Genomic DNA, 121,094 nt, shown 5'->3' on the forward strand with positions numbered 1-121,094 from the left:
AGCGCTGATCATCTCCCTGGTCAGGTCCATGCGTGAGCGCCGCTTGGTCTGGGAGGAGCCAGACACTAGCTGTTTTAGTATTGGCATGGTGGCTGTTTTGTTATGCACAAAGAGCTTCCAAATCTTATCTTAATAATCCTTGTTAGAGATCTTGGAGTGAATATTGATACTTCTCAACTGCAGTCAGCCTGGGAACCTGAAAAATTAAAACAGAATAAATTACACAAAATGTATTTAATTACTTTGATAAATTAATATAAGGGTAACCTACATAAATGTACTGCACAACATTCACAGTCGATCGGGTAGAACATTCACATTTGACTCTTTAATTTCATCAAGTAAATAAAAACATTTCAAAGAATTTCAAATGCACTAATTACAAGAGCTGAAGCTACCAATTATGCAACTCCATAATGATAAGCAGCACTCCAACATCTCTGGGAGATGACCTCTGAAAAAACAACAACATGGGGAACACCACAGGATTCTGCTTTAAAAACGGCAGAATTATAATAGAGAGCAAAACATCAACCACAGACCAATATGAATCGGAGAAGGATAGTTGAGGGGTGCCAGGGATTTTCTGCGGCAAAGCTCAACTTTGACTGCACGGATATCAGTATATGACCAAAAGCTAATCTTGTAGTCACAGACAAAGTCAATTATACAGAACACTAATTCCCCACTCAACTGACTATGCTGTTCAACAGTCACCGAAGCATTGTTTTGACAAATGTATATGAAAATGTGATAAGGGATATGAGAAATGAGAGACAGGTCCCTGGCCATCATCATCTTCTTCTTCTTAGACAACAGTGTTTATGTCCCTAGAGGTTTGTGACTGACAGTTGATAGAAAATGTGTCTCTGCATTATTGAAACATGCAGCCCAGACAGAGGAAACCTCACCACAGGCTGACAGCTAGTCACTGCTGCTTCCGCAGGTGCTGCACTGGAGGACAGGGGCAGCTCATTAGCGTTACATCCCAGCATATAAAATACACATAAAATAGAGCACTGTCGTGGCAGTCTTCAAAAATGAAGTGCAAGCAGTTTCTACAGACAGACATCAGAACACACGCACCTCTGATTTGTGGTGGAAAGTCTCTATGGTTACACATAAGCAGACCTGAAGAAAACGCTTACCTTGCCGTCTGCAGTGTGCACCTCTGGCTTGCACATAGTGCCTCTTCCTCTGTTTGCCCACGCTAACACAGGGAGATTAAAACAGTGACCTAACCTTGACTTTGGATTTCTTACAGGCAAGCCTTCAAAAGATATTTAAGTCAGAGTTGTTTTTGGTAGACGTGCCGTTGGGAGATTTCGGCTGTTTGTGTGGCAGGCTTTTTAGTGCGTTGACCTCGTTCTTCTGTCTCAACCCCCCGTCTTTGCCAGCTGAGCCTCTACTCTTCTTCCTGTTAATGCCCTCACCTGTTTTGGTTTCCATGGAAACAACCTCCTGTAAGCAAGCAACAGTGTTTCCTGTCAGGGGCTGCGGAAGGCTTCAGGCTTCATACAAGCATGCAACACATGGCCGCCTTCTGTGTCAACCAAGAGCTCATACAAGACATCCTTTTAATGTGATGTCTGCTATTTTTCACTCATTTAATCCATCCATGTTGTGTGTATTTTTATTGTTAAAAAGGGTAATTTATTAAAATATACAGATGTTCCAGTGCTGTAGACAAGGAAATGGAGGTATCTACAGAGAAACATATACATGTAGGATTGCAGCATTTTTTACTTAGCAATGTGAAAACTTTCCATGAACTCCAAATGGTTTGGTGCCAAAACACACAAACAAGGACAGCAGAAACATGTTTATTTTTGAAGCTGCATGCATGATTTGTTTTTTTGGGGAAATAATGAGAGGGAAATAATTCACACCCAGCCAAAAAACAAAGTTTTTTTTCTGACTAGTTAGCTTCTGGGTGGCATAAACAGGCAAGGAAAACAACCAGCGGATGAAACAAGGAAGGCGCCTCCCACTCCTCCAACTCACCCCCCAGGCTAGGATCAAGCTGAAAAGCTCAACAGTGCCCATTGCAGGGACATGGGTGCAGAAATGTGTTACAGACCACCAGGCAGATTGTTCATCATCTGAATCTAACCAGGATCCAGAACAGGCCTTTAGCAGTTACTTCAAAACTGATTCACAGCCCTGCTATAAATATAGCTTTGTATAAGTATGCGTATGCGTACATGCACGTGTGGGTGTACACGTGAATGAAAAAAGTGGAAAAGGGCCTGAGAAGGCAGCAGTTAGCATGGGAACTACGGGGTCACAGGGGGATGGACTTTATAAACAGACTTTCACAACACTCAGGGTCTGGCTAGCTGCAACAATAAACTGACTGGAGACACAGAATGTAGGACAGGACGAGCAAATGAGGCACATCCGCATCTTTTCATTTTGACAGCAAAATCGGAAACCGTTTACACATACTCCACACTGACCTACAGGCCTTGAGCCCTTTGAATGACATAGGGTTCTGAAGATGACTGACCAGTCTTGATGTGGTATTCCTCAACTGCCGAGTAAAAAGCAGCAGTGCATGCATGCATACACACTGTGATAAACTTGAACACACTGGGAACGTTTCCAAACCGTCGCCAGTGCTGCTTCACTTCTCTCTCATCTTTTCACATCTGTTTGGGTAAAGGATATTCCAACCCAATTCCCCCAAATGTATTTATGTCATGGGAAATGTAATGCTAGCTCTGTTTACAGATCACATAACACAATTATCAGTATAAATACCTAGCATACTGGGTCTAAGGAAAATACACAGCCACTACTTCCGAGGAAAAAGGACAGAAATAACATAGTAAGGAGGTAAATAGAAATGGTTTCTTTTAACGAAATGGAAGAAAAAAGGGAGCACTAAATCAGACGGTAACCTGTGTATATTCACTAGGGAGAATTTTGGATCTCAAAGGAAATGCTGCAGTAATTCATAAACACTTTAGAGAGACGCTACATCACAGGAAGTAAAACACACACACACACACACACACACACACACACACACACACACACACACACACACACACACACACACACACACACACACACACACACACACACACACACACACACACACACACACACACACACACTTTCCCTAATTGAGTATTGATGCATCTCCGTTGTGCTTAACTCGTCCAGTGTGTATTCCACTGTCTGGTAGAGGGTGACTGCTGCAGTGGCATTCTGTCTGCCTCATTTGAAGTCACTGACCTGGATGGACAAACACATGACCTGAGGGTGAAAAGGCATTAGGGGGGTGGGAGGCCACATGTACCTAGATCTATGTGGAAAACCAGGGACAGTGCTGATTTCCTCCGTCCTTCTGACATCTCAAACTGCTCTGCCTGTAAAATCACTCTGATGATCATACCATTTGCAAACATCCCATTTGTTAGCGAAAACTCTCATTCATTACCATATGTTTAAGTGCAACACAAGCAATAGGTATTGTTCAGTAATAGGCTAGCACACACATGTTCCAGTAATTAAGCAGACAAATGGCCTCTAGAAGATAGGTATCTGCCTACAACTCAGCTAGACATGGAACAACAGACATCAAGCCGATGCTGCCCTCTGAGATAAACACAGCAATGAGAGAAAACACACAGCTCTAATGTAAAACTTGCATAAAAGCCAGATTTAGCAGTTGCTTAAAATGGTCCATTTTAGGGCACTCTACGAGGCACCCCGTTTGGTTGTGGCGTTTTGTTTCAGATCAAGTTGGTGACCTACAGGGTATCATGAGTGTACTCCTGCCCCACCACCCAGCAAATGGCAAACATGGTTGTTACAGTTCGTCCAATGTGAGGATTCACATTTTTTAAAGAGAATATTTTGAAGTGTTGATTGAAGAAATGATGAAAAAAACAAGACAGTTGAAGGCGTCACTTTGGGATCTGGGCAACTGTGATGGGCATTTTTCATTATTTTCTGGCATTTTATAGACAAAACAACTCATCAATTAGTGAGAAAATAACAGACAATTTAATAATGAAAATAATTATTAGTTGCAGCCTTAGTTATAAATATAATCAAATCAGTAAGTCCAAAATGACATATGTCCTTAATCATAAGGAGATGAATTAAACACCTCAATATAGTCCCTCCACAAATGGTGAATGATGCCTCTGAGGACAGGAAGGAGAAGATAAAAAGCCTGCGTGTGTGTATTTCTCAAACACAGACCGCAAAAAAAACTCACATACCAGTGTTTCTGCTATCCCCACTCATACCTGGCAAGCTGGTGTGAGGCATCTGTTAAGCTATTGCATGCAATCAATGTATAGAGCTTCCCTGCTGATAAAAGTGCCTGTAGGTTTTTGAATTGGCATTCAATATCAATGAGTACTAAATCTGTAGCTATCCTTAGATGAGTGGAAATTTTGAGGTAAGCAACTCGGAATGACACTAAACAGGCTGTTAAAATAATCAGTGCGGAGCTGTAGCTGCATTATCAGTAGACCAACTATAAAAGTCTGTATTAGTTAGATGAGCAGTTCAGAAAAGCTAGAGAGAAGGAGGTAAAGTGATGGACAGATGATGACCAGGACAGAGCAGAGATACTTTCAAAAGAGCCCCGACAGCCAATGAAAGGGTTCCTGGCAGAGAACAGGCCTCAGCAAGACATCTCGACGTGTACCAGCTGACCTCTGATACCCGAGAGATGACTCGTCTCTTTTACATTTACAGTCAACACAGCCTCCAGACAAGACACTCATATATATATATATATATATATATATATATATATAACACTTTGGTGAAACTGACAGCTTTTATTACAGACAGCAGCGAATGGCAGACAAGAATGCCAACTCCACTTCAAGAATGAAAAGTGTTGCGTGGGATACAAGACTGATACTCATCATTTTCACAGATCTACAATGCCTTTTTATACACCAACAATACTGTCTATTTCCGCTCTGTGCTATCGTCTTTGATCGGAATAAAAGTTACAAAAATGCGAATGAAATAGCAGTCAGCATGGCTCGACATCAACGTCATCTGTGTATGTATGGCATCTAAATACAAATGGACTGGGGCAGATATTGGCACCACTCCAGCATTTTGAGTATATCTCAACATAATCAGAGAGAATGAGCAGAGAGGAGGTTGACATTGGCGATATCAACACAAGATCACGCCAGAAATAACCACTTAGCATTATTTTTTTAATGTTTTCGGTAATGAGACATGGCTAAAAACCTTCCCAGCTTTTTCATTCTCCTCCAGCTGAAACTGCCAGGTCACCGAACAGATCTAGGTCATTATTAACTGCCCCTGTCTCTACAAATGACATCTCAGCACTCAGCATTCTGTAAGCAAACAGAATTGTAAGAATCTGACAAATTACCACTGATATAAGTGACAGATGCCAGTAACCTCAACACAGCAATTAGAACACTGCTTCTTAAAAGATTACAAAGGCACAGCCACACATGATGGAAGCGGTTTACGGAGAAACGTGTTAGCGTGTTAAGGGGTACATCTACAGGAAGGGCAGGGAGAAAATAAGGCAGTAAACCCTCCCATCTCTCCGGAAATCTACTCAGTCTGCCCTTCCTGACCACTGGTAATGTAAACATGGCCTCCACGTCCTCCATCATACTGTATTACTGATGGGCTAACCAAACAAACACAGCTCATATCTCCATCAACAGAGTTATAATAACCTACAAGGCCATAGGCCAGTTATGGAACTGTGTGCTCAACAACTAAATGTAACATGTATTAGTGCATGGGGCGCCGCAGGTTAAGGGACATTTATTAATTTTAGAAAATGAACACAACCGGATCTTCTTCACAGCAGATAGCTGATGCTACGCCCACACTAATACATTTTTTAAAAACGCAAATCTTTTACTTCAATGCGTTTACGCCTCACATCTGCACTACTCTGTCGTTTCCAAGCCCCTAAAATGGAGGGTCACTTAAATGTGTGCGATGTCCTGTTGTGTTCTTTAAGCCCCCAATGTAGCACAAGTAGACTTTATATTTCACAATTATCGTTTTCCATCAGATCGTTTGTAGACCGAGCATTTCTGAGTGCACTTGAAGGCAGCTTTGTTTCACGGAGAAATAGAGAAAGAAAAGAGACAGAGTGACTGTGCTTTGTGCTGGAGCTTGTTGCAGGAAACACAAACTCCTGGGCAGTTAAGTGCTGGTGTTTCATTTTTTACCCTCATTAGGGCTGTGCAATTAATCGAAATGTAATCGTGATTATGATTTCGGCTCCCAATGATCACAAAAACAGAATCATCGAAAAAAAACAATTATTTAGCTCATTACGTTTTGCAAGTAAACTCTTATTTTCTCTTGTGTTCTGAATGAAGTTTAAATAGTTAAAGTATTAAGGCAAATTTCACAGTTATGCGTTTTTTACTGTTGATTTAAGTTTTTCCACAGTTTTTTGAAGTTCAATAATTGCAACATCTTTCCAGAAGTCAACGAGTAATCGTGTTAAATTATCGTGATTTCAATATTGACCGAAATAACCGTGATTATATTTATTTCCATAATCGAATAGCCCTAACTCTCATATTGGTTTAAAACGTTCTTGTGGCAGCGATAGAGACAGTGATGTTTCCTGTACGGGACTCTCATACCGCCTCAAAACCGACTGACAAGTCTAATCTCCAGTTACATGATTGGCCACTGCAGTGATGTGGGGTTGCGTTTCTCCAAAAGTTGAATCGGTCTCAACTTTTTGCCTCAGGCCGCTGCTTTTTTTTGGCTTCCCCACTGCGGCCCCCACTGCCACAGCCTAAATGCACTCCCCACATTGAAAATGAATGTAAAGACCTGAGTTTTCACCAGACCGGTTGAGGACTGCCACGGTCAATGTGAATGCACACGCATGTCCAGTCCAGTTATTTCAAAACGCTGTTTAAAAATGAAACCATAGTAGTATGGATGTGTTCCAGCTGACGGTAGCCCTGGCCTCGGGCCCAGGTGTCCGTATTGTCACCCAGGAGGACAGAACGACCAGGTGTCTGTTAAGAGCTGCAAAAAAGGAGTGAGGTTACATTTTGAAACACTCAAGTGGAAACCTGTGCTCCTCAATGGAAAGAATGCAGGGAAATTATGGGATCCAGAGAATCTTACTTTAAAGTGCAAGAGTGTCATAATTATAGGGGTCAGAACAGCCGAAAAGCAACAAAATGCACATGCTGGAGGAAAGCCAAATAAGCTGCTATCAAACAGTGGAGGGCTCTTTTTGCCAAAGGTGTTATTTTTTAGAAAACACAAGAAACCACTCGACTTGCGCATTGCCAAAGTCTCACTCTTGAGTGGATAATAAGTGCACTGTGCACGGATTCTCTCTCAGAATGTAATATCCAATTATTGGATTAATACAAACCAAATAGCCAAGAAGGGTTTACGGAGAGTCAAAAATTGACTTTATTGTCAACAAATGTCTTCTGGTCAGCCATTATAACATTTGTGCAGTGTCATTGTCGCCTGCTACTCTGATATCATCTACATCCAATATTTACAACAAGGAAACAGGACGGCAGGAAACAATAAACATTTCCTCCAGCTTATAGTACCAACCCCAGCCTACCGAATCCCAATGCAAAGCATGCTAGATCAGACCAGAAAACAATGCCACCAAACAAAAGACACAGGAACAAACACAGCATTCACACACTGAAATATGAGACGCCCTTAGAATTTGATGTTTGGACAACAAGGTTATAAAAAAAGTTAGGTGGCAGCGTACTAAGGAACTGTTGCTTTATGTCACAAGTCAAACTAGCAAACCATAAATTGTGTACTGAGAAAATGAAAGTTTTTAACAACTAGTACATTTTCGACTGAGCTGCATGGGGATTTATGTAACATTTGCAGGCCTGTGGTAGTAACTCAGAGCAATGAGAACTACCCAACATGTTACTTATGCTACACATCCTTCATAAGAACAGCCACATCCTCCATAATAATTCAGCAGTTTACTATCACCATCCACAGAGGCTTTCCAGAAAAAAAAACTTTTTTTGTTTATATTGGTATTTCCTGGAATGTGAAGGGGCTGGACAGGACACACACATTGCCACAAATGAGCACACAAACTGCAGACATGTTCAAACATGGGTGCAGGACCATACCCTCACTGACCACAAATAATACACTAAAGTTGCACTTCAACACCACCGCAGAAGGATTTCAAAATACTGATTATCTCCGAAATGAAAGTGAGGCGTATAAACTTGCTAACTTTTGAAACTAAATTCTGAGCAGGTTGTGTTTCCTGGGCTGTGAGCCAGCAAATGCGGTCTACACTGTGCTGTGTCCAATAACAGAGTGGTTGGCACAGTGTCCAGTACCACACGGCGGAAGGATAACTTTCACCTTCAGGCACTAAACATGTCTCCTGCAGGCAATTAGATGCTTTGTAATTTAAGAAACAGAGGAAAGTAATGGGAGCAGAACCTGTGCAGGCTGGTTGAGAAATGTGTCGCCTGTTCTGAAGGCATTTTCAGGGGCACTTCTGGGGGGAAAAGTAAACAGGCTAAGCCTGTGACACATACATCTTGGCAATGGGGCTTGCTTGTTTGCTAGGTCATCAACCTAAATCCATCACAGCGTCCAGGCAGAACAATTCGACATTTCGCAAAGCCCTCTGCAGATTTTGGATGAGACAGGTCAAATGTCACATTCAACCCTGCAAAAACTAAGAAATCCACCCAATTTGCCTCACAAGCAGAAGCCTCAAAAACATTATCTCCTCAAACAAATGCTGAGCAGTTCTTATCAGTATGGAGGTCATGTGGTGATGGCCTACATACCTAAGGCCTATCACCTTATTATCCCAGTCAATGAGCTCATCAGATGCCATCATGACACCCTTGCCAGGCAAACTGAACAGCACTGCCAAGTAAACATGCTCTGGGATATGTGGGTAATGAACTGGACAAACAGGACAGACGTGCTCTGCATGATAGGGCAGAAAGTGTGATTTTAGTTTTAGTCATCAGGTCTTGTAAAAGCCAAGATCCAGTCTAAGTTTGAGTAGAGAGAATGTTTTGAGAAAAACCTGCATGTGTACATTACATTAACTCAATACGCACTGCAAAGCAAAATGTCATCTAACACATTTTGGGCCTAATGTTGCTCAACATCTGTTCTCATATGAGGCCTGTGAAAGTTTTCCTTTAGTAAAAGGTAATAAGTAAACAATAAGAAATTAATGCATCAAGTCTAACTACAAAGCATTCCCAAACAAGAGAATATGATGATGACATGTATATTAGCCTATTGCTTAGGGGCTGCAGACAAATAAGCTCGATTCTTGCGACACCACATATAAATGCTTTACGGACTAAAAATACGTCTTCCTAAGTGTCCATTTGACAGCACTCTTGCATTCATCAGTCTAGTCATTCACTCGCATTACAATAAAGCTGTGATTCTGGGTGGGTCAATGGCAGGAGAACAATAAGTAGCTGACCACAAAAGCGTCAGCTGCCGTGCGCTCTACTGAATCGCTAAATAAAGCAGCTTTGTTAAATACATATTTATTCTGTATCAACAAATACAAAAGAACATTTTACGTGGTGAAGTTTAAGTGCAAGTACAAACATTGAAGACCACGCACTTACCGAGCATCCCCATTCATAAAGCCGGTGCTGCTTCACTGTTAGGCCCCCAGCAGGTTGACAATGGGGGCGCATTCATCAAACAACAGAGACGTAAAAAAAGCGCTCAGATCAAACTCTCGGGAAATTTAAATAACTCTGTTAGACAGACAGATTTCTCTTTTTTTATAGAATTGTTACTGATGTTGTCACCGCATCCTCAGAACCAGCGCTGCTGCTCTGAAGCGCAATAACTCGGTAGAATGACTGCTGCTGCCTCGGTAGTGTGTTTGAACACGCCCTCTTTACATGGCTCCTTAAAGACACAGGCTGCCAGCATGGGGCCACTCAGACACACTCATTTCCTTCAGCGTTAAAGGCGGGTCTGTGTCATGAAATCTAAAAAGAAACCAGGAAAATAAATCAGAGTAAAAACTTTAATTTATCACTTGAACCACTTCATGGTGTTTCAGTGGGCTAATAGCATATTCAAATATTAAAAACCATAGAATGTTTTGCTCTAAACCCATCTTCTCCACCAGCCAAGGAATTATTCAGCATTAATGGCTGTGTTTATATTGCAAATAACAGTGTAACCCTTTCTACCAAAGTACTGCGTCTGTCCTCCTTCACTTCCTCTTTGTGATATTAGAAATGGCTTGGCTGATGATGCAAAGCTGTCAGTGAGAGGGAAAACATGCATAGTCATCCTTTGTGAGACACCAGACATATCAAGGGATGTAGGATAAAATAATATCCTCCTTACAGTGCGCTACATTACATTTTTAAGGAGGTGCATGCAGTGTACTTCGGTGATACACTTCACTAACTTTACATGGAGAACAGAATAGACAAGCTAATACCAAGGCTAATATAGGACCTACTAACAATGTATCTCTTTGTGTAGACAATTATTCACTTCTCTTCAGACAATTAGGATGAGGCAAATCAGGATGTTATATACAGGGATTAAAGCACAAATATGAGGTTTAAAACTAATTTTAGTCAAATAGTTTGAGGAAAGATGTCCAAAAGTTTTTATGAATTTCTCACATTCTTTGATCACTGAAGACCTTTTTGAGTGACTGACCCATTTGTTTGACCTTGTGTATTCCAGGCTGATCAGCTGCCTGCGGTCAGTGACCGCTCATTAGTATCTTTTGCAATGGAAATGAGTGGGAAGCAGCTAAGGTACACCCCAAGGCTGCATATTCACCCTGAGCTCAAGGGAAAGGAATGTGAGAACGGTTGATAATTAGCAAAGGGCAAAAGCCAGTCTCCTACACTACCTGGATAGAATGACTATTCACTTTTGTCTTTTACAGACATTTTCATCCATGCTGTTCTTGAAAATCTCTGTAATGTAATGAGTTGCATGGACAATATCCATCACACACACAAGTTATTTCCTGCCTTTGGCTATGTTCCCAGTATGGTCTGTCCCACCAGCTGATGGGAGAACAGGACACTTTATGATGAGAATTTGACTGTATTGGCCTTTTGTCCAGGAACAGACTGAACTCAAATTTTATAAGTTGCTTTTTTGACATACCCACGCCCCAATTTTACAACTCTCTTCTATAATGACTGACATACACTTAAAATGAATATTAAACGTGTACTAACAGGATGTTTCCCTAAAAGATGACTCTCTCTCTTTCTCTCTCTCACTCTCACTCTCACTCTCACTCACTGCACTTCCAAACACAGCAAAAACTTGGTTACTACAAAACCTGTATTAACATACAGCTGGTCTGTAATCAGATATTTCTCCAGGACATTATCTGGCTGTGCTGAATGAACACACCCATTTCATGCATCCAGTACTCATTTAGTTATTTAATGCAGTACAGTTTAAAAACTAATTTGCTAAGCTGTACTTCTCAGTGACCTATCAAAAGTAAAGTTCTAGGTGCTGCTGCTGCTGCTGGAGAAATAGGCCACTGCAACAGTCTCCTTTTGTTGCAGCTTTGTGTATTGCATTGGCAGCTTTGACAGCTTTGTTCAGTGGTACATCAGGGTACAACAGGGTGCAGTAGTGTCTCAGTATTTGCCTCACCCATTGCTAACTACGGGTTTGATGTTTTTGAATCTTTCAAAAGTCTTTGAAAATCTTTATCTCTGAATGAGGAGGCGTGTGATGTAACGATTTCTGTCCGCAGTGCAGAGGGATCCTTTGTCAATCTTGTGATTTTAGTTATTTCACAAGAGAGGGTGCAAAATAAGGCTTAACTGCTAAGCCTATAAACCACATAAGAGAGAGAGAATACAGTGCCCTTTAACTTTTTAGCCATGTCGCTCCACCCATGACAATTTGGGTGGTGGTTGCTATTTACTGTGCATAAGGACAAATAACCATGGCAAAGGTCTAGACAGGCCTGATTCGTTGAACAAGTAGATGCAAATTCCAACACCCTGCCGTGCAGAGGGCAGTGGGGAAACCTATTATCGATCAATGCTCACAGAATGGATTATGATGCATAATCTCCATTTTATTGACTGTCCTGACTGTAATGAAGACGCCTGAACTGAGTGCATACTGATGGATACAGTATGTGTCTTGGGAGTGAAATAACATAAAACCAGAGGACCTCTCAAATGTTTTAGAAGCTGTAACATCTAATTTCCTTCTGTATCATACATCCTGATTTTGTCCTCATTTTGGAGTCACCAGTCAGGCTGAATTAGCTGTGTTGCAAATTTGCTCTGATGCACTCCAACAAGCACAGTCAGAATTAGGACACATTCTGTATAAGTCGGTCCCATGAGGAGACGCTGAACTGAAATGTAAAAATGTAACAGATTTGTTGATGTGAAGCCATGTCTGTGAGTGTGTCTGTGTGTGTGCGTGTGTGTGAACAGAAGATTACTCTTTGAGCCTCTTCGCAGTGACTTGAGTGAAGGTGAACAATAGTCACAGTAGTGTTGAGTATGAAGAACTACCATAATTTTGATTTACAACATAGAATAATTCAAAATGTTACAAAGCAATATGTTATATTTAGTTATAAAAAACTGAGCTTTAGTTTTGTTGAAGAGATAAGTTGGGCTATATAGTTTACACAGGATGTGACATGATTTCTCCTCTGCAATTGTAGACTTCATGCTGGGGAAATCTTAAAAATGAACTTTAATTTAGACTTTTTATATCATTGTAATACCACTCAACAACCCAGAAATAATACCATTTGCATAACGATCAATTATCCATATATGATGATCCATCCACTTTTGCAAATGTAACGATCGGTCAATGTGATTTCTTTTTTTGGGTCTTTTTTCGATCAGGGTAAAAACAAATGTTCCAACACCAACAAACTGTACCCTTGACTTGACTTTCTCATTTCTCTTAAAACCTTCCAGCCTGATCCCTCTGGTCCTCCCTCCTTTGCCTTGCTTAAGATCAATGTTTTCCGGCCTGAAATAAGGAGATTACCCAGGCACACTCTCCCACCCTCCCCCAGCTTTTCAGCATGCTTGCACCGGATCAGGTTCTTCTTCAAATTCTTTCCTGGAACTCATGCTCTTATGCATCCCAATTATGTCTCTGTTGTGGCTGAGTGAATCAGGTCATTTCTGCACTGTAGGGTCAATTGTCACCTATAATCACTTTGTCTTTCAGACCATGCAAATAGGTCTACTTAGGACTGTCTGTGTAAAACAGCTGTCAGCAGGGTCTGATATGGTTTATATTTCCTTCAAAATCCTGAGTTTACACCACTGTTTCATGGCTTTCCCACTCTCTCATATCAGAATTATTAGTCACCTGCCTTAATTGCCAATATATATTATTAGTATATATATATATATATATATATATATATATATATATATATATATATATATATATATATATATATATATATATATATATATATATATTATAGTATACCATTACATTATATTCTAAAATATTCAGATGAGACATGAAGAAAAAGCCATTACAAAATAGAATAATTTATTTTAGAGAGCTACCATGAATAGGTCCATAATGTTTCCTTCATGATGTATACAGTGATGGTCACATTGGAAATTTGACAGATGATAATTTGGAGCGTTTGAAGTTTATACACTATGAGTCCAACCTCCAGCACAGCAATACCCCATTCAACTGTAGTAAAGAACCAGCATATTCAAAAAAGTGGTAGAAAACATCTCATCATAACATATGTATATGTTTGTACGGTGAGCATAAAACACATTTTCAGTCATATCAATGCCATGTTACACTGTAACATGTTGAACTCACATGACGATCCTCTGTGATGCATTTCATGTACAATTACTTGTGTCCTGTTGCTGTCAATCATTAAATAAAGTTTCTTAAATAAACATAGATACACCAATAAGCTGACCTCTTATCCAACCTCATGAACAAATACATAACAGCTTTCTTTATTTTGAATTTGTACTGTCCGTAAGTTTCACGTCTTAATTTAGAGTTTGGTCACTGTTCTTTATGTCTCAGTAACTTGTTCAAAGACAGTTCTTCTTGTTCTTCTTTGACAGCTATTAATAGCATACTGTTTGAAGTGGTTGTGATTGGATACAATCTTTTGAACCAAGATGATTTGTGCTAATGGTCCTCTGTCATATTCTCTGACAACATAAAAGCAAACAGATGCACATTCAGAAATTGATCTTAGCATGTATATCTACTGACATGAGTACTAGCACACAATCAACACATCCCCCAGACTACTATAAAGGTGCCACAATGCTTTAATGTGATTCATAACATTTCCACTAGTGATGTTCTGAAAATGTTTAGCTTGAAGCTGACTGATATAAATATCTGGTAAACAATATGAGACAAGTACATATAGTAAACACACAATGCAGTTCCAACAATGATTAGGCAGAGTGAGGAAGTCAAAGGCCACCGAGGGCCGCAGTGACCATAATGCCTCTCTCCAAAGTCAGAGTTCATTTCTCACTATCAGTTCGTCCTCCGTCCAACATCACATTATTCCATCAGAGTTGGTTTTTCCATAGTCTAGTCTCAGCAAGCCAAGTGGTCCATACTCTATATGGTTCTAAGGTGGGTGTTTTTCCATAAAGCTCTCATATTAAACAATAATACAGTGTTTTTAAAACAAGGTTTTCTTTTTTCAGAGCCTTGGGTTCTGTATTACCTTGTTGACATGGTTGTACCTTCAAATAAATGTATTTAAGCAACGCATAAAAAAAACTTTCAAATGATTGTCTTTTCATAAAATACATATCACATGGATTAACCAATCATACGCGCTACACACAATCATACACGCACACTCTTCACAGAGGAGAAAACGCTATTCAAGATGCCTGCAATGCTTAATATTGAGCAACAACTCTGTCAAATAGACAGAAAAAGAAGAAAAAAAATAGAAAAAGAGCAAAATACAAATAAACCAACAGCAACAAAATCAAAGACTCTTCCTCAGGGTCCTGTCGTTATTGGAAGGAGAGCTGTGTGTCAAACAAAAGAGGAGAAGCCTGCGGTAGGTGCCTGAGCGGCACAGCCCAGGCTGCTGGGGGGCCGGTAGAGGGTGCTGTGCTGGCTGGGGGGTTCGGAGGACAGCAGGGAGGGGGTGGGAGTCCGGCTTCCCTTAGACCTGAACAGAGTGCCCTGGCCCTGGCATTGGGGCTGTGGGGATGGGGCGCTTTGGGGGAGGAGAGGTGGCAGTGGTGGCAGAGGGGGCACGGGTGGCGGGTGCTGCCGTGACTCCTGCTCCACAAGGGGCTCGGGCTGGGAGTAGCCGTATGCCGGCGGACGAGAGACGCCCTTCTGCTGCCGCCGCCAGGAGTTGTAATAGGTGGGGTCGCTGATGTAGTGGTTGACAAAGGAGTGGGTCTTCTGCCGGCTCTGATCCATCTCATATTCGCTGTCGCTGCCCTGCGGGACAATCAGGGAAAAAACTTAGAAGACTGTGAGATTACTAAACACACATATGTTTAGGATGTTTACTACAGAGACAGCTACATGCTCTCAAATCAAGACTGATTCTAATACAGCACCCTCACTGTCAAACTTCACAATACTGGGTCATGACACAGCAGGCTATAATCTACTAAGAGATAACTGGAAATCTATTAATCCATGTGCAACTCTACGGGACAGATAATCACTTCTATTAAGCTCACCCATACCTCTGAGGAGCACAGAAGTGATAAGCGTACACAAGAGTGTCCTAGAATTGGACAGAGACAATGTTTACAGGATACATTTTAGCTTTCGTTGTAATATTAAACCATCAGTCTTGTAAGTTACAAATGTTTGTGTGGGTGAATCCTGTTGCAGTTCCAGCACACTGAAATGGCTGAGGAAAACAAACAGAGAGCAAATTACTCTCACAAAAAACATCACACTTGGCACATTTGTGTCCCTGATGAGTGCCTGCCCATCTACTGCTCTATTGAGACACTGCAGCTTAACAGATGTTGAAGCACCATTTATTTGCGCAAGTGGTAGGTAAACAGTGGGAGGCTATGCAGAGGAAAAGAAAAACACCACTTTGTGTCTCCCACGGGAGCAGTGTTTGTTCAAACCAGGTTGAACAATGTTTTGACTGTGCAGGTACCAGATAAATTGGCCAGGGAGACCCAGTGCAAGTGTGGGAAGACAGATGTTCACAATCTGCTACAATCAGCTTCTCTGCCTTTTGTATCAATCATCCCTCATCACTTCTAACCTCCATGTCCCTTCACTGGACCTCGCTATTACAACACACACACACACGCGCACGCACACACACGCACACGCACACGCACGCGCACGCACGCACACACACACACACACACACACACACACACACACACACACACACACACACACACACACACTGAGCTGTTCAGATCATTACATGACGAGTTGAGACCCAGCAGCCCAGATTAATACCGCATTTCCTGTTTGAGGAAAATTAATTAGTTGTGAAGACATTTCAAGACACATGAGACATGAGAATTGGCCCCGTACTTCCTTCCCATGGGAGAAATCAGTTTTAAAAGTCAGATCCAGAGATGTCAGCCATGACTATTAATTTCGAGGTTATCCACTTGAGGCAAATGTTTTTTGTCATTTTCAGACATTCTGCTTCGTAAGTAGACAGCCATCTAGTTGTTGCAACTTGAACAGCAGTGGTTGTGACAAAAAAGAATGGCAGTAGAATGTGAATGTGACAAAAGTAAAAGAAAGTGGAATAAGATAAGTATTTTTTGAGTTAGGAAAGGTTATGCCTCTGCCCTGGAGGACTTTGTCAGTTGAATTTTACTTTCTAATTTAAGTTAATTGCCTATTCCAGACGTGGAGTGGACATGGGCTGCAAGCCAGGGTCACTGCTTACCTGAGAGTCAGATATCTCAGAGGGTTTCTCGGTCAGACTGCTGCTCTCTGCGGGGATCAGGTCATTGTACTTAGTGCTGACATCCTCATCCGAGTAGTGCAGGCTTCCAGGACTGGGTCTCGGTGGAGACCTGGACAGATGGGAGAGAATGAGACAAAGAAAAAGTGTCTGTGAGAAATAGAAAGCAAAACTGTGAGAGAGAGAGAGAGAGAGAGAGAGAGAGAGAGAGAGAGAGAGAGAGAGACAGAGAGAGAGAGAGAGAGAGGGAGAGAACACTTAAAATGCCCTGTCATTCCTGTGACTGACCACTCGTATAGGACTAATGGAAGGCTGCAAAATAGTTCTAAAAATGAAGAAGCTCCACATCCCACAGGGGCTTCAGTGAGATGCACAGATTCAGCGCAGAGTCATTGATTATGAAAATGTTAGCTTAGTTCAGACGAGAAGAATGGGTTATTTGTGAATTCCTGGAAGCCACTGTTAAAAAATACAGGGAAGAGATTATAATTGGTCTTATTCTTTTGCCATTTTCTTCTGTCAATGTGTCCGTTAGGAGCTTTGGCAGCGGGCTGAGTTCAGCTCACCTCAATGCACAAACAAGATCCTGTATGAAAACATACGAGCATCTTCATGAAAGGATTCTTTGTGGTGATTAGAGCAGAATGGCTGTACAGATTGAGTCAGTCAGAGATTTTGACCTAACCAAAAAAGCTGTTTAACTAAGCATGGCCCTGCATTCTTTTATGAGCGGTCAAGTAAAAGACTCCTGGTTTCTTTTATCTCCAGCCATTAAGTCCATCAAGCGAAGCAGAAAAAAACATCCATGCAGACAATTATTTTTCTTCTTCTGCAGTAATGACTGCTGCTGTGTTCAAGGTCTGCTGGGATTGATTTGGATGGTCAGAGATGTCAAAAACTGGAGCACTACATTCACATCACTGAGCTACATCGGTGGGCTCAGAATGTAACTCAGGCTAACACAGCATTAAGAGAAGAGTTTGCTTGGTTGTTTTCAGAAAAAGATTCAAGAATGAACTAAACTAGAAATGGCATGAAAGTAAATTTAAAGAAAAATGAAAGATAAATGATCTGAAATGGAAAATGTTGTAGGGGCAGAATAGGCAGGCATAAAACGCTGTGATGTCAAGTGTAATATTAAGGCAATAAGCAGACAACCTTGACGGCCTCTCAAATACAAATGAATATGTTCTGAGATATATGCAAGCTAAATCACTGGGAATGCCAAGAACAGGAAGCTTATAAGACACAACATGACAAGGGCCATGAAAGGGTTGACACAACAAAGAGACATCTCTTCTGGGTTGAAGGGGATGACGTGAGGGGGCTGACTGTGAAAAAATAAACATCTACTTAGAATTCAGATAAGGTTGAGTCAGACATTAAAAGAATGGGGTCACGTGAGCGCATGGGGAGGGGCGATGGATCCTGCTACTGATCACACTCCTAAATGCTGCCAGTGAGCTTTGAATTATTTAGGAGCACTGCATTTTTGCAATTGCCTTATCTGTCTAATTCATCCCTCTATTCCTCACCCTTTCAAATATCCTGTAGGGAACCCTCCCACTCTTCCTCCTCCATCCACAGATCATTAGCAGAGAGTACGATACCAGAATGGAGCTCTTCAAAAGATACGCAGCAACTTAAGACCCTTTTATCCCCTTCTTGGCCTCCTTGGTCAAGGAAAAAACAGCACAGATCACCCTGCTCTTAATGCACCCCATTTAGCACATTCCATCATAATGTGCAAAAAGCATCATCTTTTTTTGTTTTGCTGTAACAAGAAGCAGAGTCTGGACTCCCATCCCCCAAAACAACCATGTGGCCATCCATCCAGTCACCAATTATGTGTGAACCATGTCTCTACAAATTCCCTTTGCTTCTTGAGCCACAGAGTTTGTGAAATTCCTCTTATCTAATATTTACCTAAACATTACCAAAGAGCCCAAAGTCCTGCTGACGGGTAGAAGGGCAAACCGATGGTGTTGTACTTTACATCGAGACACCGCTCACAGCACTGCACTGGTGAGAAACTCTGGGCTGAAGGCCAAAAGAAAATGTCCGACTCCGACCCATAAGCACCCTTTGTCTAAAGCAGTGACGGACAGACAAAGAGCAATGCAGAAGCTCATGAATGCTAATTAGCTGGTGTTGTGCTGTCCCCTTATATAAATAGTTGCTTCATACAAACACTGAATATCAACGAGGGGAGCGAAAGGAGTTTCAAATCAGCAGCCGGGCTCTTCTTGGCTCGGTTTGTTCTCTCAAGACTGACAGACTATTGTGAGGGATGAGAGGGGACACACACAACTACATTATTAATTTCTGTCTCTATCATAAGTAACACTTATGTAACACTGAATTAGAAGAGAAAACTGAGTTAACAATATGTTTAAGAAGTGGAATTTGTGCATGAAGGAAATGGATGCACCATGCTCATCAGCTGAACACCGTGGTTGATTGTTTGGGACTGACCGTGTGTAGATGCCGTTCTTGCGGCAAAAGGAGTTCTTCACGGAGAGGCGTCTGTTGTTAAGCTCCAGGGCTGGGAAGCGTCCCTCGTCCAGGCGCACCATCTCTCCGTGGGTCAGAGGCAGAGCTGTGCAATTGGAGTGGTTGCCTGGACAGGGGTATGAGGACGACACTGTGTGGGTTGTGGAATGAAATAAGTGATTTGTGATCTTCAGGAAAATCAATTTCAGTCTCAAGGATTTGTTGAACACGACACAATAAAACTCAAGCATATGGCTTGAACTTGCATATAGTTCTTTTTTTAAACAGTTAAATAGATTTTTTTAAACAGAAAAACAAAAAAAAGTTATATACAGGCATTTTATTGATCACATCCTCTTCAACTTGCATGTACAAAACTGTAAAAAAAGCTGCTTTTTGACAGTTAGTCAGGCCCACTGTCCGGTCATGGCCTCTAGTAAAACAAACAGACAGATCAGCTTCATGGCTGAGAAAATTGGGGAGGGGTTGAGAGGGGCTAAGAAGCCCTCTTTGCGTCCCTGCACAAATACAGTCCTTGTCTGAACTGGTCTCGCTAAGCCCTGTTTACTGACCTTGGTAACCCTTGCACCATGCTAAATGCTGACTAGGCTAAAACGTCACTGATATGAGGCTTTAGTAAGGTTTGGCCTGACCCTTTACTTTTCCCCCCAAATGTCCCTCCTTAACATCTCCACGACTAGATATTCCATGCTGCTGGGTGATTAGACCACATCTAAAAGATTAGCCCCACAGGCCCTCACTGTGATTACCTGGCAGCCATTATGTGAAGTATTAACATTAAGTCTACTAACATTAATTAACTTCCCCTACTTTATGTTTTTTAGGGTTTCGAGTAGCAGCAATGTCACCTGGGATAATTCACAATCATGAAAATCAGCTTCTTGATACAGTGGTGTGAGTGCAGCTAGTGCTATAGTTACATAATTACTCTCAGTCTGACTAATGACCTGAGCATTAAACCACTGCCAGGCCATTTATCCCAGTATTGATCCTCGCTGCAGTTAAACATGAACAATAATGTTTATTCACCTGTCTTTGTCAGCTGTATCACTGGTAACCTCTACTCTCATCATTCCCCTGTCAGCCAAACAATGTTAAGAAAACCTGGGTAATTTGTCTAACCTTTACAATCCCATTTTCCAAAATAGACTTTGGATGTGCAATCGTTAAAATGCCATTCTCAGCAGAGCTGTCCCAGAGGAAGACCAATTCCAGTCGATAGCTTAAGTTGCAGAAGCAGACAGAGCAACTGAGACAGAAGCAGTAAGTTTAGCAGACAGTCGTGCTTCCTACCTGCATCTGTTTTTTTGGTGTATTTTTTACTCTGGCCTCGGATGATGAGGATAAAAACAAGGAGGAGGATAAAGATAAGGCCCACCAGCGCGATCACCACCAGGAACCACCATTCCTCATAGAACGGAGACACTTTCTGGGCTAAACACATAACAAATAATAGACATTAACGAACAAAAATATTGTTTTGGTAACATGTTGTGGCATTATTTTTTAGATTAAAGTACCTGAGATAGAGGGGGAGGGGGCGCTGGGTGATCCATAGCCATAGTCGTTAACTGCAATTACTCGAAAGTCATAGGTGACGCCTTCTCGCAGCATGTCCAGGTTAAGTGCGTAGGATGTCACTTCTTTAGGAATGTCTTTGATAAGAATATCCCACAATCCTTCATCTAATTGTAAGATGAGAAAATATATGAATAGGAAATGTGGTAGAATTTCAAGTTTATAAACTCATGCTGTGTAAATTGAGAAAGTGGTACCCCAGGTCTCATTCAGGTCAGTTTTCAACATAACAGCAAAAGTCATAACCTGTCTAAGGCAGAGTAATAGTTCAACGCTATGTCTCCATAGATGACAGCAGACGTAACAGCTGTTTGATAAAACAGTGCTGCCTCAAGTGCTCCCATCCCACCAAGGTCAGGGAAGGAAGTTACATACACATACTTACACATACACTCACTCAGTCACTCATACACACGCCTAACACTCATACACACAGAAACTGCAGTACACACACACATAGAAACCCTGGATAAGAAGTTCAATGTGCTGCATGTGATCTGGGGTACCTACAACGTGACTTGTTACGTAGGTAAGAATAGTTGTTATAAATGATCAAATAGCATCTTCACACATGCATAGACAGAAGAAGGACCTTATTTGGTAAACTTGCATCTTGTGTGTCCAGCATGGGTTTAAATACTCCTTCATGAAGACAGGATCTTCAGAGTTGGGACGGCACTACATGACACTACACCATGGTTAAAGTGTATTGCTAATCCTAATTCTCCTCGATCGAGATTCATTAAATGTTTCTGTCTAAGTCATCAAAGTCTCCCGAACCTTCTTCAGGTATCCAGAGTCTAGCTGCTCCTGAGTTTTCCCTAACAGGAAACAGTAGTAGTTGAGAAAATGGAACCCAAAAACTGTTCATGTATGCGGCTCACCAGAGGGTCTGGCCTCGATGACGTATCGTGTGATGGGTGCGCGGCCTTGATCACCGCTGGTCCAATGCAGTGTGAGGGCAGTGCCATACCGAGAAATAAAGGGTTCTCCAGGAGGGCCTGGGGCTCCTTGGGAAGACATAAATGGTGAATAGTTAAAAAATATGGCCTGCTATGAGTCAAGGAGGCATCCTAAAAGATGATATTATTGACATGAATATCAAAAAAAGCAGTAATGCATCAAAGATTTAGAGTCCTACCTTCTCCAGGCCCAGTAGTGATGTTGGCCTCCACCTCGGGGCCGTAAGTGAGCGTTTTGGCCCGGATGCGATAGTTATAGGTGACGCCATCAGCCAGGTCTTTGATCTTCATCCACAGGGGAGCGCTGCCCTTCACATCTACTGTCACTATCTTACTGACACCTGGAGTGCGAGGAGAGGAGTCTGTACAGGAAACACTAAAGACTCTAGATGCTGCTTTCTACGTACAGGCGACAAATAGCAACGCTTTTTGCACATGAACAGACACATAGTCACACAGACAAATTCAAAGAGTCAGAAGACTACACAGACAGACTATCAGAGACATGCATATTTTTGCATATACAACAGAAAAGGTCTATTACCCAGCAGTCCTCTAGATATCCAGATAGGAAGAAACACAAGGACCTTTTTTTATAATAGACCAATTGATATTCCCTGTCTTAACTGCTCTGTTCGGCTTTGCTCTGGGTCCATTAGTGGATAGCCAAGGGACCACAGCAGCCTCAGCTCAGCATTCCACCTCTGCTCCCAATTACTTGACAATCTGGTCCAGGCAACCACACTAAACCAGCTATTAGCCATGTTTCTTTCAGGGAGAGAGGAAGCTGTGCAAAGTCTCACCAGAGCATTCCAACTATATTTTATCAGCCATGCCATGTTACTGCAGGGCCTGTTACAGATTAGAGCATGATCTTATGCAGCGTGAGTTAAAATGTATAGGGTAAAGGCAAGAGGTTGTAAATCACAGTCTGAGAAAGCCATCTGAGGAATGTCAAGACATGACAGAGTTATTAGGCTCAAGGCAGAGTTTCTCACCATCGACTGGAGTGCAGGGCTCATAAACCAGGCGGTAGCCCTCAATGATGCCGTTGGCCTGCTTAGGCTCTCCCCAGGACACGTTGACCGAAGTGGTGGTCAACTCACTGAAGTGGATGAAGCTGGGAGCACTTGGAGCTTTTGGTGAAGAAAGAGAGAAAAGAGGTGACAAAACATACTACAGTTACCTACTACATGACGTGGATATGTCACTTTGGAGTGCATATTCATCAAAACATTTGTATTTTTTTTTAGTGTTTTTAGTTAAAATGATGTAATTAATGTACAAACTGGGACAGATTAATAATAAAAAAAAAAAATTAACTCATTATTATTTTATATCAGTTTACAGCAAGCAATTTCAAGTTCAAGAGTTTTGTCATTCATTCTTTACGTTCCTCTTCAGTAGACATCTGTGTTTCATAAGTCACAATATTAACTGTCTGGGGTCTAAAGGCATTTTCACACATCTTCTTAAATTTACCTTTTTAAGGTATTTGCATTTAACTGATCTCCATGTGTTTCATATCAAAATGTTCAAATCAAACTCAGCTTTCTGTATAGTGAGCCCCAAATCTGTCCCAGAGCAATGTGTAAAGAGATAATTTGGCGCTAAAGCTGAAACGTTGACGTTGGCTTTTTTGAAATTCCTCAAATCTCTTTTTAAAAAACAAACCATATCTTATGATGTGCTGTACGAATTCTTTCGGTGCTTGAAATGAGTTCACCAAAGTCGTAGGGTAATATATGATTAAAATAGGAAATGAATGTCTGAAATACATTTTTGTAACATCACTTTTTGAGTAGGAGTTTTGTCAAACATTGTTTGGATGCGCTGGTGCGTCTTTTGTCCTCAGAGGGTTAACTTAGTACGTTTTCAACAGCACGGTTACTTCCCCTATTTGCTCCAAACTCCCAAGACATTTGGGTAAACTGGCAACAAAAGTAAATTTGGGCCAGTACGACAGAGGGGAATCCAAAGGCAGTACTGATATTCTACAGCATGCAATCTTATATATTCAGGAAAGAAAAGAAAAGCTGTTATGCTAGATGACATTAATCAGAAATACTAGGAGATTAAAAATGAAAGCGGTTTCATTGTTCATTGTTATCAGGGCATGAATAACAAATTGTGTGCGTGAAAAAACAGGTGGTGTACAACTCAGAGCAATGCAAAAAAGAAAATAAATCCTACGACACTATACTAATAATATACTTATACTAATAAGTCACTAAAAAGCAAATTGGAAGTCGACATAAGAGTGTGCAAAATCATTCTGTGACCTTGAAGGAGAGCTGTGAGAAATCTGTGTGCTGACCCAACCCAGATCTAGCTAAGTGTCAGGATTTTGCCACAATTCTGCATACATTTCACAAAAGCTTGTATTGGCTCACTTCCCAGTACCCTGTGGTGCAGAGAGCCAAAATTCCTGCCTGTGTTTTTTAAGTTCTCAGCACTTTGTACCCCTCGCCAATGTCACAGCCTTCAAGGGGGTGGAAAAGACAAGAGATATTTATACTGTAAACCATTTTTGTGCTGAAACCGCAGAGGAGGGACTCTCACTCGCTGGTACACAGACGTCTTTGTGCAGCTGCGGCCAAAAACTAATCTACATGTGTCCCCCGCACTCTGTATTCATTGCTCCTGCGCTGTCAATAGGCTTCCACCCTCGTGGCTTGGATAAAGGGACCAAGAAGACTCTGATCTCTTCTGCTATATCTCACAGGACCAAACTAAACTCTTTAGTGAAAATGTTTTATTTCTTGGTGAATAAAAGGAGTGGGTCTTACATTATTTGTCTGAAAGTTGCAGTACTTCAGTTCCAGTTTTTGTAACACACTGACTCAAAATGAAAGTACTCATCATCTATTCTTTTGTAGGCACCTTTTGTGACTGAAGAGAAGACCAACCTTTAGATGGTACTCCACACAAACACTTGAGCACAATAAGTAATACGATTACATAAGAAGAAGGAATGTCATTGTGCAGACGACAGAGGGAGACAGACAGAGGAAAGACAGAGGGGTATAAAGAAATACAGAACTGTGAAATGCCACATGGTGTTGGCAGAAGATCTTAGCTGCAAGATTAATGCCACTGGTCTTTTGAGCAATCAATGTAATCCCTTCAACCGCATCTGGATTTATCGCAACTCACCTGCTTGCTGAGTGCGCCCTCTGGTGGGCAGGGAGCGGGGTCCATCCCCTGCAGCATTGAAGGCTGCCACACTGATCATGTAGGTGGTGTAGCCTGTCAGGTTTTTAAGCTTCACCCCGAGCTCTGGCAGGAACAGAGTACGCAGGCGCTCCGTCTCATTCTGGAGCTGAAACTCCCAGAAATAGATCTATAAACAGAATAAAAGAGTTCAGAATGTTTCAATGAAAATATTTAAAAAAAGAAAGCCATGATGTAGGCTTGCCTGATTTGCAGTAACACAGAAAAAAAAGACACACTATTCATACCTTGTAACCCTGTATGTCTCCATTCTGAGCATCCAGAGGAGGAGGGTCCCATGTTACATCCAGCTGTGTGGCTGTTGAGGACTGGACCACCACATTTTGGGGAGGGGACGTTGGGACTAGAATGGAACAGAGTGTGAATAACAACACTATCCCTTTTGTTATGTCTCATATGACTTGCTTAACATGTAAGAAATAGAGATTAAAGGTAAGTAGAACACATGCTGCACAGTGAGGGACAAAACATACCCGCTTCTCCAACAAACACTTCCTGTGGTGCACTGCTGGGACCCTCCCCCACAGCGTTGTACACACTGAGACGGATCTCGTAGCGTTTGTGTTTACTCAAATCTGCAAGGAGAGAACCGATAGCAGCATTATAATGAAACAGTTAAGATAAAAGAGCAAAATAAGAAGTTTCTCCAGAGAGACACACAGTCATAGTGATGCTCGTGGTAAGACAACATCACAAATAGAACAAAAAGACAGAGGGGTGGAACTGTAAGGCAAAGTGATGAAAATATTGGGTTAGTGTGGGGACACGGGGAAGATTTGTCAGTGATTAAAAAGAAAGAAAACACACTGAAATAATGTCAGGGCAGCTTGAAGAGATTAAAGTCATATACACTTTTTAAGAATCAGCGGCAGCCCCTCAGCGGATGCGGCTGAGTGGGAGGATGGGGCAAAGCGCAGTTGCTGTAAATTATTATACAAATGGCATATTTTTATGTAAGAGATGACATGCAAACAGATGGAGAGTGATGGAAGAGAGGCATAAAAGGAGATATAAGACTTACTATCCAGTTCATATTGGGTGAGCGAGGATTCGCTCAAGTTCCTGATGCTGTAAGGAGCTGGAGTTTAAATAGAGGATGGGCAGGGTTGGGAAAACAAGGGTAGATCACAGGATTGAGGAAGAGTGGCAATATTAGCAGACTTATCTGTCTACTTAGCAAAACACACCACAGGCCTTACTGATAGCATCAAAGCAATACTTGGATGTAAAAATAAGTACATTTAAGATTCCACATAGCAGTACTTTCTGCATATTACCAGAAGTAGTTGATGGATAAGCAGTGAACAAATAAACTCACCAGTGAGATCAGCCCAGTTGGCAGAGGGACTGTTAACTGTGCGGACAGTGAAGCTGCGTAACCGGTCGTAGTGTAACTCCCGGTACCTGACCCTGAACCCCAAAAGGACTCCATTTAAGTGATCCTCAGAGGGAGGCTACAAAGAGAAGAGGTCTGCTTAATGCCCAATATTTAACAAACACACATTCATTCTTCCAATGGCAAAACACACAGTGCCAAGTAATTCAACAGCGTACCTGCCAACGGACCAGCACAGACGTGGTGGTGTGAGGTGTAACAGACAGAATTATTGGGGCTTTGTCTGGAGCTAGAGAAGATAGGGGAAAGAAGAGATTTTTGGTGTTAGCAAACCAACACAGCTGAGCAGAGTGATATATAATTCAAACAGTCTGCCAGGAAACAGCTTGAGAGTAAACACACACACTGTTGACGTAAAGCATTCTCTCTGAAAATCCAAAGACAAAACATCGATGTAAAGGCATGTTCATACAATTACAAAAGTGTTCTTGTACAACTGAACAGAACATCAATGGATAATGACTGTGTAATGGTGACATTTTTGCTTCATGTCTAATTACTCCAGTCGTAGAATCTTACCATCCTGTAGTGTAGTGATGGCCTCGCTTTCCTGGCTGTATTCACTGTCTCCAATGTCATTGGTGGCTTTTATACGGAACTGATATGAAGTGAAAGGCTTTAACCTTCGAAGAGAAATAAAAGAGAGCAATGTGTATGACATGTTTTGTCCTACTCATTCTATTTTTTGACTGAATAATAAAAACTGCTGATGCTGAGGGGGACATTTACCTATTCACTATGTAGGAGTGTGTCTCGTGGCTGACTGATGCAGAGTGGACAGTCCAGTTGCTGTCCGGCAGCTCTCTGTATTGGACTGTGTAGTAACGAACGGGGGACAGGCCATCGCTGCCTGGTTCCCATGACAACAGCACTGTGCGAGCCTGAACTTCCTCTTGAGGCACTACGGGACGGCTCGTGGGTTGGGGTCGGGCTGAAAGACACACACACACACACACACACACACACACACACACACACACACACACACACACACACACACACACACACACGCAATCTTAAACTTTATATTTAGAGGTGAATATTTTATTGATCCCACAAGGGGAAATTACATTTTAAATAAATTAAATAGCTGCAGTATTTTACACGTACCTCTCTTTTCTGTTGTGACCACTAAAGCCTCAGCGGCCTCACCCCAACCCTTTCGTGTCTGAGCAGTGAGGCGGAATACATAAACCATTTCTGGTTTCAGTCCAGACGCTGTGTACTGTCGCGCGCTGGGGCTCAGCACGTCTACGGTTGCGGCGTTGCTATTTGAAGAGTTTCTTCTGTATGTGATCTGATAGGCTGAGAGGACAAACTCATATCAATATAAAGTAATGCAGAAAAAAGACAATTCAGCTGCACTACAAAATCAAACAATAGTATTTTTGAGGGACATTTCTTTTTATCTCATGATAATATCTGATGTCATAGATGAAAGTCTGTATATTGCAAACTCACCCAGGATAATGCCATTGGGCTGTGCAGGAGGTTGCCAGATGAGCCTGACTGAGGTGGTTCTGACTTCTGGGAATAGGATGCCGACTGGAGGGCCAGGTACTATCACACGAAAAATCAACAAAAAGACAAATCAGACAAGAGTAATACATGTGACATAAATCCACTGATAGCAAATGAACCAAGGAAATATATCTTAAAACAAGATTAAAAAAAAACCTTATACGTATAACATGTTTCTTAAGGCAGAACATTTCAATAATTTGCTGAAAAAATACTTCACACAAGAAAATGATTGATGAATTGATTAACAACAAGTTTGTTTAGATAATTATACAATTTCAAAGGGTCAGTTGGATTTGTTTACCATCGTCCAGGGTCCTCTCTAAAATGGACGGCGAGCTGCTCCTTCCGTCTCCTATACGTGTGAAGGCGAGGACCTGGATCTCATACAGGACGTACTTGCCCAGATTAGTCAGCTGGACACTATGGGTGGTGTTGCCCTCCACTGCCCAGAAGCTAGGAGCGGTGTCTGAGTCCTTCTCCTTATACACAACCTGAAATACACATACACTGAATGTTATACACTTAGATGACTTTAAGGCAATGAGGAAATAAGAAACAGGAAGTTTTTTAAAATATTTTTTTATCTTTCAGAAAAACAATTGCGATGCTAAATCCTGATGATCCTAATCTTAAATAGAGATAGTTTTCAGGTGAATGGTGTAAGGGGGCTGACCTTGTACCCCAGGATCAGTCCATTGCGGTCAGCCTCTGGGACTTCCCCCCACCGCACCAGGACGCTGCTGGAGGTGGTGGCGAAAGCTGACACGTTGGTGGGTCCGCTGGAGGGTACTACAGTAAGAGGTAAAGCACAGAGCTTAGCACACTTCAAGCACACCTTCATGCAAGTGTTTGGCATGTGTTTGCATATATTTCCTTGCTTACCAGACTCCCTGGTCCTGCCATGAACTGGCTGGCTCCAGGGCCCAGAGCCGATACCATTGATGGCCTGAACTCTGACCTCATACTCTGTCCACTCCTCCAAGTCCTCGATAGTGAACTCCCTCTCCTGCCGGTCCATGATGACATGGGAGAGAACTCCCCCTTTAGAGCCGGCTTTAGAGTATTGGACCCGGTAGCCAACGAGATCTGGATTCCCATTGTACTCCCACTCTGGAAGAGGCTAAGAGGATTTTCGTTTTGTTTTTATTCTTCCAGTTCAAGCAAGATCAATATAAATTACATCATAACAGAGTGCATAATGAAGTAATAAGCCATGAGAGGCCATACATCAACGTGATTTTACAACAGCTAAGAGGTGTTGTCAGGAATGATGAGAAGCAATACGGGAAGAAAAGCTAAACCCTCTCAGCACTTAGTTCTGCAATTACTGGTTTTATTAAATGTAAAACAAATACTCCATTGTCTTAAAATAATAGCACATTCACTAAATCTGTTAAATCAATAATAATATAAGGCAATGTACCGTAGCTCTTAAAAGGCATAGGTACAGGTTTGAGCGACTCATTAATATTGAAATTAACTGCTGGGCTTTCAGCAATCACCAAAAGTCACTCAGCCAGTAGGAATCTAAAACTAGACCATCCTTTGTTCTATGCAGTATATCTTGCACTGACACATGCACATAGTGAGCATGATAAGTGAACATACCTACCTAAATATGTACTGGACTTATTTCTATCAAAGTGCTTGAAATTAATGTGGCCTTGATTAAGACTTCCACGGACATGACCTCAAACATTTATGACAGTTTAACACACATCTTTTGAAAAGGGTCGCAATCATTGAGCTTTGTCATTCATTTAAAGAGTCATATCGCACAGCTGACACCCATCTGCTGTTAAATCCAGGTGACATGCCTTCTTTATAATCCTGCAGGAGCTGCGGTATCTCGCCTCTGTCTCTCACTGCCTGGCACTGCTCAAGCACTGGCACAGTGATGATAATGGACAGATGTGGCAAACAATACACTGGCCAAATGCTGACACAAGAAGCAGCAATAATCAGAGCGCATAAAAACATAATCAGTGCCATGGCCTGTATTCATCATATCACAACCCCAAGAGTACAAGAACAAATGTAAAGAAAAAGCCAACATTTCATGAAGCCAACTGTCAAGGAGAAAGTCATCATTTAATGTCAAACTTTTGAATACATGAAAAATTTGATTTTTTGTGTGATTTGGATGGGCAAATGGAAATTGCCTAAATCTGATTTGAAAAAGCTTATCTTATCAATGTTGTATCCAATTAATTTCCGAAGGGCATATTGCCAATTCAGTCCAAACATGATTTTCCACCAACGAGAGCACACAAAAGAAAAAAACCCCAGCAATTTCAAATAGCTTATGTGAAGGCATTCAGCGTAGTCTGAATAGGAAAAACTTAGACATTCATATCTAAATCTAATAATAATCTACTAAAACTCCACTTAATTCATATACACGAGGCCCAATGTGCAATGGGTTATGACAACTTACCACCCAGCGAAGCCACAGGCTGGTCTCACTGGCTGTGCGCAGGGTGACATTGGTGGGGGAGATGTCTGGAGGGGCCTGCAGGGTCTCGATCTTTCTGGAGGGCTGACTGGGAGGACTGGTGCCCACAATGTTTACCTGACGCATTCGGAACCTGGGCCAAAGAAAATCAGCTGATGGATAAATCATGCTTTATATAACAGTAAATTGATTCATCAAGATTACAGATAACCAGTGACAAAAATGTATTAGGTTCAATGATTTTCATAATGTACTTTTCATGGGACGTTTGTGCCCAAGATCTTTCTTTCATATACAGCCCCTGTATAAATGTTTGTAATTGGACTGCATTTTTATATTAGCGACCACTCAAAGCACTTTACACTACAGGCACCATTCACCCCATTCACACACAAATTCATACCATACAAGATGCTACCTGCTCAATAGATAAAATGAATGCACTTTTCCACACTAATGGCACATTGGGACCAATTTAGGGTTCAGTATCTTGGGACACTCCCAAGGACACTTTGAATGTAGACTGTAGGGGCCAGGGATCGATCCACCGATCGGTGGACAACCACTCTATCTCCTGAGCCACAGCCGCCCTGTGTGTGTGCTCACCTGTAGAAAGTATATGGGTTCAGGTCTAGGACCTCCAGTGATCTAGCATCAGGTTCATTAGCCAGCTGATGAACCATCAGCCACTCCTCATTCTCTCCTATTATGCCAATCTGAAATGCACACAGAGAATGGGGTGATATCAGCAGCAGAACAAATTAAACAACCCACTTGTTATCGTAATACCTGTACACTGATCAAACAAGCAAACACATCAAACAAGTTGTAAAAAAAAAAAAAAAAAAAAAAAACTGTTGTCATTATGTTAAAATAGATATGAAGCATCTTACCTGGGCTTCAACGTGCCAACGGGAAATGGATGTCTTGCCATCGTAACCAGGTTTGAACTGCAGGGTGACAGAGCGAGGGCCGATGTTGGAGATGGCTAAATTGGTTGGAGGACCGGGCAACTCTGTGGAGGAGAACGGAGGAAGGACAGATTAAAATCAATTTCCAAATGTCACTGCTTTAAGAAAAAGCTGAGTAGAAATCCGTTGAGTCACAGTAAGTGGTTGTAGCCTTTTCAGTGGATAATTGAAGTACTTTTACATTCTCAACTTAGTCAAACAGTTAATCTATTCATCTGAACAATCACCTGGTGGTACACCAGAGGAAATAGTGGAGGCGGAGAGCAGGCCCTGGCCCTTGGAGGTCATGGCTGCTACCTGGATGGTGTAAGTGGTGAGAGCAGTGAGCCCTGTCACCTTGTACTCCTGAGTTAGGTTGGGCAAGTAATGGGTCACACGAGTATTGGTCCTGTTGAACTCCTCCCAGGAGATACGATAGCCTGGAGGCAAAATCCAAATAGTGTTATGCAGTGTTCACAGTAAACACAGCTTGGTGAATCATACATTGAGAGAAGCAGAGAAGACATGTCAACTTTGCAAAGTTATCTTTAATGGTTACCTGTGAGAAGACCGTTTTTCTCTTGTGGCTCCTTCCAGCTGACTTTTAGTGAGGTGTCCAAGATTTCAGTAAAGCTAAGGTGTCCCACAGCACCAGGGGCTGTAAAAAATAAAAATAAAAAGAGGCAGTAAACGGACAGAACAACATGCAATTATCTGCAAATACTATATCCTGAATGGGAAAACTTACTGTCCTCATGTGTGCGTAACCGCTGAGGAGGGCTGCGTGGGCCGTCTCCAGGGGTAGTGAAGCACAACACTGATGAGTAGTATTCTGTGAACTTTTTCAGGCCGGAGATGTAACCAACATGAACGCTGTCCTGGAAGTTGGGCCGCACTGTCACCACACTGACCTCGTTTGCACGATTGACTTCCCAGGCCAACAGCTATAAATGATGGGTGTTAATGTGCACATTTTAGGCACACCACTGGCAGCATCAACATTGTTTAGTTTAACATTTAATAAAGTAAGAAGTCAAATAAATACCGTTCACATCTTTTGAGTTTATGATCTATTGAGAAAATTAAGCTTTCAGACAACGTAATGAGACTGTGCGGACAGTGCTCCTCTAGCTCTGACCACTAGAGTGTACCAGTTGACATAAAGTGGCTCACCTTATATCCCTGGTTGATTCCATTGATAAACTGAGGGCTTGGGGCACTCCAGGTAAAACGCACAGTGGTGGAGTTGACAGCCTCGGCTTGTACATTTCCTGGTGGCACAGTGGGCACTGTTCCAGAGGAGGGAGAAAAACCAAGAAGACAGAGATTGGGAGAGAGGAAGAGGGAGGGGGAAATGAGAGAATGGTAATGAGATAAGGAAGGAAAAAAATGAAAATGTACAAGAGGCACTTTCAGACCAGCCTCGTTTCCAGCGTGAGAATCAGGCTAAAGCATTTAATTTTATTTTGGCTCATTTGGGGAAGTAAGAACATGCCAATCAAACCGGGTGTGAGAGCGGTTGCCTCAGGCAGCTTCCAGGTGAACCCTGCAGCAGTTTGTTTGAAGTGAGCATGCGATTCTGATGTAACACCAGAAAACAGTCGGGGAGTCCAACATTAATGAAGCTGATTGGCCAGTATTGGTCCTCATATCCCCATGCTATCCGCAATTTCGTTTTGAGCGTATTTAAATGCTCATCATGATCGGCTCTTGAGCCTTTAATGGAGTGAGTGACAGAAACATCCAATTAATGAGAGCTGAGCTAAACAACATGAGCGCCTTGTTCACTGTCGTATTTCACTGACACTGACTTGGATGATGAAATTATTATCTACTTTTTTTGCAGGGGAAGAGACAGGGAAGTGAAATAAAAATTTTCCTGTGTGTGTTTTAATGAGTGTGGGGTTCAGACCTGCTGCTGTCAGGTTAGTATAGTATACTTTATGCTACTGCTCTATTTTTTGCTCAATTTCTTTTTAATTTTTAACTTGCTCATGACAAAAAGGTATACAAATAAATTAACTTGAACTTGAAACCAGTTTAACAGACTGATATACAGTATCACAAACACCTGTAAAACCTAATAAAGTCAAAATATCTGCTGATTCACCCTCTCTAATAAATGCATCTAAGCAGGGAGAGGAAATGGAAACACTCCCAATCTTCTTATGAGTGCGCTTGAGAATATTTAGTGAGTCTGGTGTAGAAGATCTCTGTCCATGGAGTGGATGTAACATGACAGGGATTCAGAGATATGTGAGTGTGTTAAGCCTTTCAAAGCTTTATATATATATATATATATATATATATATATATAAGTTAAAGGAATTTAAAATATAACTGGAAGCCAGCGCAGTGTATCTAAACCAGGAGCGATATCCTCTTTCTTGTGTTTGTTAAAGTCTAGCAGCAGCAATTTGAACTCTGCGTAATCTATGATCTAGGATTTTTTAGGAAAGCCAGTAAAGTGAGCATTATTCAATCTTCCTGGAATGAAAACATGGGTTAACCTTTCAACAAGCTAATGCATTAGCTATAGCCTACTTTGTTACTTTGTCTATTTCTATAAAAAAAAAGTCTTAGATTCGGTGGCAAAAATAATCTTAGATTTGGCTTAGTACAAGTTGACTTTCCTCCTCTGAAGATTTTGAATAGACAGGGGAGGCAAGGATCATAATGTGCTGAAATCACCGGGCGCGACGGAAATATGTAGCTGTATGACACCGGGGAAAGTTCACACTGCGTGTTCTAATTATGCTACTTAGCATGTAGAACGAGAACAGTCAACCGAGGCTGCTTCCTTTGGCAAAATCAAAAGGTTTTACATTCCTTTAAAAGCCTTGCTGCTGCAGTCTTTACTAAGTGATGACTGCTGTGGTCTTCTTCACAACGTGCGTGAATCAGCTTTTCAAGGTTAGCAAAGGATTTTTTTAAAACGCATGCTGTGGGAAAAACAGGGCTGTAATTGCTTTTAATTTGTTCGTTAAAAACAGATGATTGGATTAACCATCAGTCACAAGTTTTATGCTGCAGGCTTAACATTAGCCAAGGGACTAACATGATGAGACTCCAGGTAATGAATGGAATTTGTAGAACTAAATAAATTATCTGGTACTAAAGCACCTAAACTGCAGGAAAAAAATTGAAATTCATAAAGCAATGCTTGCAGACTTGGTAGCTTGGATTGTTTGTAGGCTTTGTGTAAATATATATATATATATATATATATATATATATATATATATATATATATTATGGCATGCTGTTTAGGAAATTATTATATATATATATGTGAAGTTTGAATATATTGAATGAATGTCTGAATATATTCAGACTTTCATTCAATATATTCAAGGTTCATTCAAAATATTCAGACATTCAGACATTCAAAATATTCAGACTTTCATTCAATATATTCAAACACATATATAATACAAAATACAAAAAAAAAAAACATATATATATATATATATATATATATATATATATATATATATATATATATATATGTACACACAATCATTTTCGGCATAAATAAACGCACCATGCCATAATATATATATATATACAGAATATGTAAAGCCTGTGTGTTGCACTCACCCCCTTGCAGTGTCCATTCAGTGACTTTGTGGCTGTAGGTGCCCCGGCCCGCTCCATTATAAGCTGCCACTTCGATTTCATAGTTGGTCCAGATGATGAGGTCCTCCAGAAGCAGACTGGTCTGATCTGGGTTGGTGATGTTTTTCATCTGACAATCCACTGGAAGCCCCGACAGACAGTACCTTGCAGCAGAGGGAGTAATCGATAGACAGAGCGAGGAGGGATACAGACAGACAGACAGAGACCACACAGACAGACAAATATATTAGAAAGCAGATTCTCCTAAAAAAGAGATGGAGGAGAGTGGTAAAGGAGGGAAAGCCATGCACAAAACGGTTAACAAAAGGGAGGTGAGAACAGATGAATGGAGGGGAAGGTATTTAATTGGCACCAATTATTCTATTGCAGCAGTGAGCGGGAAACATGCAAAATGGAGAGGAGGAAAAGGAGCTGAAATAACAGTTATTATCACATCTGAATGGCATTGACCCAGACAGACACCTGTCCCTGGGAAGAAATAATGCAGCCTGTCATGGTCTTCTTACCTGATGATGTAGCCCTGGAGTGGCCCATTCTGATGGCTCTCCGGGGGTGGCTGCCATTGGATCATGATGGACTGATTGGTGCGGCCACTTCCGATGACTGTCTGAGGGGGGGCGCTGGGAGGCTCCTCTGGGAGAGTTAGTCTGCAGCAGCAAGGAAAGAAAAAGAAAAAGAGAGGTTAAAGAAGAGACACAGAGTGAAACCATGCATTCATTATCAGTAGTTTCTGCATATTTCTATCCTATTTCATCATAGGCATCAAATCATAATAAAGCCAGCTTTTTGTATTTTCTTTGGAACACCATAAAGGAAAGTTGGGATACGTGTGGCTGTGTCTTTGTCCAAAGCATATTCTCTATAATACTGTCCGTGGAGGGACATCTTGCTATGGCAAGACAAGGATCAAAGAGGCTATGGTGAAAATGGAGCAGCACAATAGAGAGACAGTGTGAGTGAGAGAAAGATATAAAAGAACAAGAAAGAGAGATCCAAGCAGACTTTTCCCTAAAGCCAATTTACGATGACATCTTGATTTCTTCCCAGTGGACCGGAGCACTGCTCTGAAGGAGATGAAGCAAAGTGTTTAGGATCAAAGAGGTGTGCCCAAGAGATGCCTCAGAAAAGCCCTGCACTCTCACTGACGCTCAGTCACCCTCCTGTGGTGTGCTCTTGTCTGGGCACATTCACACAGGAACTCTCTGAAAGAGTGTGTGGTACGAAAAGGTATGTGAAGGGTAGTGATGGCTTGTGAGGGAGTTCCTTGCTGCAGGTATAAAAACAGCAAATGGGTTGTGTTGATGGGGACAAGGTTGGACAGTGGTGTGTGTATAGGTGATTCATGATGAGCTAAGCATGTGTGTGTGTGTGTGTGTGTGTGTGTGTGTGTGTGTGTGTGTGTGCGTGTGTGTGTGCGGGGAGGGGGGGGCGGCTGTATGATGATGACCGTTTCGTCTTGCTAGTCAAGAGAATTCACTCGAGATTTGAGTTGGTGTGAAGCTCTGGCTCTTTCAAGCCTCTCTGTATTTTACTATGCAGTACGACAAAGACAGTTAATAGGAGGGAGAGAGATGAAGCTGGGTCAGCGCACCCATCAAGTCTTCACAAAGTGCAATTTCAGCTCATTCACAGTTTTATCTTGAAAAGGCCCGTCCCGAAGCTGGCTCGTCTCTCGCTCACTCCCACAGGAGTGAAGACCAAAAAGTTAACTCACATGAAGTAATCACTTCCATTGAACTGCCAAGGCGGGGGAGAAGAACAGATTGTTCCAGAACTGTGAAAGTCCCTGAAGTGCAACGCTGTTCTCATCAGCATACACAGTTACACAGACTACCAGCAACATCTTTAATATTCAGTAGATGCATAATAAGCGCAGTACCCACCGGTCAGTCTCTTTGCTGAACTGGCCTCTGCCCACGTCGTTGACGGCACACAGGCGGAACTGGTACGAGCGCGCAGGGATGAGGCCACCAACAGTGACCCCGGTAGACTCGGGTTCAATGTTGGCCAGCAGCACCGTCCAAGGAGCATCTGAGGCAGAGAAGACGCACATAATAGACAGAACTGTGAGCAATAGCAAGTGAACGGTAAATGACCTCGTGAGAACATTCTTAAGATAAATCTATTCAGCACTTGGAAAATTTAAATTCTATGTTATTTCTGACTATTATTGCACACCATAGTTTCATTTTCAGTAATAATAATGCAGCTGCTGATAAAAAAGCAAGTCATTTATTTTGTGTACACTCCCTCTAAATATAAGATTGAAATTCAATTATCCAAAAAACAGATCCCATCTGCATACTCGGATTCATTTTCCTCTTAATGAGTCGTCATCTTCTCAGTAGCCTGAGCTTCAATGAGAAATGGCTGAACGATTTACTCTCTATAGGTGAAAGCATTCTCACTTCTTTAATTTTATCAAACGAGAGGAAGACAAGAGCATTGGGCATCAACACAATTTGGTTCCCCTGATCATTTGCAAGGAACAGGTGAGGCAATTGAGTTATACTGATTGCAGATGGTAAGAGAGGATGCAACTTTTCAATTTTAGGGAGACAATGGAAATGTAATATAATAAGAGGGGCAGCAAATGAGTGTTTCCAGGGAGTATAAAGTAACAATATGGACTTTAAAATGACTTACTAGAAACAATAAATGCATCAGTTTTTTAGCAACATGCTTTGTTAATGGGGACACTGGTGCATTCGTGATGGGGAATCACACTGAACCACTCACTGTTTTCTGAGACCTCCAGGATGTAGCGAATCAGGGGGCTGTTGCCATCAAAGGCCTGGGCCCATGTGAGGTTGATGGCCCTTTTCTCTGTGGTACTCAGAACTGCTATTGGGTTTTCTGGAGCATGGGGCAGTTGCCTGTTTGTACATATGAGAGGTACAAAGTGATAAAGAGAAATAGAATCAGACAAGAGAGGCAGCAAATAACAGAATTAAACAGCCAAACCAAGAGCCTTGCATTGTAAATATTAGAGGATTTGATTGATTAGAGAGGAGAGCGGTGATAAACTACAACAGTGGGGAAAACATCCATCCATCATGTCTCAGTGGGACGTAAATAAGATGGGAAAAAAATACAGACGGTAAGATAAGACAGGGGAGACATAAGGCAAATATGCAGACCTGACTCGAAGGTGGGCATTGCGGGAGTCATTGCCACCCACTGAGGTCACCCTGCAGGTGTATGTTCCAATGTCACCCGACCACGTTTGGGAGATGTGCAGGGTCCCGTCGGGATCCTGCCGCAGGCGGGGGGATGAGCTCACGTCAATCACAGAGCCGCTCTTCTCCCACACGTACCTGGAGGTATGTACACACGTATGTAAGAGTAGTACACACATACACCAGGGCACACGGACATACTTACACACTCTGTATCTCTGAGTATTGTGACAGTAAATCTGTTTGCTTTGCGTCAGTTCATACAGCAAAACACAGAAGGCGCTGACACCGGTGAAAAGCCTTGTGAGGTTGATGGGAAAGTGATTTGTATCTTAAAACCATTTCTCTCTGTCATACATACAGTACAGAGCCTCTCCTCCATGCATTTCTCTCCTTGTCATATACCCAACTGCACATATGCAGTTGCCCCCCCCCCCCCACACACACACACACACACACACACACACACACACTTATACTCACATGCACATGAACACACCATGAGCTCCTGTGATTAATTGCGACTGTTCGGGCTTTCCAGCTAATCTCCTCTGTGTTGCGTTTAATTAAAGGCGCTGTCTGAAGTTATTACTCTGTTTACATATTCATCTGTTTACCCTGCGATCTGATCAATGCTGTGGGCCCACAGGTGACAGGCACTCTAATCACTGGGCTCCACAGACATCATTTCACTCCCTCTGAGACAGATGCATGTGCACACACTCTATCATGATCAAGACTGTCTGAAGAGTGAGGAGAAGCGATGGATTAATTCCTCAATCAGATTCTAAGAGTTTCAAAATCTTCCCATAGGAGGTTGCATAAGGGTGGATAAACACTAAAAGATCTCTCGCAGATTTTATAAACTAATTAAGTAAACATTGATACCCAAGCTTGTTTTCTAGACTTGGGTTGCATAGAGATATAGCTAGCAGAAAGTATGTGATGTCTGACAAAATAGTATGCAATGAAAAAAAAACAAAAAACAACAGATATTGCAAGTGGATGTAATCATTACCTCACAGTGACACTGGGGTCATGGGTCACACCACAGGTCATAACAGCCTTGGTCCCTTTGATGACACTCTGGTCTTGTGGCGGTTTAGTGATGCGAGTACGTGCTGCAAACACACACAGAGGTTGTTATTCAGAGACTGTGTTTGAGCAGCGGATTGAACAGAGCTTAGTGGAATTGGGCTCATCTTTCACTCAATGTCTTTCTGAAACAGGGTGAATTACACTGCATTTCTAATGGGTGGAGTATTTTGCAAGGCTTTCAAGGACTGATGATGTGAATTTATGCACAGAAAATGAGTGCACGCATGAGTCATTAGACAATATATTCAGAATATCTGGAGAATGACCTCCAGCAACCAGGTACTGTCTGCATCTATAAGTAAGTCATGGATTAAAAAATGAAGAATGTTTCTTTTTATTTCTTATTTTTTTCCACAGGTTTAGCTTGGACTCATAGTTGGCAGTATTTTCCACCTGTGCTGGATAACGTAGAAAATGAGGATACAGGGGTTTGCAGACGCTGCAAGCAGGGGAGTATCCAGTTTCTGTTATGCTTACCCCAGACCACTAGGTCGGCTGAAGCTTCATCAATGCCCCTGGAGTTACTGGCCATGCAGGTGTAGGTACCAGCATCAGACAGGTGAGAGGGACTGATTAGCAGGCTGCCTGACTCCAGCAGGGTGAACCTGGGCAGCTGGACCGAGCCACTGGCCAAGACACGTTCACCTGCAAGGAAGGGTGGAAATGATTGATGGTATGGGATAGAGGACAGGGGAAAAAAAAGGGAGAACAGGGAGAAAGAGAGATTAGGGTATTGGAGAAATGTCAGGAAAAAAAACAAACAGGAGGGAATAGCAATGCAGCAAAAGTAAAGCTTTAATTTTGAGAGAAAATGCACATTTTGAATCCTTTCCAGAGCTCTCGTTTGCTTTGACAAGTCCAAATGTGGCATAATGAACCCCCCCACCTCAGAACCTCATGCTGTTAACCCACACACCTTTCTGCCAGGTGATGGCTGGCCGTGGGGCTCCTGAGGTCTCACAATGCAGAATGACTGACATGCTGTCAATCACGGCGCTGTCAGAGGGGCCAGCGGTGATGTTGGGAGCAATACCTGAGAGGGGAGGGGTCACACACACACACACACACACACACACACACACACACACACACACACACACACACACACACACACACACAGAAACACATGCATAGAGGCAAACAAAATCAGGAGAGACAGAGGTGATAATGAGAGACATAAACAGCTTTCACCCTAATAAAGCAGATGCCAGCTGAGAGCTTAATAGACTTGACAAAAGGGGCGGCTGTCAGGTCTTATTCTCAGGGACAGTTCTGAGAATCTGACATCTCTCTGCTTCTCCTGCACCTTGTCTGATTTAAAAATAGCCAATAATTGCCCAAGCATCCAAGGTGACAAATCTGTCAATGTGAAAAGATATAAGATAGATGGGTGTAGGAGGCAAGACAGAGAGAGTGAGAAAAGAGGATTAGAGAGAACAGAGGAGCAGATTTAAGAAAAAAAGGGAGGGAACAGAGAGGGAAAGATGAGCAGAATTAAGAACAGACGTGTAGATAGCTTTGAAATATTTTCAAGGGGACATACTAGTAACAGCTAGGTAGGTGTTTGTCTGGATCTCTCCTGCAAGATTGCGGGCAAAGCACTGAAACATCCCTGTGTCATCTGGCAGGAGACCGTTGATCTGTAGGCTGCCTCCTACCAACACCCTATACCTGGGGATCTTTACCGGGCTGATGGGCACTGCATCTTTATACCACACTATGTCTGGCTGCGGCGTGCCTGCAGAGGAAGCAGAGGATTAATTTATTTCTTCGTCATTGTGACCCTGTTTTGTTTTTATTCTGTTTTTTTTTCTCAACAGTTTCTTGCTCTTTCACACATGCAATAGCACAAAGAAAAACAAACACCACTGACCCCGTGCCTGGCAGGGGATATCGACCACCTTCTCCATCTCTGCACTGATGTGAGTTGGCGGCTCTTTTACAAACAGAGGATATTCTGTTTCAAAGAAGAAAAAGCATAAAACATTGCCCCATTTAAGCCTTTAAGAACGACTCACGGATCATCTGTGCTTTTTTATCTCTACCCTTCTCTATTGAATGAGCATTTGCAACACTCTAGATATCGTCATCAACTCAATTACTGAAGTATAAAATGGCAACACAATGTTCTCTCAACATGGGGGTTAGCATGCTGATGCAATATTTGGATAACTTCGGCTCAGCTGCTCTGTGGAAGGTTAAAATGTAAGTTGTGGTTTATTTACCTAGCACATGCAGGAAGGCCCCAGAAGTGACTGATGGGACGCTGCTACTGCGGAGTGACGCCTCACACTCGTAATAGCCGCTATCGCTGACTGCAGGCAAACTGATGACCAATCTACGGCCGAAATCTCGGATCCCCGTATTGACCACTACCCCGTCTTTCCTCCAAGTAACACTCATTTTGACCAGCGGTCTGGAGGAGAAAAAGATGAAAAGAAAAGCAAGAGATAGGGAGCGTAGTTTAGTGCTTTTAATACAGATTTTTATTCCGTTTCAAGGTTAGGGAGCACTGAGGCAGCAATGGGATACATCTGTCATTCTGATTAAGTCTTTGAATTGGAGATAATAGTCAGGATTCAGCCCTGAGATTGCGCGAGATAGGGAGAACAGAGTGAAGCTTTGAATCAAAGGGAAGAATGGAGGAGAGGTAAAATGAGAGATGTACAAAATACTTTTCTATCATGTTCAAACAAAGGGTTTCCAGACTCATTTGAATCACAAAATATCAGATGTGGAGGCAAGAGAAGGTGGAGGTGTTTTGATAATGTGTGCGTGTCTGTCTGTCTGTGTTGTATTTGTCTTTTCCTCAGTATCCATGCGTGTGTCTGTGTTAGTACCTTGCATTAGCAACACATTCCATGATAGCCTCGTTTCTTCCCATGGTTACACTGGTATTCTTGGGGGGGATAATGATCGAGGGGGCGATGGGGTCTGCAGGTCCTCCCACATCTATCACCCACACAGAAACAATTGGACGTAGATAATAGAAGTGAAAAAAGTGAGAAAAAAAATCTATAAACTATATGCAGACCTCATATTAAGCCTGTGCAGCTGCCTGATATAGCCAACTGAGCATGACTAGATCCGTACACAGAGATTGACAGTCACTATCACCAGTAGGTAGCCAGCCTGCTATCACCCAACTATTAACAGCCCTGTCTTTACTTTAGATTCTTTTTCTAGTGCACACAACATTTCCTGCAGCACGATGTTAGCCCAGGTGTTAGAAGCCATTATGTAGCATAATTGAGACAAACACAAAAGGCGATTAAATGCAGCACCATCACTCACGGGTTTCATGGAGCCTCCAGCCAACCATCGATTCACTGCCCTCAATCAGTGATCTCTCTCTGAATCTGATCTCATTTTCCCCCACCTCCCCAGAGTACGGGTATGGGCCTGTGCACTTGTATGTGTTTGAGCGATTGAGGGTTTACGTGTTAATTGACGACCTGTATTGTGTGCATGTGTGTTGCCCATGTGTTTCCACGCACAGGTTTATTTCAGAGCTACACCAGGTTAATAGGGCCCGTAATCACGTTTTTATTATCATTATTGTTATTTTGTACCACCTTATTGTGTCACAAAATAACACACCCGTTCAAGGCCCATTTCTATGGAATATCAGCAGTGTAATTACAAAGCTTCCTGTACAAACACTGCCTAAATGCAGGCACAGCCCTCCTGATGGGTTATTGCCGTTTGGTTCTGCTCCCTATTTGATTGCTTCGCTCAAGTCTCCAGCTCTTCAGCTGCACAGTTTGAAAAATGATAATTTTGGTTGCATTACAGTTTTACATACCCAGTTGAATGCAGTTTTATCAATAGGTTGCTATAAAAATACAATTTACCATTTGAAAGACATTCTTGTTTAAGTAACAAGCCACACACTGTAAAGCTGAGGGTTAGGTTTTAAAACAAATCTAAAACATGGCCTTGAGTACAAATGTTCACAGTAGACTGTAAGATGCCAACTGTATTAAAAAGTAGTGCTTTTAGTTCATCCAGATACTATTAGCTATGATTGTACAGCTTCAAGCACACGCAGCAAAGAAGGAAAAGAAGAACAAGTCAAATGAAGCTGCTGCTGACATTTAGCTGGGATATTTAACGAATGCATTTAACATTTCAAAATGAAGACATTTGAATTAACACCAAAGCATCATTAAACTCAGATTGCAAAGATAATTCCATGGCAGCATACAATGTAAAGAACATGTAAGTGGTGGATCCTGACCAGGAAATGCATTGTCATGATGTTTGGTAGACAAAAAACTCAAATTGGGATTTGTAGTAAGCAGTCTGGACGGGTAGACAGGCGAATAACAGCAACATTCGTCCTTTTGCGATGCAATGTGTTTTATTCAAAAGAAAATATTTGGAAACAAAGGATTACCCATTGATTGAAAGGTAAATAGATCAATTTTGCGATTTTGCAGCTGACTTAAAGGTTTTAGAATGTATTTCATTATGGTGGTACAAGCATCATCTTGAAGGCATTATTAACATTATCATTTATTTGCATACTGAAGACCAATCAATCCATGTAGAACAGCTTGTTGTCAAGTAATCAGAAGAAATCTGTAATATACAGAATATTAAAAAGAAGTAATGAAACAGGCTGCAAGGATTTACCAATGTCCAAAGGATTTATGAGGAGAAAATTGAAATCACTTTGGTCAGAATTTACTGGCTAAAATTTAAGATTACAGGCATTTGGCAGATATATGTAATTTTTGTTTCCTAATTAATGGGTGAGATTATGTGGTAAGTTTGATTGTTGTGGGTCTTATGGTCTCTGAGCTCCTGATACATTTAGTGGAGAAGAATTAGACGTAGAGAAAGGAGGAGCAGGAGAAGAATCGATTGATGGAGAGGGAAGAACAAGAAGAATATTCATCTTCAACCAAGAAGAGCAAGAGATGGAGAATAAGGTCACAAAGGGGTAGTGGTATAAACAGCATATAAATAATACTATTATAAATAATTTATGCATGATTCATTGATTGTAACTGTTGATGTTGTCGTGTTGAAGCTCTTCTGTGAAATTGCCCCTTTTAAATAGAGTGATTGTATTACACTTTAATATATATTTAAGGTTTATCAAATGTGTTACAGTTTTGTGTAAATATACAAACTAAACAAGTTTGTCTGAGAATTGTGTCCACGTTTGCCAATGACACAATGAAAACTGGGAATCCATTAGACTAGCCAAATAACTCATTTTATTTTCCGGAAGACATGACTGATTCCTTGGCAGAGACTAATGAATGTATTGCAGTTCATAAACTCTCAGTGTTGAGAATACCTCAAGTGTGTAATCTTCTAATTAAACGGGAAAAGTAAACGACGTGGTGACCTGCATAGCAAATTATTGATACTAATGTCACCATATTGTTGACATCTGTCTGTGTCCAAAGACAATTGTAAACCCAAGTCAACTGTAGTGAATTTCACACTCTAAAGAAGAGAACAAAAAGCAAAATGTCTGCCCACTTAGCCAATGTCAGTTTGCCTTTTATGATGAGACTCAGCTCTGTCTCATTTGTATGCTGCTCCCTTTGGAACAACACGCTCCCTCTACTGTATATTTTTCCATCTTTTCTTCACAGAATTGCTAAAATGAACAAATGCAGCTGTTAAAAACCTTATTGACTTTCAGATGCGAAATATGGTTGTGTGATCCGCAAGGTCAGATTCAGTGATATTCAGTGATATCTGGTCCCCACAGATTGCTGTGTCATGCGTATTGAGCACTGAATTACAAACACTGTATTCACAATATGATGAGCAGATGGAGCGAGCAAATGGCTGATATTAAAAATGTTCAGCACCACATGAGAGCAGGTTAAAATCCTTATTCGATAGTATAAATAATCCAAAGGTTGTAATATATGTGGTATAAAATATTATCATAAATGTTATCTTCAGAGACAGTTTGAAAATACATTTAGTGGCTCCTTAAATTGGCTGGTCATAGTAGAGACTGATTTTGTCTAGAAGAAAGTAACAGTATGTAGGAGAATTTGAGTGACTGGGTTCAGATAAAAGAGGGCGAATGTAGGTAGGAGGATAGAGAAGCTTTAGGTTGAGCTAAACACTAATAATTTGACATGTAACCGGGTTTGTATGAGCAATTCCAAACTTTATTTGAAGTTGTGAGCATGTATATGTGAGGCCGACCTTCTAATCTGATATGTGTGTTTGTGCGTGTGTGTGCATGTTTAATCATCCCCCGTTTTCTCACTGCCACTTTCATAAATCTGCGTTTTGTGAGGAGTGATTAAACTGAAGGTCCACTTTATGGGCCTGCACATCCAGCCAGTCAGAGAAGTGCTGCTGGAGCTCTACCTAACACACACCTCATGACCGTAATTCACTGCTCGAAGCCAGAGGTCAGAGGAGGACTGCAGAACAAGAGGACAACTATTGTAGGTAATGGGTATGAATACTCTGTTGGAGAGAAAGAAGAAGGAACGGCAAAAAGGAGTGATATGATGAAAGGGTGCGCCAGTAGAGGGTGCTATCTCTGTTTACTCTGGTCTTTGGTCTTTGAGCCACCTGTTGTGTAGCTGCTGTGTTGAATTAATGTGTGTTGAGCTGAAAAATAATATGAGGAGTGAAACTTTTTTTCTACTCCATTTTCATCTGCAACAACTGTTAATGCAGTCTGCTGATGACACACACAATCTGCTAGTGAGGTATGTTTCGCTAAGTGGGCGAGGAAGCCTGTTGCTTAAATGTGTGGGGATGCATGTGCACCTGCATGTGTACTTACTCTCCACTGTGAGTGTGATGGGCTGACTGGTTTTGTTCTCCCCATTCTTGTCATTGACTGCCTGGGCGTAGTAGCGTCCCGCATCAGGGGCCACAGTGGACAGGATGACCAGCGTGTTGTCCAGGGTGATGGCACTATAAGTAAATATTCATGCCCACACACACAATAGTTTAACTTTCAAGGACATTGCATTGCCTTACATGCATTCCCCATTCCCATGGTACTCACTTAATCTCAACCTTACCCTCATGAAGACACAAACGGCTTTAGGTAGCGAGAAATGTAGTCAAATCAAATTGGTGTCACCAATTTGGCTCCCAATTAATCAGACATCCCCAGTCGACTGATGTGCATTACAAAATGTGTCCCCAAACATACGCTAAACCGCTCACACATACACACATTAACAAGCACACAGATACACTCATATTATTAAACCAGGGAGTAGTTGCTTCTCACAGTCAATAAATCCTAAGGGTAAACTGACACACAAACATGCATGCACGCATGCATGCACACACACATACACACTGACTCATAAATTATGTCTGAAAAGATGCACACAAAACCAATTTTTATGAGCACTTCCATCTACAAGGTACTGCAGTGTCTTAAATGAATAGTTCAGAATGTCCCTTATTATGTTATGCTCTCTGTTTCTGCAGTAATTGGGTATTAACACAAAGTAGGCTAACTCAGGGGTTTAAGATAAGTGAGGCTGGTCTTGTGATATACTTAAAGGACAATTCCAAAAATAAATTGGAGACAGCGACCCAGACAGGAGGGACCAGATGGACAGTTATCCACTGAGTAAGATACATTACAAAGTTCTCAATGCTTCGGTTAACATTTAGGGACCCTCAATATGCTACTGTTGAAGTGTGGTGATATTTTGAGCCTTTTTAGTGGTACAAAATAGCGATTTGTTTTTACTTTCCCTGTGCCCCGAATACTAGCGTTGTAAGCTAATCAGCAGTCCGCGCTAGCTTGTTTCAAGCTACAAACACATTCGATTAGCATGAAAACATGTCCCAGAGAATGATCAAGTGGGTACCACTAGGTTCGTTTTGCGCCGGAATTGTTGAAATGAATTGGTCCTACAATAGCTTTGAGCAACTGATGAACCTATTGATTACTGATTTATATTTAAACTATATTTTAAGATGTAAGCCACTGTCAAAGCCAATCTTTGTGCAACCTGACCCAGTGTATATAGATGAATAATTGCAAAAGACAGCACATAAAGTCCAGAATTTAGTTATGCATACAACTATATTTCTTTAAATGCTATAAACTCAATATAAGGTGTTGCATTAGCATCATGTTAGCTTGGCTGTTTCGTGGAGTGTTTTTTGGGCACATTCATTGCACTTACAATAATTATAATAAGATACACAGAATATAAGACAATAGATGGATAATTGTATCCAAACTATTTCATCTATCATACTATCCAATTTGCTTGAAAAACACCAAGCTATTCCTTTAAAAATCCTTTTTGTGCCTCGAGAATGGCTGAATGTTGGTTAGGCAAAATTAATGGGCTCAAACATTTCAGAGGGGACCATTAAATGAGAGCCAACGCTATGCACGGGGCCAGATTAGGATCTTCATATCTGCCAGCATCTGCCTGATCGGTGCAGGATAAACAGACAGACTCTTGGACAATTAAGAGCCGTGAGTCTCACAGAGTCAACAGACACTTACACAAACACACACACACACCAACATACACACACGCCTGTGAATATCAATGTGGCCTGACACAAAGCGAGCAAACAAGCGGTAAATGCAGAGTGTCCTGTCAGTGGCTCTCATTGTCACAAAGCAAAGCTTCACCGCTTCACTTCAGATAAGAGTCAGCCACATAGTAACCAGCTCTGGAATTGGTTAAAACATTAATGGAAGGGGTTGAGATTTTTCTTACAATTTCCCTGTGTGCTTGTTAGGGCTGAACGATTAATTGCATTTGCAATAATATCGCGATATGTTAAAACATGACTTCCTAAAGGCTGCGATTTGGTCACGTGACTTGCGAGAGCAAATCAGTCTGCACTCCGCAGAGAAAGCATCAACTTGGCATGCTAACGCTACGCCGTACCTTGTGTCGGTACACGATCTGTGCTGCCTGCACGATCCGTCCTGCGCATGCGCAAGATGTTCGCGCATGCGCAGATGATAATCATGTTTTACCAAGGATACAGCTGTCACTACCCGACGTGAGTCGAGTACAGATGTGAGTTGCGCATGCGTCACTTTGCGACGAGTGCAGATGTGAGTTGCGCATGTGTCACTTTGCGACAAGTAGCCTACAAGATGCTAACAGCGTTTTGAGCTAACATTAGCAATCAAACAATCATAGATAGCTAAAACGTTTTTTGAAATGACTGCTGACTACAAGTTAGCAATCAAACACAACAAAGGCTGTCACTTGAATGGCGTTTTGAACTAACGTTAGCAATCAAACAATCATAGATAGCTAAAACGTTTATGAAATGACTGCTAGCTACAAGTCAGCAATCAAACACAACAAAGGCTGTCACTTGAATGGCGTTTTGAGCTAATGTTAGCTAAAAAGCTAAAAGCTAAAATGTTTTTGAAATGATTTCCATCTTCTGTTATTGTATGTAAAGAGAAAAGTTTATTATTTTATGAATTTCACAAATTTCAGTATGACATGTTATATGCCGTAAACCGTTTAAATCTGAGCATGCGCGACTCACATCTGCACTCGACTCACATCGGGTAGTGACAACGGCACTGCACGATCTGTTCCACGCTAGCATCCACCGGGAAGCTAACGTTAGTTTAGCTAACAGTGAATTTGACCAACCGCTAGCTGACAGCTTGATTCAGTCTAAAATAACTTTAACTCAAACTAAACACTGGGAAAAGCAGGCTACAGCTTAATTAAGACTTTACAGTAATAACAATAAAGACAAGTATTGATTGATTGTATTTTAAATGAGCACAAGTAAAGTAGAACTGACGTAACAGCTGTTATATATTTTAACGGTTATTTTCAGGTATTATTTTGAGGGTCTTTTAAAGTTATTAAATGCTGTCTCAGCTAGCGGTTAGCCGAATTAGCTGTTAGCTAAACTAATGTTAGCTTCCCGGTGGAGGCAAGCATGGAACAGATCGTGCAGTGCCGTATCCTTGGTAAAACATGATTATCATCTGCGCATGCGCGAACATCTTACGCATGCGCAGGACGGATCGTGCAGGCAGCACAGATCGTGTATTGACACCTTGAGCAGATTTCTGTCATTCAAACAACTCTGAGTTGTAGTTTAAAACTTTTACAGCCATTTTAATAAAATGAAGGGTTTTATTCGGGCTTGAGTCCATACATGCAATTAATGAATACAGGCACGCAGAACTGAATGCTCGATTAGCAACTATTAGCTCTGATTAGCGGTTAGCTCCAGAGAGCTAGCTCCGTTATAATGATATGGAGTGGAGGAGAGGGGTAACAACCAGACTCTGATAAATGACGTTCGGGGAGCTTTCACAGCAGCGTGGCTGCGTTGTTTCAACGGTTTTATTAATACAGTTAATCCCACGGCAAGAACACCAGCAGCATGCTACTACTAACGTAACGATAGCCTCTCTGAGCAAGTGCAACGTTGACGCTGTCATGCCATAGACAGTTAAAGAAGTGTCATGCACACGGCACGCAACTTCATGAGGGGGAGGGGCTGGAGGCAGCTCCTCTGTGTGCGCTGTAAAAAAATACACACTAATTTCATCATCACATACAGGCCTGGCCTCCAGGAAACAGTTACAGTTTACAATCTATCTAATGTTATGTTGTTCATACTATACAATGATTTATTGCTTGTCTCTGTTGAATAATACAGAAGACAAAGAGCTTGAAAAATAATCGCATATTAAATCACAATCGCAATATTGGTGAAAGAAATCGCAATTAGATTATTTTCCAAAATCGTTCAGCCCTAGTGCTTGTGCTGCATTTCTTTGGAGTCCTGCAGGTAGAGGGCACACGCACCAATCCGTTCTTCAAGCGAGAGCATGCAACTCGGGGTGAAAGTTTTCATGTCAGCTACAACATGGTAGCCTAGTTGCTGAATAATACATGATGAATTGGGTTCTGAGGAGTTGTGGACTGCCTACCTATATTTGTCTGGATGGCAAAATTGATCTTAGGTGATTACCTTTAGATTGTCTCTTCAGGAAAATTGCATATCTGAACAGGCACATATCCAGTGAACAAAAAATACTTTTACATACAGTTATCCATATACTGTAACTCCCACTGTGCACATTTGGACTCAAAGAGATTCTAACCACAACCACATATGCACACCCTCCCACACACAAATCCACCCAGGGGTGAGCGCTGTCAGTCAAACATATCATCAATTGAAGCCTTTTGTCCAATTTTGTCTAATTGGTTCCTCTGCTGCCTGCTCTATCTCTACCCTTCAATCATTCCGCCTGCAAAGTCAATAGGGGCAATATAATAACCCGCTTTATCATTGAGAGGTGATTCAATGATGAACACAGGGCCAACATTTGTTCATCAACTACTTTGCTCAACTTCGCTCATGTTGTGTGTGTGGGGGGGAATTGGAGAAAATCTGTGAGCGGTATTGAACTTCTTAGAGTTCTCTGACGTTATAGATATTCTGCTTCAGCAGCTCAGCGTTCACCAACATTTCATATATGAGTGTATATGAGACACGAGCAGAAACACACGAGAGTCACATGCACGCACTCTCTACTCGTACAAAGGTAGACTTACATACGGCTGCTGGAGGGAATCTTACGTCCATCTCTGAACCAGGTGATCTGTGGCCTGGGGAAGCTGTGTATCTGCGGTGCGTGAATGAGAGCCCCCTCACCCTGGGATACAGTTTGAGACCGTTCGCCCTCCACAAAACCACCCATATCTAGCAGGCATAAAGAGAGGAGTGTAAGAAAGTGAGACAAAGAAAGTGAGCAAAAGAGGAAAATTAATACTAGGAGAGAAAATCTGGGAAATGCATGCCAGCAAGATGAAAAAGAAGAATTGCCATTATTTCCACATTATGTACCTTTTTCAAACGCTAAGCTCCTTTCCTCCAAATACTGTGCCTGACAACCCTTTAACAAAACAGTGTCCTCCCTTTACTCTGCCAGATGTATGGAAAGAAACTTGCACTTACAGGCAACCTGCACTTCAGTACTGCACTGCATTAAAGCACCCACTCGATTTCTCACAATGCAGCGGTAGTGGCCAGCGTGCAATCGGTCCAGCGAGGGGATCAGGTACCTAATGGGCACACACAACATAAAGTGCCATTAGTCATCATCAGCATGACAGACAGCAACATTTGTCATATTGGTGCTTTTATTCCCCACACTCAAGACGCTAAATTAAGATTAGAGATGTTTCAATGAAACAGTTTAAATGGCATTCCACTTAGCCATTAGACATAGATGTTCTAAATTAGGCATATAACAAAGCGGCCTTGAAGTGTGATTCAGTGCTGATGTACAGATGGACAGTAGATGATAAACTAAGGAAAGAAGAATGTAATATTAAAGCCAGCTGTAAAGTGAACAGCAAAGAGAGTTTCTGACTGACTGGCAGGACTCACAAACCCCCATTGTTATCCTGTATCTTCAGTCAGTGGAATCAAATCATATGAGCACCTCTTACCTGTTACTCCTGGGCATTCCTGATGTGCATTCATGTTAAATGGTTTGTGTGAAATGCTAGGTAGAAAATCCCAGAGCTGAGTCCCCTTTAATTGGTTTGCTACAGCCACTTAGGAGTGCGGAGTCGGCCCCTTCCATGTTCCCCCTGCACTGCAATTCAGAGTGTGTGTGTGTGTGTGTGTGTGTGTGTGTGTGTGGGGGGGGGAGGTGTGTCTGATTAAATGGATTCCAGTTCTCCTCTTTGATCAGGGCTGGTGAAGAATAACAAGCAGAGGGCTGCAAAGCAGCAGACCCAGAGACTAAGCCACGTGAGAGCACAGCCAAATACTGAGGAAAGACAGGAGAAGCCGAAGAAGACGAGGGGGAGAAGAGGAGAGAGAGGATGTGAGAGAGGGAGCGAGACATGGGAAAGGGTGTGTGGAGCGGGTGTAGCCACTAGCCAGTGATAGCAATCAGACAATGCCACCTGAGAAAGTCTGTCCATGTCTAGGGTACTAGCCAGACTGTGAGTAGAGAGTGAAGAAAACGGGCTAGAATTAGATAGAAACTGACTTTCACTGTGGACTGCAACTGTGACTTGTGAACACACATGCAGACACACACACATACAGTACATGGGCAAATGTGCACACTGATGCATACACACAAGCACACAGAGAGGCTTTGTTAGCACAGGCTGAAGCTTTCTCTTGCCACAACTGGCCGTTAGTTGAATTCTTCCACATTGCGTTCAGAGGCTGATCGTGTTACAAGTAAAGGTGCCCAATTAAAGTAAAGGCTGGTTCAATTATCTCTGGTATATAATAACTTTTGCATAAATATAGAGAAACACATAGTTTGTGAAATGTCTACTGCTGTAAGTAGCCCTTGAACCTCTCAGGTGCTTTTATTCTGTATTGGGTGCGGCCAGGTGTCACTTTTGTTACTAGCCTATCAGTGCCAATCAGAGAGGAGTCTTGTAACCTACTGGGTTTTTTGAGGGGGCGGGACTTAAAGCAACACTAGAGCACTTTTCCCGCTTTGGTCCCCCTACAGGTTGGAAGTGGAATTGTCCATTACATTACATTATGCAAGTTTACCAGATTGGGTAGCGGATCTGTAGTTCGAATGAGACATAATGAGACATTACGACAGCAGTAATGGACAATTCCGCTTCCAACCTGTAGGGGGGACCGAAGCGGGAAAAGTGCTCTAGTGTTGCTTTAACGGAACGAGAAACAGATTGAGTATATATTTTAGTTTACTCAATGAATTGTATGTATGTATTTCTTCTCACATTATCATCCTTGATGCTTTGGCAATATTGTTATTTCTGACATTCATGCCAATAAAGCAATTTGAATTTAATTGCTTGAGAGCGAGAGAAAAGCTAAGAGTTGATTGTAAGTTCAGTACATCGGATGCTGCCACACGTGATGCTGCAGTAGAGGTGCTCAGGACTTTCCTTTTGGGTCATTTTAAAGGGTTAAATTGCCTGATTCTGAAATAAACCTTTTCTTGTATGACATTCAAGCAATGTTAAAGTTTATTCAGCTGTGCTAGTAATGTGATTCATGTGTTAAATAAGAGTTATAGTGGCTAAAAATGAATGCATGGGAGTTTTAGGCTCACGATAACAGTATAGCTATATAATAAGATAACTAGGCCTCTCTGCAGAGTCATATGCCTGAATTTGTTGGCTACTGTAGACACATCCTACCTTTACATTTTAGTACCTCTCACCAATTCATCTCCCATGCAACGGATCTATCAGATTTGAAGGGGCACATGATAATCCTGTAACCAATTAGAATTGAGTTAGTGGGCTACAGTTAGATTTTGTTGCAGCAATGATAGTTTCAACAAACCGCAGGAGAAAAGAAGTTATCTGCTCACACCATCTCTGCATGTTGCAAACAGTGTGAGATACAAATTGGAATAAATCTGACAATCCCCTGAACACAGTGTGTTATGTCTCAGGGGAGACAACAGCCAAATCAGTCCTGAATAAATCCATAGAAATGAGTCTCGAATATGAATAAAAATGAGCTATGAGCTATTAGTTACAATTAAATGCTGCTAAAATGTCTCATGTAGTAAGCTAATTATAGTTGATGAATAAAAAAAATGATAATAGAATCAGCTCGGGCAGGCAAGGTTGCATTCCTTACCTGTATTCCAAGGAGAAATGTGTGAGCTCGGTACCATTGTAGATCCATTTGAATTCCAGGGGCCAGCTGCCCTCTGCCATGCAGGTTAGGACCAGGCGGTTCCCCTCCAAGTGAACCTGGGTCTGAGGGGGCTCCATCTTAAAATAAGGTGGGACATCATCTGTTGGAAAAACAAAGAAAAGAAGGAAGTACGAGTGATATAAAAAGACATATTGGGAAAGACAGGAAAAGGAAGAATGTGAAGCAGTCAGAGGGGCTAGTTGGTTAAAAAGGCAGTGATTTTGTGATTCAGTAACAAGCTATTTCCATTTTTTCTACTGCACTGATTGGGAACTTGAAGGTCAAGAGGAAAGCCTGCCAAACGGCACATGGAATAAGTTGTTGCTGCAAAAGCAGCTTACTCTTTTATTCCAAACTGAAATGTGCTGGCAAAGAGGTAGAAGAGCAATTTGTGCAGCAGAGGAAGTGTAAATGAACTCATCCATACCTCTAGATCAGTAAAAGAGGATGGGAAGAGAGATGGAGGGGGGATAGGCAGAGGGAGATGGAGAGAGGAGGGAATGGGGAATAGACAGAAAGCAGATGGAGAAAAATACAGCAGAGATTGTACACAAAAAAAAAAACCCAAGCAAGTAGGAGGAAGAGAGAGTGTAAAACGTGGAAGCCATGGGGTGGTAGGGGCTGCTTTAGAAAACACAAAGTTTCCCAGCCTTAAACCCTCTTCTCTGACAGGATGAGTTATGCTCTGTGCCTCCCTTCATTTATCTTTATAGTTCCCTAATGCAGCCAGATTATACAGGCCCCATCCGCAACACTGCACACAGCCAGTGCAGCCACAGAAAGCCTTTAAGGTGATACGCAAGGTCCAGGGCTGAGCTTGGAGACGAAGTGCTTTCATTTGAGCTGATGAAAAAGGCATGATCAGACCTATTGATCTGTCTGCCTCGCCAGCCACGGGCGACACTGAGCCAATTGTGCCAGTGTTTGTGGCGGGCTAATTAAAGTCCGTATTAATAGTTGCAGTAAGCTGCCAAGGCCTGAAGCACGCCTGGTTGTAGGTCTACCACAGTAGGCTGACTCACTCTCATGGCAGATTGCTGGAGCCTCTTTCTCTCTCCACACACATGTTCATGCCCAAGATTTATGGTGGTCAAAGCAGAGGATGGTGTGGTGGAACTGGGTGAATGTGAGGGCAGCCTCGCCGAGCAGGGGAGGGGATACAGAAAATTGGACCTGATTGAAACTGTAAATAAAAGAATGACTCTGCACCTCTGTGTTTCACACCGGCGACCATGCGCACACTGTATACAGACGCAGAAACACAGATAACAGGACACACACAATACACACTAGCACACACAATACCCCTCTGAAAGCTGCAGCTTACTCCCCTTTCTATTACCCTCAAAGACACCACTCATAAAAGGAGGCAAACAAACAACAGCCACCTCAACGCTTTCTGTTTCCAAAACCAGTCCTTATATTTTTACTCGTTTGTTAACAACAATACTCCACAACCTGGCTGATCTGTTCTTTCTACCACTTTTGCATGAACCTATCCAAAACAAACTGATCTTTGTCTGAGCCCAAATGTAGGAGCCACCCCTTTTTTCCACAGGCAGTAGCCGCTGGAGTGGTAGCTTTGCTGTAATTCCATCCACTAGTAAATGCATTTGTACTTGACACACAACACACACACACACACACACACACACACACACACACACACACACACACAATCCCAAAACATTTACTTATGCCTGCAAAAAACGCACACAGGCAACACCCAAACACTTCCAGCTGGTTCAGGGGCACGGTGGCTACATGTACTTAGCAATGCAGCTACATCAACAAGCCACCATTAGAGACCTGCACATGCCGTACACACACATTGCTCATCTGAGGCAAGGAATATGCATAATACCAAGTTACTGATGTGATATTGCGGAACGGGGAATTGCGAGTACAGTAATCATCACTGTGGTTACATGTTTTAGTGCCATTGTGTTCACATTTGTTTCTGCCTTAAATGACAATTGAGTTGACCCCTGATTGTGAATCCCTGAACCCTGGCTATCTGCTGCACTCGTGACCATTTTCACAAAAGTGTATTTGTTAAGGAGCAAAGCCAGCTGGGAAGAGAGAAAATTCACTGTTATATACAGTGCAGAATTGACATCCAAGAAAAGATTTCTCACCATGTAAAAGACAGCTGAAGTGATCCTCTCTTTGAGTCTCTGTGGAAACTTAAATGACTGCTGGCTGTAACAGTTCTTACTGCTGAAGGAAGATAGGACACAGTCCTCTGCACATTGGGCTCTGGGATCTAATGAGTTTCCGACAGAGAACCTATTGTCTGACCCTCATTCTCCTCTTCCTCTTCATCGCTGTGCTTTGGTTCTTCGCTGAAGTCAAAAAACGCTGATACATGTTTGTGCCTGTGGTAGACACTGCATGCGTTTTATGTGTAGTTTTTCTGTTTCTCTTTTTGTTTTCTCTATGTGTGTGTCAGCCACTGCAGATAAATACTGTAAATACATGCTGCTGATGTGTCTATTTTTGCTCATGTAGATGTGAAGTTTCACATGTATGTACATAGCATAGAGTAGTACAAAGCTCTGTCATATGTATACAGTATGTACAGTAGAGACAGATCACAGTAGATGAGTATGCTGCTGCTGTCACTAATATGTCAGTTGGATGTGTTACACTGCTACACCTACACTGTGGTATCATCATCGCTGAGCTGATCCATAATTTGCCTCAGGTGTCATCTCGTTTAAGAGCACTGTAGTACGCGTACGTAGTAGGTGCGTGCTGTACACGACAAATACATAGCACATGTCTCATGTTTACAGACACACGTGCCTGTAGACACAAACACACATCAAATGTACAAATAGGGGACTATAGAATCTAATTAATGATTGGAGAACATTAGCATTATCTGATTGCAGCAGACATGGCTGCACTGTGTCAAAGGGAGAGCTGACATCTTTTCTGAAAAAGTCTGGGGTGGAGGGAGGAAGAAAAGGAAGAGCATTGGCCATGAAGAACTGGTGCCTCCTCCATTGCAGTGATGAAAGAAGGGACAGTTGTGGGTTTGGCAGGTGCAAGGCAGTGCCTGCTGCAGGCTTCGAATCCAGATGGAAAGCTCGAGGGTAGTCCTTCTGGACTATGAATTCCTGCAGCACTATGAGCACAGATAAAAGCCAACCGAGACGGGTCGGCAGATCTAGGGAAGACCAAAAACTGGCATAGGAGGACCAGGAGGGCTTTAATGTGGCTGCTGTGCAGAGCAGCTGCCCTCAACAGTCAAGCTGCACCACCACACTATTCACAAACGTTATGAACACCTTATTCTAACCTGACAGCTGAGGTTGAATGGTGGCATTGCTCCAGCCGGGTCCACTGCTGCATACACAGAATTTTAATGTCTGTGAGACAAAGACCACAGGCACCAGGGCAGCTTTTTAAAGCAAGGCCCATTGTGTTCCCCATTGTGCCATGCTGGCATGCAATCACACAGACAGTGTTCACATTCGGCTTTTGTCTTGTATTCTTTATCTTGCTTATTTTGTGTCTCACCTCCTTACCCCTGCTCCACACAAGCAGCAGGGAGCTCTTTCTGGCCTCTGTTTATTCCTCAGGCACCTGTGTTTGAGCCTATGTAACCACATCCTAGCTGGTACTTGGCACAACTGTATCACTGAGATGTAGCGATAAAGTGGAGCCTCTACCTGTTGAAAGATTTGGAGGTCCCATTTCTCAATCACTCCACATCGCTATCTCTTTCGCTCCACCTGTCTTTCTCTTCCTAGACACACACATATACATATTATGCACATAACTTCTCTGCTGCATAGACCACTTCCAGTCCACCTCATGGCGCATCATGTCATCCAGGAAAATTTAGAGCTGTCATTTAGCCTCTCCAATTGGACTTTAACATGCAAGATGGGTCATGGTTAGCCTCTCTGATGGGGGTTATGCAACAGTCATGGCACTGACCTTGGCCTAGTAATGGGTTGGTGAACGGGTGGGGGTTGTGGGGTTGGTGGAGGGGGGTTAAAAGCATCTTAAAAGCTGATGAAACACCACCCTTATAGATACACACATGCACAACAAACACACACACACACACACACACACACACACACACACACACACACACGTGTTTAGTCACTCACAAAGGTGTTCTTAGAGGTACACTAGGGCATTACTCTGTATTCCTGCTGTATTCTATGATTTAAGGGGTAATTCAAATTCATAAACAATGCTGCAGGCATTTCTCAGTATTTCAGAAAATGCCGACTGAATATATTAAATGAATATTCTGATTTGAGACACACAAAAAAAAAAACACACGCCTACTGGGTTGCCTTTGGTGAGTTGTTGCTTTACAAGTTGAGATGAGAATGTTTGGGCCAGGACATGAAGCTCTTTTAACACATAAATACACACACAAACACTCACAAATATTCACACCTTCCCCCACGAAAATACGATCCGTCCTGAAGGTCAGGCTGATCTGTCACTCTGTCACCAGCTGCTGTCACCGGGACAACAGGCACCCCACCGATTTACACTCCATCACTTAGGTGAGTCAGAAAATAGGCGGACACGAAGGGAGGGTTTAAGAAAGAGCAAACAAGAAAAGACATAGAGGAGGAAGAGAGAGTGATGGTGAAACAGATGGTGAGAAAAATGCAGGGCTCAATGATAAAAGAGAGATTGAGAAGTGATGTACAGAGGCAGGATGAGGTGAGGGACTGAGAGGAGGAAAACAAGAAATGAAAGGAGAGGGGGGTGTCCTCCAACGCTAGGCAGCAAGGTGAAGCGACCCATTACAGCCAGAGCCAAACAAGCAGGCCAGGCTTGAAAGACGGAGGAGAGAGAGAAAGGGAGAGCCTCCATCTAACCCTACATTCATTTAGAGAAATGGCCCATGGATCAGCATCTGCATGCTGCATGTGAGTGCCAGTCCATCATAGCTCGATGTCTCCCTACCCCCTTTGTATTTATAGCCCCTAGAACATGTTGTGCACCATTCAGTGGGATAACACCCTGTATAAGATCCCCTTGGTATTGATGTTGTGGCAATATAGGTTTCATGGCCCAAGTGACATGCTTTTAAAAGCTCATACAATCATGCTCACTGCTCAGAGGAAAAAGATGAAGTAGGAATATTGATTTTCCTGCTTTGATGTTGCAGAAAAAGTCCTCAGGTCGCCACAGATGAAATACCACCCGCATACCAGCTGTGTTTAGTGGATCGCCACGGGTTAATTGATGTTAATTGATGTGATTAATTGAGGTGTAATGTACTGCGGTGATGTGTCTGGGATCCCACTCGCTGCAGGGCCTGTGTGCATGTGTATGTGTGTGTCTAGGCGGGTGTATCTGATGCTACAGCAACACAATTAGAAGCGCCAGCATCCAGTCAACAAATGGAGATTTAATTAGGAGCGAAGACGGAGCGGGAGGCCAGTCAATGGGCAGCAGATTGAATTATCTGGACACACACTCCAGTGGGCAGCACAGACAAATTCACAGTCACACACATACTCACAGTCACACACATACTCTCAGTCACACACACACACACACACACACACACACACACAGAATTATTCCCTGTTTGTCTTGCTGCTCCTCTACCTCCCTCTACCACTCTGCTATGCTTGTCTGGAGCGATCATTTTCTTTTTGATTCCCTCTTCTTCTTTTCTCTTCCCATCTTAAGTTTCTCTTCTCTTTTACTTGCCACAGCATCAGTTTCCTCCCTGTGTGCTGTGACAGTTTCTCTTTCTTGGTGGCCTTGATCTCTCCCAGTACAGTAGTTTTCATACTCTCTCTCCTTGCCCTCTCATCAGTTGTCATCACTCTCACTTTCTCTCTGCGTCCCTTCCTTCTGAGCTCTGTCGATATGTCTTTCCATCTTTCTCATCTCCCTGCATCGCTCCTTACTCCATTTTCCTCAATCTTATCGCCCTGCTCTCTCCTTCTCTTCAGCACTAGCAGTATATTGTATGGCGTACCAAGGGATGTGTCTGTGATATCCAGGAGCCTAATTAGCAAGTCCAGCTCCTGGCAGAGAACACGGCACGCAGAGGAGCACAGGCACAAGGCCCGGCGTCAATTAATGAGACCTCACACACCCACAGTCACCAATACACACCCTCTGCAGCATCAAGTCTCTAGTTAGCTCAGCCTTGTCCGATGAACAGTGGGGAAACAAATGAACAACTGTAGCTAGATGTAGGTTACAGTATGTCGTTGAGTTAAGTTATGTCTTTAATCACCAAGGGATAGTCCTATAGCTTTGTAAAAGACAAAGCAGGGATTTGTGTCTGACGTTGTAGCACTCAAATAAGATTTATGTCTTGCAGCGGTGAGTTGTCAACATATTCTTGGAGCCAACAGATCAACATTTCAACTTAGTAATGTAAGCCAGACACTATGGCAAGTTCTTACTTTCTAAAGACAAGATATATGAAATTATTTTTTTCTTAAGGAAGTGAGGTTTGGATAGCTCTTATGGGTAGAACACATTGGGAAATGATCCAGGCTTGCCACTCGTTGTAGTGCGTGCGTGACTGACACACACTGATCACAGTAATATTTCCCAGGTGAGACAGGCGGCTTCTACGATTTAGTAAGGTTTTGTGCGCCAGATCACATACACATCTTTCTCCGACTTTTCTCTTTTCTCTTTTCACTAGGGAGAAGGGAGATGGTAGCAGGTGGGGAAGAAAATAGGTACAAATTTCACTTGATCTTTTTGAGAGTTAATTGACATTGTTTGAAAAAATAGAAACAGACAAGAAGAAAAAACAAGAGTAAGCAACAAAAAACAGATAAACGACAGTAAATGGAAGAAATAGCAAATAAAAAAAACACACGCTGCATCGGGAATAGGAGGCGGGCAGCTTTTCTCAAGGCATGAGAAGGTTGGAAATAGGCCTAAGTGAATTTAGAAAGTAGGGCAAAGACTAATGGAGGAAAATAAACAAACGCACTGAAATGTGAATTCCACAGGGCCCCAGGTCATTAGAGTTAATACTGCACGCTATGCCATCTGCCGCGATTGTTTACACTAGCCTGGATAATTAGATCCTAATTAGTAGATGGTATGGTGGGGGAAACGTTATTTCACATGCATTGAGGTGGAGATGATCAGATGCACCTGCAATGCTGTGCTGCCTGTCCATCCTGGGACCCTCTGTTGTTAACTCCATGAAGATATCAGACAGGTCTTGATTTAATTGCTTGATGCACCAGACATAATCTGGATCTTTCCCTCCCACCATTAACATATAGATAGAGGTTTTTTTTGGAGGAGAGAGTCAACATTGCTCTTGACATTATGAAAACTTGTCTGCTCCTTGTTCTCCTTTATCCCTCATAATGTATGTGTGTGTGTGTGTGTGTGTGTGTGTGTGTGTGTGTGTGTGTGTGCGTGCGTGCGTGCGTGCGCAGGTGTGCAGGTGTGCGCCTGTGGATGAAAACATATGTGAATATGCTCATCCTTGTGTGTTTGTGACGGTGACCAGAATATTATCAGGCAAAATGCATGGACTAAAACTGCCATGTCCCATTCGTTCTTTTCTTCCCAGCCGATCCCTTTGAATCTCTGAATTGGAGAGATACCACTGGCATGCTAATAGTGTTTTGCTAGGTGCGAAGTATCATGGCGCCTGCCATTGTAATATATGCGTGTGGAATGGCTGGTGATTGTGATTCTTATCAGTGTGGCAGAGTGCATGGGCGCCAAGCAGTGAGTGGCAGGGGCTGGCAGTAAATGCTAATGGCAGAGAGCAGCAGACAGAGAAAAGAATTATTATCTCCCTTCATTACATTTACACGGCCTGCCTGTCTGTCTCACTTCCTTCCTCTGAGCCCAGACGTGAACAGCAATCATTGTTGGCAATGCTTTATTTACATGTTTTGCGGATGACGTACACCTTCTTTTTGTGTCAATGCATCATCCACTCGGGGATTGGGAGTTCAGGAGTTTCTCAAATTTACAATACGTCACACAGATTACACGTCAGGTCTTGAGTTGGACCCGATGAGTTGGAGATGAGTAATGAGATGAGTTAAAGAGTGTATGGATGTTTTTTGTTGTTTTAAAAAAATCTTTTCTATACCTGTTGCAGGTCTGGGATGATGTGTAGCAGGATCATCACCTTTGTGAGCAGGGCAGCCTGTGAGAAGACACAGAGTCCCTGATCCTAATTGAGACCTCTGGAGTGTGAGAGCTGACAGAATAGAGCTTGTCACATCACTGCCTCTCTCCACCACATTACAGAGGCCCTCTGACCACTATTTTCTCCCATCATCCATGCTAGTGGGACCAAGTCATGCTCTGTGATGGTGTAAGACTACCCCATCACCCCTACAATCACAGATGGAAGCTCAAAGCTGCAAGCCTCCTATTCAACATCCCACCAGGCCACATCTCTGACCTCTGATGCATCTGAGTCTTCTTGTGTCTCTGAAGTGCACATGCCCCCATGCCCCCCACCCCAAGCAGGAGAATGAACACAGCTCTGTGGCATTGTGTGAAGACAGGCAGCCAACACAACGCCAGCAGGCAGACAAAAAATCTCTATGCTCTGACATTATGCTAATAGAAATCTTTTGGCTGGTTCTTACATGACTTCACACTACATTGCTCATCTCAATTATCAGATACAGTAACGGGCACAGAGTGAGAAGCCTGCAACTTGAACAAAAAAAAAATTCTCAGTCAGGGTTCCTAATTGTCTTATCTCCCGCATGATCTTTTAGGACGGTTTAGTGCGAGAAACACGACTTGCGAGAATTGCGTGCGCTTAATAACATCCTATGTGAATAATTTGAAATTATGCATGCATGAGAATGAAATTAATGAGTAATGACTAGACGCTAATTCTGACAGACCACACCAGAACATTAAATATGTGTATATTTCTCTTGATTATCTAAGTACACAACTTAGGATAACAAAGCGGAAGATATGTCCACTAAATTCCACTATATAGTTGTTTTAAACATACAATCAAACTCTAAGCGTAATTAATCACCCTTCTCCTTCTAAACTGCCTGCCATCCGTTCACCTAATGATGAATGTAACAAGCCCAAATTTCCACTTGTAAAGATTGAGTCATGTTGATCTCAAAATTGCAAACTGCCTTACAAGAAAACCAAAGCATACCCCTTGATAGTTATCATAACACTGGCACAAACTACAGCTTGGAGCCCTGGGCCAACAATGCTATCTAATATATGAGGTTCATTTTGTTTTTCTAATTATATTCGTAAGCTTGCACTCAAGCTAACATTGCTTCCAGTGTTGCTGCAGTGATGTTGGCAAGGTTGCTTTATTCTATTTGGGTTGTACCTTGCTAAAGGGAACATTTACCCTGCCTCATCCTGGATTTAAACCTTCAACTCTCTGCACCCCAACACGTCCATTTGATTTACAAGAGACGTATGGAAAGGTGTTAAGAAGTTCTGAATTTGTGAAAGTAAAAACCAAGGTTAGCTCTATTTTTTGTCACAGTCTTATGCATATGTAAGAGCTCTTTACATATAAAAAAGAAATTACAACCACAGCGATTTTAGTTTTCACACAATGTCACATATATCCTGGAGATTTTCGTTAAAAAATTACATAGATTTAAATCGGAACACCATCTTCCATTAGGTTAATGTATTCAGAGATCTTTTTTTCCCTCCCTGCTGTGTTCTTGAAATGTTCCCATTACTGCTCTTAACAAACCAGTGTGAAACTTTTTTTGTTGGTAATTCTTTTAACTTTCTCCGCTCTAAGAACCTACAAAGCGGAGGCATCACTGTTGTTGGCTGCAATCATACATTGAAATATGCGAACAATCAAGCGGATATGGCATAATGTTACAAGCAACGGGATGAGTGATTTGAAGGCTTAATGCGGCCCTCCACACCACAAAGAGTTATAGCCTGTGAATTGCATCATACACGTCTGCTAAATTTCCACTTTTGGAAACGAATATCACAAAATGACAACCTAACAAGGAGCCAGATGGGGGAGGTAGGAGTGACACTTTTTTCACGTTTGTATTTTTCACCCATGATGGGACCTAATTCCATATTACTACGTCTATAAACCATGCATAAATACACATCAAATAGCGTTTTTTTCAAGCCTCATAATCCCTGGATAATCTTCATCTACAATGTGAGCAGCACTAAATTGGAGGGAAGATTCACAAATGAACATATTTACATCAGTCCCATTAGTGAGACACTGCTCAGAGATCTGCCGCTGTTTCGAAATGCCTGTAGGCACTTAAAAATTGTATTAGAAGCACTTTAACGCTCACCATGCCATGGTAAGTAATGTGCTTTAATACACATATAATGCAATGGATTACAACTTGGGATATTAATAAATCAACTGTTTTATTTATTACTTTTCCTTTACCATGGCGAGTAAATGACATGTTTAATCTCTGTCATGGATTTAAGGGCTGTTTGTGTGCTTTCTTGCATATGTGTGTGGACATGTGGGGGGATGTGTATGTGTATGTATGTGTGTGTGTGTGTGTGTGTGTGTGTGTGTGTGTGTGTGTGTGTGTGCGCACGTGTGTGCGTGTGTGGTGTGTGTAAAATGCAAATGTCCGCACCTTTATACAGTATACAGTAAATGCAGACGTTTGTGAGTGTAGAGGTGTTTACTTGTGTCTTCACATGTGAGTGTGCATGTATATTAATGAGGATACATCCTTGTAAATTAGTGTGTGTGTGTGTGTGTGTGTGTGTGTGTGTATACATGTGTGTGTATGTATGTATGTATGTATGTGTGTGTGTGTGTGTGTGTGTGTCCCTCTCTCTCTCTCTCTCTCTCCAGTTGATCCGTGTATATTTGAATTCTTCATCAGATTAAAGAGACGTGCTTTTACCCCACAGTCCCTTAATGATAGACAGATCAAAGCCCATCATGTTCCTGGCTGAGTTGAGGGGGATCATTAATGATGGGTCAACGGGGCATCATTAGCCAGCATGCTACCCCTGCAGCATGTTTACTCTTCTAGGAGTCTCATTGTGTGCGTGCACCTGTGCTTGTGTGTGGTGGGTGCACATGCCTGTACACGATCGTCAAATGCATCCATATTGCTCTCTGATCTCAGCACAGTGTGTGGGAGGAACACAGGTCTCTCCTGTGGCCCATTTCCCCACAGACAAATGCTGCTCCAGCGGTGAGAGCTAGCCTCATCTATTGTACCTCATGCCTCCATCAACTCACTTTCCATCTATTACGACCCAACAGGCTGATCTTCATGGCTGAAGCTCATTGTAAAACCCTAGCCTTGCTGATTCAATAGGCTCTGGAGGGTTCTGACAATGACCAATTCACTCATGACTATTATTCATCACAAAACCTTTCCAGCTCTCCAATAAAATCCACCACCCACCTTTCCTACTCTGTTTGGTATGCTGTAACAATACATCACTTACAATTGCTGTGTTGCCCCTACCGAACGTACCATGCACACACACACACACACACACACACACACACACACACACACACACACACACACACACACACACACACACACACACACACACACACACACACACACACACACATCACTTTGCTCTTACAACTCCACTAAACAAACTCGTTTTCACCTCAGAAATCACTATTTTGGTGCAATGGGCTATTCCTTCTCTTAGCAGTTTCACATTCTTTCTTCCTTTACAAACATTCCCTCCTGGCTGCCTTCTACCATCCACCCTTCTCATCTGCAAACTGCTCTTTTCCACTGCCAACTTTCTCTCTCTCCCTTCCTCTCTCACCTGCAGATGCCACCCATCCACTGCCTCTATGCCTGACTGCTTTGACAGGTTCGAGATTCAAGCGGGGGGGATTTGATCCCTCCATGGAGTGAAACTCTGGCAGTGGGGTCCACTCTCAAACCGCCGGACGCAGAGCCCTGAGCCACCGATTAAAAAGTCATGAAGGCTTTTTAGGGGCATGCAGGGCTGCAGTTTTCCACTCCTCTGTGGATTGGCTGCCTGAAAATAGTCTTTGTGTTCCTGAGACAACAGTAGAACATGCAGGAGGGGGAGGAGTTTGAAGAGATGCGGGTTAACAGAGCAGCAGTGCGTGGGCCACCTCGCTCTCCCCTGTGCTCTTAAGCAGCACTCCTCCTTTCTTTTCCATCATGCCGAAATCAGCTTGGGCTAGTACACATGCGTGCTCAGGCTCTTTACATCTGACAACACTTTACTGTCATCCTCTTGTACAGTATGGTAACATCTGGCAGCATGTATAGTACCGATGCCTCCTTTGAAGAATAAATGGACTAATGAGAATGGCTGTGAGCTAGTATATCATCCACCTGAACAGCTTGCTTTATAAAGGTGCCCCACAAATCAAGTAAGTGACCATTTGCCTCATAATGGCTGCAAGGACAGGTCGTATACAATAATACATGTGTGAAACAAGACCTTAATGTGCTGTGAAAAAAAGCCTGTCCTTCCAGCATTGGTATACTCTTACCAACAGCCATCCATACTATTGTCACAAATAGCAGCCAGCCACTAATGGAATCAATAAAGCCTTGCAAATATTTACAGGACAAGAGAGCCTCAAGGCAATCAATTCCAATCTATAGGACGATGGAAGATTTCTACTGTGGCTGTGTTTTAGGTTAGAAAAATCAATAAAGTCAGCTTTGGAAAGAGAAGGAAAAAAATAATCGTATTGCAGCAGCACCCCTTAGTCTTTCACTCACACGCTCTCCTTCCTTCCATCATTCTGAGCCTTATTTAGGTTCCTCCTTTTTTCCCCAGCAGTCGTCCAAGTTTGACATTGCCGGCCGCGCCTCCCAGCAGGTATTGGCAACCGCAGGGAGGGCATCCAGCAAGGTAGTGGGATACTTTTAAAGAAGCCAGAAGCTAGTGGATGTGACAGGCTGTTGAAAGCCTGGGAGATAACAGCATATGCTTCTGGAAGTCTTAACAGGTAGAAAGGTAAAGTGGTGGGGGGGGAGGGGGGGGGGGGGGGAGAGGGCCAGGCAAATTCTCCGGATAATAGGATAAAAAAACAATGTTGCTCAGTTCCTGCATACATACACAGGAAATAAGGACGGCAGGCTGAGTGACGGAAAGCGAAGCATTGAAGCAGTGCAGAGAATAAGAAGTAGGGTATATTAAAAACAGATTGCTTCCATTTCTCTCTGGGGGCAGATTTTTTTTATGCACAAGGTTGTAATCCCTAGTTTATGTTCTGTAGTAACTAGCTCGATAAAATACATCAACCTAGCACATAAAAAGTGAATAAACGGAGTATATAAAAGTGTGTCAGGGCGGCAAGAAGCTATAGAAGTCAAGACCGCCCAGAGTGATCACTGATTTATTGATGCATTGATGCCTTGTAGTGCAGTGACAAGTTCAGCAACTTCTGATAAATAGGCGATAATGTCAAGCTTTTCTCTGGTGGGCACACAGTTTCCAGGCCTCACGCAGCTCCCCATTCTCCAGCCTAATGAGCAGGTAGTTGGAGGGAGAGGATGAACGGAGCAGAAAGAGTGTCTCTCTCTAACTATCTCTGATGCCACTTGCTGTGTTTTTGCTCTCTCATGCACAGAGCTCCTAGAGAGAACGATCAGACAGAGCTACAGCTTCTGCCAGCGGCTATCAGTGTCTCTTTAACAACTCCACCTTCCCTCTGTGGGAACATACATGTGGGGAAAAAATTGTGTGTGTGTGTGTGTGTGTGTGTGTGTTAAATAGCCACACACAACCCCTCTGGTGGCCAGCTTTAGTATAAACAGACCATTCTAAACAGCTACACAAGGGCATACAACAAGTATGCGGTTAATAGCGGAACCATATGTCACTGTACATATCACATTGCGTTCCAATACCCCAGGGCTCGAAAACCTAAGTACCTGGTCGACTGCTTCATAACCAAGTGCCTGCCTCAATGTGTGCGTGTGCAACAGTACAGATAAATCAGGCAGATATGTTCATAAATCAACAGTTCCACCATGGTTTACGTTTTGCACTGTATGCATCATGCAGATATGAATACTGCATGGTCCACACTCCAAAAACAACTGTATCCTGATCTGATAGATATTTCACAGCACGGCTCAATTAATTGAATTTTTCAACTGAGTTGTGAGAGACATCCAATAAACAGATCAAATTGAAAATGCACCGGACAGAAAGTGTGTGCATGTGTGTGTGCACGCCTGTGTGTGTATAGGAGATAGAGAAAAGAATGGAGGGAGAGAGAGAAAGAGAGAGACTGACAGCACAAACTTGAGGGCCTACTTGGCAAAGCATAGGTGGTTCTGACTGCCAACTTGTGAAAAATGTCAATTACTCTCTCTACATCTAAAACTTTTATAAAGGCTTCTGGGCTGTATCAAAGCCTTCCACCTCACCAGCTCCCTCAAAATATTTTCTCTCAGAGAAAATCAGCTTTAATTATTGAGAGCGTGGCTTCAAGTTTATTAGTGTTTTTCAGGACTTCCTTCAAAGCAGTCCAAGGCGCTGTTGTGCATTTCAAAAATGATCTTATTGATTCTAACATGCTTTCCTATTTGCAAAAAGACATACCATCAAAAACCTAAGATCTGTTGCCTGCAGTGGAGGGCTTGTGATTAATTACAAAGACAACTGTTTGCAGATACAGAGGCAACATGTAATAGCAGCAAACACAGATATCACTTTGGAAGGAAATGAGAAACAAACCGAAACAAGAGGCACGGCCATATCTTGCAAAATCCGCAGAAGAGAGGTTGAAAATAAATAAAGATGAGCGAGCGATGATGCTTGTGATCAAAAAATCATAGCGGCAGGTGGTCTTGCTAGTCCACCATATGGGGAATCAGACCTCCTGGCCCCATCATGAACTGACCCAGGCTCAGACTGCTTTCACAGGAAGGTATATCTTTCCCAGCAGTACATCAGACAGACAAAGAAACAGGCAGCCCTGATCTTTCTACTTCCATAAGCAACACTGTTTTAATCCCTTCTGGATCAAAGGGGGCTGCAAGCTTTGCCTCCCTTTCATTAAGGAGAGACAGAAGACAGCATGGAAACCCTCCCTGTTCTCCAACACTCAACGACCAGGTTTGATCAATCAATAGCAGTCCACTAGCTCTGGCCTAAGTGCTCCTGCTGTAATCACTCTGGAGGATGATGTGGTGGGACCAGAAACACACAAGACCGCAAGAACTTTCATCAAAATAGTCTTTGGTCTGCAAATGAGTCAAATTATACTATGCTTTGTTATTTTCTGTTCCAGCAGAAAATCTGCTGCCTGACAAGCACTGCCTCAGTCCTTAAGTCCCATCGCTCAAAACATGAAAGTCTGAATGCTGGTGAAAGGACAGAATAGGGATCAGCCAGGCTGACGGAGTGCCAGTACAACTGGGCTGCTGTCTGACTTTACCATTGTTTTTCACTGGTGGAACATAATCTTCTTAATCTCAAGCTAAACCTGCAGAACAATTGACCCATTTTCATATGCAGCTTCTTGTCTCTGAATGTGTGCCCATATCTAATTTAGAAGTGTTAGAAATCCCTCTTCAATCTAGGTGATCTGTTCTCACCAACCTGTCTCCACATTCCTCTAATCCACTCTGATCTAATCTAATGCATATCAGCCAGAGAATGCCATGTTTATGTATTGAGTACTCAAGGTCTGCTGTGCTGTCCTACATGTGTTTAACACTGTTGGGATTCCTCACAAAACTTATACTAGATACTCTTTTATGCATTGTGAATTACATTCCTTTTTTTTTTTTTTTTACCAATTCTTTCCTTGCTTCTTTTTGTACATTTGCAAAGTTAATTCTCACATAAGTGCTTCTTCTCTCAACAGGTTAAGTACATCCCAGCAGCGTAAGGCAGGCTGTACAGGTTGTTGGTCAATCAAAGGATAAAAATCAGTTTTTTTTATATTCACAGTTCTGATATTTTCAAAACTATCTTTGGCATTAAAAATAAAAAAAGGCTTTTATTTAGGCTGAAAGTAATCATAGTTATTGGTTATAAACAAACATGTAAGCTTACATTTAAAATTGGATTAACAGGTCCAACCCCTAATAAGAAAAGTCAAGTAAAATTAATTTGTGCAGCGCCTAATCACATTAGTCACAAAGAGCCAGACACCCACATTTTAAAACAACTAATGACTGGTTGCTTTTCAGTGTAGAATGAAATCACTCATGAATTTGTTTTCACCGGAGGGAGTTTGACATATTTTAGCATATGTCTTATGATTAAATAACGTGGGTGAGACTGCGCCGAGATGCACAACACAGACCGATTTTAAGACTTTTGAAGACAGCTATGTGGCTATGTTGCTGACTGGCATCATTACTGTGCATCATACACATTTATAGGGCAAATAAGTGCAGGCTCATTCATTTCAAACAAAAGGTCAGTGTTCAATGCAAAACATAAATCTTGTACCCTTATTTGCTGATGTAAATTGCTTCTGATAGTTATAGATAGTATTATAACAGAGACTGGTGAGGAAAGGTTTCCAGAAGGGATTGAATACATATTAATATTGCTGTAACTATTGTCAACTTAGTTGTCACTTAGTCGCCAGTTGATCACTGTTAACATGACTGGATAGACATTTTCATCTTGTTCTCATGAGAGGTGAGATTGAGTTTGGACTCAACTAAAAGTTTTTAGACAACTGTAGCGGTTAATTTGTATTTCTAGTGCTGAAAGTGAGACAGTGATTTCTACTGTACGTCAAAATATTACGGACTTACCACACATACAAGTTGCTTATGTATGTACAGTACAGGCCAGGTTTATATAATCCATGTTTTTTTGTGTGCATGTTCTTATCACTTTAACAGTCTACCTACACACCAGAAGAAGGGTGTTTCTGAAGGATTACCATCGCGGTGGCAGACTGTCTAACGCTCAAAGATCGGTCGTTTTACCTTTACTGGATGCCAGTTAACCTCCCTCTCTTTACCACCTCTCCACTCTCCCTTCCTCCACCTCTCTCTTTCTCTCTTTCTCAGCCTCCCTTCTCAATGAAATGAGAAGGGATGGGCTCTTGTCAGCATAAGCAATGGTGGCATTATTGTCAGCATGAGCTGTCTATCGTTGCAGTGTGTCAGGCCGGACCCCTCCTGTCGGGCTGTCACCGTGGTGCGGGGATGAGATGAGAAAACTTCAGCGGATTTGTCAAGGGGGAAATAAAGCATGGCACCCGACTGATCTGACACCCTTATCTTCATGGTATCAGTTCCTTCACACATAGACAAGTCAGCCAACTGGATCAAATATAAGTAACACACAAAAAATCAAAGTACATCAGATGCTGCCCATCTACTAGTGCATATGAAATTATTATGACATAAGCAGCAGATGAATGGCCCATGGAGTATCAGAGTTAGAGAAAGCCTGCCTCAAAAGCTCTAAACCTTCATCAAACAGCTTCACTGAAGTTAAACATTAGACTGGACAGTGCCAGAATGAACATCTCTCCTTTTTCTCTATCTCTCCTGCTCACTCTCACACACTCTGCCAAGTTTAGAAATCTGAAATCATCCCTGCCACAGAAAAAGTGATATCTGGAAGCCATACTCATGTCTAAAAAAAGTGTGTGTAAAGCACAAAATTGAACATCCGTTTTGTGATTTGTTTTATGTATGCTCACAATTGTGTATTTCTTCTCTGGAGAATACATGTGGCCTCCACATGAAGCCAGCTAGTGAATACAAGCTTTTTCATGTTTTTCCCCTCACTCCCAGGGTGTCTGAGCTCTATTCATGGAGTAAGTGTGGTGTGGACGGGAGCAAAGCCACCAGCTGCTGACCTTTACTAGCATCACACAACAGTGGGGAGTGCCTCAGTTTAACTGACTCACATCTTGAAAACAGCTAATCAAAAGATCTCTAATGTCTTACCACCTGTGAGAAACTGTGTGTGTTTGTCCGTTTACTAATGTGTGTATTTATGTACTGGGTCAGTACTGTATGTGTGGATGTGTGTTTGTGTGTGTGGTGTACATATACACATCATATAATGTTTTGATTATTTCATTACAAGTCAACAAGAAAAAAGGAAATTACTTCTTTGACCCACTACAAAGTGAATGTGGGCTGTGCTGCGAAGGCCCTCAAAGTCAATGTGAGTCAGTTAAATTCAATAAATCATATCCTAGTTTCATGCTCATCCTTTAATTTGTAGTAACCACACGGCCGTTTCAACCGCTGCTGCAGTTCAACACCAAAACCACACCTTAAAAAGTCGCAAAGGTCAGATGAAGTCATGGTCAGGCCACTACTGACTAAATTCCTCTGTTAGATGAAAAATACATTTTAGGGCAAATGCTATTCATGCTATTCTTTCATTATGGGATGCCAACTTAATATGTATGGGCATAACTATTGGCATTCAATTGGCTGTAAGAATTTGAATTGAGTTTAAATACTTTGTAGAGGTTTACATATTTGTTGTTTCTACATTCACTGTTACATTTGTTAGTTGTGTTTCTACTTTGGGGTGAATTTTCCTTCAAGGTTTATTTATGCTTGAGGCCAAAGTACAGCTAGAGAAAAAAGTGCAATTACTCCAAATAATTCCCCTTTCCCGCAAGCTAACCCACTTCTGAGAACTATCTTGCCCTTTTCCTCAGCAAAGGAATCCAACCCACCTCGTGACTCTTTCAGTAAACCTCCTCAAAATCCCTCATAATCAGCACTGCTCCTTGGCAGGCTGTTTCTGCAGGGCTACTAAGGCCGTCCTGATAAAGGTGTGCCTCACATAAGTAAGATGGGGTAACAGTCTTAAAAGTATACACTCATCGATCAGATCAATATCGGGAGTCTCGCGCTTTTCCTCTGTGTGAGAGGAAACGTAGCAAGGGGGGAAATAATAAAAGAAAGGTAGATGGAGAGAGGAGAGGAGAAGAATATTGGGTGAAAAGATCTCACTTGTTACAAAATCCAAGCCCAAGCAATGAAAGGAGTTGGAGAAGGGCTGGTGAAGGCAGAGGAGGGAAGCGGGGTGAAATGGGTGAAGGTGGTGGGAGGGAGTGGCTTGGCTGCTATTATAGCTCCCGGAAAATAGGAACTCAATCAGTGGCCAGGCGAGAGGCCCATTGTGCCGGGATGTAATGGGAACTGTGAGATTTTATTAAGAGAGAGCAATTGCATGTGCTCCTCATCAGGGTTTCCATTGTGGCGCTGGTGGTCACAATGGCGTCTGGGGAAGATAGAAACAAGGTATTTACTGTCTCACATGCGTAAGAATAGACAGCTCCCAGAAATAGGGTTCCACTTTGACGTTAGGGGCTCTGTTGCCTATAATTGTCATGGCATCCTCTTGTTCGATCAGTTTCCTTTCCCATTCCTCTCAGTCTATTATTCCTTCAGCTCTTTGCCTTTCTTACTCTCTCTCTCTAGCTATTTCATTTCTTTGCTCTTTCATTTTTCTATCACTTTCCCAACTGGCATTATGGTGGAACTACACTAGCAGAAAGTGAACCATAGCGAGTTTTTGCCTTTTTTCAATGATTGCATGCACAGCAAGCCTGTACTGTGACTATTTAGAGGAGACAAGTGGAGGGAGTGGAGAGAAAGGTGTGGGAGGACAGCACTGTGAGAAGGTGTGTCAGCTTGACTAGTGATGGATCCAGCCTTGTCTGTTTGATGCTGTCAGAGTTGGGTTCTCAAGAACACAGACCATAAATTCAGAAGGAAACTTCATTTCCCCCTCGGTCAGTACAGATAACAGATATAGGTAAAGAGCATGCTGTTGATTGCTCTGTGTTTGCGTACAGCTTCATGGCAGGAAAATAATAGATTTTCTGCCTGTATAGGTTAAATTACAATTCCTTCACTGCTGAGATTTGAGAGATTCCCATTAACTATGTGGCAGACATCACTGCAGAAAAAATGCCCATCTTATGTTCTCTTAAAAGACCATACTGGTTGTTTTGTGCACATTTAGTTAACTGTGCTTTATATTACTAGTGTTTTTAAATGACTTTTAGCAACCAAGAGTTTTCAACACAGGTCATTTGCAACACAGTGCATTACCATGCGGCAATCAGGTGAGGTATCTGACAAAAACTGAAATGAAACCAATGTCTGCCTGGAAGGTAAGAAATCAACAGTAATGTGAGACATCTAACACGTTCTCCAACTTAAACGACAAAATACGTTCGTGTGTAACTACCCTCCAGAACAACACATACATTCAGTACATGTACAAACAAATATTCATTAACGAATCCTCACTGCAAAGACGACTTTCCTAAATCAATGACCAAATCAGTAGCTTTTAGAATGAACTACTGAAGTGCATTTCAAACCGCTCATGCTCAGGAACAAAAACTACATTGTCAGTGACTACATATATTTGAACTGAACTGAAACGTATATCATGAGCAAAGTGATTTGTAATTTCCAGCACTAACTACGTTTTCTGATCTGACACTCCTTGTCAGTACCTTCAAAAAACGTTACAAAATGCTGTTGGAAAAATAGCTCTGCTTTACTACCTAACACTGTTATGGTTAAGGTTTGGTGATGTTTAGGCACAAAAACGACTTGGTTAGGGAGAGATCTTGATTTGGGTTAAACAGGTACTTAGTCAAGGTTAGAAAAACATGGGGGACCGTCACTGTCACAATAATAACTACTAGACTAGGAAACAGAAAATTAACAACAGTCTCCTATGGCAAAGTCCCACGTCTTTGTTTTTCTTTCAACATTTCACATGACTCCCTCCTCTGCTACATGACTCCCTCCTCTGCAAGTCGCAATTACCATGGCCACAAGAAGACAGTCTTGAAATATGATCGTGCAAAAACCCCACTGCAATAGTCTTTAAAAATCCTGTTTTTTTAGAACATTTTTTAGGAGGGTGTTATTGTCCGTGAAAGAACTGCACTTGGTCTGAAATACAATGATGTGACTTAATTATAGAAATCTATGAATTCAACGTAGATTTCTGTAATCATCCAATTCAACTGGCAAATGTATTCTCTCGCTTTAGGAAAAAAGCTGATTCTAACATTAGTGAAAATGGACTTTGCAGGCAGGCATGTATTCTGACTGTGAGATGATTTCCTATTGAATTATGAGCTGCTATCATCACTCTCTGTCCTGATGTGGCTCTGTCCTAATGAATCCAAACCCTACTCCTCTCTGGTCCCAGCCACTACTGCCTCTCCATCACAGTCAATCTGATAAAGGGATGAGAGAGGATATCATGTGTTCCTCACACAAATCCTGCCTGTAATCCTTACATTTTTGTTGTTCTACTTCCCTCACTGTAATCTCCCTGCAAGTCCATTCTGTCCTCCCCAGTCCACCAAATATAGCATATCAAACATCTCGGTCAGCCACAATTTGGGTGAAACAAAGGAAGATAAAAACTATCTTTAGGAAGTGCTTTGTTATCTGTGAGAGACAGTGCTGGTATGTGGCATAATACGGCTACACATGCTGGCCATCTGATAATGAGGCAGGGCAGAAGGTGGTGGTGGTGGTGGGAAAGGGGGGTTGGTAGGATTACAACCCCCAACAGGGATGGGGACCAGCACAGGCCATGTGTGGTCCGTTCCCTCATAATCCCATTTGACCACAACACACTTTAAGTCGAAGACATCTGAAGAGTAGAGAACAGATTGAGGGATAGAAAGATGTGTTTGAAATAAACGGATGACATGGTGTTAAGGACAAATGTTACTTCTATCAACAGATTAATCCTCTACCTTAAGTCCATCAACGCACTGGGTGACCCTGAACAAAGCCCTGCCAAATGTTGTTTTCTCCATGATTTTGTTTCTCCACCCCTTCCCCAAGCCCCAAAGCTGGCTTCATTCTACCAGTGTTATGTTCACCAGTGTGTTTATTTCACTGTATACAGGCTCCATCTGCTCAGTTTTGCGAATGTAAAGTGATTGCTGTCGCACATAATTTCTCTGATTCGACTTGATATTTGTCGCGAGTTTGCCTCCAGAATAAACCAGCCGAAGCGTAGGTAAAGTTGCATGCACACAAACGCACAGGTAACAGTTTGTCCAAAAGTGCATATACGCACACACACTTGCAAACACGTACTCCATCTAAAACTACCCTTTATTTTTATCCAGATGCTGACAGTTCCAATCAAGAATGACATCTAAGGCCATTAGCACTAATAATACACTTTGACAAAGGGAACACAAACTTGCAAATGGATGCAGACAGAGTGAGAGGAACAGTGAATTATACTAACCCTGAAATAGGTGCAATGCAGCACAGCTGACATAAACTATAAACCTGTAGACATGGAACAAAAGCATTGTTTTTGAAGTCTAAAAATACTGTGATGTATAAGCATGGTTCACATCTGACATGAAATGCAATAGCTACACAGACACTTTTGTTTAGGTTGGATCCTTGCCAGTGATTAACAAGGGAAGAGCCAGGTGTTGTTGAGCTTCAGGGTCAGTTTGGGGCTCTGCTGGCTGGTTGATAGTGGCAAAGCTCCACTGAACACTGTAAACTTGACTGTATGCCACAGGATTCAATTTACAAGCTGTTGGTTTAAGCTGGCACGGTGAACCATCCTGTTGTTTGCACCAGGACACTGTCTGTTTTGGAGGCTTTTTGTCCTGCACTTAACAAGCACTCTGATGAGAGAGAAACTGTAATGGTTGATTATGGCTGTGATAATGGTAGACTCTTTTGTCTACACCTCACAATAGTAGAAAACCTGTCCTCACTGAGAGGAAGAAAAACAAATGAGGAAAAAATAAACTCTCCGTTTGCAATATTACAAAGCCTGGTGCTTTTATGTGATGTGCTGACTGAGGGCTCAGTGCTGCCTGTGGATCTGGATCCCAGTCAGGGGGATCACACACACACACACACACACACACACACACACACACACACACACACATACACAAACACACACACACGTGTTTAGTCACTCACAAAGGTGTTCTTAGAGGTACACTAGGGCATTACTCTGTATTCCTGATGTATTCTATGATTTAAGGGGTAATTCAAATTCATAAACAATGCTGCAGGCATTTCTCAGTATTTCAGAAAATGCCGACTGAATATATTAAATTAATATTCCGATTTGAGTTTCTAATTTTGAAGCATTGGACGAGAAACTATAGCTTCAAAACCAACATATGGTAGGTTACAGGTTACAGACTGAGAAGTACTTCAGTCCAAAATGGACACAAAACTCTGGTTATTGGGGATTTGAGTGAAATCATGTTGGATATTTGCACATCATTTGTTTGTAATAACACACATTTCAGTATAATTTAACATATTATGCATTTGGCACACGGCTTCAGAGGGCTGCAATAAGAGCAACGTCGAATAAAATTTTATCCTGATCACTCAGAGGAAGCAAAACAAACAATGCATTCACCTGTTCAACAATCCCAAAGAAAACACAGAGCACAAAAACACAGCGCGCATAGCAAACATAGAAATTCAAAGTCAACCAAGCACAGGGAGCAGACAATCAATCCAAAATCCATTTCACTAAGAGATCAAAAATCTCAGAGATAAAAGGTTTGAAGAGCACCAGAGAGAATTTTCTCAATCACGTCGGGTCCACAGGTGTCTGGGGTGAAGAACCACTGCGTTCCTTGGCAGGACTGAGATGACAGCGTCAGTTAGTGGTGAACAACACTGAGAGTTCAATACAATTAATCTCGGACTAGAGGCCCTTCAGCTACAGCTACAGTGTCAGGCTGGTGATGAGGTCGTGCTGAGTGACCAGGCACTGTCTTCAGCTGATTAATCAAGAGAGTTTACAAAGCCGCTGCAACTGTGGGTAGCCATTTGTCAGGCACCCTGTAATTAATCCATTTCCATGGGAGCCCGTTGGGAGTCTGTAGGGATGGCTGAGGAGGCCCTTGAAAGGTAATCATTAGACACACAAAAACTGAACTGTGTGACACACACAAGAAAAAGACACAGAGGCCTGTTTTGAGTGACACCAATGTATCTGATGTGTTCCTAGCCCTTTACCTCTCAGTAAGAGGGTTGATTAGAGAAAGGCCATAGATCAGAGCCTGAAGCAGCCAGGTGGAAAGGAAATAAAGAGGACAAAAACATGATTGTTCTCTAAGTGGACTCATTTATTCAGGCTCTTTAAGGTCAACACTCGTCTTTTTGCCATGACAGGCAATATTTGAGCTCTGGTAATGATTGATATTTCCAAGAGAATGTCTTGAAGATGCCTCGCACAGCTCAGCAATGATGGGAAAGGTAATTCACATACAGTATCTACGGGAGAGGAAAATGCCTATTCACTGGAGAGACAGCTGAATACCCCACTGTTATTTGACCCTTAGAATTGAGGTGAAGCCGCGCTATGCTAATAGCAACATTCCCTGTTGATATCATTCCGCACGTCACAAGAGGTGATTTATGCTCAGTAATGGAGAAAATATTTCTTCAGTCACACAGGTGTTTGACACCATGGCTGAGCGCACAATGTTATCTCCAGTGCAACCAGAAAAAAAACAGATGTCCAGTCTCTTCCTTTAGTGCAGCATCCTGCTCCCACTGCGCTTGCACAAAGTCACCCACGCATTAAAGAGAGGCAGCTGCCAGAGCATTAGTGTCCAAAAATTCAGCTGAGAGACAGACATAAACAAGCATGACGGTTGGTTTTGGGGATGCGAGGAACGCTGATTGACAGTGCTCTGTCGGCCGGATTAGAGACGTTCATTTCGTCCTGAACTCAATTATATTTTACAAAGGCTGACATCCCCAGTTAATTGCAGCCTTTCCACATGAGGGAATTATTTGCAGTTCTCAATTCCCTGGCCATGTGTACTTTGTTCCGCATGTACAGGCTTAATATGTGGAAATATTGCAAATTAGATCAGAATTTTTTTTTTTTAAAAATCTGGGAAAAGAAAAAAACGTGGGGAAGTGTCAAGAGGCAGAAACGAGGGAAATACTGGGACAACTTCAAGAGAGAAGCGTCTGAGTGAGTAGTGTGCCTCTGTCTCTCAAGTGTGTCTGGATCTTAGTTCAGAGACAGCTTAGTTCAGAGACAGATGCAGAGTGACAGCATTGTGATGATTGACACAGTGATGAAGAGGAGAAGAGGAGAAGAAGAGTGGAGAAAAAGGTTGCGCAGCGCCACTGGCTCCACCTTAATGAAAATGGGAGTCTTGCCCATGGAAGGATGTGACAGGAATCCCAGGCCGGGCTTGTGCTGAGGAGGTAATGTCAGGAAGGTAATGTCAAGGAAGTCCACAGGCCCCTGTACAGGAATGTCTGCGTATGTGTGCAATAAGTACCTCCACACACTTAAGTGTGTGTGTGTGTGTGTGTGTGTGTGTGTACTTGTATGTGTTTCTGTGTGACTGGGGCTTGGTGTAGGAATGATGTGAAAGACACTGGGGCTATATAGCCTGGATTACCTAGCCATTTCTCATTCACCCTGACTCCTCTCTCTAGACACCCCATGGTTGACATGTGTTACAGCACACAGTCAGATTACCATGCCTCTAATCCACCTCTTAGGCTGACTGGGTGGGTGAGAGGGCTGCGGATGATCTGCCACACCACGAATAATCCAGCACCTAGCATTTACACGGTGAGAGGGGAGGGGGCATATGTTGTTGCGTGCAGGCCCGTATCTCTCTGCTACCCTTGGGTTGTCCCTGATCAGCGGGCAGCTAATCCTGTATCATTGTTTTGCTGTTTTGTTTGTTACAATGGGTATCCGTGACATCACTGGTGTTGACATCGGCTCACCAGCAAACAACACCAGTGTTTATCTTTGTCTGTGAGATACCGGGTGAAATACACTCCCAGATGGGAGCAGGCCGTTGCCAATGAGATACCAGAGCAAATAGGTAGACAGGAAATATTTACTGATAATAATCTCATCAAACAGATGAATGGAGACTTGTCTTTTCTCAACAATGAACATCTTCTCTGCATGTGTTAGACCGGTAGGAATACTATGTAATATAACATATTCTGCATTTATCCTGGTAAATGCAGCGTGATAAACATGCATACAAATTGTTGCTTAAATGTACACATAGACAAAGAGGGAATGATTCACATAGTGCTAAAGATAAAATAATGATTCATTATACATTTGATGGTATTGCCGGCCTGTGTGCTATGACTCACTCGCTGAGCGTGCTTTGGTTGTGTTGCTGCTTTGACTTGACAAGAATATGGTTTCCCAGATTTCCTGGTTTCTAAAGTGATATCAGCAAATAAGGGAGAATTATTTGGGGGGAATAAAACATTCGGTTACACTTTACTTGAAGGTATCTACATAAGAGTGACATGACACTGTCATGAACGTGTCATTAACATAAACAAGTCATAAACGTTATGACATAACGCTTCTCTCAGACAGTGTCATTCGGTTTTTGTCATGACAAGTTAGGGTTAGAGTTAGGGTTAGGGTTCATGTGTCATGTGTTCATGACAGTGTCATGTCACTCTTATGTAGATACCTTCAAGTAAAGTGTTACCAAACATTCTAACTGTATCAAGTCTTGTACAAAAATGTATTATGTTTTAACTTCAAGTACAAGTTACTTTATCTTTCCCCCAGTGGGGCAGTTTGTTGTGCAGCAGATAGTATAATATAATAATAATAATAATAATAATAATAATAATAATAATAATAATAATAATAAAAACAATAAAAAACAGTAAACAATCAATAAATAGTAAGTCAATAAGTTATCTATGGTTCTTTATAGAATTGAAAAGTAGAATGGCTGCAGGTACAAAGGAGTGTTTATATCTGTTGGTTCTGAGTTTTGGGAGTTTAAAGCGTGATCCGGATGGCAACATCTGAAATTCAGCCCGTAAGGGATGAGTACTATCAGACAAGATAGATTCAACCCTTCTCAGCATCTGCTTCTGATACAGTTCCTCCAGGCCTTTCTGCCTAGAACCTGTGATGCAGCTGCTCACCTTAATTAACCTGGAGAGGGAGTTTTTTTGTTTTACAGTAATGGATCCATACCAGCAGATTAAGGAGAAGGTGACAACTGACTCAACAAAGGACCTATAAAAAAGGGTCAACAGGGTCTTGTCCACATTAAACTTGGCCAGCTTTCTAAGGCAATACAGGTGCTGCTGGCCTTTCTTGCAAAGCAAACTAGTATTTGGCTCAAAACACAACTTGTCATCAATAATGGATCCTAAATACTTGCACTCTTTAACAATCTCTATTTCCTGACCATTTATACTAGTTTTTTCAGTGTTAGTGACATTATGCCTAAAGTCAATACACATGTCCTTTGTCTTTGAGGCATTCAGCTCAAGAAAGGCATCCTGACACCATGTGTTTTAGTAGATTAGTCTGTTTAGGCATTTATTGTGGTTAAATGTTTATTGAAAAGACCACGGTGAGAAAAACATCTTCCTCCCCCAACTTGATAGAAGTTAGAAGGAGGACAGCAGGGCAGAAGGGCAGGTCAGGTCTGCACCAAGCATAGTGACTCCCTGCTGCTGCAAGGCACTCCACTGATTAAGACAAGTTAGTCTAGAGTGGTGTTTCCATAATGATGTAAACAATTCATACTGGTATAATTCTGCAAAACAGAATTATTTTGCAAGTCATTGTTCTGTCATTGTTTTGAGTGTGGGTGTTGCTCCCCATCTGGGAGATAGGGAAGTAATTAACTGAGCACAGCCAGGTTCCAATCACTGTAAAAGTAATGGTGAAATTGCTGGAAATTACATAAAACTAGTGTCTATAAAATCCACGCAGCAGCACCTATAACCTCCCTTTCCAGATGTTGGTTAAGATCAGATCTCACACGGTTGTCAGATATTGAACAGTGACTAACTTTAACATGTATAAGACTGTTCACGGCAGAGACAAAAAGAACTACTTGATCACTACTGATCAGCCACTTACACCATAGTGTGGCCTCAGTGGTTATCACAATATATGAATGATGTAGAGACAATCATCATGATGGAGTGGCTGAGTGTGGCATGTAGGGAATATGTAATGTATTCTCTGTGTCCAGGCCGAGCTGTTCAAACACTATCTTTATGGTTGGATGTGTCCCAGGAGACAGCAATGCAGAGGTTAGACACAGAGACACAGATTGAAGACTGGCCACCTCTCTGCTACAGGGCCTGGCCACCAACCTCACAGAATTTTTAATAGCACACTAAAATGCTGCGTAAAGACTAAATTGCTGCCCTCAATGGGCAACAGATGATGGAATTAAAAAGATTTAGAGCTGCGGGGGGAAATGGGCTGCGCATGTTTGATGTGGGCCTGGGAACGAGGGAAGAGAGGAAAGAGGGCAGCAGAGCAAACCAAGGCAGCATGTGGCCCTTGTAGGGACAACACAGCTCTCTGGGAAGTCTCTACAGAGCGAGAAAGGGACTGACTGATAGCTCTTTCTAACACCCACTATGTGCACAGACTGGCACTCAGCTACTAGTAACACCTGCTGCAGCTATGACAATACAATATCACCCATCACCTACACAAAACTGGAAAAAGTGAGGCGTAAACAAGTTTTTGTGTGGTGGCAAGGCCACCACACAAAAATACTGTACTCATTCCAACCCTACCCCTACTCTGGGTAACCATAGCAACCCCTCACCTGTCATCTCCTCGACAAGAATAGGCAGACAGCCAGGTCAGAGTGACACATTTTCTCTAACTCACAAACACAGGATGTTTTTCATGTGCTGCACATTCCCCCATACTCTCTCATATTCCCTCCAGAGTGTTAGCAGACACACATAGCCTGCTCCATACAGGATTTATCATCCGCCTTTTCTCTTACCCTCCCTCTATTCTCTTCTGTGCTCTCTCCTTTCTGTTTGTCTCTCATTTTCCAACACTCGCACTGTCACAGATGCACACACAGACACATACGCACAATAACACATTTTAGCTTCACTACTCTGGCCATAGAAAGCTGGCAAAATGCCTTCCGCGCCCACCAAAATGGCAACAGTTATCCTGACCTGGCATATTCTGAGCCCAAGTGAAAATGTGGCCCAGTATAAAGGGCCAGTAGGCTGCAGCAGCCTCTCTATTCACTAGAGACAAAACCTGGATCTGTGGCATGATCTGGCTGGTTGGACTTATGAATAGAGCCAGCAATCCACCAACGACAGACCCTCTTAACCCGTAGGCTTTGCCTTGCTGTATACAACATAGATGGAGAGGGAGGTGCTGGTGTGTAGTACTAGAGAGGGGGTAGATGTAAAAACTAAAAAACTGGCAGTGATGACAGCTCTGCGCTGTATGTGTGCTCACGATAGAGCCATGCGCCGCACAAAGAGACTGGGGATTCCAGACACACGGCTGCAATATACAGGGCGACAAACAGTCAGTGTAAACTCCAGCAAAAATGTACTAACCGCAGCCTCATCCCTCACTACTCTCCCACACAAACTTCTGCTTTTATCTCATCCCAAGTGTGGAGGGAAGTTAAAAATAATTCCAAGAAGAAAGGGGGGCTAGCAGACTGACACATTCAAAAGCTCTGGTGTAAGGGATGAAGCTAAAGTACAGAGGCTGTTGATAAGTTAGGATAGGACAGGCTTTATACCCGGGTAATAAGAGGGGGATGGGCTTCACCACCTTGGCTCTCATTTTCCCGCTGCTTTCATCTCGCTGCACACCGCAGACCCAGTGACTCACCCAGCGAGAAAAACACAGCTAAAACCAATAGCCGGCAGATAGTATCTCTTACGCTAACAAGCTTTTCACTTGGGGATACCATCAACTCCCTGGTTTTCTCATACAACTAATTAGTGATGGACTGAGAAGCAGACCCACAGCTATCTATCCTCCCTGTTTTTACCCTCTTTCATCTCACTCTTTAAATCTGCTGATTTTCTCTGTCTCTGTCACTCTCAGTCATTCTCTCTCACTCTTTCTTACACTCTAACACACACTCAGACACACACCTATGTCTCGATTCAATCCACACTCCATTCACTTTATGCTTCTACCTAGCTCTCCATCTTCCAATCAGAGATGGGAAGTAACGAAGTACATATACTTCGTTACTGTACTCAAGTAGATTTTTCAGATATTTTTACTTTACTATTTATTTTTGTGACGACTTTTTACTTTTACTCCTTACATTTTTAACACGACTATCGGTACTTTCTACTCCTTATATTTTACAGAATTGGCTCGTTACTTTAGTTTCAAATAATTTCAGTGGAGTTACCATTATTATTTTTTGCATCATCAATACCGAATACAATTTAATTGGATGGGAATATACGGCATTCATTCGCGGCATTCATTCGCGGCAAATCATTGTGGCTTGATGGCGGTAACGTTAGCACATAGTAGTATGGACGGTGACATGATTGAAAATGAAGAAAACGGAGATCCCAGAGATTCAGCAGACAAGCAGCAAGACATTCCCAATCATCCTTGGCCTTATCTGAAAGAGATGTTTGAGATAGTAGGCATCAAGAATGCGAGGGTACTTTTACTTTTATACTTTTACTATACTTAAATTTCCAAGCCTGTACTTTGTTACTTTTACTTGAGTAAAAAAGTTAAACCAGTACTTCTACTTTTACCACAGTATTTTTTAACACAAGTATCTGTACTTCTACTCGAGTACGGGAAGTGAGTACTTTTGCCATCTCTGCTTCCAGTCCACTACCACTGCTGCCATCACCGCCACTGTGTCCAGCCCAAAGCCACTACTGCCTCTTAATCCCATTAGACCAAACACAATCAATTATCCAGCCAGCCATAAGGAACTGAGAGCATTAAAAGGTTAGCTCAGAAGATTTAAAGCCATTGATGTCTATGACAGGAATGCACCCCTTGCCCCCCTCCCTTGAGCACTTCTTGCTTTCCAGAGTGTTCGTTTCTGTGTGTACGCACGCATGTGTGTGTGTGTGTGTGTGGGTGTGTGTGTGTGTGTCAGCGTGTGTTCATCAACATGACACCCTGGCACCAACTTGAGCCACCATGCAATGCTTGCGAATCTTTAATCATGTCCCTGCAAGTCCCGGCAAATTACTGCCTTGTGATGGTAATCGATAAAGCGATAAACGCAGCCAGGGACTGCAGCTGCTGGAGCGAAAAAATGCCACTGTGGCCACTGGTTGAGGTTTTTTTTTCTTCTCATAATTTGATCCCCTCCCCTCTCTCGCCAAGAGTAAAGCGGAAAAAAGTAAAAAGAATGACTCTCTTCTTCCAAGCAGGAGAGGCACAACAAATCATCATACACTGTACTGGCATTGAGAGATGGAGGAGTTGGGGAGACACAGGTGCAGGTTAATCAATGCTATCAGGCAGATAGACTGATATAATCATATTGTAATCTGGACACTCACCCCCTCCCTCCCTCCACCCTCCCAGCCCTGCCGGTCCATAAACTCCATGCCCCTCTGTCGCTCCATTCATCGCTAGATCTAATTCTCTCACTCCCTCCCCTTTATCTTTCCCATACACTCCTCTCCTCCACACTCTCTTCACTGACTTGTTCCTTCTCAGGCAAGAAAATTAAATATGATCATTCCTCTTCAAAGGCACCACTATTAGCCACATAATGAATATTCAGTTAATGTAGCAGAGAGAAAAGACTGTGTGAGGAACAGAAATAAGTGACAGCAATAAATCAAAGTAGAAACTGCTTTTCAATGGCCTTACAGCACAACAAAAAGCAAATGTACGTATACTGGCATATCATTTTACATATACTTCATAGCCAAATAACACAAAACATTAATTATCACAAATACCTTATTAACATGAATAAGCAGCTCTGTGACATTTAACGATGTGAGTGTAGATCTACCTCATCAGAGTCCAATACATCATTTATGGCTCATTACTATTTCCAGTAATGAATCATTGATTATAGGGCTATTATGAAATACTTCCTCAAATCTCATGTCCCTGATGCGAACTCCGCTGGAAAATCATTTGGCTAAGGCTTGAAAGGCGCTGGAGCACTTGTGGCTCTAACTTTAACTCCACTCCTAAGGACTTGTCAGTCTGCGTTCCAGATGCAGCTGCCAAGCACCTTCTCCACTGGGATTCAAATGTGTTTCCTCATGCAGACACGATAGCCACTTTCCAATTTCAACTTCATCTTAAACCACCAATTTCTGCTGCCGTGGTGGTGATTGAAATATGAAACCCTGCATATATACAGGCCATTACAGCGAATACAAGGCCCCAGCTGCTGTCTGTCTGCCCAGTGAAGTGAGAGGAATAGAAACAACAGGGATCAGCTACAGTCAGAATACATTTCTATTTATTTATTATTCAATAATCTTGAATTGGCCCCTGACCCCCTGCAGCAACTCAAGCCAAACTACCCTCAGAAGAAAATGGCAGCCTTGCTGAATCAGGAAGAAATCAAACAGAATCCCTGGGGCTCAGTGGTATGAGAGTTCAAATCTGACAGAATGTGATGAGTCTCCCCTTTTAGAAAATCTTTTTTACTGTTTTTGATTCATGTGAACATAAGTCGAAAGCACAGACATTCACTTTCTAGCGCAACACCATGAACAGACATGCCGACATAGAAATAACAAGTAAATAAATGAGTCATCCCATTAAGCAGAATCTTTATGAGCATCCTAGAAAGTGGTGAGCATTTTTCTGAGCTTGCTCTTGCATCTGCTCTCTCCCTTTCTCTGTCTCTAACCCCACAAACCGACATGTTTTTTCAGGGGCAACATGTAGTGCTTTTATCTGTCTTTTATGCCTCTCCAATTTTCAACAGAACGGTTTGATGGGTAGGTACTTCTAACTTAATTTCTGCTGGAGAGAAACGATTATAAACTAACAGTTGTTGAGGTGCAGAATAAATGAATTGAGTAGCATAGCACATAGCACAGACACCAGAATAGTGGGGGAATGAGAGTGGTGGGGGGCAAAATGCTGCTAACACACTGTCTGCAGCTTTCAAGGTTGTTTCAGCTGATAATTAGTTCAGTTTGATGGCTTGCATCCATGGGTGCAGTCTAACCCACTTAAGTCAGATGCTCACTGAGTTTTCTCTGGGCCTTAAATACCGAGCCGCTTCTCTACAGGAACCTGGCTCAAGGTTAGCACCATGGTGTCAGTCATGCCCAATGTCCGACACTCACAGTCTGCCATCTTCCTCAAGTGGCTGCCAGAGAACATTCACCAAGGTTACGTCTGTCAGAGCCAATGAGAATCCCACTTATCTCAATCAAAGTCCTTCACAAATCTTTGAGGGATTGGTCCTGCCTGTGCTTCTAACTCAGGAAAGATAAGGATATTAACTTTCGGGGGGGAAATGGAAGGCAAACAGTCACACTGTTGAACCTAAAGTGAACAGCTTGACAAATAACATCTTGCATTATTAAGCCGCAACCAATCAAATAAACATTCTCAATTAATCAATTAAAATTGCCACCTACCAAGGGAAACAGATAAAGACATTTGCATATTCATATTTGCCATAACTATCATCTGTGTTAAAGAAAGAACTCAGTGATACTAAATTTCTCTGATGGCCGTTGGGTGGGATGACTGTGTTTTTTTTTTAGGTTTGATGTTGATAAATAGGAAAATGAAATACATCTTTAGAGAAACAAGACTGTGTGCGATGGACTTCATGTGATAGATTACTCACTGATCTTTTTTTCTAGTCATGAAGGAGAAAAGTTTCCTATTGCATAGGTCTGCTACTGATTGCAAACAGCAACTGTAAAACTGAAAGCGTCCCTTGTTGTATATTGGAAACAATATGAGTAAAAGCCTTTCAGTTAAGATTGGTTCGTAATTAATAGCAATGTAATGTAATGACAGTGTTTAAATGCCAAACTGCAAACACAAGAGAGATGAATTGACATATCGTCATTTCCCCAAAGTAAGTCTGAAAGTAATGAATTGTGTGTTAATGACAATAAATTACTGCACTTTGTTTCCACAGGAAACAGTCTATAAATTGGTTGACAGGCAATGTAAATGTGTTTTCTGTGCGGCATAAATCACCAGCAAACAATATGACACCTGTGGATTTTCAAAAGTAAGAGAAATCCGCTTTCAAGTCACCCACCTGCTTGATATTTCACACATAATAACAAATTATCTATTCACTGTTCATCATACGCAAATGGAGCAATTAGTTATGATGGATACGGCTGTATTTATTATTTCAGGGACATAACAGTGAAGTAGGTACAGGCTTTGATAGATCAGATTGTTTGTGTCCAGTGAGTGAATGGTATCATGAGATGACAAGATTGTCATTCTTAAATGCATGGGGTCCTTTTGGAATGTCATCATGTTTGTGTGTGTGTGATTGTGTGTGCGTGTGCGGGTTGTTTGTCTGATCCCTCAATCTCCAGGGGCAGCGGTTGCCTCTCTCATCACCCAGCCAATGTGACTGTCACTCCCAATCTGCACAGAGAGGGGAGCCCGTGTCTATTTTTATAAATGTATTCATATTCATTAGTCCTGAGTGTCATTCATAGCAGCAGTTCTTTAATGTGGCACGTAACCATCAGAGGCTGGAGGAGCCTGCGTCTTCTCATCCCACAAATTAATAACACAGGCAATCACTGCAAAGGTGCCTACTGTCAAACAACAATGGCTCCTGATTTCCATCATTTGCGCACACCTCATTTCCACATGACGCACAAAAACACTCATCAGTGGTCTCCCCTTGGGGAATTTCAACAACAACAAAAAATGTCATTGTACCAGCCTTTGAAATATGAAATCATTAATTTAAGTGAGAATTAATTACAACCCCTTTTTTTCATTGACCCACTGCAACATTCTGCCTCATAACATATTGGTGGCAGCCGGTTAATTGTGCAGAATAACTGGTGTGAACTTCAGCTGCTAATGAGAGCAATTAGGCATCAGACTCGCACAAGATTTCACTTCACCCTCTCACTCAAGGACAGCACACTTTGCCTTGATTGGCTTGTGTGTGTCACATAAGGCACATGATGAACTAATTTCAAACAGTCAACCAGAGCGCAAGAACCAAGACTTTCTCTATGACTGATATCTGGGGGGGAAAAATACTCTTCTACGTAGTAAGACATGACACATTTTGACGTATGAATATAGTTTTTATAGAATCATAATGTGTGACTGTTTCTCTCTATATTGTACATCTACTTGCTTATGCACCATGTTGGGCACTATGCCTTCTAAAGTAATGGAAGTGGGCTGCTTCTCACAGCCTTGCCATGTTTTTTTCATGGCCATTGTTTCTGCTCCACCCCACTTTAAATCAAGAGCACAATGCATCCCTCCCAAGCCCCACTACCCCACCGTACTTCACTCTGGACAACATTAATAAAACAAGCTTTCAATGATGCAGAGTGCAACGCCACAATGGGCTCCGAGCAGTGGTGTGATTAAAGCTTTTAAACACCACCACCCTTTGAGTTTGCATATGTCAGCTCTGCAGTCTGTGTTTGTCATAACTGGTGGGTTACATGTTGTCTCTATCGTTTACCTGGTCACTTTTTCTCTTCTTCACTACTCCTCACTAACGCAGTGGAGGCAAGAAAAGTGCTGGGCCCACTTTAACATATATAGCAACAACAGGAGTTTCAACAATAAAATCAGAATGGGGTCGGCAGAGGAAGATAAAAGTGGAAGGGTAGCTGCTATGCTACAGTGATTGCATCTATTGTCCAGTTCTAACAGCTGTACTTCTTCCTATCTTTGCATACCATACAAACCCAGTCAGCCCACTTATTCCACTCTGTTCCTTCCCCGACAATTACATTTTCTGTTGCAGCTTTTCTCTTCTTACACAGTCACAATACTCACTGTAAAGCACTTGAAAGTCACTAGTGGATCAGCATAACATGCACTCAAAGAACACATTTGTTAATGGTAAATTCCTCTCACCATTCCTTCTCTATAATCTAATGTAGGCGACCCCTTGAGTGATCACAGAAGTGGAAATAAAGCTTTTTAATTGAATTTCATGAAATTAAACATCGGCCAGAGCAACTTCATTAAACTGATATAATCTCACTGACTCTACCATTTCTGCTGTCCCCACAGGCAGAGAACATGTCCAGCATTGTTACAATAAGATATGTGCTCAAACATTTCCTTTCACAGAACAAGGAAATTACCCCTTTAAAGCCCCCTACTTGTAAATGAAAATAGCTTGACCAGCAATTTGAAAGCTTTGAGGCCTCTGCAACAGCAACACAAGTCTGAGCATCTGCAGCCATCATATGTCCACATGTAGAATCTGCTCACAAACATGAGGAAACCCTCCCTTTGTTGCTGCCGTAATGCTCTTGCTTAAGTCAGGCATCACAAACCAGTTTTGAGCCATCATATGTATGTCACATATGATGTAGATCTGATTTGGCTTTACTCTCTTGGGTGTGTTCACATGTCCGCTGCATCTCCAGTGTGGAGACAGGGAGCCAACATTGTCAGAAGTCTTCCTGGTTCGGTACAGTACATGTCCCCAACAGGGGACGCTCAGGCTCGTTTGTTTAGGTACGTCTCTCTGGCTCTGAGACAAGAGGAGACAGTGACCGAAGCATTTGGGACATGGCAATCCCCTGCAGAATTAAGCAGGCTGCGTCTCAAGCCCAAGTGACAGGAAATCTTACTCAGATCACAAAAGGCAGCACTGATTGCGTCTGACATGTGCATCCTCTTCCCTCAGATACAATGTCTTTGTTTTGTCTGGATTACTTGTGTGTAGGCATTTGTATGTTTTCTGTACTGTGTGTGTGTGTGTGTGTGTGTGTGTGTGTGTGTGTGTGTGTGTGTGTGTGTTAGAGCGGGGACGTTTTTTGCCACTCAGCCTACTTCTCTTCTAAAATTGAAACAGTGACCTTTTTCTACACATTGCCTTTTCTGTAAGAGTATGTAAAGAGCTAAAGAGTGTGTAAAAAGACTCATTCCAAATTAAACAATTAGACTCAGGGTAGGATAACCAGAAATGGGTTGTGTCTAACGGGCCGAGCACACCACTGAAATGCAGGGGTGAATGTATAAAAAGGCTGGCAGAGGGAAAAGTGGAAGGGTTACTGTTTGGGCTCAAACTGGGCACACTAATCCCTTTGATCCCCCCATTTTACTGTCAGCTGTTTCCTAGCTACCGTCGGATCTGCACAGAATTTAGGATTTGTGCTACTGTATACCACAGCAATCTCTACCCCACTGATGCAGCGCTATCCTTTCTTTCCTCCATCAATACCGCCCCAGCCCCCACCCTACCCTCTCCCCCACCTATTGCCTCCTCACAATGTCCATAGCAATATTCATTTCTTTCTGTTACCGTTTCTCCATCACCTCACTGCAGTTGGCAGCGACTGCAACATGGCATGGGGACAAGTTAAATTGGAAAGTATTTTGCACAGAGGACCATTGTAATTTTCCTACTGGGGATCAATAAACAGTATAAATTAAATTAAATTAAATAAATAAGAGCATGACGTTTCACACTGAAGAAGCTGATTCTGATTTTGTCTATTCACACGAGAGACACCATGGCTGTGCCCCACTTTCATTAGTCTAGCTGAAAACAGCATTCACACACTGTTTTGGTCTTTTGAGAAAGCTCCATTTAGCGATAATGAAACAATTCACGCATGTGTTTGCAGGTGCATGTGTCAGAGTAGGTAAATGTGTTTGCTTATTAGTGTACATGCACTCTTTTGCTGTGTGTTTGTGCATCTGCTAACATGCATTTAAGCAACAAAGGCACTTTTATTGGATTCCTCTTCCAAGCTGCCTTTGAAATTGAAATACGTATCTGTATCTGCACATGATTTCTTTCATCCTTGATTTTTGATCTGAGGAGCTCTCCCAAAATGACCCTAAATCATTTCAGGCAGAAACACACGATGGACTCGATTTGCGTATTGGCATAATCATGCTCCATTGTCAAACACTGGCTCTCTGTGGCCTTGCATCAATTAATCCTGTAACCATGTAGAGGAAGAGTGAACACAACAAGTTTCTCAATTTGCTGATTTAAATAGGAGCTGCTGCGCTGTATTGATTTCCGTATGTACTGCACACCTACATAATTTGTATCGGTCAAGCAGTCAAGCTCTCAGATCATCCCTATGTTTCTGGAACCTTTGTTCATTTTCTATCTTCTGATTAAGTACTTTAAATCTCACCAGTCAATTCTTTCTTTAGTACATGAAATAATATGTAATGATCATTATCGGTAGAGAAGATTGTAGTCAAATATGTCATCCATCATTGACTCTCAGATAATGTAGTTGTAATAATGCCCTCATACCTGTGACTAGGTTAAAAAAAAAAGATTTACCACAGAAATCATCAGGTTGATGTTTTTTAGGTCTGTAAATATCTATCTACATGCAATGTACCTTAGGAGAAGAAAGCAGGCCTCCATACAGTGTTGAACAAAGGCTTTGTCTGGGCTTTGACACATGGTTGAATCCCACCATATGGTTTAAGTCTCGCACCTGAAGCACTTTCATGGCTTGTGCTGAGAGGCCAAGGAAAGGGAATCCAGATGTGACATGAGCCGCTGTCAGCTCCCATCACCATCACACTTCTGAACTGACACTCTGCTGATGTTAGAGGCAAGGACAGTGATCAAAGATATGTGTACATAAAAGTAGGGGTGCACCGATCCGATATTAAGATCGGATATCGGCCCCGATATTGACAAAACAGCTGGATTGGGGATCGGAAAAATTAACAGATCCACGGGCCGATCCAGTTTTGTTTTTTTTTTCCCTCCATCGCAGCACTGGGACCCCGGTTAACTGTGTACCCTTCTCACTCATGGTAGTAACTTTATAACACAACAATTAATAACCCACAACTAACTTTCTTTAAAAGGATAAAACACCATAGCACATAACAATTTGTGACTTAAACAGTTTCTAACACTAATAATTTTACATTTACAAATGTAGCTACACCGCCGAACAGCATGTTGGGTAACATTATAGCTGCTAGCTAGCCAGGTAGCATAACTGTTATGTCATGTCTGTTAAGCTGGGAGAGGCTCCGGTCACTACTGCACATTCAAGAACAGAGAAGAAAGCTAGAGGATGAAGAAAGACCGGAGATACACCAGAACAAATTATGCTCAAGAGAGGAGCCATCTGTTGTTGCAAGGTTTTTTGTTTCTAAAACATCTGAAATAATTTAGCCACTGCGTTACAGTGCTAACGTGAAAGACTTGTCACTTCAAGCATGCAGTGGAGCAACATTATGAACGCAATCCAGCTACGGTCCCGCTACAGACCGTTGAGAAAGACGGTTTCAGAACAATGATTAAAACACTGGATTTAAGATGCCTTGCCTCGCTGAAATACGTCCGCCAACCTACTAACATTATTCAAACAGCGAAGGAGGCTGACAGCGGAGCTACGTTCAGTCGCCCACTACAACCTAACTTACCTGTGGCCAAGGTCGTGTTTATACAACTAGCTTACAACTATTTTGTTTTGAAAGGGAAAGTTGTTTGTATGTGTATTCATTCGATTTGAGTTTATTTTACTACTTTGCAGTTTGCAGAAAAAAAAAATACTTTAGATTCTGTAACTGTTTGATGGATTCTCCTTCATATAACGTTATTGTATGTTGATGAGCCAAGCAAACCCTTTAGTAATCAAAGCTTTTAGTAAACATGATGACATTAAAATGTTTTTGTGATATTCTATGTACTCCTGACAGTAGAATAAGCCATTATAAACCTATATAAAGGCTCTTTATTGTTATTTATTTAAATTTATTTTAAGAAGTTTGATTACATTATATTTTCGATTTGAATGCACAATTGTTTTTTTTAAATAACAAATAAATAAGAATCCAATACATTACATCTATGTTATTTTGTCTTAGTTAGGAAAGTAATGTTTAGTTAGGGAAGTCTGGTGCCTTTAGTCTCTTCCACATGGTGAAGGAAGGTATAAGGTGGAAAAGGTATACAGTTTATTATTAATTCAACAACGGTATCGGATCGGTATCGGGTATCGACAGATACATAAAGCCCTGGCATCGGTATCGGGACTGAAAAAGTCGGATCGGTGCAACCCTACATAAAAGCGCTTCATGATTGTTGCTCTTGAAGAAGGACTGAGGGCCGAAACACCATCTAAATAAAAGAGAAATGCGTATGGAGCCAGAGTGTGCAACCCTTTTTCCTACTTTCAAGTGTATTTCCAGTGATCAGCACCCAGTGTTGGGAAGGATACTTTCAAAATGTATTCCGTTACAGAATACAGAATACATGGCCAAAAATGTAATTTGTAACGTATTCCGTTACATTACTCAATCTGAGTAACGTATTCTGAATACTTGGATTACTTCCACATTGAATTGAATTTTATAAGTGTAGGAATGCGGCCATCAAATCATGCTTACTAAACAGGCCTATTCTGTTGTGTTCTTCTGTTCCAACTGGCTGAATGTGCACCTAAACAAGCAGATAGATTGTTGTATTTGTAGTCTCTACAAAACTGCATACTACAAAAATCTAACCGCAGTCTAAGCTACCACGAGCTAATTTTAGCTAACGTTAGCTAGCATGTCAAACGGGGCTAGTCAGTCTTTCAATGGCTCTGGGGCTAGTAAATCAGCACATAGGAGAATGTAAAGTCGCACGTCAACTAAACAGGTAGCTACCTGATACAACTATAAAATAGCAAGGTGACCAGTAAAACTACAGCAGACTACTACCCCTGGCTAATAAAAAAAAAAAACTTACTTTAAGATGCTTCTTCAGGTTGGAGGTGGAGTAATTTGGACGCTGAAAGGAGGTTGGTTGCTGACAAGTAGAGGTTGCACTGCACAGTTATATTTCGTTCTCCCTGTTCTTTCATTAATGTGAAATGCTGTTTGATTTTCCAAGATAGAAACACATTCCTGCCCTGGCTCTGTTGTGCCGGTTCCGACTCCATTGTGACTGATCACGCAAATAGCTCATTTTTTCGTTTTCATATTGGGGCTTCTGGGAAATGAATGGAGTTGCCTTAATTTATTTAGAGAGTGAATAAACTTGTGAAACAGAGAAGTATTGTCATGTAATCCATTGATTTCAACAATGTAACAGTATTCTAAATACCAACTATTTAAATTGTAACTGTAACGGAATGAGGTTGCCATACTACACTGACATCCAGCTATACTCTATGCAATGTATACCAGACGAGAATTCCTTATCAGCAAACACAAAAGCACTGCTGGATGAGATTGTCGGTTGGAATTTCTTAAGATTTATCACACTTGATGACTTTGCATGTTCCGCGCTTTAACATCCACACTGATATTGCCTGGTATGTGTGTTGCAAGCCATTTGTTTACAGTAAAGGTGGAGCACTGTGAGGAAGAAACCAGGTGTTGGGGAACAAAAGTGATATCAAACATGATATGGAATCCCATGTGGCCAAGAACAGGACAATGGGGAGTGAGAGTCAGCTCTGGTCCTAATCAATACTGAGCACACGGCATTGAGATGCAGCTTGAGTTATTTCGCCAGAGCCCCTAGTGGGACTGGTAGGCCTACTGCCAAGCACAGCCGGAGCAGCAAACTCAGCCCTGCAGATGGAGAGCATGGACGATTCTTCTTTCTAGACGTGACCCTGCCCGTGGATAGGAAGTATACCATGAACTGAAATAGTTTATCCGCTCACCCATGCCCAACCTACTGACCCCTGACCCCACCTCCATGCATGGGACATGGCACATCAACAAAAAATGCTCTCTTCAAACAGCAAAGTTAAAGTTGGCAGTATCAGCTGGAAGATGCTAACCTAACGTACTAGATGGTTTGTTACACAGAACCAAATGAGAAGCCATCGTTTGAAAAAGGGCAGGGACTTTAAAAAATACCTGGCACATGATTAGATGAACCATCTGTCTTTCGCGTAGCCATTTGCGTGATCTTGTGATATCATGAGAATCCAGCTGCCGTGCAAGGTAAGGAAGATGCAACTTTGATAGTCAAACAAGCAGGCAGTGAAGAAGAACTAGAAGCAAAAATGAAATATTCTCTTCCGATATTATCCAGTTCCATATGTCGTGGGGCTTGTTAATCAGACTCGCTTATATTTCCTTTTACATGTTTCTTATTAGGTGAAACAGCAACATTGGTGTGTTTATCCATGTCATCACTTCCTGTGGGAAAACTTGCTGCTGGTGGTTAGGTAACATCCAATTGCATCCAACCAATTGCTGTGACTGGCTTAATTTGAGGTCAGCAGAAGAATGGAGCCGAATGTCAAGATGTGAATTAATTCATGTGAATGTACAGTACAAAGAAAAATGGATTGGCACCAACAGTTGTTTTTACTAGGAGAGGGAGACAAAACATGGAACCCACACCCCCACCATTTCTCTATCTCTTTGCCTCTTTTGCCATTTTATTCACAACACAAGAACACACTCACCAGTCCCCAGGAGGGGCAAGCCGAATGAGAGCAGAGATTCAGTGTGCACATTATGCTGTAAAAAGGCATTGTTTCTCACCACAGTGTTCCTTGAGTTGCCTTTTGTGTTGTTTAAATGTTTACATGGAACAGCTTGGGGGCTTCGAGACAGATGTATGGTCCAAGAAAACTGCCTTAGCACAATCCCTCTTTTTCCTGGATGAAAGTAATGACACCATTTTGAGTGCTTTTCAAATCGCTCCTTAGAATGATGCTTTGATTAAGCAGCATGCACAACAGAAATTTACCAAAATATATATAATATAATATGACATAATTATATTAGATAAATTAAACTAATAGTGCCACTTTGAATCCTCACCCTATCCAAGGGCATTTCCTTTTCATTTCTGCCCCAGCTCAGGGCCTGTTCTGAGACATTTCTTTTTGTTAGATAGTTGAGGTGCCTCCTGGTCCTGTGTCAGATTGATTAGACTTTTAACCAGGAGAATTAATATGTGAAGAATATGTCTCTTCCCCCTGCAGCGCTTCTCCCCTTAGCCTCATCAGTAAACAAGGAGACATGGAAACAAAACCACTCTCAGCTATGATTAAAAGTGGCCCCAAAAGAAGGACTTGCCTCCTCAGTCAATGCTGCTAGTATTGGAAAATCTAATTTGAGAAGCCTATACCTTTCCTTATCTGTATTTTTCACCCAATAGGACAAAGAAAGGCTTTCTGTGGGTAAAGAAAATCAGTCTGCATAACATATTTGTGTGGGTTAGGATCTTGTCTTACCCCACAGGTTGCATCATACCTTGAATTCTCCAGCCTATCATAAAAAAACATGTAGTTGCTGTGGGCCTTCTTTAGCCAATATAATTCTCAACACAAAGTCATATCATAGTGATAAGTACTTAACCCTAGCACAGCAAAACTAAACTCCTGCATAGTAAGTAATCATTTCAGCCAGCTCCTCTAATATGGCAGCATGACAGACTCATGGTGGGAGATAGGACTCTTTGCTCTATGCAAATAGTCATTACCATAGCCCTTCGGGCAAATGGCAATTACTGGGCAAGGGGTGAATGCCAAAACCCTGCGGTAAAAGTTAATTTGATTACATTTCCATTATGAACTATAAACACAGTTTTGCTGCTCGACTGAGCCAATTAAAGGCCTCCTTAAGCTAAAAAACAATGACAGGACAGCAGACCGATTGTTCTTCAACAATAAAGCAGATTGTAATCATTTGTCACCCTTACACAGGTTCGAGGCACTTTTCTTTCTTTTCTGAAATATTAGCGTTGCTATTTAAAAAAAAAGGTATCAGGCGTTTTCATTATTTATTATTTCATTATTTTCAATAGTTTCTGCCAGTGAGCACAGATTTTTTTTTGTTTTTTCTAATTCAGCTGTGAAATGTTCCATCTGAACGGTGATGGTGAATAAAGCATCCTGTGGCAACATGAATAAACATGTGTAGACTGCATTTGGCAGCCAGAGAAAAAGCAGCCAACCAGCCAGACATGGGAGGCAGGCGCTGAAGACACACAAGGAGCCTGAATTGGAAACCAGGCTGCCACCACGTTTCACCTGAGGCTGTGCAAGCCACTAGCTGGTCTTTCTGAGCATGAGCCATGTTGCGAAGAAAACAAGCATTTAGTCCAAATTTCAGCAGACATCTTTTAGCTCTCTGGAGAAGTGAACATGTTTAATTAACTACATTTCACCAAACAGGGTAGATACATATGTCATAAATATGCACTGCGTGTAATTATGGTACGGTGGCTGAGAAGTTATGTGCACCATATGGGACTTGTGATCAAAGTGCTTTAATGTCCTGGTAAAGCAAAAATAAATGTGTTTGAATTCTGTCAAACCATAGGAAAATGTGTTATTAACCACCCCACCAAATTTGAATGATTACAAAAATGGCAGTACATAAAAGTAGGTTTCAAAATTGAGGAAAAATAAGCAGTATTCTCTGCTCTGAGACGCTGGGGGCGTGTCCCTTGAAGACGCTGAGCCGAATAGCCAAAATAGGCTACAGAATATTTCGTTCTGTATTGACAGGTGCAATATTTGAAAATCGATAATTATTTATTATTATTTTTTTCTTTAATTACATTTATATCTGCATTTATGTCAAAACCTAGATACTTTCAAACATGAAAATGTCATTTATTAAATGTATTTGTGTACTAATGACATAAACTTTTCGTATTCTATTTTGCCTGGAAATGCTTCCAACACACTTGCGTGTCGTATGAAAAATAGGCGTCTGTCCTATTTCTAGCATACACAACATTTTTGTAAATAAAATAAAAACGGACATGATTTCATCACATATGGCTCAGGATTTGTTATCATGTCTAAAATCAGATGCTTGAGGCCAATGTGGCATCAATGTGAGTATGTAGGTCTACTTTTGTGGAGCTACATGCAAAACAGATTAAGCTTTCTATTATTTGTGATGGAGTGTTCTACGTGTGGGCGGAGATGATCTGGTTTGTCATCAGTCTTTGTTGGAACTAAGAGATGCCTTTGATTCTATTAAAACTGTCTTATATTTCTCTTGATGGGATTGTGTAATCTTGTACACATTGATTTTTCTATCTTTCAGTAGATGTGTTTGCGTGCGGGTGTGTATTGGTGTGTCACTGATGTACTGTAGATGAATTATGATCTGGTGCCCGCATTAGAGCAGGGAGTTTTAATCACACAAGGATTCAGAGTGTTTTAAACAAATGCTTTTTTGTAAGCATGGTGGATTATCATAAGATTTAAAGATTTGAAAATGCCTGACAGCTGTCAAGCTGCATAATAACGTACGTCCAGAAAATTATAGCAGCTGCTGGTTGGCAGAATGTCCATGTTGCTAGATTAAAGCTCAATAGACAGGAACATACAATAAGCGTCATCAAGCGCACACACACACACACACACACACACACACACACACACACACACACACAAAAAAAACACACACACAGACACACACACAGACACACACACACACACACACACAACAAGATGCGCATAGAAACACAGTCACTCACAAGACACACGGGTAGATTTCTGCAATAGTCTTTGAGGAGGGGTGAGAAGATACAGAGACCACTAAGAGGCGAAGAAAGACAAAACCTCACATCTATTTACTTGCTATTTCGATGAGGGAGTCTAAATAAGTCTAAAAATGGCATGCTGAGAGCAGCCTGCGGCAGAGAAAGGTTCCCTTGTGGACTCTATCAGGTATCCTCTTGTGCACTGGAGCAGCCAGTAGTATTAAACACAGCAGGAGTCTCAGTAGGAACCTGTTGAAAAACAAGTACATGCCACCTCCGGTTCCCCGGGGACCTTGTGTGCCTGTATGTCACCTAATTTATGACATCCTCAGGGAATGACTACAGCATCTCTAACTTTATGTCATTTGCAAACACGGATGCCCCATGAGGATGATATTGGCTTCCTACTTCAGAAGAACAAAACATCTGGCTTGTGAGAGGACCCCCTGTAAAGACTACAACTGCGTCTTCACTAAAGGACCTAAAGCAGGGATTGTGCGCTATAGAGGAGGTTCTTCGCAATTGAAAGAGCAGGCAGACAGAGGAGTGAATCTCTCACCAATGCTAATGCACAGCCGGAAACATTCAAGGGGCCTGAATACCAACTGCAAGATGAGAAAGAGGTCTGTTTGGGGAGGAAAGGTAAAACCCTGTGAAGTAGCTTTGAAGCATTCAACAGATCCTCACAGACTCCACGCATGTTAGCTCGAGAAAAGGGTGGTAATAACAGCTAAAGGAACTGTGCCCTGCATAATAAGAGACGCCTGAGACTCTTTTCAGATAAGGTTGGGAGCACTTTAGAGCAATGCAACCTGTTCAAAGACAAACAAGCAAAGGGATTATGCTGCTTTTAGCACTTTGGTGCACTGAGCATTGTGATTATAGGATGGGGAGTGCATAGAGAAGCCACTTCTCATATGAGTCAACTTCCAATACAAGACTTGTCCCCGTCCTTTGGGACTTATTGAAGTAAATGTCTCAAGGATTTGTAGATTTGTATGTCAAACATGCATCTTTCTTTTGTGGTTCTACATGACCCTCTGTAATAAAAACCATGACCCTGTGGTTGGAATCTGAAGTAGAATGTGAATGCCATGTGAATATACATCAAGACTGCTGATAAAATTGATAGCTCAGTAAGCCCACACAATATACTTTGTCCTTAATCAACTTACCTTCAGTTCAGTTTCTGACAACTGGCAGTTATGCTTTTCCAATTCTGAAATATGGAGGCAGGAAAGATTTGCTCTTGCTGGCTTTTTCTCTCAATCTACCATCTAGTGTATATCGTATTACCTTCTCACTGGTCAAGAAGCACATGTCATCCACTGACAGATGGCAAGTGAGGAGTCATACCAATTACACAGTAATTGTATGATTAGTGTAGATCATGTTCACACCTTTATCCACATATTTCTGAATGTGCTGGATGTGAATGAACCCTACATGTTGTGATATATCCATTTTGCTCCATTACTTGAGTGCAAAAATGGACATTAGGCAAATGTAACACAACCTTCAAATAATGGCTATGCTTCATCGTTCCATAGTCATATTCATGCTGGTTAATGAAAGTTAATGACTGCCTCTGCTATTAAGGTGGCATATAGGCAGGAAGGGCTACAAACAGTGAAACTATTTGTTTTGAGTTTCCTCATCCAGGGCCACTGGCCACTTTTTTTTTTACATATTACACAGGAGCTTTTTTTAAACGTTATGAAAATAGTATATCTAGAAGATTTAAAGAGAGCATTTTAGAGCAATATACTGTATCATAATGATTATCAGGTGACTGATGCATTTTAAATTGCTCACAATGACAAATCATATAGACTCATTTAAACCAACCAACATTTGCTTCTAAATATTAGTGCACAGTTTTGCAGATGTTGGTTGTGCTCCTTGAGCTTTTGGAGCATGCAAGTGGCCTTGTAGTTACAATGGGGAATATGTGGTGGAGGCGAAACCGACAGTTTCTACACGTTGTTGTTGAAGGAAATGAATTGAACAATTTACTTATTTAATCTCATTTAGTGTTTGTCAGGCATTGTGCTTTAACTGGTCTAAGTTTGGACCACATCTGTAAAAGCATGTCAAGAGTCGCCTTAATATTTTTGCCTAACCTATTTGCCACTATACAGCTTTACCACATACTTTCTTGTGCGCTTCTCTGGTCGCCTCCAGCAACAACATTAGGTGGACAGAAAAAAATCTGAGTTGTGCATCTTACCTTGAGCCCGAGCGCTGAGCATACAAGTCGCCGACAGCAGAATCCAACAGGAGACCCACACCTGTCCGACCTGTCCAGTCCGTCGAGCTGTAACCATGGTCCGCGGCGCCACCGTCGAGCCACCGGTGCGCCTTCCCCTTCTCCACGCTGGGGACATGTTGCTTGGTGGCCACACGCTCCCGAGAAGAGTCCTGGCTGCTGCCGCTGCCGCTGCTGCTGCTGGTCCTGTGCGTCAGAGTGCTTACTGGTGATGAGGGTGAGTGACTGGTGGATTGTGGAGAGAGCTCACTCCGCCAGAGAGCACCAGGCATGGAGACAGGCACGCGGTAGTATGAGAAGCCTGTGGACAAGTCCCGCATGAGCAAGGCGGAGTCAGTCCAATTGAATTTGCTCGGCTGTCAAGTGTGCGAGACGGAATATTGACATCATCTTCTTACTGCTCCGAATAACCACTTAATGTATCACAGGGAGATTAGTGAAATAAAAATAAGGAATATAAAACGAGATGGTAGCTACACACAGTCTGTAAGTTCATGTGATGTGTCTAGATGACAGCTTTTGCTCAAACTGACATTTGAAGTGTAAAATAGCAAAGATCAGCTATGTGTGTATTTCTTCTCTAAATACCTTCCCATTGAAGCTGTCCTTTAGCAAGGCACTTCATTAGTGACCAGCAGAAGGCTGCACTATAGCTCCCAGGTGTGGGTGCTGTTTAAAAGTGTAAATCGACTCAGTCCACCTTCCTACAGAGGTTAAAAAGGGTTTCTTGATTTAAAAAAACGACCTCTATTGTGCCATTGTGTCCTTATGGCAGTTTTTATTTGAATTGACCATCACATAGACCATAGCAGTGCGCACAACCCGAGCCAAACAATGCCAGGACAAGTGCTCTGTACGCTATTGCCACCACGCGGCGGAAGGTGGTAGGAAATGTCTATTTAGACAGCTGTGATTGATTGGTGACACATTAAAGCTAAACGCCTGGGTTTCAAAACTACCTGAAGACAACTTAATCTTTCCAAATAGCTGTTTTTGGATGTTTACTGCCAAGGATAAAGCATTAACTGGGTCACAGACTTAAAGTAAATGTGAGACTATGATCCCCTATAAATCTATTTGTTCTGCATTGGCCCCAGTTAACCCTGGCTCTGTGGTGTGGTTAAAAGCAGAACAGCCAAACCATTACACAGACAAATGACATAGGAAAAAGCTTACCTGAACAATTTAATGTGATTCAGACATTAGTCTGAGATCAAGAAGGATGGCAGACTGTTATCATATGTGACTACTCACCCCATCAGAATGCTTCCTATATCAGACTAAGGATAAAAGGCCCACAGAAATGGTGGGCACTTCTGAAACAGAGGAGGGTACATATGGGCTGTGATGCCAGCTTTGTTGTCCTTGCTCCTTTTGAGCTCACTGAAAAATGCATGCGGGGCAAGGTAAGCTTGAAAGAGCTGTCACAATATGTCTGCCTTAAAAACATACCAGTGTGTGCAATTAGATTTTGTGAGTAAAATAATAGCTATACTAACAGGGAACATCCAAGCTACCACGTGCTATAAGCCTGTCGCTGCTTTTCAAAGAGCCTGGTTATAGTTTAAACAGAGGTGGTACTAGACTGCCAGTGGGATGTTGCCTCACCTCAGTCCCTTTAATTATCTGCTTTGTATAGTCCCACATTGAATCTGTTCCCATGTCATTTGCTCTACAAATAACCAATTTCCCTTTGTCTCCATGTCTTACAAAGTCTCATTGGAGCTCATTCGTTGTCATCCATTGCTCACTTCCTTTATTTTCTCTCCCTTCACCCTGCTGCCACCCCATGCACCAATCCCCTCCTGATAATGATGTGCTGATTATGAGGCTCTTAGGCCAGCAGATTGCTCTCCAGTCTCATTCGCATGCAGTGGAAAATTGCTGCTGTCTTGGAGCCACCCTGCTGTGCGTATCAGGCAGGTTGACATTAGTAAGCTGCTGGGAACAGTGCTCAGGCACCAGGGCAGGTGCTCTGTCTCCGTCTCTATAACTGTTCTGCAGCAGAGGAAACAGAGGCTGCCTGATGCCACAAACCACACTGGGGGGGGGGGCACCACAGGCTGGTGTCAAACAATATGGTATTGTGTAGCTGACATTTATACATACTGTATGTGAATAGCTATTTTTACTTGCCAAGTGAGACCCAGTGTGTTACAGTGCTACACAGAATATAAAAAAACTAATTTATAAATCTACTCTCGGAACTGCTCCAGTTGACTTAAATACGTCTTTCATTTCCAAAGGAAATGCATTATTATGTGTTTAAACAAACTTCCTATTCATATTACAAGTAAACTAAATGACAACTAAAAGTGTTATTTGAAGTAATGGCATTTTTCAAAAGGGTCCTTAATGGATTCAATTATTAACATCTTAACCTATACTTACCTCTAACAAGTCACATTTTCTTATTGTCCTAGAAGACAACAGGTTTCAAGAGTTTTTTCTTCCATCAAGTGTAATTGTTTTGATAGTCTTGAAGGCTGAATCTGAGATAAAAAATAACTTGTTAAGATAGATGTGACATTTACTTACATGATACTTGTGGAGATTAGTCTTTCCTTAGAAGCATCACTCTGCTTTATCTAACTCTAACATCAGGAATTTTGGATGTTCCAACATGTTCAAAGCAGCTGATGTTTCTCAGGGTCACTGACAGTTGCTTGGCAGGTTCCTGCAGTTCACCGCCAGCGGGACTGTGACGATAATGCACTCTCATGCATTGCAGCTAAATAAATACTCATGTTGGTCTAGGAAATGGGAAATGCACCATGGCCTTTCGAAAGCTGTTCTCTTTCCATCAGCTCGCCTGATTTGAAATGGCTTGATTGAAACAAGCTTCATTTTAGGCCCTGCACTGCCTCACTTATGCATGCAGACATGATAGTGCAAAGGCAAACAAAGTGGCCATGAATTACCAGTCTCTGCCTATCACATCAAACGGTAAAGTTACTATGGTCTATCTGTTTTAAACAGGAAAACAGTCCAGCTATTTACTTCAGCTTTGTTCTTTCTTCTGTTGTATTCCACTTTGTGTTCCTCTGTAGACGCTGCTGCCATTTGTCACACATTGATTGTTGATTTTCCAATGTGGATGTGCTTCCCTCAGAAAAAAATGTCTTCCCTAAAAAGTGCCAGCACACACACATACAATGCACAATGTTGCTGCATCTGTCGTGACACCCCATCTATAGTATCTCACAGAGAAAATCAGATTTTTTCCACAGTAACAGATCATCTCACAGCTCTTGCTCCTTGAGACAGTGGCAAACTCCAACTGCAAATTGAAACATGGAAAGAACAACCCAACTGGGATGCATAGCTGCGTCTCAGCAAAGACATCAGAGGGACATCATGTTGCACATAGATCTGTTTTCTCTGCACAACAAAAGCTAATTTTCAAGTCGTTGTGCATATTCTGGACTTGGCAGCTGAGATACTTTTAGGATTTCATCATAACAACTTACGTTTCAAAATAAATTATTTTAGACAAGTGTATTAACTATAGCATCTACAGCATTTCAAATACCTGTAGTCAAGGTATCTGAGTTTATGTGTTTTTAAAAAACAATTCTGGGTAGGTTTTAGAATATTAATACTATCAGAATGTTTTATGGTTATTACCCAAGGCACAACTCACTTAGGAATATTGCCTTGAATCACTGCCATAATTGGTCTCCTCCAGTCTCACTTTGATGTAAATAACATTAGCAATTTTCCAGTCATTTTGCATTGATCTTCCACTGCAGAATTCTGCCCCCAAAAAGCAGCTGGAAATTGAATGTCTTAAGCTGGAGATGCAAAGGGTGCATTTCAGTCAAGTTTTCAGAGAAACTGCACTACCTGAAAGATGCAACACTATTGGGATTGATTCTGTGTCTTGGCACGGGCAATACACCACCATACACCAACAGAAATGAGCACATGAAATGGTATACATACACATGCACTCACATTACATTTGATGGCCAATGCAGAGTCAAACAGTTACATTATGACTTCACATTATGCTGTAAACTGCCCCTCCAGGGCCAATTCTTTATCAGACTGTTTGCTTTCAAAACAATTATTCTCCTAAATCCACCGTGCTACTTGACTATTTGACATTTGTTTAGTGACTGTTGTGTCCTATTTTATGTTTGTAACTATTCCTCCTTCCTGTGTTACTCCCTGACCTTCACCACACTGATTGGGCAATTTATTGTTTCTACTTCCTCTCCAAGTCCTTGTTTAGAATGAATAGCTTCCAAGAGACTGTCCTTTCTCTCACTTAGTTGGCTCCGTCTGAGCAGCTGATAGTGTGACAGCTGCAGCACTCTACAGCATATAAAGAACTTACTTTCACTATTACATATGGTCATTTTGAGATGTAGAAAGTGCAAAAAATGTAGTTTACAGCATCACAAGTGAAATAATCACTGTTTACCACATTGTGCTGCAGAGTTATGCGTTTTCTCACAAAATAAATCAAATCAACTAATCAATAATTATGACTGCTTGTTTTTCCTTGCATATTAAAAGCAGTTCATAAATAACTCAGTTTGGATCACTGTAAACAAAACCTTGCTAAACATGTAAAATGGAGGAAGAATCATTAGAGAGCATACCCTGTTAATTTTTAGATCACCGGCTGATAAAGGTCATCTTTGTCATCTTCATATTCAGCTGCTGGAAGGTAATTAAAGCAGCTATTTACATGCAGAGCAAAATACTTTCCCCCACTAGTTCTCGACTGCCTTTTGGCTGATGACATCATACTGCTAAATCCTTGAGCCCATAAACCCTGACATGGTATATCATGGCATTATAAAATACCCTGGGCACACTGAAGATTAGGTGGGATGAATAGAGATATAGAAGCCAGAGGTTTCTTATGATTTCACACTGGTTTTAGAATGTGAAATTCTTCCCTGTAGCCATCACTCTGAAATAAGTCTCCTGTGTGTACCATGCTGTTGCACCTATTCAACCCAACATCTAAACAGAGAAAAATCCATATCTAACATACAACTAACATTAAGTTAAGGGTCTCTGTGGACTTGGTGCCTTTTTCCAGGTGTCCAGTACAGCCTGGCATTGCTGCAGTTTGCCCGTGAGAAATGCAGTAGGCAGGGTGACAACAGCCCCTGGAGTTTCTCAGTGTATTTTTAAAACCTAATGATTTCCAAAACCAACCAGTATATTCACAGCTAGCATGGGCAGAATTCTAAAGTATAAACAGCATGTTTGACCCAGCTGCGTCGGTCCCACAGAGATTAAACTATTGTCTGTTTGGTCTGCATACATTATCTGCAATTCCAGCACAGTGAATTATTGGGCAGAATGCTTTTAATCAGATCAATGGGTTTGACTAATCGCGCATGTACGGATGGCATTATACCATATTAGTTGGCCAAACTTAAGCCAATTGAAATACCCAAGTATCTTAGCATTGACAGAGTGATTTATGTAGTTTTCAGGTTTGACCTGTAGTGTAATGTAAATGAATGTGGTAGAGCTGGAGTGCTCCCATGTGGGTCGGGCAATGTTTGGGCTGTCTAGAAAGGACAACGTGTATACAAAAATTTGCATTCAGTCCAAATGCTCTGCTGTGTCCTCTCCTTCTTATTGTCAACACAATCACAGTGAAAATGAGATGACTATAAAATAAGGAGTGACTCATTATTTTCAAACTGCACGGCAAGTTGGTGCTTATGTCATTATGTTAAGTTGCATCAACTGTACAGTGTCAGTGAGAGAAATTGGCTCTCAAAGAGTCTGGCATCAATCACTATTTAGACATCAACAAAAAGATAATGTAGCATACAGCTTTGAAGTACTAACAATTGGTTAGATTGAGCGATGATTCTCACAGATGTCTTGCAAGAGCATTTGCCCATTGTCATTAAGAAATTATTCCCAATAGAGAGAGATTAAAACATTACCAACGTGATCCTGTCCTCTAAATGAGGCTTGAAAGACTGCTCCTTTCTTCTTTCCTAATGTAATTGGCTGCAGGACATTAGATGACCCGTTAACAGTTTATTGAAAGTATTTGTGAGATTTGCCATAAAATGACATATTGATTTTCATAAAGCAACTATAAAGTGGGCTGTAAAGAACATCCAACCATAACCCAGTTATGACAGCGTCAAAGTTGATGAGATTTGATGGAGCTGTTCAGGCTAAGGGTTTATAATCTTAATGTGAATTATTTATTTTCAGTATGCAGCCCGCGTCCTCCACAGTTTAACTCCTGAGTGTTAAACCCACACAAGGTTAACAAAGCAAGACATCATTTTCATTAGAGAAGCCACTTGAGCTAATCATAGAGAGCTCTTGTGAGGTGATTCTATCAAAAACATAATTAGTATCCCTGTGACGTCAAGACATCATGTTTGAGATTGGACAGCTGCAACTTTAGCAGACATACACTTATGATGGAGGTCATTTTTGTCATTAGGAGTATGGAGCCGAACATTTTATCCTGGCACTAAATAAGGCTGCTCCATAAATTTGATACAGTGCCAACAGGCAATCATGTCCTTTAAGTCCATTAAATATTAAACACTGAGCCAGCCCGTGGTTTTCTTTTTGACGACGGTCTCGGATTGAATAGACTGAGCGCATTTCAGGTTCACATACAGTATTTGTTCCCCCTCAGGCAGTAAGAGAGGGGAGTCAGATATTATCACCTGTTGATGCAACAACCTCCATCAGTCCATACAGTCAGTCTCCAAACCTCCAGGAAGAATGCCTTCGGGCTTCAGCAGCCTCAATAGCCTACAAGTGAGCCCTTATCTATCCCCAAACACAAAGTCTTTATGTTTCATCTTGGGATTTTACTACTGTCAATGGATCGTAGTCAAACAGATCAGAAACAGCTTTATCTTCATCATTTCATGTTTGCCTTTCCTATATTTTATACATACACAATATGTCATCCCCAAGTAATTCCGATTAGACAGAGTCAAGTGTAGGTTATTTATTTAATCAATACATCGAATAGAATAGAAAAACTACGAGTGATCTGTATGATTTATGCAGTCTGATTGACGTTTGCTGGATAAATTCTGATCCTGACCTGTCCTCACGGTCTGTATTGACTTAACTCTGTTGTTTCTGACTCAATACTGACTATCTCATGAGACTTTAGAGTGACTGAGCTACCAAACCTCTGAAATGTTTGTTGCTTCTTCTTCTTTAGGGTAAAATAGTTTGTCATCTCATGAATTTAAATATGAATGTCTCCTCGTCAGAAAGGTTTTCTGGTTAAAAATATATAGTTCAGTAATCTCAGTGTGAGAGATTTGGCCTAGAATCAGTAAGTCATAAAATAATCTGTGTGCCTTGTGTGACCGAACACTGTCCTTTATGGTTAAATATCACAACAATGGGCACATTTTCACACACACTGTACAAATGCCAAAAAGGATGCTCTTTTTTGCCTTCTTTCTGATCTGCTTAAGAGAGCATCAGATAGGAGGAGCTGATCTGCGACGATGAAGACATTCTCGTGGCTCTCAGCCTGTTCCCGTCAGCCCCAACATCCCACTCAGCTGCAACAACTCTCAGGCAGTAAAGAACCACGGACTAATGCCAGCTAGCCTGCTCCTGGGGCTCTTTCCATCCAGGCAAGACGAGTTTGACTAGCGTTGACGGGGACCGTCCCCAACCAAGAGCAGCCATCAATGTTTTGGTGCTCACAGATGGCTAAAAGAATATGGGGGAATCAGGATGAAGTCAGTGGGTATAGTGCAGGACACCGGCAGATTAATGGAACCTGAACACCGACGCCATGAGTCAGATTTGGATTCAATTTGGATGAGGATGTGTGCCGCGAGGCCAAGCACCCACCGTGCTCTGTGGTTCTCTGTGTCACCTCACGACGGTTCACCTTGAGTAGATGTGACTGCATGGCCAAAAAGCCCTCTCTATGCTTTCTGTCACCTCTGTCTGATCTTCCAGCCATCCCAGCATGCCTTCTAAGGCCAGGTGAGAAGGGCAGCCTCCCACCATCCGTTTCCTGGTGGGAGTGAGATAGCAGCACACTCTGCCATTTGCATTACTGCGTTTCGGAACCAGATCAATTCAAACTCATTGTGGATGCTGTTTTGACGCTGTCGTCAAGTACTGAGCTTAAGTACAATTTTGAGGTACTGTAGGTTAACATACCTATGTATGCTAGCAAGCATATGCTAGAAGTAAAAAAAAAAAAACACTCCAGTGGAGCTGCTCAGCGGCCAGCAGATCAGACTGTGTACTGGGCAGCTTCCAGGTATGAATGTGTAACTGTGTGAATGTGACAGGTCGTTGTTGCAAATGAGAATTTGTTCTCAATCAATTTACCTGGATAAACAAAGGTTAAATAAAAAAAAATATGAATAGAGAATAGCTTGTTGATTAAAATGTAGTTTATCTACTGCATTGCTTCAACATCCTTTTGTGGCTTTCCGTGGTGTCTATTTTTTCTCAAATACAGACCCACTGAAAAAGCTTTACAATGCTTTCTTTTGCTGTCTGCACAAACAATACTTTTTTTCTTTGCCCTGTTGTGTTGTGGGACCGTGTTATCAACAGCAATGTGACAGTGGAGAGAGGAGATAGAAGGATGCTGAACTGGTACTTTAAAAGCTGTATTTTAGTCACTCACTCAGGCAACACTAGTTTTTATGGCTAAGATCATCAAATGTTTTTCAGGCCCAGGGTGGTTCACCCCACTGCCTTTGGATCTCCACCAAACATACATTCTCAGTGGGATCTATATCACTAACCCTCACACATTGATAATATATGGGCCATGTTATTCAGTGTTAAACATAATGCTTAACATTAATGTTCCATTCACCTGTAGTAAAAATAATATCTGCTGACACATTTCAAAAATCTAAAATGAATTGGGACTCATGTTGATAAGTTAATATACTATTGTGATTGAATACTCACCTTATTTACCACAAATTAGCTTTCCCAATAACATAGTCCTACTTTTTTTTTTATCCTGGACCTGCTCATGTCTCATTCATTTCTCAGACCCTCTCCACCTCTCTGTTGTTCCAATTTCCTGTTTCCCCTGTCACCAATTTTCTTCTACATTCTCTATTTCAAATGTCAAGTAGCAGCTGCCAGTGCCTTGCCATTGCGGTCTCTGCTCATAAATCTAAGCTAATTCTCCACCTCTCTTCTATGGTGTATAAATCTTCTCACTCACAAGAGCAGTGTTCCTTTTGATGAATGGGCAAGAGAACGCACTGGATGCCAAGCAAGCTCCAGTACTGTAGTCTACACAAACACCGACAGTGAAGTTAGCAGTAGCATGTCTTTCTTTAAATTGATTTCATGCTTCTTAGTACCTCTAATGTAGAAAACAATACAAAGGCATTCACCCTGCTGACAGCTTCATTAGTTTGCTCTTTTTTAAGTTGTTTTTGCAATTTGTCCACTAACACCTGCATTAGTTTATTATGAAGGTTAAAAAGCTGGAATATTATATTACATATAACTATAAAAGCCAATTTTAAGTAATTAATTCATTAAAAGATGAAAAAAAGGCAATGTTCTCAAGGTTAAATTTCTTAGTAAAATGTTTACATTGTGAACATTCAACGTCACAAGCAAAGGTTGAGGCTTGACTATAAGCATGACACTGGATCATTTAATTGCCATAACAACACACGAGTCAGGGCTACAAATGACCAGTTTGTCGCCACACCAGGGCAGCCATGAGTGGGTGTTTTGCTTAATGAGAGGGAATGAGGATATGTGCAGCCACCAGCTACCAAACAGTTGTTATTTTGTCCTTCATTAATACCAGCTGCTTGAGTCGTCTCAGTTGATCTCCATGTCAACACACATTACTAAGTCAATCTTACAGACTACTTGCTGAGAAACCAATCATAATCGATCTCCTAGCCTCACTGTGTGCAAGAAATGGACAGAAACACCCCGCCAGCTTGTCAAGTGCCAGAAACATTTCTTCAAAAAGACAACTTGATGACACGGTCTCTTGGCACACTCTGGGCATTTGTCCATCACTTTGAACAGTAAATGAAAGTGCCACAGATGACATCAGTCATTATGAAAAGCCTGGCATGGCACCTCTCCATTGCAGCCAGCTCGGTATCAACTCCACCTTATACTTCACAGGTGATGATGGAAATGCTGGCAGTTTCCAGCTGGCAAACAGGGGGAGAACTTGTTGCCTGAGCTGAGCTGATAAATGGCACATTAATACACTGTATGCTTAAAAAGATAAATCACTGTCGTAAACATTTGAAGTGAAAACTCCTTGGTCAACAGTCACTAAATTATCTTATCGACAACAACTGCAAGATAAATTCTGAAAAAGATCCATAGCCTTGATGTCACATGTTAAAGGGACATCTCTCTTCTTAGATATATAAGAATCTTTAAAATTATGTTTGTATTTTACATGCAATGTGATATTTAAATTAAAAATCAAAACAGTAATCTGTATGTGTTAACCATCTACGAGTAGAACCACGCACCAAAGTAAAGGTGACAGCAAAGAAAAATGTGACTCCAGAGATGGTATAAATTGATGACCTCTGGACACAGGCACCTGTGTGGACCCAGCGGGCCAGTCTAAATCAGGCTAGCCAAACAGAATGGGCCATTTCATTTTTTCATATCAGTGGTGCTGGAGTCGGCACTGGCCCAAAGGTCCTCCACAACTCCAGATGGCAAGTCTGTCCTTGAATGGTAGTAGCATAAAAGTTAAAGAAACAGCCCTCTGGAAAGATTGCTCATTCAAATCTCTAGACAGGCTGGAGGTCTACGAGGAAGTGAATGAGAACACTCCTCAACCACTACTTTCACAAGGTACCATTTAGTAAAGCACTAAACCATCATATGGTCCGATGAAGCTGTGCATTGGTTAAATAAATGCCAGAGAGGCTCATCTGTGTGAAGGTCAACAGTGTTTAACAGTGTAAGGCCTAGTCCACACATACATGGGTATTATTTGAAACCTAGCTTTTTCTATGTGTTTTGGTCTTTCGTCAACACGCAAACTGCGATTTAGGTCACTGAAAACAGATCTTTTGGAAAACTCCTTTCACGGTGAAGATTTTCAGAAACTTGTGTATTCAGGGAAAACATTTTTGGCTTGTAACGTCAGAGTGTGTGCCCTTATCTCCTTTGTGAGGCGTCACAAATAAGACGACATTTGGTACAATGGCAGACGTGGTCGAAATAGAGCTGGTTCTATCCTTACTAATAGGACTTTTTACATGGAAGACAGAAAATCATCCAAGTCATTAGGAATCCATGGATCCATGAATGTCTAACATTGGTGCCAATCCATCAAGTAGAACAATTTACCTGCTGGTGACACTAGATAAAAAGTCAGGGGATATGGATACCATGGATATCTGTACAAAATTGAATGGCAGTCCACCCATTAAAGTAGTTCTTAAAATAACTAAAATTAATTTTAAGTTCTTTTACCGATCCAAGCACCTCCCTGCTAACATCTTTTCCCCCTCTTCTCCTCTTTTTCTTTTCTCTATCACCCCTGAATGTGACATGCTACCTACCAATTAGATCTTGCTTCCCATCCAGTCGATAGGAGTGATGTAGAGATGTGGGGTGCTGGAGCAGAGCCCTTGGGCAATGGCTAGGGTAAAATATGAGTGTCTTGCCAATCCTGATGAAATGCTGGAGTTGCCTGTTACGGAGAGTGCCCTCCTCGCCGCCATATATCACCCAGCGCTGCCATATCTTCTCCAACAGGTTCAGTAAATCTCTCACTGTTTTTACTGTTTAACCTCATTGCTTATCTTGAGTCATCCTCCCAAGGCAGTTTGTGGAAGAACATTGTGGACATCATGGCTGGCACTGTTGGGACCAGTGCTGAAGTGATAGAACTTTAATTACAACAATCTAATGTGTAATTTTTCATGATGCCTCTGATTCCTTAGAACTGTCACGTGCAGAGTGGGGGGGCTATGGGTGCCTGAGCACCTGCCCCTTTGCCTACAAACGTCCAAAGTGCCCTTTTGAGTGGTCATTTAAATTATCAATGCTTTGTAAAATTACACATGAACATTTAAAAATGAACGTGTGAATCAATTATTCGACAATAAAAAATGTTTAAAAGTAATAATATAGAAGTAAAGTTGGTAGCCTCGTCTACCTGTGCTGCTGCCGGTAGGTGACGTCATAGGCTATCAACGTGACCTTTCACATTTGCCTGCCTGCAAGAGCATCGTATTGTTGTTGTGTTAAGAGATGGTGAAAAGCAGGGTAAAATCACTACAGACAGTCTGTTTCCAAAACCATTTAGCTGATGTTGAAAAATAAACTATAACATTTATCGTAATTTTTCATTAAAGCTAGGCTTTTCCACGTTAACTTTTCGCTTCAGCCTCGTTGACAGTGACATTCTTACCTGACAACAGCTGTTTCTTTCTGCAAGCATTTTCCACCAATCAGGATGCTGTATACTACAACCATGTTTCCTAATCACATATACATATATATATATATATATATATAGCATTTTGAACAAAAATAGGTGTATTAGGAAGTCCGGCCCCCGGAGTGTCTGCTTAGAAAAATTCTGGCCCTTGGAAAAATGTAGTTGATGACCCCTGCCCTACAGGCTAATGTTCTGTACTTAATGGAGACACTCCAGGTGAACAGCTACAGTAAAATCTGTGTCAAATAACGTCATCACAATCGCCACATTGATATGCAAATTAGGCGTTAACTAATTCAAATTTGCATACATTTGACAAGGCACTGCAGGTGAACAGGATAAACAAAATAACCAGTTAATGAGTTAAGAGTATTTCCTCCTTAAATGTTAGGTTTAAATATGTAGATTCATTTAGAAGAAATCTACAGATGCAGCCTAAAACAAATACCATCTAAATGTTTATTTTTGGAAGTTTATTTCAATAAGAGCAAAAGAAGACATGGAAGCAAAATAGACCAAAATCTCTAAATTGACCAAAACATGAAAAAAAGTGTCCTGCATTAAACAGTAACTTCATTATTTTTAAAGTAGGCTCCTCATCTAATAATAACAGTGTTATTCCCTGTAAAATTAACAAAATTGCAGCAACAGCCTTTTTCAGTTTAGTGTGAAGATTTTTGTTGAGATTTTTTATAAAAAAGATTTTTTGAAGAGTTATTTATTCCAATAACACCAAACAAATTAAAATACTTTATTGCCAAAACAAACACATTCTTAGTGAAACTATGTCTGTCTCCTTGGTGCAGTCACTTGTTCTAAATATATACTTGAAACTAGTATCATAGAAAACATGCACATTGTGGCAGAGTTTCCTTTGCTGTTTGTGATTAACCTGATGAACACTAAAAAGTCTCCGTGTGAACTGATTATTTTGTTGAGTGTTTATTAAAACTATTAAACAATTGCGTAAGGTTAATAAGATAAATTGGTAACACTTAAATATTAATTTAAGTGTTTTGTTTAAATTTCACGTAAATTATTATTTATTAACTATAGCCTGTTTTTTCCTTGAGCCCCTGCCGCCCAAAATGTCTCTGCACGTCCCTGCCTTAGAACATCCAGATTTGGATGATAGAGCATAGCAACAGCTCATTCAGAATTACTACTTTCATATCCCTTAACATGTAAGCATATTTCTTGTGGTGTCAATTCACTTAGCATGAATAGGATGAAACGGACTGCAGGATGTTGCATTGCCCGCATGCTTGTCCGTATGCATCTGCCTCTTCATGCACATGCATGCTTCAGATAATAAAATGGGGACCCACTAAAAAAATAAAATTAAACCTTGATTCACAGTACTAATAGTGGTCAAAATCTCCACCTTTAAGTTAATGAAAAGTACAATTTTGTCAACATGTCATACTTTTATTCATACTAGTATCCCCCCTACTTATGTACTACAGTATTTCCATGCGTCCAAATGTGTTGACAAGTTCATCCAAGTCCATTATATAGGTGTATGTTTGTCTGTGTGTGTGTGTGTGTGTGTGTGTATATGTATACACTGGTGTCTGCTAGAAAAGAAGTTATCAGCAGCAGTAATCTAATTATCCTGACACTAAGTGAAGGGCACAAAGGGATTACGGAGGGTAAGTACTGCATTCCATTAGTGGTCTGACACTTATCACCCCTATCAATTCATTATCTATAATTCAGAAGATATCAGTTCAAAAGACCAACAAATTCTGCTGGAGTGAGAGAACCCGAAATTGTGCTATACTTTCAGTGTGTTGAATATAATATGATTATAATATATATATATAAGATCCCTGAAATAGCCTCATTTCCAACAATTCTGTAGTGGATGCACTACAGCAGGGGAAGCTGGAGATTAAGCCGAATTGTCGCTGGGGTTTGTATCAGTGCATGATCCGGGTATGAGAGTCAGAGTGAGTAGGAGGTGAAAAAAATGTAAGTTGCCCTCAGGTGCAGAGAGGTCTACTTAACTCATGAATAATGTAATGAAATAGCTGGTGATTAATTCTACAGTAAACACAAGGTTTTGACAGAATGTCTTCAGACGGAGAGTGTTTGTTGGTGGTTGTGTTTTTTGACTCCTTATATTGCTTGCATGCTTGTGTGCACATCAGTGTATGGATGCAGCCATCTGAGTACATGCCATGGAATGTGTAAGTGTGAACCCTTTACGAGGTGCTGGCTGAGTTCATCACAGGTGAGGGCCGTGTGTGGGCTGCTGTCACCTGTTCTCCATCATTGCTCCTCCCATGCCTGTCCCAGAATCTCATTCATTAATAGATGCCCTAGGGCCAACAATAGCTCACTACCACCTTTTATTACTGTCACTTCACTCTCAGAGCCGGCAAGGTCAAATCCGCTTCACTGTCGTTCACCTGTCAAGCTCAGTGTGCTGACATTTGTGTTATGGGTAGCACAGAGGTGTATGTGTGTGTGTGTGTGTGTGTGTGTGTGTGTGTGTGTGTGTGTGTGTGTGTAAAAAAGAGGAAGAGGGTGAAAGAGAGAAAGAGACAGAATGACAGAGAGGAGAAGGAAGGGAAATAATAAAACATCAGGAGAGCTGCCATGTGAACAGATGTAGTCTGTTTTCTGTCCTTGATTAACCGTGATGAGTATAGCTCCTGTGAGAATACAAAATGTAAGTAAAAATATAAAGACAATCTGTTTCCTGGAGAAACCTTTTAATCACAGGATCATTGGTTTTTGGAAAGAAGTGCTCTGTTTTCAAAGACAGTTGAAGACGGTCTAAACTATCTGCTCGGACAGAGAAGTCTGCTAACATGGAGGCGGCTAACAGAGCGGTGGTTAACATAGCAATTGATGCTAGCGCAGTCCCGAACATGGAGGACTTGATCGCTCGGGTCTTGGAGGAGCAACGAAGTGTGCTTGAATCGGTGGTCTACGACGCAGTGAGGGGAGCGCTAGCGGAAATTAATGCCTCGCCGCAACACATCGGGGCAGAGCCTGAGATGCAGGAAATTACGGTACATGATCCGATGCAACCTGACTGCGGCACATTCACAATCCAGCAGCATCAGGAGCTGGAAGGGGCACAACACGAGCTACATGCTAAAGCCATCTCAGACTCGCTTATCTACCCGGCCACCCTAAGAATGACCCACAGAGGGAGAGTTCACCTTCACTACAACAAATATGCGGGTGTTTTCTGTGGGGAGTTGGATATGGAGGACGACAAGACATCCACATGGGCCGCTCTGCACTGGGGCCTGTTGCCACGACTATATATAGATGTAGCGCTTATACAAGAGTCACATTTACGTAAAAGAGATGTAAATTGCCTACAAAATAAAGATTGTGGCTTCATCTAGTGACAACACCAAAACCAAGGGCTCCATTGTGTTACTGTCATGGAAATGCACACTCACCGTAGATGAAAGTAGTAAAGATCTATCAGGCAGTATATCTTATATATGCACCACAATAAGGAGTAGGAAAATAGCCTTTGTCTCGGTATATGCACTGTCTACATATGGCGTAAGCTTTTCCCCACGTCTAACCAATGAATTGCTCTCAATGGCCCTCATTTATTAACCTAACGTAGAAACCAGCGATATGAGCGCAGAAATCATCTTACGATAGGCTTCACGTGTGATTCATGAAACGTTCGTATCACACCAATCAGAGCGTAAGAATGGTCGTACATTGATAAATGCAGTGGCTGGAAACAATCGTAATTTAAATTTCACACCCACATATATTCGCGGGTTAGAGGCCTCGCCCTTAGAATTTACGACATGGATAAGCGACATCCGGCAAAGAAAAGGAATTTCTCTGAGGCAGAAATAGAGACACTCACGTCTCAGGTGGAGGCAAACCGCTTGGTTTTATTTGGAAGCTTAAAATCAGGCACCAAAGGATCAAGGAAAAATGCGGTGTGGACCGAGGTTACTGCTGCAGTCAACAGCGTTTCTGCGGTAAATCGGACTCCTGCAGAGTTTGAATATTTAAGTTAATTTATCCAATAAGTAATAAATCATTTTCTACACTTAAATCATTAAATATAACTTGTAGTATTCTGATTTCCAAAAAGGTCAAGAAAAAATGGTCCGACATCAAACTGGCCACAAAAAAACGTGTTGCTTCGATGAGGCGCAGCCAAAATCAGACGGGAGGAGGCCAGTCAGACCCCGAACTGACAATGCCAGCTGAGGTGCAAGTGGCCGCACTTATCGGGTCTCCCTCCGTTAGTGGCATTCGTGACGGGGGAGACACTGATGTACCTGAGTCCGAGCAGGCAAATGGTGAGAGAAATAGCCACAGTACAAACACTGATTTGTTGCCTGCCTAAAATAATCACACAAATGAAGTGCATTGAATCTTTTACTTTCTGTTTTTAAAGATCAGTCAGAACCAAGCACCACTAGTGCTCAGGGTTCCACAGAGCAGTGTCCACACAGACCGGCGGAAGAAGAGCGCTTGTCTTCACCCCATCCTGGTCCACCACCACGGGCCTTGGTACTAACGGCTGAAGTCCTGGAGAGACAGGCAAAAATTTGTAGATGGATGGGTGAAATAAATCGTTCACTTCTGGCCATTAATGACACATTGAAAGCGATAAATGAGAACCTGAAGTGCATTTCAAATAAATGAATTATTCTCACTAAATGTTCCATATTGTATTTTTTGAAGTATTCTTACCCAAAGATAGCACTTATTATATTAGAAGCGCAGAATTAGATCCTGTCTCCTTCGTAGAGCCCCCAATGGTGGCTGTTGTGGCCACGGATCTCTATGGGTCATCTGGCTGAACTTCATCGAATGGCACCCCGTTCTCCAGCGCAATATTATGAAGAACCCCACATGCCATACTTATGTTGCAGGCCTTCTCTGGGGTGTATAGTAGAGTCCCCCCCGCTGACCCAAGACAGAGCCACCTGCCCTTGAGCAAACCTATGCATCTCTCCACTGTGGTTCGTGTGTGTGTGTGCGCACTGTTGAACCTGCGCTCCTGCTCGGTTTGGGGATTTGCAAGCGGTGTTATAAGGTACTCAGTCAGGGGATAACCTTTGTCACCTAGAGGAATCACATCAAACCGTTTCACCAAAGAACTATGTAGAACTTTTATAATAATAATTGTACGCAGGCTTAACTCACCGAGGAGATGACTCCGGGCATGCAGTGCGCCCTCCTGTAGCTTTGTTCCAATGCTGCTGTTTTGAAAAATAAAAGATATCAACGCCACTTTCCAATCCTTTTATTTAAAGTTGTATGAGTCCTCCTGCAATCCAAATCTGACACAGTGCCAGGAGTTCCTAAAAGAACTAAACCTACCTCTTCTTGATCCAGAGGAGGCAGAAGAACTGGGTCAACCTATAACGTTAGAGGAACTTAAATCAGCATTAAAACCTCTGGGGTTGGATGGAATTCCATCAGAACTTCGTCTTCAGTACTTTGACATATTAGGACCTACGATTTTACAAGCTTTAACCTCAGCCATAGAGATGGGTACTTTTTCACCAACAAACCAACACTGCACTAATTTCTGTTATACCCAAAAAGGGCAAAGATCTTATGGAGTGCTCAAATTACAGGCCCATCCGCCTCATTGGGACTGATATTAAGCTCTATTCCAAAGTCTTGGCACTCCGCTTAGAATGCTTTATTGAGAAGCTAGTCCACCCCAACCAATCAGGTTTTATACCAAAGCGTCACGCTCCAGACAATGTACGCAGATTATTTCATGTAATAGAATAAGCCAGAAACCTTCCAACAACGGCAGCAGTTTTATCAGTGGACGCGGAAAAGGCTTTTGACCGCCTAGAGTGGAACTACTTGTGGCAAGTAATGGAGAGGCTTAGTTTGGGGGCCATATTCATTGACTGGTGCATACTTTATATGCGACTCCCACGGCCATAGTCTTAACCAATGGCTTGCCTTCTCAGCCTTTTCCCATCGAGCGGGGCTCACGACAGGGATGCACGCTCTCCCCCATGCTATTTGCGATCTTTCTTGAACCGTTAGCCCAAGCCATAAGGCAAAATAAAATATGTAATCTCAGATTAAATCCAATAACAGCTCAATATCTCACCAACAGTTCCATGGAGAGGAATAGAGCAAAACCTCATTGGAAGTCTAAGACTGCAAGACCTGGGGTCTCATTTATAAACGTGGCGTACGCACAAAACTGGGCCGAAAATGTGCGTACGCCACTTCCCACTCAAAGGTTGCGATTTATAAAAAACAAACTTGACGGGAGAATGTGCGGTCCTCCACGCAAACTCTGACCCATGCGTACGCACATTTTGGAGACAAAATAGGAATTGGCGACGCAGATGGTGAGGTAGTGAACTGAAGTCAGACTGCAGAAAGTAAATGTGAATAACGATTACTCGTAATATTTTCAAGTATTGATGCCTCACGCACATTTTTTCACTCCATATCATCCACGTTACCATGAAGATTAAATCCAGCAGTGTTATTTGCACTTGTACTGAAATATACTTGTTCCATAAACACCTCCAACTCAAATCTTAAATAGAAATTTGTTCTTAATGTTTAATTGGCGCTGTCTCGCCGTCACATTGTCCGCTACGGAGCGCAGGAGGAGGGGATGGCCCGACTGGAATACAGGATAGCATCAAATAACCTAGCATTAGATAACTGCAGAACACAGTGTAAATAACTAAATATCTGTCTTTAAAACTGTGCATATATCATCAAATGTCTGAAAATTCAGCTGTTAAGCTCTCGCGCAATCGTTACCCATAATGTCCTCGTTATCAGTCCGAACTTTAATACTGTTTGTGACAAAACCTGCATGAAGAAAAGTGTGTTTGCCTATTACACTTTCTTTCGTCTTCAAATTGTATCTCGGGGTGGGGGATACCACTAGTTTATGC

General features: G+C 41.9%; 2 protein-coding genes across 4 annotated transcripts in view; both read right to left on the minus strand.

Annotated features, from left to right (window-relative positions):
• cdc42ep4a (CDC42 effector protein (Rho GTPase binding) 4a) overlaps nt 1-9,917 on the minus strand; it is a 12,814-nt gene extending 2,897 nt beyond the window's left edge. Inside the window, exons 1-2 of one of the 2 annotated variants that reach the window (XM_031312664.2) lie at nt 9,636-9,917; nt 1-196 (exon numbers count right to left, since the gene is read on the minus strand). The exon at nt 1-196 is cut by the window's left edge and continues 2,897 nt beyond it. In XM_031312664.2, coding sequence (XP_031168524.1) covers nt 1-87 — 87 coding nt within the window. In that variant the 5' untranslated portion in view covers nt 88-196; nt 9,636-9,917. Of the gene's footprint in view, nt 197-1,148; nt 1,393-9,635 lie in introns of those variants that run through there. The other variant, XM_031312667.2, reaches the window with a different exon arrangement.
• Nucleotides 9,918-13,552: 3,635 nt separating this feature from the next.
• Nucleotides 13,553-102,143, minus strand: LOC116059615 (protein sidekick-2-like). 2 transcript variants are annotated; one of them, XM_035996892.1, is made up of 45 exons: nt 101,733-102,143; nt 54,082-54,241; nt 51,436-51,542; nt 51,033-51,180; nt 46,265-46,398; nt 42,324-42,435; nt 41,709-41,899; nt 41,357-41,440; nt 41,027-41,221; nt 40,400-40,516; nt 39,961-40,128; nt 39,404-39,506; nt 38,347-38,523; nt 37,946-38,082; nt 37,090-37,237; nt 35,713-35,853; nt 35,168-35,349; nt 32,741-32,856; nt 32,316-32,511; nt 32,127-32,225; nt 31,816-32,007; nt 31,511-31,632; nt 31,224-31,333; nt 30,600-30,750; nt 29,045-29,282; nt 28,836-28,951; nt 28,464-28,653; nt 28,100-28,198; nt 27,749-27,943; nt 27,368-27,569; nt 27,158-27,261; nt 26,797-26,867; nt 26,561-26,696; nt 26,264-26,320; nt 25,716-25,817; nt 25,470-25,585; nt 25,165-25,351; nt 23,007-23,144; nt 22,188-22,349; nt 21,931-22,056; nt 20,989-21,153; nt 20,762-20,902; nt 19,430-19,574; nt 16,937-17,066; nt 13,553-15,489 (listed from the first exon to the last, which is right to left on the minus strand). In XM_035996892.1, exons 1-45 carry the CDS (start codon nt 101,887-101,889, stop codon nt 15,070-15,072), a joined length of 6,687 nt encoding a protein of 2,228 aa, XP_035852785.1. In that variant the 5' UTR covers nt 101,890-102,143; the 3' UTR covers nt 13,553-15,069. The 2 variants fall into 2 exon arrangements, with proteins under 2 accessions (XP_035852785.1, XP_035852784.1); XM_035996891.1 differs by having other exon boundaries at nt 19,430-19,598.
• Between the last annotated feature and the right edge of the window lie 18,951 nt (nt 102,144-121,094).

Source organism: Sander lucioperca, chromosome 21, assembly GCF_008315115.2.
Source record: "Sander lucioperca isolate FBNREF2018 chromosome 21, SLUC_FBN_1.2, whole genome shotgun sequence".
NCBI classification, from domain to species: domain Eukaryota; kingdom Metazoa; phylum Chordata; class Actinopteri; order Perciformes; family Percidae; genus Sander; species Sander lucioperca.

What these genes read in the sequence shown, in the direction of transcription:
- LOC116059615 (XM_035996891.1), bottom strand. Translation starts at nt 101,889, where the DNA reads ATGTCCCCAGCGTGGAGAAGGGGAAGGCGCACCGGTGGCTCGACGGTG. An exon ending in TATCCCCTGCCAGGCACGGG is followed by an intron (nt 41,222 to 41,356) that starts GTCAGTGGTGTT and finishes CTTCCTCTGCAG; the next exon opens with GCACGCCGCAGCCAGACATA. An exon ending in AGCCATCACCTGGCAGAAAG is followed by an intron (nt 40,129 to 40,399) that starts GTGTGTGGGTTA and finishes CCTTCCTTGCAG; the next exon opens with GTGAACGTGTCTTGGCCAGT.